Source organism: Panthera leo, chromosome E2 (assembly GCF_018350215.1).
Source record: "Panthera leo isolate Ple1 chromosome E2, P.leo_Ple1_pat1.1, whole genome shotgun sequence".
Classification (NCBI taxonomy): domain Eukaryota; kingdom Metazoa; phylum Chordata; class Mammalia; order Carnivora; family Felidae; genus Panthera; species Panthera leo.
Window position 1 is genome coordinate 693,234 of NC_056693.1, and position 135,236 is coordinate 828,469.

General features: G+C 44.6%; 4 protein-coding genes and 2 long non-coding RNA genes across 11 annotated transcripts; 4 read left to right on the plus strand and 2 right to left on the minus strand.

Moving 5' to 3' along the window:
• Positions 1-8,350: 8,350 nt before the first annotated feature.
• LOC122208452 (zinc finger protein 345-like) lies at positions 8,351-21,541 on the plus strand. Of its 4 annotated transcripts, XM_042919552.1 has the most exons (5): positions 8,351-8,618; positions 9,254-9,337; positions 9,634-10,944; positions 11,051-11,177; positions 15,166-21,541. In XM_042919552.1, the coding sequence occupies exons 3-5, from the start codon at positions 10,915-10,917 to the stop codon at positions 17,580-17,582; spliced, it is 2,574 nt and encodes an 857-aa protein (XP_042775486.1). In that variant the 5' UTR covers positions 8,351-8,618; positions 9,254-9,337; positions 9,634-10,914; the 3' UTR covers positions 17,583-21,541. The 4 variants fall into 4 exon arrangements, with proteins under 4 accessions (XP_042775486.1, XP_042775483.1, XP_042775485.1 ...); XM_042919551.1 differs by lacking the exon at positions 8,351-8,618 and having other exon boundaries at positions 9,036-9,337; XM_042919549.1 differs by lacking the exons at positions 9,254-9,337; positions 9,634-10,944 and having other exon boundaries at positions 8,352-8,618.
• Positions 21,542-22,270: 729 nt separating this feature from the next.
• Positions 22,271-40,363, minus strand: LOC122207790. The gene is made up of 2 exons (XR_006197008.1): positions 40,275-40,363; positions 22,271-22,481 (listed from the first exon to the last, which is right to left on the minus strand). It is a non-coding gene; the product is annotated as an uncharacterized LOC122207790 (long non-coding RNA).
• Positions 40,364-40,961: 598 nt separating this feature from the next.
• LOC122207786 (zinc finger protein 814-like) lies at positions 40,962-51,529 on the plus strand. 3 transcript variants are annotated; one of them, XM_042917974.1, is made up of 5 exons: positions 41,117-41,810; positions 42,107-42,230; positions 43,306-43,417; positions 43,524-43,650; positions 47,638-51,529. In XM_042917974.1, the coding sequence occupies exons 2-5, from the start codon at positions 42,217-42,219 to the stop codon at positions 50,211-50,213; spliced, it is 2,829 nt and encodes a 942-aa protein (XP_042773908.1). In that variant the 5' UTR covers positions 41,117-41,810; positions 42,107-42,216; the 3' UTR covers positions 50,214-51,529. The 3 variants fall into 3 exon arrangements, with proteins under 3 accessions (XP_042773909.1, XP_042773910.1, XP_042773908.1); XM_042917976.1 differs by lacking the exons at positions 41,117-41,810; positions 42,107-42,230 and adding an exon at positions 41,027-41,084; XM_042917975.1 differs by lacking the exons at positions 41,117-41,810; positions 42,107-42,230; positions 43,306-43,417 and adding an exon at positions 40,962-41,084.
• A 3,310-nt stretch (positions 51,530-54,839) lies between these two features.
• On the minus strand, positions 54,840-73,381 carry LOC122207789. The gene is made up of 2 exons (XR_006197007.1): positions 73,293-73,381; positions 54,840-55,050 (listed from the first exon to the last, which is right to left on the minus strand). It is a non-coding gene; the product is annotated as an uncharacterized LOC122207789 (long non-coding RNA).
• A 117-nt stretch (positions 73,382-73,498) lies between these two features.
• On the plus strand, positions 73,499-83,055 carry LOC122207788 (zinc finger protein 256-like). The gene is made up of 4 exons (XM_042917977.1): positions 73,499-74,065; positions 76,281-76,392; positions 76,499-76,625; positions 79,643-83,055. Exons 1-4 carry the CDS (start codon positions 73,740-73,742, stop codon positions 81,877-81,879), a joined length of 2,802 nt encoding a protein of 933 aa, XP_042773911.1. The 5' UTR covers positions 73,499-73,739; the 3' UTR covers positions 81,880-83,055.
• Positions 83,056-101,511: 18,456 nt separating this feature from the next.
• LOC122207584 (zinc finger protein 585A-like) lies at positions 101,512-113,192 on the plus strand. Its single transcript, XM_042917614.1, has 5 exons — positions 101,512-102,069; positions 102,366-102,489; positions 103,565-103,676; positions 103,783-103,909; positions 107,456-113,192. Exons 2-5 carry the CDS (start codon positions 102,476-102,478, stop codon positions 110,614-110,616), a joined length of 3,414 nt encoding a protein of 1,137 aa, XP_042773548.1. The 5' UTR covers positions 101,512-102,069; positions 102,366-102,475; the 3' UTR covers positions 110,617-113,192.
• The last annotated feature ends 22,044 nt before the right edge of the window (positions 113,193-135,236 follow it).

Here is a 135,236-nt window from a genome sequence, read left to right on the forward strand (position 1 = left end):
CTGAAATCAACTTTCTATCCCTTTTTCCTTCCCTAATTCTTCTGGGACTCCTATGATATGAATGTTATTACGTTTGATGGAGTCACTGAGTTCCCTAAGTCTTCTCTTGTGCTCCATCATTCTTCTTTCTCTCTTGTGTTCAACTTCGTTATTTGCCCTAACTCTATCTTCTATATCGCTTGTTTGTTCCTCTGCTTCTTCCATCCTTGTGGTCATTGTATCCCATCTGTTTCAAATTTCAGTTATTACATTTTGCATTTCTGCCTGATTGTTTTTTAACTCTTATTTCTGCAGTAGGGACCTCCCTTAAGTCTTCCATTTTTTTCTTAAGCCCAGTGAGTGTCATCAGGCATATGAATTATGTCTGTTTCAATTAGATCTCTATCTGTGACCTTATCTTGTTCTTTCTTTTGGGAAGAATTGCTCCATGTTGGCATTTTGTTTACATCTCTGTCTTCTTCTGTGTGTTAGAAAAGCCTATTATGTGTCTTGATCCTGAGAGTAATGACTTTATGAAAAGAGGTCATATAGTGTCCAGGGTCTGGCACTTCAGGGAGTGTCTCTGGTGTGTGCTGCATGCATTCTGCTGCTGTGTTTTGGCTGCTCTATCCTCCAGGCCAGTTGTCTGCAGAGGCTCTACATGCCTGCAGTGGTCAGTGTTTGGACCTTGGCCAAAGTGTGGTGAGTTTCAAGTAGGTGTGCTCTGGTCTGCTTGTTAAGTGGGACCTGATGCTACTTCCACTAGATTTGAGGCCTTGTAAAGCTCTCTGGTCAGGAGACATGGTGTAGATGGAGCTTTGTGCTGGTCTTCCACCGAAGAGGCCCACTGCACTGAGACTTAAGTGCATTTGCCCCAAAAGGGCACTACTGGCACAGGGCTGGTGGATGGGACATTGTGTATGCAAGTTAGGCGGCCAGTGTCCACTGCTGTGATGTTTACTGAAACATTTTATGCTGATGGGAAGGGAAGAGAAATGGTGCTGTCAGCTCCTTTGTTGCCAGAGAGGGTGTCCTTGCTTGCTGCTCTCAGGGAAGCACTCCCAGAAGAGTGAATTATCCCTCGTGCATCACAGGCATTTTTCAAATCATTGTGTATGCTCTGTCTGTCTCCAGGTTGTTTGTCTGCCAGGAGCAGTATAGTGCAATTTGGGCTCTATCCCAGCCAAGCCTGCTGACTTTTAAAACTCAAAAATTTAAGTTTAAATTAAATCAAATAAAATTAAAATTTAAGTGCTGTGGGAGGGGTCTGAGCTGGTCTTCTGGGGGAGGGTCTCATTGTGCTGGGACTGATACAGGTTTGACTTAGAAAGGCAGTTGCACCAGAACAGGGGCTCGAGACTTGGAGCAAGCAGGCTTGCAGCCAGTGTCAGAATAAGCCACCCTTGGCACAAGGTTCAGCATCTGTGCTACGAGCAGGGGAGGAAAATGGCACCCGCTGGCATTTTTGTTCTCAGAAAGCCATTTCTGCCACTTCTCACAAAGGGACTCCAAGAAGAGTGAATATTGTCTCCCTTGTGAGCCTTAGACATTCTTCAGATTATGCCTTCTACCCCCAGGTGGCTTGCCTGCCTTCTTTCCAGGAATAGGGCAGTACTCTCAGGCCTCTATCTGACTCAACTTTAAAACTGCCAAACTTTGGGGTGCCTGGGTGGCTCAGTCGGTTAAGTGGCCGACTTCGGCTCAGGTCATGATCTCATGGTCCGTGGGTTCGAGCCCCGCGTCGGGCTCTGTGCTGACAGCTCAGAGCCTGGAGCCTGTTTCGGATTCTGTGTCTCCTTCTCTCTGTGACCCTCCCCCGTTCATGCTCTGTCTCTCTCTGTCTCAAAAATAAATAAACGTTAAAATAAAAAAAAAAAAATTAAAATAAATAAATAAATAAATAAATAAAACTGCCAAACTTTAAAAACGCCAAACTTTAAAACTACATTCTTTGAGCCCTGCTGGTTGCAAAAGCTCAGGAAATCAATCTACTTGTTTTCCCAGCCAATGGCTTTGGGGAAATTTCCTCCTCTTGTGATCTCCTGTACTCTCTCTCTTTCTCAGTGACCTGGCTCTTTTCCCTCAGCAGCACCCAACATATGTTTCTCCCCAAACCACATCTCTACACTTCTTACATTCCTCAGTGTGGCCTCTTTTCTCTCTCTAGTTGTGAGATTTATTCTGTCAGACCTCATGTTGATTTTATGCGTACTCAGAGTGATATGATAGTTATCCTGTTGTGTCTGAGGGAGGAGATGACCTAGGATCCTTCTACTATGCCACCATGTTAGCACTGCCCCCCATCCCCACCCCAGAGTGAAGGTTTTAATGGACACCTCCTGAGCATCTCTGCAATGAATCAAGCAGCCCATAGGCTTAGAGGGCTAGAGTCCCAGGGGCTCCTTACTGCCAAGGAATCCACACACTAAAGTCATCTAGCCACCTGCTTCTTTTGCTTGGAACTGTAAATCACGAAGGCCATTATAGGGGCACCTGGGTGGCTCAGTCAGTTTAGTGCCCGACTTCAGTTCAGGTCATGATCTTGCAGTTTGTGAGTTCGAGCCCTGCGTCGGGCTCTGTGCTGACAGCTCAGAGCCTGAAGCCTGTTTCAGATTCTGTGTCTCCCTCTCTCTGACCCTCCCCCGTTCATGCTCTGTCTCTCTCTGTCTCAAAAATAAATAAACGTTAAAAACAAATAAATAAATAAATAAATAAAGGTTAAAAATTAATTAATTAATTAATTAAAAAAAGGTGGCCATTATACTCAGGAGGCTCCAATGCTCTAGCTGCCTACATAAGCAAACAAAAACCTATTTTCAAGCAAATTCTTGTGAATGCCTCAAGGGTAAGAAAACAATCCTAAGAACACCCAATCTCAAGCAGCCAACTAACTAGGCTTTCCTAAGTAAGGCAATTCCTTAAGCTATAGCCAATCTTATAACTTATTTGCTTCGTTTTCCCTTTTTGTCTACAAAAGCCTTTCCCCTAGTTTGTTTTGGTGCTGCCTGATTGGATTTGCTGTATGCTGAAATATACTGTGAAATTTCAATATACCTCAGTTTATCTTTTAACAGAACTAATTTTAAAAAGCCCATAAGGCTCATCCTTGCTCAGTTCTGCTTTTATTTATTAATTTTAAAGATTTTATTTAAAAATTTTTAAGTTTATTTATTTATTTTGAGGGTGGGGGAAGGGGCAGAGAGGGAGAATTCCAAGCAGGCTCCACACTGTCAGCGCAGAGCCTGATGCAGGGTTTGAACTCATGAACCATGAGATCATGACCTGAGTCAAAATCAAGAGTTAGATGCTCAACCAAAAGAGCCACCCAGGCACCTCTTAAAGATTTTATTTTTAGGGGCACCTGGGTGGCTCAGTTAAGTGACCGACTTTGGCTCATGTCATGATCTCATGGTTCATGGGTTCGAGCCCTGCGTCAGACTCTGTACTGACAGCTCAGACCCTGAAGGCTGCTTAGGATTCTGTGTCTCCCTCTCTCTCTGCCCCTCCCCCAGTCGTGCTCTGTCTCTGTCTCTCAGAAATGAATAAATGTTTAAAAAAAAAGATTTTATTTTTAAGTAATCTCTACAGCTAACATGGGACATGAACTTACCACCTCAAGATCAAGTTGCATGCTCTACCAACTGAGACAGCCAGGCACCCCTCAGTGGTGCTCTAATTAAGGAGGGCTTCCTTATTGCCCAGTGTAATATTACATCCAATCTGCTGTCCTCACAAAATTACCTATCTTTGTTTCCATAGCAGTTGCCACCTTCTAACATACAATATAACTTACTATTTCTGCTTCCCTGTTTCCTGTGTCTTCCTTGAACATAATAAAAGTAACATGAAGATGGGACTGCTTGTCTTGTTCCTGCATTTCTCTCATGCATCTCCCAAAAGTTCCTGAAAACCCAGTGTGTGCTCAGTGCACATTTCTTAGAACAGTGAATAAAATGACATTTCAATTTCCCTCTCATTTTAACTATTCTTGGTGTCCTAAATGTCCCCTTCATGTCTTTCTCCAAAGTAGTGTGAAAATTAGTAAAGGATGCCTCATTTAAAATGGACTCAGGAGGGGGACCTAGGTAGCTCAGTTGAATAAGAATCCAATTCTTGTTTTCAACTCATTTCAGGATCTTACAGATGGTGAGATTGAGCCCCATGTTGGGCTCTGCACTGACAGCATGGAGACTGCTTGGGATTCTCTCTCTTTCCCTCTATCTCTGCACCTTGCTGTGCTCTCTCTCTGTCTCTCAAGTAAATGAACATTAAAAAAAAATAGAATGGAGTCAGGAGGCCCTGAAGGCTGACCTCTCACATAGGTTGGACATGAAAAATCAGCAGGAAAAAGGAAAGGGAGGATGACAGGGAGGATGCTGCCCAGGTAGGACTTTAATCTTTAGCTTTAAATAAAAGAAGGATGATCTCTCCTTGTCCCAGCAAGGACACACTAACCATGGCATGCAGCCAATGAAAAACTACTGTAAACTCAAACTCTTGTTCTTTAATGTCATTTATTGAAATATTCCTCCCCAATTTCCTTCTAAAACCTAGTAAAAGACAACTTTTATTGTGTTTCCTCAGATTTGCTAGTGGTATGCAATAGTGTGCTTATATGCAGTTGAAATTCCTCTGCTTTTCCTGAATAAACTCAGTTTGCTAATAAAATAACTGGCTGTTTATTTTTAAGCTTGAAAGTAGTATTACTCAGTGTTTTCAAAAATGAAAAAGTCAGGGTGCCAGAGTGTCTCAGTCAGTTAAGCATCTGACTTCGGCCAGGTCATGATCTCATGGTTCTTGAGTTCGAGTCCCACATTGGGTGAGCTTGAGCCCCCCCACCCCTTAGGGTGAACACAAGCACCACTTTAGATGAGCCACACTTCTTTCTCTCTCCCTCTCTCTCTGCCCCTCATGGGATTCTTTCTCTCTCTGCCCCTTACTGGCTTATGCCCTCTCTCTCAAAAAAAAAAAAAAAAAAAAAAAAAAATCACAATTTGGAGATAAAACCTTCACAATGACCAAGCACATTGGTGTAGCACAGTCACATGCTCCATTTGATTCTATCTTCTCAGACTACTTAGAGTCGGCTTCTAAAAGTCCTGTGAGTTTGTAACTTTTTTAGTCTTTACTGATGTGTAGATAGAATGTTGGTTTACCCATAGGTACTTCGGCCACTGCCTTTACACCACTAGATAAATGTTGTAAACTGCTTTCTGAAATGGCTTTTCACATCTGATTTTGTAGCATACTTTCAATTCCTACTGCCAGTGCCTGAAGAACTAAGAATCACTTCCCAGCAAGGTGATGAGATCATCGGGTTCAAATGACCCTTTAACTCAGGGTTCAGATTCTCCCTTTGCACACTTGCTCCAACTGAAAATGGCAACATGTGTTTGGGACCCAAAACAGCATCAGTTAAGTTGCTCTCTGTTTGAGATTAATGTCAGACTCCTAAAAAAAATGGAGTATGATGAAGTTTGGGGGTGAGGGAGGGGTGGTCCAGAGCCAACGACCAAGAAAGAATTCTTTAAGATATCTTTGGTGCAAAAAAGTGATTTTATTAAAGTATGAGGGCAGGACCTGTGGGCAGGAAGAGCTGCCCCAGACCCTGTGGAGAGACTGGATATATATTTAGGAGTTGGGGGAGGTAGAGTCAAGGGGAAGTTTCCAGTGAGATTTTCATATGCTAAACAAGAGTCACAGGATAATGGAGACCCAACTATTGTCAAGCTAAGGTTGTTTTTTCCCTCTAGCAAATCATTAGCATTAAGAAAGTAGGGAGTTCCTGGAGAAACATTTTACTCTGCCTGCCTCAAGTATCTGCCAATGGGCTGCAGGTTATAAGGAAATTTTACCTGCCATTTCCTTCTTTCTGCCTTTGTTCCCTCATATCCCTATTGATGGGTGATGTTGGAGCTCGAAGAAACTGAGCCTATAGTTTTCTGGAGATTAGGCTATTGATTAAGATTGCCTTTTTCTTGTAATTTACTAAGATATTTGCAAACTGATGGAGACTCCTGTCCTGTATAACTGTGATCTCTACCAGCCATTTGTCTTCTGTCCTTTCCTTTGTCCTTGGGCAGCCAGGAGTGCCTGAGAAATGTCACACAAATCGCAAATGGGGTGGGGAGCATTTGTGGCCTGTCAGCTTGACTTAAGCTCTTTCATCAAGTATATATGAAAATATGAAGTAAAAATATATGGATAAAAGTGTTTCTCAACAGATGGGACACAATCATGATACAGGCAAGTGTAGAAGTGATGAAGTTTTGGGGTGATGGGGGGGTTCATGGGGTCAAGAGCCGACGGCCAAGAAAGAATTCTTGAAGATATCTTTCCTGCAAAACGGTGATTTTATTAAAGCATGGGACAGGACTTGTGGGCAGGAAGAGCTGCACTGGGGTTGTGACAGGTAACTCATTATATACCCTCAGGTTGGTAGGGGGTCAGGGATAGAGTATCTCTCTAAGTAATTTTGGAAGCAAGGTTTCCAGGACCTTGAGAGGCTAGCTGTTGCTAGGGAAACATCATTTATCACCGTTTAATAAAGTCTCAGTGATGAGACCCTTTAGATTCATATCAGGGAACCATAAGCTTGGAGTATGATTGCCAGCATGTATCTTGGGACAGTTGAGAAGTTGACTTACAGGATCCTCGAGGTTGGGATAATGTGAAGCCAAGGTTCTCTTTTGCTCCCTGTAAAGTGTCATCCTTGAGGCAGCCGAAATCCTAAAAAGGTGGTCCTGAAATCCTAAAAGGGTGGTCACTCTGCCAGTCTCAAGGACTTGTCAATGGGCTATAGGCAGTAAGGAAATTTAATTTTTCATTTGCCTTAGTTTCCCACATTACCATGGCAAGCACTTAACCTCTTTCCTTTGTTGTTCAGTAGCCAGGAGTATCTAAGGAATATCACACATATTCCACTTGGTTGGGGAGGGGGGTGCAGCCTGTATTTTGCCTCTCAGCCTGCCTCATACTCCCTCATCAGAACCAGTGGCTAACCTCGTCATTGTTCACCTAACTCAGGGTGGCCTACCATCCCTCTTCCTTCTTCCCTGTCACTGACCTGTATAGGGTGTGACAAAGAAAACCACAGGCCTCAGATGGAGTCACTTCTGCTAGGCCATGTCACCAAACCTGGGCATAATACCTAAACTCATTGTACTCTCAACCAACCCCAGAAATTTAGTTTCCACTGGTCAGTCAGGAATATTGGGGTCAATACTAAAAAGGTTATTAGCCATATGGATGGACCCTTTCCATCACCAAAGATGAGGTATTCCCCTGATAAGACCTTTTTGTCCCATAACAAAGTGACCCCACCTGACATGATCCTTTTTTTTCCTGTTTATGAAGTTTTTACCTTAAGCTTTCTGTAGCCCTTTGTTGCTTCCCTCTACTTGGTAGATGTGATGCCGCCCAATTCACAAATGAATGACTAATCCTAAAGACCTTTAAAATGCACTGGGCTGAATTTTTATGGTAACAGGGACTTTTCTATTGTTCTAAACAATTACAAACTGACTCTCACACTTCAGGCTGCAAGCATTTGAAGAGCAACAACAACTTTCCAGCTGTGCACAGACACATTTTGATGTCAGAACAAAGGCAGGAGGAAATGGCAGATAGAATTAAATTTCCTTATAACCCACAGCCCATTGACAACTACTTGAGGCTGCAGAGTAAAATGTTTCTCCAGGAAATCCTACTGTCTTAATGCTAATGCTTTGCTAGAGGGAAAAACAACCTTAGCTTGACAATAGCTAGGCCTCCAATATCCTGTGACTCTTCCTTAGCACAAGAAAATCTCATTGGAAACTTCACAGTGACTTACCTCCCCCAATTCCCAAATATATAACTAGTCTCTCCATATGGGTCCTGTCCCCGTGCTTTAAGAAAATCACCTTTTTGCACCAAAGATGTCTTCAAGAATTCTTTATTGGCCGTCAGCTACAGACCACCCCACCATCACCCCAAATCTTCATTAATTTGACTTCTGAAGTACTGTACACAACGGAATGAGGTGTAATTTCCGTTACGAAGAGGTCGTGGGAGCATCTAAAATAAGTTCTCCTTTGGAAGCTGATTGAACTTCATGGGGTGTGAAATTAGGGCTCTTCTCGGTTTTTAACAAGGTCCAAAGCAGTTCCCCGTGGGTAGGACCAGCACTTTCCAGTAACCTGCCAGGTGAGGCGTGTCCAGGCTCCGGGTGCAGAAGCTACTTCTGCTCCAAAGCTCCAGGGCACAGAACCCACTCTCAGCTACTGCGCTGGGAGCTAAGGTACCGGGAAGACAGTGGGCAAAGACCACACAGCGAGGAGCCAACAGGGGAACAGGAAAGGGATTTCTAGGCGTGCGCAGCCGCTGGGGGCGGGACTTCCTGCCTCACCCCTCCGACGACTTCTGGCCTTTCCTCAGGTCGGCTCAACCTCTAAGGTTCCGGAGCGGACTTTCGGGGACGAGGTGACAAACTAACAAAGCGCGAGGGGAGGCAACGTCCCCGCCGCATAGACTGGGGGTCACGACTCGCTGACGCCACTCGGGCTGCTCCCCGCCGGGGCCGGAACTGGGACCGCGGGCTCGAGTGTCAGTTCTCCCACAGTCCGATGGCGGCGGCCGCGCCTAGGAACCCGGCTGAGGTAAACGCGCGGCCCCCGGGCCCACCCGCCCCGCCCCTGACCCTCCAGGCCCGAGCGCGGGGCGCCTGCTCGCGTCCCTGCGGCCCAGGGCCCGGTGTCCGGGCCGGGGAGGCGCTCGCGGGCGGGGTCCCCGCGTCTGAGCGCCGGCGTGACGGGGTGCGGGAGCGGGCTGCAGGGGACGGACCGGCTGGTGCAGGGCTGCAGGGGGCCTGCGCCACCAGCGGGGCACGGCAGGTCTCGGTTCTTTCAGCGAACGCAAGGTGCAGCGGCGCCCGTGACGCCTGTCACCTGGCTGCCTGACCAGTCCATCCGTGCTGGCGGTGTGCCAGGCGGTGTAACCCGGGTGTATAGATAGGCCCAATCTGGCTGCGGAGAGGACAGATTGCAGGGGTGGGGGGCAGAGGGCGTAGGGAGCGCAGGAGGGGGTGCCTGCGCGAGTGTATGTCATCGTTGACGGGCCAGAAGGGTCACCGTGGATGTCAGAGAAGCGGTTGAATTTTGGCCCCGGGTTTGAGAAGGGCCAAGGCAAATTTGGGGTGTTGGCAGGTGACAGGAGAAAGGGAGGGGTCCCGGAATGCCTGGGGGCTTTGGTCCTTTGAAGTATAATCTGCCAGTTATTTGACGGGCAAAACTAGTTTCTTTGAGAACGAAAGAGCACCGCAGTCTGGAACAAGCAAGCTGAGGCTCAACAGTAGGCCAGTCCGGAGGACACGAGAGAGGTAGGCTTTTTGAAAGGGGAAGGGGCTAAGTTGGGAAGGCTGTTAACATCTACGAGTCCCTGAGAGTAAACTGGGAATTGAGAGTATAGTGGCTTCGCATTGGCTGAGCTGTGGGTGGGTGGTCCCGAAAGCCTGTCTTTTCCCCTCTGGGCTAGTAGAGGAGGTAGTTTCCCAGTCCAAGTTCGAGTGTGTGGTCCTGTCGGGTCTGCACTGATCATGGCGGTAGTGCGTGAGAGCTCCCCCAGCTGCGTCCTCCCGACTCCCTTTGAGTGAGGTTTCCCGTTATTAATTTTCAGCGGTCCTAGCAGCGGAAGGGCTGGACGCTCCCATCAGCTGGACGGAAGGCGGCAGTAGGTTGATTGTCCTTGGAGATCTCCCAAGTTGCTTGGACGTCGTTAAGTCTTAGATGTTCAGAGAGGCGTGAGTGACGTCATCCAGTGGGCGGCGGGACAGGAAACCCCGGGAAACCGGGGCAGGTTTCAGGATGGAAACTTTGAAAAGTGAGGGCAGTTGTGTGGCCCCGGCGGAGGTTTGGATCACATTGAGGAGGGGGTGCAGACTAGGGGGGCAGTGCTATTAGTAGGTCAGAGGGCCTTAGTGAGGTGTGCTGAAGAGTGGTTCCCTGGCTCAGCGCCTGGTTGGGGCTGCTGGGCAGCGCGGGCGCAGGCGAAGGAGAGAGAAAGATGTGGCAGATGGATGGGTGGGCAAGGCTCCCATGGCATGATGGGACAAGAGATGGCTGAGGACACCTAGGAGTAATTGCGGCAAGGTGACAGGGAGTCTGGGGCTGCCCTTTATTCAGTGGTGTAGGGCTTCACCAGAGCTTTGTGGTGCGCTTTTCTGGTGTCCGGGCCGTTTCACAGTCTTGCTGATGGATAAGGTGTGGGGCCAGTGTGGTCACTGGTGAGTCTCTGTGCCTGGCAGGGAGCCCTTTAGGGCTGGGCTTTTCACAAAGGTTCAGTGCAGAGTGGAGGGTTGTGACTGTTGGAGGGACAGCACGGGCAGCACAGAAGTATTAGAGGGACTGGGAGTGTCTGAAACGGCTACGTGGCTGTGGGTGTGTGTCCCTGAAGCCAGGATCCCCGGCAGGCGAGGGGGACTTCTCAGCCGCATTTGAGGCTTTCCCTCTGGTGGGATCCACGAGAGTGCTGGGGTCGTAGTGGACCCTGTTTGAATTTGTCACACATCGTTTGGGTGTCATGTGACAGGCACCAGTGTGAGTCAAGGGGACACCCTTTGGTGTGGGGCAGGAAGCTGTGGGGGCGCAACCGTGGGGTCTGAAGGTGTGAGGGAGATGCAGACTACAGGGTCATGTTCACTTGGAGAGGGAGTGTGAGTGTGAGCTTAGGGTCTCAGGGCCCTGGGATTGGAGACTGACTGGTCGAGGCGGGTCCATAATTGTCTGTGTTTGAGGGCACATTCGGGGAGACTCCACGGGAATTTCCAGGCAGAAAGGATGGCGCTTGGGGGGCCAAACCCAGATTGGCCCCCGCAGATTGCATCTATGCACCCCCTGCCTGTTATCGCTGAGGACCGAACACAGTGATTGGTGGGATGGTGAGGAGACGGTGACGTTAATGACACCAGGACCTGGTCTTTATCCTGAGGTAGGAGCTGGGGTGGCTGGGGAGAATGGGGTGTATGTGTCAGGGTTTAGATTGTGGGTTCTCCGAGAGAGAATGTTCATGGTGCCATCTGTCCGTTTCATGACAGGGTGGTGTGACCTTTGAGGACATTGCCATCTACTTCTCCTGGAAGGAATGGAGACTTCTTGATGAGGCTCAGAGACGGCTGTACTATGACGTGATGCTGGAGAACTTTACACTTATATCCTCCCTGGGTAAGGCCCTCACCCTCCCCAGTGACCTGGACTGGGCTCTGTATTCCCGCTTTAGCCTCCAGCTGCCCATTCCCTAGGGGATGCTTTGTCCCTCTTGGGTGTGGACTGTGGGCCCTGCTTGCTCCCCCAGCTTCCGTGGTGGTTGCATTTGTTGCTAAGGCTGGGATGTTGGTGTGCCCTTTTCTCTCCCCTGCCGTTCCAGTGCTCTCTGTGCCGAACCCTCATAGGGTTAAAGAGTAGTCAGTCAGTGACGCTAATGGATTGTGCCTTACTTACCTTCTGACCCACCGGGTCACTGTGTTCAGATCCATGCCTTTTCTATGGCCCTTGTTTTGATACCTTCTCTTGGCTGACATTTCCTTGCCTGCCTCTGCCGGAAATTGCAAGGATTGACTGGGTCGTACTTATGAGGACTATGGGCTACTTCTCAAGACTGTCTTGTATGGTTCTTTTGGTGGTGTTTACATCTCTTCTTCTACCTGCCCCCATCCCTTCCGTTTTGTTGAGGTATGAACTGACCAGGAAGATTCCATTTTCAAAGTGTATTACGTGAGGATTTGATCTGCTTATACATTAGGAAACTAGTTCCAAATAGAAGGTAGTCAACACACCGATTAGTTGACATAATTACCTTTTGTGGTTAGTGAGAAGCTTAATATCTACTCCCTTAGCAAATTCCAAGCTTACAGTACAGTATTCACAAGTGTAGTCAACATGCTGTTAGGTCCTTAGAACTTAGTTAGCTTTAAAGAAATTTTTTTAGTGTTTTTTATTTATTTTGAGAGACAGAGAACGTGTGAGCAGGGGAGGGCCAGACTGAGGGAGGAAGACAAAATCTCAACTAGGCTTCATGCTTAGCATTGAGCCAAGGTGAGATCACGATCTGAGCCGAAATCAAGAGGTGGATGTTTACCAGACTGGACCACCCAGGCGCCCATAACTTACTCATCTTATAGAGGGAAATGTGTTCCCCTGACCAGGATCTCTCCATTTCCCCCATTCCTTAGCTTTTAGCTTTCTACCTTCTGGTGGTGTGTGATTTTTTTTTTTAATTTTTTATTTATTTATTTTGAGAGAGAGAGAACCAGCAGGGAATGGGCGAAGAAAGAGGGAGACAGGATCCCAAGTGGGCTCTGCTGACAGCAGGGAGCCTGATGCGGGGCTGTGCTCATGAACCCTGATATCTAGACTTGAGCCAAAGTCAGATGCTTAACCAACTGAGTCACCTAGGCGCCCCTGATTTTTCTTTTTTTAAAGAATATCTATAAGTGATATCATACAGGATTTGTTTTTTGCTGTATGGCTTATTTGATTAGCATAATGTATTCCAGGTTCATCCATGTTGTGGCAAGTGGCAGTGTTGCCTTCTTTTTTTTAATGACCTATTATTTACGTATGTGTGTGTACTAAATGTTCTTTGTCACTGTATTCGTTTATTTTTAAAATACAATTTATTTATGTATTTTAGTTTTTTAAAAGTATGCTCCGTGCCCAAAGTGGAGCTTGAACTCTGAACCCTGAGATTAAGAGTCCTGTACCCCACCACTGAGCCTGCCAGGTGCCACTTCTTTGTCACTTTAACACTCACCACACTTGGGGGCGCATGGGTGATTCCTTCAGTTAAGCCTCCAACTTCAGCTCACATCATGATCTCGCGGTCAGTGAGTTCGAGCCCCGCATCAGGTTCTGTGTTGACACCTTAGAGCCTGGAGCCTGCTTCAGATTCTGTGTCTCCCTCCGTCTCTCTGCCCCTCCCCAACTCACACTCTCTCTGTCTCATGAATAAATAAACCTTAAAGAAAACAGCACTCACCGCACGTCATGGTGTTTCCATATATTGGCTATTGTGAATAATACTGCGGGGGATGTGCAAGTGCAGGTCATTTGTGGAGTTTCTGATTTTGTTTCCTTGCGATACATACCTAGGAATGGCAACGGTGGCCCATATGGTAGTTCTATTTTTAATTTTCTTGTGGGTCTTCCCTAATATTTTCCATAACTTGCCTATTTATATTCCCAGCAACAATGTTCAAGGGTTTTTTTTTCCTCCACATCCTCACCAACATGCTACCTCTTGACTTTTTTTTTCTTTTACTGTTTATTTATTTCTGAGAGACACAGAGACAGAATGCAAGTGGGTTGGGGCAGAGAGAGAGGGAGGCACAGAATTTGAAGCAGGCTTGAGGCTCTGAGCTGTCAGCACAGAGCCTGACGTGGGGCTCGAACTCACGAGCTGTGAGATCATGACCTGAGCCGAAGTCAGACGCCCAACCTACTGAGCCACCCAGGTGCCCCTCTTGTGTATTTCTTTGGCTCTGCTGCAACTTGTGAATTTTGTACAGTGGTACTTGTTTTTGCTTTTTGTCTGTGCTTTTGATGTCACATTCAAAAACTCACTGACAGGAATTAGGTTAGGATTTTCCATACGTTTTTCCTAGGAGTTTTAGGTTTTGATGTCCCGTGTTTAAGTCTTTATTCAATTTAGAGTTCATTTCCACAAGTGCTGGAAGATGGGGGTCCGGTTTCATTGTTTTGTCATTTGGATATTCAGATTCCCGAGAGGAGAGTATTCTTTCCCCAGTGTATTCTTGGCATAGTTGTCAAGGATTAATGGATTGTAGATGTGTGGGTTTCCTTCCGGGCTCTTTATTCCGTTGCACTGGTCTGTTTTTATGCTTTAGTGCTGTTTTATGTTTTAGTAGCATATTGTTTTGATTACTACAGCTTCGTAATAGAGTTTGAAATCACAAATGTCTGCCTTCAGCTTGGAACTTCTTTCTCAAGAGTGCTTTGGCCTTGAGGATTTGGATAACTCGGTGCGAGTGTCCCCTGGAGCAGGCAGCTGACGTCTCCTGCGCAGGGACTGCAGTAGCATCTGCCCTGTGGCTGATAGAGATGCCCCAGCTCGTTTCCTACCCATCTCCTCGTGTCTCTGGTAATAGTCTCCAGCCATCCTTTCTTCGTGCTTCTGCTCTCTTTTATGCTGCACAGTATAGTAGTCCGTCTTAATTGGGCCCTTGAGCCCTGTGAGTCTAAAGTCATTCATAGACAGCTGTTGAATTGATTTTTGTTGGTGTGAAAGACGGCATCTCCTGTTCTACAGTCCTGCCAACATCAGTCACATAGGATACTTTTCTGAGTCTGTTGTGTGCAGGGCAGCTCTGGAATACCCCTGGCCATCTACTTTTTTTCCTACATTATTTCTACCCTCCCTGTGCCCTGTAGTTGCTCACTTAGCGCTTACAGGAAAAGAGTGTTCTGTGTAGCATAGGACGGACATGATGCAGACATGACCATGTGGCTTCACAGGGGGACCATTTCCGGTGAATGGCAGCCGGGGAAGGTGTGCTATCAGGACTGTGTTCAGCTCACACTAGGCAGCTTTGTTTGTTCAACCAGACTTTGGTGCCGTTGTCAAAGGCCACACCTCGTTCCTGTCTTTCCTTCTTCACTATTGAGAGTTTGTGTACTTGTGTGTTCTACTCCTTTGGTAGTCCTGTGACTTCCAGCACAGGGGTAATTGCTGTTTCTCGGGCCTCCGCATCCCACCCATTTCTCTCGCTGGACTTTCTGTTTACCGTAATATTCACCCCTGAACATTTTGCCATGAGGTGTTCAGTGTCCTTAAACTGACCGTGAATAGCAGCAAATGTCTTGTGAGTGGATTTTCTCACACTCTTCTGTTCAGCGAAACATCAGCAGCCAGAAAGGTCCTACACAAAGCTGTGGGAAGAGATGTAAGGTTTAGATTCCGGCTCTGTTCCTTGTGTCACATCCTAAATTTGTATCCTTCTAGTGAGCGGTCCACAATGCTTTGACTTTAGGGGCCCAGTAACGCAGAGCAGGCACTCCTTCACCTGAATTCCAACTCCACTGTCTGGAACAGCATCTACTCAACTCGTGCCTACACGAGACAGGTGCATATGAGTGACGGGCTTACCCCTCACTGTAGTCACCACGTATTTCATGAGAGTTTCTTTGCGTTCAGGTTGCTGCTGTGGAGCAGAAGATGCGGAGGCGCCCCTTGAACAGAGCGTTTCTGTAGGTGTGTCACAGGCCAGCACGCCCAAGGCAGCTCTGTCTTCCCGGAAGACCCACCCCTGTGAGATGTGTGGTCTGGTCTTGAGAGACGTTTTCCGCTTGGCTGAGCACCAGGGAAAACCAAGCAGCCAGAAACTGTTGAGGTGTGGGGCATGTGGAAAACGATTTTACTTCAGCGTAAACTTTCAGCAGCAGCCGGACCAGCATACGGGAGAGAAACCCTTCAGAAATAGTGTGGACACCCTCTCTTTTAGGAAGGGATATGGATTCCATGATTCAGGAAAGCCCTTTACCTGTACAGAGGTTCAGAAGGACTTCCTGCCTGGCGTGGTTCGTCTGCAGCAGTACGCCATTCATACTGGAGAGAAGCCAAAGAGAATCAGCCAGTGCAGGGAAACTTTGCAGAGTAGTAAAGGTCATTACACTTGGGGAAAATGCAAGGAAGCCTTTGGTCCCGAGCATACACCCGTTCAGGATCAGAGTGTGCAGCCTGGAAGACCGTGTTTTGTGTGCAGTGAATGTGGGAAAACATTCAGGTACAAATCTTTATTGACTATCCACCAGAGATTCCATACTGCAGAAGGACATCGTGAGTTTGGCAAAGGTGAAAAATCCAATAGGAAAAGGTCTGTCCTTAGTCAAAATGGAAAGGCTCACACTGGGTCCAGGCAGTACACTTGCAGCAAATGTGGTAAATCCGTAAGCCACAAATCTGTGCTCATTCATCCCCAGAGAGGGCACAGTGGAGAAAATGTTTATGTTTGCAGTGGATGTTCAAAATCTTTTAGCCATAGTTCAGTTTTAATTACTCAGAAGGTTCAATCTAGAGAAAGGCGTTATAAGTGTGGTGACTGTACAAAATGTTTTACCTCTATCTCTGCTCTCAGATATCATCAGAGATCTCACACAGGGGAAAGACCTTATCAGTGTAGGGAATGTGGGAAGACTTATATCTCCAGTACTGGCCTCCGTTATCATCGCAGGGTTCACACTGGAGAAAGGCCTTATGAGTGCAGTGAATGTGGGAAAACTTTTACTGCTAGTTCTGTCCTCCATTATCATAAGAGAATTCACACTGTAGAAAGGCCTTATAAGTGCCATGAATGTGGCAAATCTTTTTTCTCTGCGTCTGACCTCCATTATCATCACAGAGTTCACAGTGCAGAAAAGCCGTATCAGTGCAATGAATGTGGCAAGTCCTTTCTCCGAAGAAACAGCCTCAATGTACATGTAAAGGTTCACTCAAGTGAAAGGCCTTATAAGTGTAATGAATGTGGCAAATCTTTGAAGTGGAAGGCAACATTCATTAAACACCAGAGAATTCACACAGGAGAAAGACCTTACAGGTGCAGTGAATGTGGCAAGTCTTTTACCGCTAGTTCTGCTCTCCAGTATCATCGGAGAGTTCACACGGGAGAAAGGCCTTATGAGTGCAGTGAATGTGGGAAATCTTTTATCACTAGTTCTGTCCTCCATGAACACCGGAGAGTTCACACTGGTGAAAGGCCTTATGAGTGCAGGAAATGTGGGACATCTTTCTCCTCAACTTCTTCCCTCCGTCATCACCAGAGAGTTCACATTACAGAGAGGCCTTATGAGTGTGGTGAATGTGGCAAATCTTTCCTCTCTGGGTCTGACCTCCAGTATCACCAGAGAGTTCACACTGGAGAAAAGCCTTATAAATGCAGTGAATGTGACAAGTCCTTTCTCCGAAGAAATAGCTTCACTGAACACATAAAAGTCCATTCAGGTGAAAGGCCTTATAAATGTAATGAATGTGGGAAATCTTTGAACTATAAGTCGACATTCATTCAACACCAGAGAATTCACACAGGAGAAAAGCCTTATCTATGCAATGAATGTGGAATGTCTTTTAGTCATAGTCGTGCCCTGCGGTTTCATCGTCACTGTCACCTTGGAAGAAGTCCTTATGAGTGTAGTCAGTGTGGGAAATCTTTTACTTCTAATTCTTCCTTCATGTCACACCAGAGAATTCACACTGGAGAAAAGCCTTATGAGTGCAGTGAATGTGGGAAGGCTTTCACTGCTCGTTCTCTCCTCTATTCTCACCGGATTGTTCACACAGAAGAAAGGCCTTATGAATGCAGTGAATGTGGCAAGTCCTTTCCCCGAAGAACTACCCTCAATGTACACATAAAGGTTCACTCAGCTGAACGGCCTTATAAGTGTAATGAATGTGGGAAATCGTTGAAGTATAGATCGACATTCATAAAACACCAGAGAATTCACACAGGAGAAAGGCCTTATGAGTGCAGTGAATGTGGGAAGGCTTTTATCAGTCATCCAGCTCTTAGTTATCATCGCAAGAGTGCACACAAGAGAAAGGCCTTAGGGGTGCTGTGAATCTAGGAAGTCTTTCAGCTAACTCTAAAAACGTACTCAACATGAGAAACTATACAGTAGAAAATGTCTTTATTCTTAACATGATGACCTGAATGCCCATGTTCACTAAAATTTCTATGTTGAATACCCATTCTGAAGGAATAGTATTTTTTTTGTTAACTTGTATTTTTTATTTTTTTAAATTTACATCCAAATTAGCATATTGTGCAACAATGATTTCAGGAGTAGGCTGATGGAATAGTATTAACAGGTGATATCTTTGGGAGGTATTTCAGTTGAGAATGGTCAGGAGTGTGGAACACTCATGAGTGGGGTTAATATCATAATATCTCTAAAGCAAGTTTCCTTCCCCTATCAGTCATGTGCGGACCCTTGAGAAGATGATCTATAAATCAGGAAGCTGGTGCACCAGTCACAGAACCAGGCCATATGCGGAATGGTAGGTCAGATATACAGCCTCCACAACTGGGAAACTTCTTGTTTGTTTACAAGCCCCCTCCTTTGTGATATTTTGTTAGAGCAGCCTGAGCTGAGACAAATGTGAAGAATATGGGTAATCTTTTGACCAAAGATACAGTTTTGAAATCCAAATTCACCTTGGAGCAGGGCCTCATGGGTGAGGTACATGACCATTCCTTTAGTCCAGTGATCTGTCTTCATTCCACGCTCAGAGGTCACACTGCAGAAAGAATTTAAAGTAGCAGAGAAGGTGATGTTTCCTTGCTTCGTGTAATCACAGTGGAGGAGAACCGTTTGCGAGGCAGACACCTACCTGAGTTGAACTTTGTTCACCTGAATGTCCAGAGGGGAGTGACTTCCCATAATTTGAAGCTATTTCAGAAAAATACAGAAGCTGCGTTGTGCTTTTGCTGTGTTTGGAGTCATTGCTCAATTGAAATCACTGCCAGTTTCTGTAGCAAAAGTCACTTCACCCCTGCCACTTGCCAGGTTCCCATCATGTGTATCAGCCACCACGCACCGTGCTCAAGCATGCAGACCTCTGCGCTTTGTCATTGGCGACGGACATTGTGGGTAATTGGAACTCCTTGTTCCCTTCTAAGTCAGGACGTGGATGTGACCTGGTGTTGACCCTCCTACCTGAACTGAGTTTGGGGTGGTGTCTTGCAGAGGCTGAGTCTCTTAGGACATTGTTGGTTTCCTGATGTTTGTGATCAATGTGTGCAGCAACCAAGTCACCAGCACAGGAATGTGGTGCCACGTTTTGCTCTGGTTTATGCATTAATAAATGCCTTTTTTGTTTAGTTACCTTTAACCTTATGTGTTGTATTCACTCAAAGGGGTTGTTTGAGAGCAGAATTGGCGTCTGCCAGCATGAAGAAGTGAACAGATTTCATTGCATCCCAAACTTACTGTGTCTTGGGTAATTGTAAATAAAATAACTACGACAGCAGCCTGGATGTGAATTCGCATTGTGACCCAACACCTTTGTTGTGGGCTGAATCGTGTACCCCAAATTCCTATGTTTAAGTTGTGACCCCCAGTATGTCAGAATGTGACTGTAGTTAGACATAGCATGTTTCGTGAGAATGAAGTTGAAGTTTAATGAGAATGAGGTTATTAGGATGGAGTCTTAGTACTCTTAGTATGACTGGTGTCCTTAGAAAAAAAGGAGCTGAGAATAGTGGTACGGAAGGATGACCATTTGAAGACCGAGAAATCCCCAACTCCAAGCCAAGGAGAGAGGCCTCAGAAGAAACTGACCCTGCTGATACCTTATGTCCAACTTCTAGACTCCAGATTTGTGTGGAAGTAAATTTCTGTTGTCTAATCACCTCGTGTGTCAGACACCGTTATGGCAGTTCTGGATAATACAGCCCCCTGTGTTGTATATCTGGCTTCTGTGGTGGATGCCGACAATTTTCCTGTGCTCAGAGGTCACCCTGAAGAGGAAGCATCTCCAGTGGTTATGAAACCATCTCCAGTGGTTGTGGAGACAACATGAATATTTTGCTTGTCCACAGCTGATACCACATACTGCCAGGCACTGTTGAGTGGAATATCTACCCCAAATGCTTCAAAGGAGCCATGTGACCTGATGCACACTATTCGTGTGTTACACCACAGGGGCAAGGGAACTGTAATTGGTAATCTAGAAGATAGGGTAATGAGGGAATAGAGGAGACATCAGCCACTTAGTGGAGTGTATCACTTATAAATATGTATCCACGGGTGTTCTAGTGACCGGGCAGGATCAGTGTGTACAGAAATTCTTCACTATCAGACACATGTGTCCTGTGTCCAAGAGGTCACTGTCATAAAATAATCCAAAGGTGTCTGAACTCTCATATCCTCTCTGGTGTTTACGTCTCAAGGCCATCGTGCGAGAGAGGAAGACAAGGGTGGTTTCAGGTCCAGGGAGGTAGCCTTTTTGACACGCCTAGCCAGCATTGTTGTTGGTACCAGCTGTGCCTGTGGCAGATGCTTGTTCTGAAACATTCACCTCCCAAGTAGTCTTCCAGGTACTCCCCAGCCTCCTTGGCTATAAAACCCTGTCTTCCTGAATTGGTGGTGCAGGGACCGACTCCTCTTATGGGTGCCAAAGTCACGCTTCTGTCCCTGAGTCCGTAAATAAACCATTTCTCCTCAAGCTGGACTTCTCAACCTTTTCCCTTGCTTAAGGTTTGGAGGTCACTTTGCATATACGTCCCTTCCAGGCAATGCTACTATTTTCTTCTCTGGAAGTATACCACTATTTACCCATTCATCTGTTTGGACCATTTGGGTTACTTAGAGTGTTGGCGTTTGTAAACAAAGTGCTCTCTAAAAATTTTCATTACCGTTCTCTATGTGGATAGAGGTTTCCTTTCTCTTGTGGTGTGACTCAAAGCGCGATGCCCGTCACAGGTAGGTTAGTGCTAATATTTTTAAGAAACTGCCAAAATGTGATCTAAACTTCAGTTCTGCATTCCCACCAGCATGTATGAGAGTTCCAGTGCCTCCAGTCCCTGCCACTACTTGATAGTGCCAGTCTGTAATGTCAGCCCATTTCATAAGTGTGTAGTGCTGTTGCCATTGCATTTCCTAGGGGTGTTGATTTTGAGTATTTTTTCGTGTGTTTATTTACCACCTGTCTATCTCCTTTGGTACAATTTCTGTTCATATCGTTTGCCCGTTATCTTTCCGATGAGTTATGGCTATTTCCATTTTCATTTACAAATAAGAAACGCATACAACAATGGTATGTATTCGAATTTTCCTCATTCTTAAATGGTGTGACATTTTGCTGTATGGAGTCATAGTAACAGTGTTAGGGTATTTCTTCACTATTTTCACTCAACTGCTTTTGTGTCCTGCACACGTGACGGCCCCAAACACCATACATGTGTAAGTTTAGTGTGCATTCTTACCATTATGTCTTCACTTTCTTACATCCAGGCATTCAGAAATACAGAACTGCAGCCCTGCTTTGTAGGGCTTGCCAATTTCCAAAGTGTAAATTCTCCCATCATGAGAGCGGGATATGCTGGGAGAAGGCGCTGAAAAATTCCACTTGGGTGTTTGGTGGAAGACTAAACTTTGGCGTGTGCAGGAGACTTTACAATCCCAGGCGGACAGGAGCTGGGGTGGGGGTGGAGGTGGGGGTGCTGTGAGCCAGCTGCAGGTCTGCACAAGCCTCAGGAGAAGATGTTAATCCTGATTGGCCAGAGGGGAGGGACCTCCCTGAACACCCTGATGGGTGAGTGAAAATATGGCTGGCCTCACCTTAGTGGTGACCAGGTTGTGGGGCAAACCCGCTGGGTTCAGATTGCTTCCTCGGATCCCACCCAGTACCTTGGAAGGATTTCTCACCCTCTAGTGATCACCTCCATGTGATTTAACTCTTTCTTTCTGCAATAGTTGAGTGCATTCCCCAAAGATGAATGCCTTTGGTGCATCTCACCCTGAATCTAGGTTGCCTTACCAGCCCTCCCACTCAGGGGAAGACTGCCGGCGGGGGCACTGCGGCCATTTCTGGCTTCCCCCTCTCCAGGAAGGGCTGGGAGCCAGTGGGGCAGGTAGAGGGTGACTCCCAGGAGAGGTCAGCAGCCTTAGTGTAGGAACCTGCTGAGACCTTTTTTCCTTGGACCCAAGCGTGATGGTGGTGTCATCTCAGAGCATCAGCCAGGAAGGGGCCTGCAGGGAGAAAAAGGTGCTGGGTCCCAGGTCAGGAGTGGCACAGGGACAGGGGAGGAAAATGGCACCCCACGGAGGTGAGTTTGGAAGGACCTGCTGGGTTGAGTCCCCGTATGTCCTGTGGAGCTCAAGGTCCCACTGTGGATCCTTAATGCAATGCATTGCCCCGAGCGCTGGCCATTCTTGACCCGGGAGGCGCCTGAGGGACACAGCCCAGTCCACAGGTGAGTTCTTGATTCCCTTCCACGTGCACAGTTGTGACCACTCTGGCAGCTCCTCAGGGTGACGGGGTGTGACATCTGGGCTAAACTCATTGGATTAGGTTGTCCAAGATTATGTAAAGGAAAAAACTTCAGGCACAGGTTGGTCAACAAATTATGAGTGTTGTACTATAGGGTACAGGGATGTAAGAGCATCAAGCCTGGGGGTCCCAAGTGGACTAGGTTTGGCTGCTCAGCGGTGACAAAATCCCAAGGCAGAGGAACCAGTGGGGGTGAATCTCAGGCTAACATAGGGAACACAGTGGACTAAACTCTCAAAGACCGATTCCAAAGTGGTGAAAACACTTCTAGGTTTATATAAGAAAAATGTCAGCAAAGGTGGGTGGGTACATGCAGGGAGTCAGTGAGTCAAGTAGATCATTGTCATGGAGTCACTCACGGGTGGGGTCTTGCTGTTCAGGGCACTCTTTATTGCTTGAAGGGGTCGTTTTGGTTCTCATCTGGGAACGCTTGCCATCAGGGTCTTCCTTAGCCAAGAGACAAGCTGGAAGGAACCCAACGAGAAAGTTTGAAGTCAAAATAGAGGCAACTGAGGTCCTCTTTCAGTACTAACAAAAATAGTATGTAGGGGTGCAGCCACCTCAAACCCTATGGCCAATCCAGTCATCTTGAAGGTTTCCCAAGCATCCTTCGTCCCCATGATTTCTCTGCGGATGTTTCTCTGTAGATCAGGCATTCTCTCCTAGAAGAGCAGAGCAGTTCCGCATGCCACAACACAAAGCAGACCCTCTTGCACAACCCCTAGGCACTGGGGAACCAGAACCTGTTGTAAAACCTTTGAGCACTGTGATAACATCCATAGCTAGCACCAGAAGAGTCTGCATGTAGTCAAGAGATGCTCCAGACCGCTATGCTCCCTTTTCTGGTTAACTGCCCTAAACTGCTTTAAAAACCCTTGGGGGAGGCAGAGACCTGGGAGTTGGCCTGTGTACAAAAGTCCGCCTTCTCCCCAGGTGGCCAGCCGCCTGAATGAGCTCATGTTCCTTTCCATTGAACTCTTGTCTCTTGAGTATTGGGTTTTCGAGCAATGGGCACCAGAACTTGAGTTTTGGTAATGTAGGAATGTATTTGAACATAGATACACAGATGTGCATCCAAGTGCCAAAGTAGTTGGATACCAGTATGGTAATAGGATACCAGTACGGTATGCAAATACCGTTTTTCTGTATGAGGGAGAGTGATTGAAGGCTTTTCACTTTGTATGTTCATAAAGGAGTAGTAATCCATTAATAAACAATAGAAAATCAGCTATTGTAGACCTTACTTTTTAGTGAAGGAAACATTTGTGTGCTGATAAATTTTGCAGGCTTGGTTCTCAAATCCTGCAGCCTTAGAGAAGATTCATGTTAAACACAAGCATATTGGGTTTACTGTCTTCAGGAACAAGTAAGTGGAGGGAATACTTAACTCTGTGTCTATTTCACCCGGAGTCTTCTTAAAACACCGCTCTTTAGTGGCGCCTGCATGGCTCAGTTGGTTGAGCATCTGACTTAGGCTCAAGTCATGATCTCATGGTTTGTAAGTTTGAGGCCTGCATTGGGCTCTCTGCTCTCAGCGCAGAGCCCACTTTGGACCTTCTGCTCTCCCCCACTCACACTCTCTTTCTCAATAATAAATAAACCACAAAACAAAACAAAACAAAACAAAACAAAACAAAACAAAACAAAACAAAAGCACTGCTTCTTGGAATCACCCGGAAAGTGTCTGAGTCGGTCAGTCTAGGGTATAGGCTGAGAATGAGCATTTCTAGTGAGTTGGTAGGTGATGCTAATGGAGAAGGTCAGTGCAGAGATGAAACTGTGAGAACAAGCATTTAGGGAGGGCCAGGCTCCCTCCCTCCAGGCTGCAGTACCTGCGGACTGTAGCTCTGTAGACTCAGAGGACAGCAGAATACTTTTTCCTCCAAGTATTTATTTAAATTCCAGCTAGTTAAAATACAGTGCAGTATTAGTTTCAGGTGTAGAAATTAGTGATTCATTACTTACAACAACTGGTGCTCATCACGACAAGTGCACCCCTTGATAGCCATCACCTGTTAACACATCCCCCACCCACCCACCTATCCTCAAGTAACCCTGCGTTTGTTCTCTATAGTTAAGAATCTGTTTCTTGGGGAGCCTGGGTGGCTTAGTTGGTTAAGCATCCAGAACTTGATTTCAGCTCATGTTGTGATCTCACAGTTCGCGGGTCGATCCCCGGATCAGACTCTTCACTCATACACAGAGCCTGCCTGGGATTCTGCCGCCCTCTCTCTGTGCTCCTCCTCCCCCTTCAAAAAAAAAAAAAAAAAACAACATAAAAACAAAAAGCAAAAAGCACCTAACAAGAGTCTATTTCTTGCTTGCCTCTCTCCTCACCGTCCCCCCCCCCCCGCCCCATGTTCATTTGTGTTGTTTCTTAAGTTTCACATATGAGTGAAGTCCTATGGGATTTGTGTTTCTCTGACTGACTAATTGCACTTAGCATCATACTCTCTGGCTCCATCCATGTCGTTGCAAAGGCAAGATTGCATTCTTTATGGTGGCTGAGTAGTATTCCATTATATATATGTATGTGTATACACACATACATACATATATATATACATATATGTATATGCATAAACACATATATGTACATATACATATACACACACATATAAACATATATATGTATATACACACATACATACATATATACACTCATACACCTACCACATCTTTATCCATTCATCAGTCGATGGAAATCTGGGCTCTTTCCCTAATTTGGCTATTGTTGATAGTGCTGCTATGAACATCGGGGGTGCATGTATTCCTTTGCATCAATATTTTTGTATCCTTTGGGTCAGTACCTAGTAGTGCAATTACTGGATTGTAGGATAGTATCATTTTTCACTTTTTGAGGAACCTCCATACTGTTTTCCGGAGTGGCTGCAGCAGTTTCCATTCCCACCAACATAAGAGGGTTACCCTCTTTCTGCAACCTCACCAGTATCTGTTGTTTCCTGTGATGTTAACTGTAGCCATTGTGAGTTGTGTGACATGGTATCTCATTGTAGTTTTGATTTGCATTTCCCTGATGATGAGTGATGTTGAGTATCTTTTCATGTGTGTGTTAGCCATGTGTATATCTTCTTTGGATACATGTCTGTTTGTGTCTTCTGTCCATTTCTTAAGTAAATTATTTGGTTTTTTTTGGGGTGTTGAATGTTATAAGTTGTTTATAAATTGTGGATATTAACCCTTTCTCAGATATGTCATTTGAAAATATCTTCTCCCGTTCTGTAGGTTGCTTTTTAGTTTTGTTCGTTGTTTTCTTTGCCATGCAGAAATTTTTTTTTATCTTGATGAAATTCCAATAGTTTACTTTAGCTTTTATTTCCCTTGCCTCGGGAGACGTATCTAGTAAGAACTCGTTAAGGCCAATTTCAAAGAGGTTTCTGCCTGTGTTCTCTAGGCTTTCATGGTTTCTTCTCTCACATTTAGGACTTTCGTCCACTAAAAAAAAAATTTTTTTTAATTTACTTAGAGAAGGAGAGTATGCATGTGCATGCCTACACGAGAGGGGGAGGGGATAACAGGGAGGGAGGAGAGAATCCCAAGTGGGCTCCATGCTGGCATTACAGAGCCGGACGTGGGGCTTGAACTCACAAACCGTGAGATCGTGATCTGCGCCAAAATCAAGAGTTGGATGCTTAACCGACTGAGTCATCCAGGCACCCTTCTTTCATCCATTTTGAATTTACTTTTTGTGTATGGTGTGAAAAAGTGGTCCAGTTTGATTCTTTTGCATGTTGCTATCCAGTTTTCCCAGCACCGTTTGTTGAAGAGACTGTCTTTTTTCTATTAGATATTCTTTCCTGCTTTGATGGGCATTATTTGACCATATAGGTGTGGGTTCATTTCCGGGTTTTCTACTCTGTTCCATTGATCTATGTTTCTTGTTTTTGTGCAACTGTGTTGATCACTACAGCTTTGTAATATAACTTGAATTCTGGAATCGTGATGCCTCCAGCTTTGATTTTCTTTTTTAGGATTGCTTTGGACATTTGGGATCTTTTGTGTTTTCATACAAATTTTTGCATAGTTTGTTCTAGCTCTGTGAAAATCCTGGTCGTATTTTGATAGGGATTGCGTTAAATGTGTAGATTGCTTTGGGTAATATAGACATTCTAACAATATTTGTTCTTCCAACCCATGAACACATAATGTGTTTCCATTTGTTTGTGTCATCTTCAATTTCTACCATAAATGCTCTATGGTTTTCAGAGTACAGATTTTTTTACCTCTTTGTTTAGGTTTACTCCTAGGTATCTTATGGTTTTTGCTGGCAATTGTAAAAGAGATCGATTCCTTGATTTCTCTTTCAGCTGTTTTTTTATTGGCATATAGAAATGGAACAGAGTTCTGTACATTGCTTTTGTATCCTGGAACTTTACTGAATTCAGGTATCAGTTCTAGCAATTCTTTGGTGGACTCATTCAGGTTTTCCACATGGAGCATCGTGTCATCTGCAAATAGTATAAATCTGACTTCTTCCTTGCCAATTTGGGTGCCTTTTATTTCTTTTTGTTGTCTGATTGCTGAAGTAAGGACTTCCGGTACAATGTTAAATAACAATGGTGGGAGTGGCCATCCCTATCTTGTTCCTGACTGTAGAGGAAGAGCTCTTTTTTCCCCATTGAAGATTATATTAGCCTTGGCTCTTTTATATTTGGCCTTTTGATGTTGAGATATGTTCCCTCTATTCGTACTTAAGAGGGTTTTCCTCAAGCATGGATGCTGTACTTTGTCGAGTGTTTTTTGCATCTATTGAGAGGATCCTATTGTTCTTATCCTTTCTTGTTATTGTTGTTGCTGTTGTTGTTGTTGTTGTTGTTTTTGTTGTTGTTGTTGTTGTTGTTAATGTGGTGTATCACATCGATTGATTTGTGAATATTGAATCACCTTTGCAACCCTGGAATAAATCCTACTCTGTTCATGGTGAATGATTCTTTTAACATGCTGTTTGATTTGATTTGCTACAGTTTTGTTGAGAAATTTCTCATCCATGTTAATCGGGGATATTGCCTGTAATTATTTTTTCTAGTGTGGTCTTTGGTTCTCCGATCAAGGTAATTCTGGTGTCATAGAATTGGTTTGGAAGTTTTCCTTCCATTTCCATTTTTTGGAATAGTTTGAAAAGAATAGGTATTAACTCTTCTTTAAAATTTGGGAAGCCATGTGGCCCTAGAGATTTACTGTTGGGAGATTTTTGACTACTGGTGCAATTTCTTTGCTGGTTATCAGTCTGTTCAAATTTTCTATTTTTTCCTGTTTCAGTTTTGGTAGTTCATATGTTTCTAGGTTTTTTTTCATTTCTTCAAGATTACCTGGTGTGATGGTATATTATTTTTCATAATATTCTCTTATATTTGTATTTCTGGGCTGTTGCTTGTGATCTCTCCTCTCCCATTTGTGATTTAATTTATTTGAGTGCTTTCTCTATTCTTTTTCATAAGTCTCACTAGGTGTTCATCCCTTTTATTGTGTCTTTCAAAGAAGAAGTTCCTGGTTTCATTGATCTGTTCTTCTATTTTTGTTTTCATTTTTGTTTTTGTTTACTTGTTTGTCTCTATGTCACTTATTTCGAGTCTAATCTTTAGTATTTCCCTTCTGCTGGCTTTAGGCTTCATTTGTTCTTTTTCTATCTTCTTTAGGTATAAGGTTAGGTTTGCCTTTCTTCTTTTTGAGGTGGGCCTGTATTGCCATATACTTACCTCTTAGGACCACTTTTGCTGCATCCCAAAGTTTAAAAAACTTTTTTTCTTAATGTTTATTTATTTTTGAGAGGGGGGATGGGAAGGGCAGAGAGAGAAGGAGACACAGAATCCAAAGCAGCCTTCAAGCTCTGAGCTGTCAGCACAGATCCTGACGCAGGGCTCGAACTCACAAGCCATGACATGATGACTGAGCCCAAGTCAGACGCCTAACCGACTGAGCTACCCAGGCACCCCGCATCCCAAAGGTTTTGTACCATCGTATTTTCATTTTCGTTTTCATTTTCATTTGTTTCCATGAATTTTTTATCTTTCATTTCCTGGTTGACTCATTCCTACTTTAGTAGGATGTACTTTAGTCTCCACGTATTTGTGGTGCTTCCAAATTGTTTCTTGTGGCTGACCTGAAGTTTCATAGTGTCATGGTGGGAAATATGCATCACGTAATCTCAATCTTTTTGTACTTGTTGAAGCCTGGATTGTGACCCACTGTGTAATAATATTCTAGAGAATGTCCCATGCGCCCTTGATAAGAATGTGTATCTGCTTCTTTAGGGTGAAATGTTGTGACTATGTCGGTTACATGCATCTGGTCCAGTGTGTCATTCAAAGCCATCGTTTCCTTGTTGATTTTCTGCTTGGATGATCTGTGGATTGCTGTCAATGGGGTGTTAAAGCCATCTACTTTTATTGTATTATTATCAATGAGTTTCATTATGTTTGTTATTAATTGATTTATATCTTTGGGAATGCCAAGATGGGGGCATAAATATTTACAATTGTTAGTTCTTGGCGAATAGACCCCTTTATTATGGTATAGTGCCATTCTTAACTCTTGTTACAGTCGTTGGTTTAAATCTAGTCTGTCTGATATAAGCATGGCTACTCTGGCTTTCCCTTGACATCTATTAAGAAGATAAATGTTTCTCCATCCCCACACTTTCAGTCTGTAGGTGTTTTAGGTCTAAAGTGAGTCTCCTGAGGGGCCTGGGCGGCTCAGTTGGTTAGGCGACCAATTTCAGCTCAGGTCACGATCTTACAGTTTGTGGGTTCGAGCCCTGTGTTGGACTGTGTGCTGACACCTCAGAGTCTGGAGCCTGCTACGGATTTTGTCTCTCCCTCTCTGTCTGTCCCTTTCACAAGCTCTCCCTCTCTGTCTCTCTCTGAAAAATATTTAAAAATTTTTAAAAATAAAAAAATATAAAGTGAGTCTCTTGTAGACAGGATGTAGATGGATCTTGTTTTCTTCATCCATTCTGACACCCTAAGTCTTTTGATTGGAATATTTAGTTCATTTACATTAGAGTGATTATTGACAGTTATGAATTTAGTGCCATTGTATCACTTGTGGTTTTAAAAATTTTTTTAATGTTTATTTCTTTTAGGGAGAGAGAGAGAGAGAGAGAGAGAGAGAACAAGCAGGGGAGGGGGAGAGAGAGAGGGAGACAGAATCCGTTGCAGACTCCAGGCTCTGAGCTGTCAGCACAGAGTCCGATACGGGGTTCAAACCCATGTACCATGAGATCGTGACCTGAGCCGAAGTCGGACGCTTAACCAACTGAGCCAGCTAGGCGCCCCTGTATCACTTGTTAAGTCATTGTTTCTGAAGATTTTTTTCTGTTCCTGTGTAATCTTTGTCACTTTCTGTCTTTCTTTCCCACTCGAAGAGTTCTCTTTAATATTTTTTGCAGATCTCATCTGGTGGTCACAAACTCCATAAGTTTTGTTTGTCTGGGAAGCTCTTTAGGTTTCCTTCTCTTCAGAATGACAGTCTTGCTGGATAGAGTATTCTTGGCTGCAGATTTTTCCCATTCAGCAAAGTGATTCATGCCACTCCCTTCAGATCTGCCAGGTCTTTGTGGAAAGATCTAACCTTATTTGTCTTGCCTTGTAGGTTATGGATTTCTTTTCCCTTTTCCCTTTTAGGATTTTTTCCTTATCTCTATATTTTGCAAATTTTACTATGATATGTCCTGGTGTTGGCCTGCTTTTGTTGATTTTTTTTTCTTTTCTTTTTCTAAATTTACATCCAAGTTAGTTAGCATATAGTGCAACAGTGATTTCAGGGGTAGATTCCTTAACATCCCTACCCATGTAGACCACTCCGCATCCCACAACCCCTCCAGTAACCCTCTGTTTGTTCTCCATATCTAAGAGTCTCGTATGATTTGTCCCCCTCCCTGTTTTTATATTATTTTTGATTCCCTTCCCTTGTGTTCATCTGTTCTGTGTCTTAAAGTCCTCATAGGAGTGATGTCATATGATATTTGTCTTTCTCTGGCTAATTTCGCTTAGCATAATACCCTCCAGTTCCATCCATGTAGTTGCAAGATGGCAAGATTTCATTCTTTTTGATTGCCGAGTAATACTCCAGTGTGTGTGTGTTTGTTTGTGTGTGTGTGTGTGTGTGTACACATACACACCCCACATCTTCTTTATCCATTCATCCATCGATGGACATTTGGACTCTTTCCATACTTTGGCTATTGTTGATAGTGCTGCTATAAACATTGGGGTGCATGTGCCCCTTCGAAACAGCATACCTGCATCCCTTGGATAAATACCTAGTACTGCAATTGCTGGGTCGTAGGGTAGTTTTATTTTCAAATTTTTTAGGACCTTCTATACTGTTTTCCAGAGTGGCTGCACCAGTTTGCATTCCCACCAGCAGTGCAAAAGAGATCCTTTTTCTCAGCATCCTCGCCAACATCTGTTGTGCCTGAGTTTGTTAATGTTAGCCCTTCTGTCAGGTGTGAGGTGGTGTCTCATTGTGGTTTTGATTTGTATTTCCCCAATAATGAGTGATGTTGAGCATTTTTTTCATGTGTCTTCTTTGGAGAAATGTCTATTCATATCTTTTGTCCATTTCTTTACTGGACTATTTGTTTTTTGGGTGTTGAGTTTGATAAGTTCTTTTTAGATTTTGGATACTAACCCTTTATCTGATATGTCGTTTGCAAATATCTTCCGCCATTCCACTGGTTGCCTTTTAGTTTTGCTGATTGTTTCCTTCGCTGTGCAGAAGCTTTTTATTTTGATGAGGTCTCAGGAGTTCATTTTTGCTTTTGTTTCCCTTGCCTCTGGAGACTTGTTGAGTAAGAAGTTGCTGTGGCCAAGGTCAAAGAGGTTTTTGCCTGCTTTGTCCTCAAGGATTTTGATGGCTTCCTGTCTTACATTTATGTCTTTCATCCATTTTGAGTTGATTTTTGTGTATGGTGTAAGAAAGTGGTCCAGAATCGTTTTTTCTGCATGTCATTGTCCGGTTTTCCCAGCACCACTTGCTGAAGGGACTGTCTTTATTCCATTGGATATGCTTTCCTGCTTTGCCAAAGATTAGTTGGCCATACGTTTCTGTGTCCATTTCTGGGTTCTGTGTTCTGTCCCACTGATCTGAGTGTGTGTTCTTACGCCAGTGCCATACTGTCTTGTTGATTACACGTTTGTAATGCAGCTTGAAGTCCACTGCTTTTGTTGATTTTGATGGGAGTTCTCTCTGCTTCTTGGATTTGGACGTTTGTTTCCTTCCCTGAATTAGGGAAGTTTTCAGCTATAATTTCCTCAAATAAGCGTGCCCCCTTTTCCTCTCTCTTCTTTCTCTGGGACTCCTATGATATGAGTATTACTACATTTTGTGGAGTCGCTAAGTTCCCTAGTTCTACGTTCATGATCCAATATTTTTATTTCCCTCTTCTTTTCAGCTTTATTATTTTCCATAATTTTATCTTCTATATCACTTATTCATTCCACGGCTTCTTCCATCCTTGTTGTCATTACAATCCATCAGTTTCACTTCTCGGTTTTGGCATTCTTTATTTCAGGCCGACTAGTGTTTCGTTCTTTTATTTCTGTGGTAAGGAAGTCCCTGCTGTCTTCTGCGGTTTCTCAAGCCCAGGTAGCATCCTTATGATTGTTGCTTTAAGTTCTATATCAGGCATATTACCTATACCTCTTTTGATTAGATCCCTATCTGTGACCTTTTCTTGCTCTTTCTTTTGGGATGAATTCCTCCCTCTTGTATTTTGTCTAGGTCTCTGTCTTCTTCTCTGTGTTAGGAAAGCCTGCTATGTTCTCTGATTCTGAGAGTAATGGCTTTGTTAAAAACAGGTCATAATACTGACCAGAGCCTTGGTGCTTCAGGTGCCAGGTATATGCTGTGTGTATGCTGTGTGCAGTCTGCTGCTGTGTTTTTGCTGCTGTTTCCCTCAGGTCACTCTTCAGCAAAGTTTCTCCATTTCACCACTGGGGAGTGTTTGCACCTTGTCAAGAGTGTGGTAAGTTTTAACTAGCTGTGCTCTCATCTACTTGATGAAAGAGCCCTGATGCTATTTCCAGTTAACTGAAGCTTTGTAGCACTCTGTGGTCCGTAGTCTTGTATGCGCGGGGTGTTTGTGCTGGTCTTCAGTGGGAAGGGCATGCTGCTCTGGTTCTCAGGCACGCTTGCCCTAGTAAGGAGGCACTGGCAGAGTGCAGATTGGTGGGGCTTGTTGAAAGCAGTTCTGGACTCCACTGTTTGCGCTGTGCTGCTCACTGAAGTCAGTCCATACTGATGAGTGGGCGATGAAAATGGCACCAGCCCTCTTTCTCATTCCCGAGAGGGAAGTTCATGCCGGCTGGTGTCTGGGAAGCCCTCAGAGATGAGATGAGTGAATCATCTCCCTGCATGTGTCCCAGGTGTCCCACAGATCCCTGCCTTCACCGCATCTGTGTCTGGGCTGTCTGCCGATCTGGCAGTGCAGTGCACCTGTGTTGTATCCCAGGCAGGCTGGGTGAGTTTTAAAACTCCAAAGTTTAGGGGCCTGTCGTGGTGCAGACCCACACCGGTACTCTGGATTGGGGGAGGGGTGTTTTGCCATGCTGGTGCTGATGCAGGTCTGTCCTAGAAAGGCAGTTGCACCAGTGCACAGGAGCTTGGCGTTTGGGGTAAAGTGCAACAAAAACCGGTGTCTAGGTTGGCTGCCCTCAGCAGGTGTCTCTGCCCTTGTGCTAAGAGGTGGGTGTGCACAATGGCACCTGCCAAATGCTTGGACCAGTGAGAGACAATGTCTCCTCTGCCAGGTGCACTCCAAGAAGGGGGAAACATCTCTTCCAGTGCACCCCAGGGGATCCTCAGATCATGCTGTGTGCTCCAGGGCGCTGCCCTCTCTTTCCACATGAGCACTACACAGCCACCAGGATCCATACCAGCCAAAATGAGGATCTCTGAGCTCCATTCATTCTTAAAATTCACGATAATCAGCCCTTCTTGTTTTCCCTGTGAATGGCTTTAGAAAGTGTTTTCCTTGTGCAATCCCCTGGGTTCTGTGTGCTTTCATCCTCTCTCCTCTCTCTCTCTCCCTCTCCCTCTCCCTACTCCTCCCCCTCTCGCTTCTCTTCCCCTTCCCCTTCACTTTCCCCTTTCCCCTTTCCCCTTTCCCTTTCCGTTTCTCTTTGTGTGTCATCTCTCTGTGATCATGGCTCCCTCTGTTCTGCAGCACACGCAGCCCTTTCCTCCCCCAAGTCATATCTCCACCTCTCTTAACTTTCACGGTGTGGCCTCTTGTCTCTTTCTTTAGTGGTGCAGTTTGTCATGTCTGTCTTCAGATCGTTTTCCTGGGTGTTCAGAATGATTTGATATTTATCTAGCTGTGTTGAAGGGATGAGGACTGTATAGGGAAGGCCCTTCTGTTACTCCACCATCATAGCTCCCTTTATGTTTGTTATTTATTGTTTTATATATCTGGGTACTCTCATATTCAGGGCATAAGTATTTACAATTGTTAGATCTTATTGTTGGATTCTTCTTTTTCTTATGATATAGTGTCCTCTTCAACTCTTGTTATATAGTCTTTGGTTTAAAATCTTGTTTGAGGGGTGCCTGGGTGGCTCAGTCGGTTAAGCGTCCGACTTCGGCTCAGGTCATGATCTCACGTTCTGTGAGTTCGAGCCCCGCGTTGGGCTCTGTGCTGACAGCTCAGAGCCTGGAGCCTGTTTCGGATTCTGTGTGTCCCTCTCTCTCTGACCCTCCCCTGTTCATGCTCTGTCTCTCTCTGTCTCAAAAATAAATAAACGTTAAAAAAAAAATAAATAAAATAAAATCTTGTTTGATATGAGTCTTGCTATTCCAGCTTTCTTTGATGTTCATTTGCATGATAGATGATTCTCCATCCCCTCACTTTCAATCTGCAGGTGTCTTAGGTCTTAAACGAGTCTTTTTGAGGCAGCATACAGAAGGGTCTTGTTTTCTTGCTGGTTTATTGGGTGGGGGGGGTTAGTCTTGGTTTTTTTAGAGATTGTAACACCCTATGTATTTTGATGGAAAGTTTACTCCATTTACATTCAGAATAGTTTTTTTAAGTTTATCTATTTATTTTGAGAGATGGTGAGAGACAGAGAATGCAGGAGGAGCAGAAAGATAAGGGGAGAGAGAGAGACAGAGAGAGAGAAGAAGTGTGAGAGAGAGAGTGAGAGAGGGAGAGAGAGTTACAGTGAGAGAGAGAGAGAGAGAGACAGAGACAGAGACAGAGACAGAGACAGGGTCCACACTGTCAGTACAGAGCCTGATACAGGGCTTGAACTCATGAACCGTAAGATCATGACCTGAGCCTAAACCAAGAGTTGGTCACTCATCTACCTGAGCCACTCAGGCACTCCCAGAGTAATTTTTTTTTAAGTAAGCTACACACCCAGCACAGAGCCCAAGCAAGAGCTCAAACTCAAATGCAGAGATCAAGACCTGAACTGATAAGAGTAAGTATTGATGAAAATGAATTTAGTTCCATTTTATGACTTGTTTTATCATTGTTTATGGAGATTTTCTCTGTTCTTTCCAGTCTCTATCAGTTTTGGTCTTTCCTTCTCACTCTAGGAGTCCCCTTTAATAGTTCTTGGAGGGCTGGTTTAGTGGTCGTGAGCTCCTTTCATTTTTGTTTTTTGGGAAACTCTTTATCTCTCCGTCCATTCTGAACGACACTCTTGCTGCATAGAGTATTCTAGGCTGCATACTTTTCCCATTCTGCACGTTGAATATATCATGCCACTCCCTTCTGGCCTGCCAAGTTTCTATGGAGAGATCTGCAGCTATTCTGATGGGTCTTCCCTTGTTAGTTAGAGGCTTCTATTGTCTTGGTGCTTTTAGGATTTTTGATTTAGCAGTATATTTTGCAAATTTAATTATAATATGTATGGTGCTGGCGGTGCTTTTGTTGAGTTTGTTGGGAGTTCTTTTTCCGTCCTGGATTTGGATGTCTATTTACTTTCTCAGATAAGGGAAGTTTTCAGCTATAATGGCCTGAAATCAACTTTCTATCTCCTTTTCCCTCTCCAGTTCTTCTGGGACTCCTATGATACGAATGCTATTATGTTTGATGGAATCACCGAGTTCCCTAAGTCTATCCCCATGATCCTCTGTCTTCTTTCTCTCCTTTGTTCATCTTCATTATTTTCCCTATTTCTATCCTCTATATGACTTATTTGTTCCTCTCCTTCTTCCACCCTTGTCATTACATCCAATGTGTTTCAAGTCTCAGTCATTGCACTTTTCATTCCTGCCTGATTGTTTTTTAACTGTTTTGTTTCTCTGGTAAAGACCTCCCAGATGTCTTCCCTTCTTTTCTCAAGCCCAGCAAGTATCCTCAGATTATTGCTTTAAGTTCTCCATGAATATATTAATTAGATCTGTGTTAATAGATCTCTGGCTGTGATTTTACTGTTGTTGTTGTTGTTTTTTGAATTGTATTTATTTATTTTTAGAGAATGAGAGAGTGAGACAGGGGATGGCTGGAGAGAGAGGGAGAGTGAAAATCCCAAGCAGGCTTCTCGCCTAGTCACAGAACCCGATATGGGCCTCAATCTCATGATCCGTGAGATCATGAACTAAGCCAAAAATCAAGAATTGGATGCTCAACCGTCTAAGGTGCTCTGGCTGTAATTTTATCTTGTTCTTCCTTTAGGGAAGAATTCCTCCATGTGGGCATTTTGTTTAGGTCTCTGTCTTCTTCTGTATATTAGAGAAGCCCATCAAATTTTCTTTTCCTGAGAGTAATGGCTTTATTAAGGAGAAGTCATATAGTGTCCATGGCCTGGTGCTTCAGGGAGTGTCTGTTGTGTGTACTGTGTGTACTCTACTGCTGTGATTTGCTGCTCTATCCTTCAGGCCAGTTGCTTGCAGAGGTTCTCCTTGCCCACAGTGGGCACTGTTTGGTCCTTGGCCTGAATGTGGCAAATTTTAACTAGGTGTCTCAGGCCTGCTTGTTAAATGAGACCTGATGCTACTTCCACTAGAACTGAATCCTTGCAGAACTCTCTGGTCAGGAGATGTGGTGTGTGTGTGGGTTTCTGCTGGTCATCTTTCGAATGGGCCCACAGCCGTGGGACTTAAGCCCACGTGGCCCAGAAGGGCAGTGCTGGCAGAGTGCAGGTGGGTGGGACTTGGTGTATGCAGGTTAGGAAACCAGTGTTCGCCCTGTGCTGTTTACTGGAGCTGGATTTTGCTGAGGGGCAGTGGAGGAAAATGGCACCAGCCAACCCCTTTGATCCTGGAGAGGGGTCTCCATGCTTACTGCTCTCAGGGAAGCACTCCCAGAAGAGTGAATAATCCCCCATGCATCCAAGGCAGGTTACAGAGAGCCGTTTTCACTCTGTCTGTCTCTGGGATGTTTGCTTGCCAGGAGCAGTGCTTTGGGCTCTATCCCAGCCCAGTATGCTGACTTTTACAACTCAAAAATTTAGGGACATGCTGTGGCAGGGGCCTGTGCTGATTACCTGGGATAGGGTCTCTCCATCCTGAGGCTGATGCATGTTTGACCGAGAGGGGCGGTTGCCCCAGAGCACGGGCCTTGGGACTTGGAGCAAGCAGGCTAGGCAGCCAGTGTCAGCCTGAGCCACCCTCAGCAGCTCTTCTGCATCTATGCCAAGGGGCATGGGAGGGAAATGGTGCAGCTGGTTCTTTTGTTCCCAGGGAGGCATCTCTGCTAACCCACTTCTCACAGATACACTCCAAGAAGAGTGAACAGTGTCTCCCCTGTGGTCCCTAGGTGTTCTTCAGATCGTGCCTTCTGACTCCAGGTTGCTTGCCTGCCTTCTCTAGAGGAGTAGGGCAGACGCTCAGGGCTGCATCCCAGTGAAACCCACCAACATTTAAAATCTAGTCTCTGAGCTCTGTTGGTTGCAAAAGCTGCCAAATGTCAGGCCCTCTCATTTTTCCAGTGAATGGCTTTGGGGAAGTGTTCTCCTAGTGCAATCCCCTGTGCTCTCCTCCCTCCCTCCCTCCTTCCCTCCCTCTCTCTGTCTCTCTCTCTCTCTCTGTCTCTCTCTGTCTCTCTCTGTCTCTCATCTCTCAGGGATCCCAGCCCTCTGCAGCCCCCCAATCTGTTTCTTGCCCAAACCCCATATCTGCACTTCCTGCTTCCCTTGATGTGACATCTTCTCTGCCTCTAGTTGTGCAGTTTGTTCTGTTGAACCCAGGTTGATTTTATGGGTATTCAGAATGATTGGATAGTTATTTAGTCGTGTTTAAGGGAAGAAATGAGCCTAGGATCCTCCTACTCTGCCAGTATCTTAGCTCCTCCCCTCCCCCAGTCCAAAGATGTCTAATGGACACCTCCTGAGTTTCTCTGCAGTGAGCCAAGCAATCTAAAGGCTTAAATGAATGGAGTTCCAGGGGCTCTGATGCCAAGGAGTCCACACACTGAAGCCATCTACCAACGTGTTTCTTTTGCTGAAAACTGTACATCAACAAGAAGGCCATTAGACTCAGGTGGCTCCAATGCCTTAGCCACCTACACCTCACTTCAAGCAAATTCTTGTAAATGCCTCAAGGGTCAGAATTCAAAACCCAAGGGCACCCTGTCTCTAACAGGCAACTAGGCTTTCCCATATAAGATAGTTTCTGAAGGTATAGCCAGTCATGTAACGTGTTTCCTTTTCTTCTCATTTTGGTCTACAAAAGCCTTTCCCCTAGTTGGGTTTGGGGCTGCCTGATTGGATTTGGTGTTTGCTCAAACAGGCACTTCTAAATTTTAATGTACCTCGCTTTATTTAAACAAAACTAATAAAAGTAATAACCCACAGGACTCACATTTACTCATGGTGCACGTAATAATGAGGGCTGCCACACAGCCCTGTGTAATATTACATAAAATGTCCTCCTCTATTTTTTTTTAATTTTAAAAATTATTTATTTATTTCAAGAGAGACAGAGTGTGAGAATGAGAGGGGCAGAGAGAGGGAGACACAGAATCTGAAGCAAGCTCCAGTCTCTGAGTTGTCAGCACAGAGCCCGATACAGGGATCGAACTCATGAACTGTGAGATTATGACCTGTGCCGAAGTAGGACACTTAACCCATTGAGGCACCCAGGCGCCACTCCAACGTCCTTTTCTCACAAAATCACCTCTTGTTGTTTCCATCACACCTGCCACATTCTAACGTACAATAGAACTTAGTATTCCTGCTTCATGTTTCCTGTGTTTTTCTTGAACACAATAAAAGGCACATGAAGACGGGACTGCTTCTCTTGTAACTGAATTTTCACATGCATCTACCAAAAGTTCTTGAAAACACATTATGTGCTCAATGCACATATTTTAGAACAGTGAGTAAAAATGACATTAGAATTTACCTCTCATCTACCTCTCATAAGTCTCCAAATTAGTGTGAAGATTAGTAAATGAAATCTTACTAGAATGGATTCAGGAGGCCCTGGAAGGAGACCTGTCACACAGACATGACATGCATAAAGAGCGGGAGGAGGGGAGATAACTTTTGTCTTGACAAGGGAGGACACACTCCCAGTAGGAAATTAATCTCCTGCCTTTCACAAAAAGAAGGATGATCTCTCCTTGCCCCATTAAGGAAACACTAACCATGGCATGCAGCCAGTGAAAACCCACCACAACCTCAAACTTTTGTTCTTCAGTGAACTTTTGTTGAAAGCAACTGTCCCCAATCTCCACCTTAAACCTAATAAACCCAGACTTTTGTGATGCCTAAGTGGCTCACTTGGTTGAGTTTCCAACTTCAGCTCAGGCCATTTTTTTATGGTTCATGAGTTCAAGCCCCACATTGGGCTATCTGGTGTCAGCCCGGATCCTGCTCTGGATCCAATGTGCCCACCCCTGCCCCCCGCCCCTCTCACTTGCTCTCCCTCTCTAAAAAATAAATAAACATTTGTGAAAGTAGCTCTGGACCTTTATTTTTTTTTTAATGCTGACTTTCCCTCTGTCTCTTGAACCTTGCCTGTGGATTGCCATGGTGTGGTTATCCTCAGTTGAAATTCCTTTGTCATTTGTGAATAAATTCAGTTTGCTAGTAAAGTAACTGGCTATTTATTTTTAAGCTGGACAGTAGTATTGTTCAATGCTTGTAGGAATGAAAACGTCACATTCTTGAGATAAAACCTTCACAAAAAACCAAGTATTGGTTTAGCACAGTCACATGCTCCATTTGGTTCTATCTATTTCTCAGACTTACAGCCTGCTTCTAAAAGTTCTGTTAGTTTGTAACTGTTTTTTACTCTTTACTGATGTGTAGGGAGGTGGAATGTTGGTTTGCTCATAGGTATTTCTGGCACTGTCTTAAACCACTAGATAAACGTTGTGAACTGCTTTCTGAAATGGGCATTTCACATCTGATTTTCTAGGATACTTTCAATTCCTACTGCCAGTGCCTGAAGAAATGAGAATCACTTCCCAGCAAGAGGATGAGGTCATTGGGGTCAGATAATCCTTTACTTCAGGGTTCAGATTCTCCCTTTGCACACTGGCTCCAACTAAATGGCAACGTGTTTGGTACCAAATATAGCATCAGTTAAGTTGCTCTCTGTTTGGGATCGATGTCAATCTCCTGACAGGAACTGAGTATATCTGGGAATGTGGAGTAAGTAACATATGGATAAAAATGTTCCTCAAAAGATGGGAAGACACGGGGCGCCTGTGTGGCTCAGTCGGTTGGGGGTCCAACTTTGGCTCAGGTCATGATCTCGCGGTTCGTGGGTTCGAGCCCCACGTCAGGCTCTGTGCTGACAGCTCAGAGCCTGGAGCCTGCTTTGGATTCTGTGTCTCCATCTCTCTGCCCCTTCTCCACTCATACTCTGGCTCTCTCTCAAACGTAAATAAACATTAAATTAAATTAAATTTAAAAAAAGATGGGACAACAATCACGATATGGGCATATGAAGTTTTGTGTGGAACCAGAGGCTGACGTTGTCAATTTACCTAATTCAGGGTGGCCTACCATCCCTGTCACGGACTTGTATAGGCTGTGACAAAGGGAACCACAGGCCCCAAATGGAGTCACTTCTGCTGGGTCATGTCACCAAAGCGGGGCACAATACCTAAACTCATACAACTTCAGCACTACCCAGAAATATAGTTTCCACTGGTCAGTGAGGAATGTTGTGGTCAGCACCAAAAGGTTAATCGGCCCCACGAATGGGTCCTCTGCGTCGCCCAAAGATGAGGTATTCCGCTGATAAGACCTTTTTGTCCCATAACAAAGTGACCTCGCCTGACATAATCCTTTTTTCTGCTTATGAACTTCTTGTTCCAGCTTTAAAAACCTTACCCTTTCTGTAGCTCTTTGTTGCTTCCCTTAACTTGCTAGATGTGATGCTGCCCAATTCACAAATGAGTGACTGATCCTGAAGACCTTCAAAATGCACTGGGCTGAATTTTTATGATAACGGGGACTTTTGTATTGTTCCCGACCAATTCCAAAACTGACTCTAACGCTTCAGGCTGCAAGCATTTGAAGAGCAACATCTTTCCAGCAGTGCACGGCCTCCTTTGGTTTCTTAAGTGCTGGACACATTTGAATGATGTGTCATTTACCTCAGGAAGAGGAAGTGGGAGCAACTAAACTACTAGTTTTAGGCTTTGGACTTTAAAAACCAACAAAGCCGCTCCCTCTGGTAGAAGCAGCACTTTGCAGGAACTCTCCGGGACAGCTGGCCGAACTCTGGAAGTCCCTGGGGCAGAACCCCCTTCGGTGGCCGCTGTAACTCTGAGATCTATGGTACCCGGAAAAGCGTGGGGATACAGGACGCAGGCAGCAGCCAATGACGGAGCAGGACGAGGCATTTGTGGGCATGCGTGGCGCGTGGGGGTGGGATTTCCGGCCTCTTCACGGTGGACGACTTTTGGCGTCAGGCTTGTTTACCCTCGGAGGTTAGAGAGTGCAGAATCCGGGTCGAGGTGACAAACGGACAAAGCAGGAGAGGAGGCGACGTCCCTGTCGCGGACACTGCGGTCCATGGCTCCACGACGACGCGCCCGGTCTGCCCCGCGCCGGGGCCGGGACAGGGACTGCAGGCCTCATATCCCGATCCGCCCACAGAGTCCGTTGGCGACGGCCGCGCCCAGGGACCCGGCTGAGGTAAACGCGCGGCCTCCGGACCCTCCCCGCCCCCCCCCGCCCCAGACCCTCCAGGCCCGAGCGCGGGGCGCCTGCTCGCGTCCCTGCGGCCCAGGGCCCGGTGTCCGGGCCGGGGAGGCGCTCGCGGGCGGGGTCCCCGCGTCTGAGCGCCGGCGTGACGGGGTGCGGGAGCGGGCTGCAGGGGACGGACCGGCTGGTGCAGGGCTGCAGGGGGCCTGCGCCACCAGCGGGGCACGGCAGGTCTCGGTTCTTTCAGCGAACGCAAGGTGCAGCGGCGCCCGTGACGCCTGTCACCTGGCTGCCTGACCAGTCCATCCGTGCTGGCGGTGTGCCAGGCGGTGTAACCCAGGTGTAAATAGATAGGCCCAGTCTGGCTGCGGAGAGGACAGATTGCAGGGGTGGGGGGCAGAGGGCGTAGGGAGCGCAGGAGGGGGTGCCTGCGCGAGTGTATGTCATCGTTGACGGGCCAGAAGGGTCACCGTGGATGTCAGAGAAGCGGTTGAATTTTGGCCCCGGGTTTGAGAAGGGCCAAGGCAAATTTGGGGTGTTGCAGGTGACAGGAGAAAGGGAGGGGTCCCGGAATGCCTGGGGGCTTTGGTCCTTTGAAGTACAATCTGCCAGTTATTTGACGGGCAAAACTAGTTTCTTTGAGAACGAAAGAGCACCGCAGTCTGGAACAAGCAAGCTGAGGCTCAACAGTAGGCCAGTCCGGAGGACACGAGAGAGGTAGGCTTTTTGAAAGGGGAAGGGGCTAAGTTGGGAAGGCTGTTAACATCTACGAGTCCCTGAGAGTAAACTGGGAATTGAGAGTATAGTGGCTTCGCATTGGCTGAGCTGTGGGTGGGTGGTCCCGAAAGCCTGTCTTTTCCCCTCTGGGCTAGTAGAGGAGGTAGTTTCCCAGTCCAAGTTCGAGTGTGTGGTCCTGTCGGGTCTGCACTGATCATGGCGGTAGTGCGTGAGAGCTCCCCCAGCTGCGTCCTCCCGACTCCCTTTGAGTGAGGTTTCCCGTTATTAATTTTCAGCGGTCCTAGCAGCGGAAGGGCTGGACGCTCCCATCAGCTGGACGGAAGGCGGCAGTAGGTTGATTGTCCTTGGAGATCTCCCAAGTTGCTTGGACGTCGTTAAGTCTTAGATGTTCAGAGAGGCGTGAGTGACGTCATCCAGTGGGCAGCGGGACAGGAAACCCCGGGAAACCGGGGCAGGTTTCAGGATGGAAACTTTGAAAAGTGAGGGCAGTTGTGTGGCCCCGGCGGAGGTTTGGATCACATTGAGGAGGGGGTGCAGACTAGGGGGGCAGTGCTATTAGTAGGTCAGAGGGCCTTAGTGAGGTGTGCTGAAGAGTGGTTCCCTGGCTCAGCGCCTGGTTGGGGCTGCTGGGCAGCGCGGGCGCAGGCGAAGGAGAGAGAAAGATGTGGCAGATGGATGGGTGGGCAAGGCTCCCATGGCATGATGGGACAAGAGATGGCTGAGGACACCTAGGAGTAATTGCGGCAAGGTGACAGGGAGTCTGGGGCTGCCCTTTATTCAGTGGTGTAGGGCTTCACCAGAGCTTTGTGGTGCGCTTTTCTGGTGTCCGGGCCGTTTCACAGTCTTGCTGATGGATAAGGTGTGGGGCCAGTGTGGTCACTGGTGAGTCTCTGTGCCTGGCAGGGAGCCCTTTAGGGCTGGGCTTTTCACAAAGGTTCAGTGCAGAGTGGAGGGTTGTGACTGTTGGAGGGACAGCACGGGCAGCACAGAAGTATTAGAGGGACTGGGAGTGTCTGAAACGGCTACGTGGCTGTGGGTGTGTGTCCCTGAAGCCAGGATCCCCGGCAGGCGAGGGGGACTTCTCAGCCGCATTTGAGGCTTTCCCTCTGGTGGGATCCACGAGAGTGCTGGGGTCGTAGTGGACCCTGTTTGAATTTGTCACACATCGTTTGGGTGTCATGTGACAGGCACCAGTGTGAGTCAAGGGGGCACCCTTTGGTGTGGGGCAGGAAGCTGTGGGGGCGCAACCGTGGGGTCTGAAGGTGTGAGGGAGATGCAGACTACAGGGTCATGTTCACTTGGAGAGGGAGTGTGAGTGTGAGCTTAGGGTCTCAGGGCCCTGGGATTGGAGACTGACTGGTCGAGGCGGGTCCATAATTGTCTGTGTTTGAGGGCACATTCGGGGAGACTCCACGGGAATTTCCAGGCAGAAAGGATGGCGCTTGGGGGGCCAAACCCAGATTGGCCCCCGCAGATTGCATCTATGCACCCCCTGCCTGTTATTGCTGAGGACCGAACACAGTGATTGGTGGGATGGTGAGGAGACGGTGGCGTTAATGACACCAGGACCTGGTCTTTATCCTGAGGTAGGAGCTGGGGTGGCTGGGGAGAATGGGGTGTATGTGTCAGGGTTTAGATTGTGGGTTCTCCGAGAGAGAATGTTCATGGTGCCATCTGTCCGTTTCATGACAGGGTGGTGTGACCTTTGAGGACATTGCCATCTACTTCTCCTGGAAGGAATGGAGACTTCTTGATGAGGCTCAGAGACGGCTGTACTATGACGTGATGCTGGAGAACTTTACACTTATATCCTCCCTGGGTAAGGCCCTCACCCTCCCCAGTGACCTGGACTGGGCTCTGTATTCCCGCTTTAGCCTCCAGCTGCCCATTCCCTAGGGGATGCTTTGTCCCTCTTGGGTGTGGACTGTGGGCCCTGCTTGCTCCCCCAGCTTCCGTGGTGGTTGCATTTGTTGCTAAGGCTGGGATGTTGGTATGCCCTTTTCTCTCCCCTGCCGTTCCAGTGCTCTCTGTGCCGAACCCTGATAGGGTTAAAGAGTAGTCAGTCAGTGACGCTAATGGATTGTGCCTTACTTACCTTCTGACCCACCGGGTTACTGTGTTCAGATCCATGCCTTTTCTATGGCCCTTGTTTTGATACCTTCTCTTGGCTGACATTTCCTTGCCTGCCTCTGCCGGAAATTGCAAGGATTGACTGGGTCGTACTTATGAGGACTATGGGCTACTTCTCAAGACTGTCTTGTATGGTTCTTTTGGTGGTGTTTACATCTCTTCTTCTACCTGCCCCCATCCCTTCCGTTTCGTTGAGGTATGAACTGACCAGGAAGATTCCATTTTCAAAGTGTATTACGTGAGGATTTGATCTGCTTATACATTAGGAAACTAGTTCCAAATAGAAGGTAGTCAACACACCGATTAGTTGACATAATTACCTTTTGTGGTTAGTGAGAAGCTTAATATCTACTCCCTTAGCAAATTCCAAGCTTACAGTACAGTATTCACAAGTGTAGTCAACATGCTGTTAGGTCCTTAGAACTTAGTTAGCTTTAAAGAAATTTTTTTAGTGTTTTTTATTTATTTTGAGAGACAGAGAACGTGTGAGCAGGGGAGGGCCAGACTGAGGGAGGAAGACAAAATCTCAACTAGGCTTCATGCTTAGCATTGAGCCAAGGTGAGATCACGATCTGAGCCGAAATCAAGAGGTGGATGTTTACCAGACTGGACCACCCAGGCGCCCATAACTTACTCATCTTATAGAGGGAAATGTGTTCCCCTGACCAGGATCTCTCCATTTCCCCCATTCCTTAGCTTTTAGCTTTCTACCTTCTGGTGGTGTGTGATTTTTTTTTTTAATTTTTTATTTATTTATTTTGAGAGAGAGAGAACCAGCAGGGAATGGGCGAAGAAAGAGGGAGACAGGATCCCAAGTGGGCTCTGCTGACAGCAGGGAGCCTGATGCGGGGCTGTGCTCACGAACCCTGATATCTAGACTTGAGCCAAAGTCAGATGCTTAACCAACTGAGTCACCTAGGCGCCCCTGATTTTTCTTTTTTTAAAAATATCTATAAGTGATATCATACAGGATTTGTTTTTTGCTGTATGGCTTATTTGATTAGCATAATGTATTCCAGGTTCATCCATGTTGTGGCAAGTGGCAGTGTTGCCTTCTTTTTTTTAATGACCTATTATTTACGTATGTGTGTGTACTAAATGTTCTTTGTCACTGTATTCGTTTATTTTTAAAATACAATTTATTTATGTATTTTAGTTTTTTAAAAGTATGCTCCGTGCCCAAAGTGGAGCTTGAACTCTGAACCCTGAGATTAAGAGTCCTGTACCCCACCACTGAGCCTGCCAGGTGCCACTTCTTTGTCACTTTAACACTCACCACACTTGGGGGCGCATGGGTGATTCCTTCAGTTAAGCCTCCAACTTCAGCTCACATCATGATCTCGCGGTCAGTGAGTTCGAGCCCCGCATCAGGTTCTGTGTTGACACCTTAGAGCCTGGAGCCTGCTTCAGATTCTGTGTCTCCCTCCGTCTCTCTGCCCCTCCCCAACTCACACTCTCTCTGTCTCATGAATAAATAAACCTTAAAGAAAACAGCACTCACCGCACGTCATGGTGTTTCCATATATTGGCTATTGTGAATAATACTGCGGGGGATGTGCAAGTGCAGGTCATTTGTGGAGTTTCTGATTTTGTTTCCTTGCGATACATACCTAGGAATGGCAACGGTGGCCCATATGGTAGTTCTATTTTTAATTTTCTTGTGGGTCTTCCCTAATATTTTCCATAACTTGCCTATTTATATTCCCAGCAACAATGTTCAAGGGTTTTTTTTTCCTCCACATCCTCACCAACATGCTACCTCTTGACTTTTTTTTTCTTTTACTGTTTATTTATTTCTGAGAGACACAGAGACAGAATGCAAGTGGGTTGGGGCAGAGAGAGAGGGAGGCACAGAATTTGAAGCAGGCTTGAGGCTCTGAGCTGTCAGCACAGAGCCTGACGTGGGGCTCGAACTCACGAGCTGTGAGATCATGACCTGAGCCGAAGTCAGACGCCCAACCTACTGAGCCACCCAGGTGCCCCTCTTGTGTATTTCTTTGGCTCTGCTGCAACTTGTGAATTTTGTACAGTGGTACTTGTTTTTGCTTTTTGTCTGTGCTTTTGATGTCACATTCAAAAACTCACTGACAGGAATTAGGTTAGGATTTTCCATACGTTTTTCCTAGGAGTTTTAGGTTTTGATGTCCCGTGTTTAAGTCTTTATTCAATTTAGAGTTCATTTCCACAAGTGCTGGAAGATGGGGGTCCGGTTTCATTGTTTTGTCATTTGGATATTCAGATTCCCGAGAGGAGAGTATTCTTTCCCCAGTGTATTCTTGGCATAGTTGTCAAGGATTAATGGATTGTAGATGTGTGGGTTTCCTTCCGGGCTCTTTATTCCGTTGCACTGGTCTGTTTTTATGCTTTAGTGCTGTTTTATGTTTTAGTAGCATATTGTTTTGATTACTACAGCTTCGTAATAGAGTTTGAAATCACAAATGTCTGCCTTCAGCTTGGAACTTCTTTCTCAAGAGTGCTTTGGCCTTGAGGATTTGGATAACTCGGTGCGAGTGTCCCCTGGAGCAGGCAGCTGACGTCTCCTGCGCAGGGACTGCAGTAGCATCTGCCCTGTGGCTGATAGAGATGCCCCAGCTCGTTTCCTACCCATCTCCTCGTGTCTCTGGTAATAGTCTCCAGCCATCCTTTCTTCGTGCTTCTGCTCTCTTTTATGCTGCACAGTATAGTAGTCCGTCTTAATTGGGCCCTTGAGCCCTGTGAGTCTAAAGTCATTCATAGACAGCTGTTGAATTGATTTTTGTTGGTGTGAAAGACGGCATCTCCTGTTCTACAGTCCTGCCAACATCAGTCACATAGGATACTTTTCTGAGTCTGTTGTGTGCAGGGCAGCTCTGGAATACCCCTGGCCATCTACTTTTTTTCCTACATTATTTCTACCCTCCCTGTGCCCTGTAGTTGCTCACTTAGCGCTTACAGGAAAAGAGTGTTCTGTGTAGCATAGGACGGACATGATGCAGACATGACCATGTGGCTTCACAGGGGGACCATTTCCGGTGAATGGCAGCCGGGGAAGGTGTGCTATCAGGACTGTGTTCAGCTCACACTAGGCAGCTTTGTTTGTTCAACCAGACTTTGGTGCCGTTGTCAAAGGCCACACCTCGTTCCTGTCTTTCCTTCTTCACTATTGAGAGTTTGTGTACTTGTGTGTTCTACTCCTTTGGTAGTCCTGTGACTTCCAGCACAGGGGTAATTGCTGTTTCTCGGGCCTCCGCATCCCACCCATTTCTCTCGCTGGACTTTCTGTTTACCGTAATATTCACCCCTGAACATTTTGCCATGAGGTGTTCAGTGTCCTTAAACTGACCGTGAATAGCAGCAAATGTCTTGTGAATGGATTTTCTCACACTCTTCTGTTCAGCGAAACATCAGCAGCCAGAAAGGTCCTACACAAAGCTGTGGGAAGAGATGTAAGGTTTAGATTCCGGCTCTGTTCTTTGTGTCACATCCTAAATTTGTATCCTTCTAGTGAGCGGTCCACAATGCTTTGACTTTAGGGGCCCAGTAACGCAGAGCAGGCACTCCTTCACCTGAATTCCAACTCCACTCTCTGGAACAGCATCTACTCAACTCGTGCCTACACGAGACAGGTGCATATGAGTGACGGGCTTACCCCTCACTGTAGTCACCACGTATTTCATGAGAGTTTCTTTGCGTTCAGGTTGCTGCTGTGGAGCAGAAGATGCGGAGGCACCCCTTGAACAGAGCGTTTCTGTAGGTGTGTCACAGGCCAGCACGCCCAAGGCAGCTCTGTCTTCCCGGAAGACCCACCCTTGTGACATGTGCGGTCCGGTCTTGAGAGATGTTTTCCGCCTGGGTGAGCACCAGGGAAAACCAAGCAGCAAGAAACTGTTGAGGTGTGGGGCATGTGGAAAACGATTTTACTTCAGCGTAAACTTTCAGCAGCAGCCGGACCAGCATACGGGAGAGAAACCATTCAGAAGTAGTGTGGACACGGCCTCTTTTGTGAAGGAATATGGATTCCGTGATTTAGAAAAGCGCTTTACATGTATAGAGGTTCAGAAGGATTTCATGCCTGGCTCAGGGCATCTGCAGCAAGAGGCCACTCATACTGGAGAAAAGCCAAACACAATCAGCCAGTGCAGGGAAACTTTACAGAGTCATTACACTTGGGGAGAATGCAAGGAAGCCTTTGGTCCCGAGCATACACCTGTTCAAGATCAGGGTATGCAGCCCGGACGACCGTGTTTTGTGTGCAGTGAATGTGGGAAAACATTCAGGTACAAATCTTTATTGACTATCCACCAGAGACTTCATACTGCAGAAGGACATCAGGAGTTTGGCAAAGGTAGAAAATCCATTAGGCAAAGGTCTGTCCTTAGTCAAAATGGAAGGGCTCACACTGGGTCCAGGCAGTACACGTGCAGCAAATGTGGTAAATCCGTAAGCCACAAATCTGTGCTCATTCATCCCCAGAGAGGGCACAGTGGAGAAGATGTTTATGTTTGCAGTGGATGTTCAAAATCTTTTAGCCATAGTTCAGTTTTAATTAGTCACAGGGTTCAACCTAGAAAAAGGCCTTATAAGTGTGGTGACTGTGGAAAATGTTTTACCTCTATGTCTATTCTCAGTTATCATCAGAGAACTCACAGAGGGGAAAAACCTTATCAGTGCGTGGAATGTGGGAAGTCTTATATCTCCAGTACTGGCCTCCGTTATCATCGCAGGGTTCACACTAGAGAAAGGCCTTATAAGTGCCATGAATGTGGCAAATCTTTTTTCTCTACTTCTGACCTCCATTATCATCACAGAGGTCACAGTACAGAAAAGCCTTATCAGTGCAATGTATGTGGCAAGTCCTTTCTCCGAAGAAACGTCCTCAATGCACACATAAAGATTCACTCAAGTGAAAGGCCTTATAAGTGTAATGAATGTGGGAAATCTTTTAAGTGTAAGGCGACATTCATTAAACACCAGAGAGTTCACACAGGAGAAAGACCTTATGAATGCAGTGATTGTGGAAAATCATTTAGTACAAGTTCTGTCCTTCGTTCTCACCAGAGAATTCACACTGGGGAAAGGCCTTATGAATGTAGGGAATGTGGGAAATCTTTTACCACTAGTTTTGTCCTCCATAATCACCAGAGAGTTCACACTGGAGAGAGGCCTTATGAATGCAGTGAATGCGGCAAATCTTTTACTGCTAGTTCTGCCCTCCACTATCACCAGAGAGTTCACACTGGAGAGAAGCCTTACGAGTGTAGTGAATGTGGCAAATCTTTTACCACTAGTTCTGCCCTTCAGTGTCATCAGAGAGTTCACACTGGAGAAAGGCCTTATGAGTGCAGTGAATGTGGGAAATCTTTTACCACTAGTTCTGTCCTCCATGAACACCGGAGAGTTCACACTGGAGAAAGGCCTTATGAGTGCAGTAAATGTGGGAAATCATTTACTGCTACTTCTGCCCTCCGTTATCACCAGAGAGTTCACACTACAGAGAGGCCTTACGAGTGCAGTGAATGTGGCAAATCTTTTTTCTCTGGGTCTGATCTCCAGTGTCACCAGAGACTTCACACTGGAGAAAGGCCTTATAAATGCAGCGAATGTGGCAAATCCTTTCTCCGAAGAAATAGCCTCAATGTACACATAAAACTTCACTCAGGTGAAAGGCCTTATAAATGTAATGAATGTGGGAAATCTCTGAACTATAAGTCGACATTCATTCAACACCAGAGAATTCACACAGGAGAAAAGCCTTACCTATGCAATGAATGTGGAATGTCTTTTAGTCATAGTCGTGCCCTACGGATTCATCGTCACTGTCACCTTGAAAGAAGTCCTTATGAGTGTAGTCAGTGTGGGAAATCTTTTACTTCTAATTCTTCCTTCATGTCACACCAGAGAATTCACACTGGAGAAAAGCCTTATGAGTGCAGTGAATGTGGGAAGGCTTTCACTGCTCGTTCTCTCCTCCGTTCTCACCAGATTGTTCATACTGAAGAAAAGCCTTATGAATGCAGTGAATGTGGCAAGTCCTTTCCCCGAAAAACTACGCTCAATGCACACATAAAGGTTCACTCAGCTGAACGGCCTTATAAGTGTAATGAATGTGGGAAATCATTGAAGTATAGATCGACATTCATAAAACACCAGAGAATTCACACAGGAGAAAGGCCTTATGAGTGCAGTGAATGTGGGAAGGCTTTTATCAGTCATCCAGCTCTTATTTATCACCGCAAGAGTGCACACAGGAGAAAGGCCTTAGGAGTGCTCTGAATCTGGAAAATCTTTCAGCTAAATCTCCAGACTTACTCAACATGAGAAACTACACAGTAGAAAATGTCTTTATTGGTGACATGATGACCTGAATGCTCATGTTCACTAAAATTTCTATGTTGAATACCCATTCTGATGGAATAGTATTAACAGGTGATATCTTTGGGAGGTATTTCAGTTGAGAATGGTCAGGAGTGTGGAACACTCATGAGTGGGGTTAATATCATAATATCTCTAAAGCAAGTTTCCTTCCCCTATCAGTCATGTGCGGACCCTTGAGAAGATGATCTATAAATCAGGAAGCTGGTGCACCAGTCACAGAACCAGGCCATATGCGGAATGGTAGGTCAGATATACAGCCTCCACAACTGGGAAACTTCTTGTTTGTTTACAAGCCCCCTCCTTTGTGATATTTTGTTAGAGCAGCCTGAGCTGAGACAAATGTGAAGAATATGGGTAATCTTTTGACCAAAGATACAGTTTTGAAATCCAAATTCACCTTGGAGCAGGGCCTCATGGGTGAGGTACATGACCATTCCTTTAGTCCAGTGATCTGTCTTCATTCCACGCTCAGAGGTCACACTGCAGAAAGAATTTAAAGTAGCAGAGAAGGTGATGTTTCCTTGCTTCGTGTAATCACAGTGGAGGAGAACCGTTTGCGAGGCAGACACCTACCTGAGTTGAACTTTGTTCACCTGAATGTCCAGAGGGGAGTGACTTCCCATAATTTGAAGCTATTTCAGAAAAATACAGAAGCTGCGTTGTGCTTTTGCTGTGTTTGGAGTCATTGCTCAATTGAAATCACTGCCAGTTTCTGTAGCAAAAGTCACTTCACCCCTGCCACTTGCCAGGTTCCCATCATGTGTATCAGCCACCACGCACCGTGCTCAAGCATGCAGACCTCTGCGCTTTGTCATTGGCGACGGACATTGTGGGTAATTGGAACTCCTTGTTCCCTTCTAAGTCAGGACGTGGATGTGACCCGGTGTTGACCCTCCTACCTGAACTGAGTTTGGGGTGTTGTCTTGCAGAGAGGCTGAGTCTCTTAGGACGTTGTTGGTCTCCTGATGTTTGTGATCAATGTGTGCAGCACCCAAGTCACCACAGGAATGTGGTGCCACGTTTTGCTCTGGTTTATGCATTAATAAATGCCTTTTTTTGTTTAGTTACCTTTAACCTTATGTGTTGTATTCACTCAAAGGGGTTGTTTGAGAGCAGAATTGGCGTCTGCCAGCATGAAGAAGTGAACAGATTTCATTGCATCCCAAACTTACTGTGTCTTGGATAATTGTAAATAAAAAAATAACTACGACCCATACTGTGCAGCTTGGATGTGAATTCGCATTGTGACCCAACACCTTTGTTGTGGGCTGAATTGTGTACCCCAAATTCCTGTGTTTAAGTTGTGACCCCCAGTATGTCAGAATGTGACTGTAGTTAGACATAGCATGTTTCGTGAGAATGAAGTTGAAGTTTAATGAGAATGAGGTTATTAGGATGGAGTCTTAGTACTCTTAGTATGACTGGTGTCCTTAGAAAAAAAGGAGCTGAGAATAGTGGTACGGAAGGATGACCATTTGAAGACCGAGAAATCCCCAACTCCAAGCCAAGGAGAGAGGCCTCAGAAGAAACTGACCCTGCTGATACCTTATGTCCAACTTCTAGACTCCAGATTTGTGTGGAAGTAAATTTCTGTTGTCTAATCACCTCATGTGTCAGACACCGTTATGGCAGTTCTGGATAATACAGCCCCCTGTGTTGTATATCTGGCTTCTGTGGTGGATGCCGACAATTTTCCTGTGCTCAGAGGTCACCCTGAAGAGGAAGCATCTCCAGTGGTTATGAAACCATCTCCAGTGGTTGTGGAGACAACATGAATATTTTGCTTGTCCACAGCTGATACCACATACTGCCAGGCACTGTTGAGTGGAATATCTACCCCAAATGCTTCAAAGGAGCCATGTGGCCTGATGCACACTATTCGTGTGTTACACCACAGGGGCAAGGGAACTGTAATTGGTAATCTAGAAGATAGGGTAATGAGGGAATAGAGGAGACATCAGCCACTTAGTGGAGTGTATCACTTATAAATATGTATCCACGGGTGTTCTAGTGACCGGGCAGGATCAGTGTGTACAGAAATTCTTCACTATCGACACATGTGTCCTGTGTCCAAGAGGTCACTGTCATAAAATAATCCAAAGGTGTCTGAACTCTCATATCCTCTCTGGTGTTTATGTCTCAAGACCATCGTGCGAGAGAGGAAGAGGATACAAGACAAGGGTGGTTTCATAGTCCAGAGAGGTAGCTTTTTTGACACGCCTAGCCAGCATTGTTGGTACCAGCTGTGCCTGTGGCAGATGCTTGTTCTGAAACATTCACCTCCCAAGTAGTTTTCCAGGTACTCCCCAGCCTCCTTGGCTATAAAAACTGGTCGTCCTGGAGTTGGTGGTGCAGGGACCGACTCCTCTTATGGGTGCCAAAGTCACGCTTCTGTCCCTGAGTCCATAAATAAACCATTTCTCCTCAAGCTGGACTTCTCAACCTTTTCCCTTGCTTAAGGTTTGGAGGTCACTTTGCATATACGTCCCTTCCAGGCAATGCTACTATTTTCTTCTCTGGAAGTATACCACTATTTACCCATTCATCTGTTTGGACCATTTGGGTTACTTAGAGTGTTGGCGTTTGTAAACAAAGTGCTCTCTAAAAATTTTCATTACCGTTCTCTATGTGGATAGAGGTTTCCTTTCTCTTGTGGTGTGACTCAAAGCGCGATGCCCGTCACAGGTAGGTTAGTGCTAATATTTTTAAGAAACTGCCAAAATGTGATCTAAACTTCAGTTCTGCATTCCCACCAGCATGTATGAGAGTTCCAGTGCCTCCAGTCCCTGCCACTACTTGATAGTGCCAGTCTGTAATGTCAGCCCATTTCATAAGTGTGTAGTGCTGTTGCCATTGCATTTCCTAGGGGTGTTGATTTTGAGTATTTTTTCGTGTGTTTATTTACCACCTGTCTATCTCCTTTGGTACAATTTCTGTTCATATCGTTTGCCCGTTATCTTTCCGATGAGTTATGGCTATTTCCATTTTCATTTACAAATAAGAAACGCATACAACAATGGTATGTATTCGAATTTTCCTCATTCTTAAATGGTGTGACATTTTGCTGTATGGAGTCATAGTAACAGTGTTAGGGTATTTCTTCACTATTTTCACTCAACTGCTTTTGTGTCCTGCACACGTGACGGCCCCAAACACCATACATGTGTAAGTTTAGTGTGCATTCTTACCATTATGTCTTCACTTTCTTACATCCAGGCATTCAGAAATACAGAACTGCAGCCCTGCTTTGTAGGGCTTGCCAATTTCCAAAGTGTAAATTCTCCCATCATGAGAGCGGGATATGCTGGGAGAAGGCGCTGAAAAATTCCACTTGGGTGTTTGGTGGAAGACTAAACTTTGGCGTGTGCAGGAGACTTTACAATCCCAGGCGGACAGGAGCTGGGGTGGGGGTGGAGGTGGGGGTGCTGTGAGCCAGCTGCAGGTCTGCACAAGCCTCAGGAGAAGATGTTAATCCTGATTGGCCAGAGGGGAGGGACCTCCCTGAACACCCTGATGGGTGAGTGAAAATATGGCTGGCCTCACCTTAGTGGTGACCAGGTTGTGGGGCAAACCCGCTGGGTTCAGATTGCTTCCTCGGATCCCACCCAGTACCTTGGAAGGATTTCTCACCCTCTAGTGATCACCTCCATGTGATTTAACTCTTTCTTTCTGTAATAGTTGAGTGCATTCCCCAAAGATGAATGCCTTTGGTGCATCTCACCCTGAATCTAGGTTGCCTTACCAGCCCTCCCACTCAGGGGAAGACTGCCGGCGGGGGCACTGCGGCCATTTCTGGCTTCCCCCTCTCCAGGAAGGACTGGGAGCCAGTGGGGCAGGCAGAGGAAGACGACTCCCAGAAGGAGAGATCAGCGGCCTTAGTGTAGGAACCCGCTGAGACCTTTTTTCCTCGGACCCACACGTGATGGTGGTGTCATCTCAGAGCATCAGCCAGGAAGGGGCCTGCAGGGAGAAAAAGGTGCTGGGTCCCAGGTCAGGAGTGGCACAGGGACAGGGGAGGAAAATGGCACCCCCCGGAGGTGACTTTGGAAGGACCTGCTGGGTTGAGTCCCCGTATGTCCTGTGGAGCTCAAGGTCCCACTGTGGATCCTTAATGCAATGCATTGCCCAGAGCGCTGGCCATTCTTGACCCAGGAGGCGCCTGAGGGACACAGCCCAGTCCACAGGTGAGTTCTTGATTCCTTTCCACATGCACAGTTGTGACCACTCTGGCAGCTCCTCAGGGTGACGGGGTGTGACATCTGGGCTAAACTCATTGGATTAGGTTGTCCAAGATTATGTAAAGGAAAAAACTTCAGGCATAGATTGGTCAACAAATTATGAGTTTGTTGTACTATAAGGTACAGGGATGTAAGAGCATCAAGCCTGGGGGTCCCAAGTGGACTAGGTTTGGCTGCTCAGCGGTGACAAAATCCCAAGGCAGAGGAACCAGTGGGGGTGAATCTCTTTCAGGGAGGCTAACATAGGGAACACAGTGGACTAAATTCTTAAAGACTGATTCCAAAGTGGTGAAAACACTTCTAGGTTTATATAAGAAAAATGTCAGCAAAGGTGGGTGGGTACATGCAGGGAGTCAGTGAGTCAAGTAGATCATTGTCATGGAGTCACTCACGGGTGGGGTCTTGCTGTTCAGGGCACTCTTTATTGCTTGAAGGGGTCGTTTTGGTTCTCATCTGGGAACGCTTGCCATCAGGGTCTTCCTTAGCCAAGAGACAAGCTGGAAGGAACCCAACGAGAAAGTTTGAAGTCAAAATAGAGGCAACTGAGGTCCTCTTTCAGTACTAACAAAAATAGTATGTAGGGGTGCAGCCACCTCAAACCCTATGGCCAATCCAGTCATCTTGAAGGTTTCCCAAGCATCCTTCGTCCCCATGATTTCTCTGCGGATGTTTCTCTGTAGATCAGGCATTCTCTCCTAGAAGAGCAGAGCAGTTCCGCATGCCACAACACAAAGCAGACCCTCTTGCACAACCCCTAGGCACTGGGGAACCAGAACCTGTTGTAAAACCTTTGAGCACTGTGATAACATCCATAGCTAGCACCAGAAGAGTCTGCATGTAGTCAAGAGATGCTCCAGACCGCTATGCTCCCTTTTCTGGTTAACTGCCCTAAACTGCTTTAAAAACCCTTGGGGGGGGGGGCAGAGACCTGGGAGTTGGCCTGTGTACAAAAGTCCGCCTTCTCCCCAGGTGGCCAGCCGCCTGAATGAGCTCATGTTCCTTTCCATTGAACACTTGTCTCTTGAGTATTGGGTTTTCGAGCAATGGGCACCAGAACTTGAGTTTTGGTAATGTAGGAATGTATTTGAACATAGATACACAGATGTGCATCCAAGTGCCAAAGTAGTTGGATACCAGTATGGTAATAGGATACCAGTACGGTATGCAAATACCGTTTTTCTGTATGAGGGAGAGTGATTGAAGGCTTTTCACTTTGTATGTTCATAAAGGAGTAGTAATCCATTAATAAACAATAGAAAATCAGCTATTGTAGACCTTACTTTTTAGTGAAGGAAACATTTGTGTGCTGATAAATTTTGCAGGCTTGGTTCTCAAATCCTGCAGCCTTAGAGAAGATTCATGTTAAACACAAGCATATTGGGTTTACTGTCTTCAGGAACAAGTAAGTGGAGGGAATACTTAACTCTGTGTCTATTTCACCCAGAGTCTTCTTAAAACACCGCTCTTTAGTGGCGCCTGCATGGCTCAGTTGGTTGAGCATCTGACTTAGGCTCAAGTCATGATCTCATGGTTTGTGAATTTGAGGCCTGCATTGGGCTCTCCGCTCTCAGCGCAGAGCTCACTTTGGACCGTCTGCTTCTCCCCCACTCACACTCTCTTTCTCAATAATAAATAAACCACAAAACAAAACAAAACAAAACAAAACAAAACAAAACAAAAGCACTGCTTCTTGGAATCACCCGGAAAGTGTCTGAGTCGGTCAGTCTAGGGTATGGGCTGAGAATGAGCATTTCTAGTGAGTTGGTAGGTGATGCTAATGGAGAAGGTCAGTGCAGAGATGAAACTGTGAGAACAAGCATTTAGGGAGGGCCAGGCTCCCTCCCTCCAGGCTGCAGTACCTGCGGACTGTAGCTCTGTAGACTCAGAGGACAGCAGAATACTTTTTCCTCCAAGTATTTATTTAAATTCCAGCTAGTTAAAATACAGTGCAGTATTAGTTTCAGGTGTAGAAATTAGTGATTCATTACTTACAACAACTGGTGCTCATCACGACAAGTGCACCCCTTGATAGCCATCACCTGTTAACACATCCCCCACCCACCCACCTATCCTCAAGTAACCCTGCGTTTGTTCCCTATAGTTAAGAATCTGTTTCTTGGGGAGCCTGGGTGGCTTAGTTGGTTAAGCATCCAGAACTTGATTTCAGCTCATGTTGTGATCTCACAGTTCGTGGGTCGATCCCCGGATCAGACTCTTCACTCATACACAGAGCCTGCCTGGGATTCTGTCGCCCTCTCTCTGTGCTCCTCCTCCCCCCTCAAAAAAAAAAAAAAAACAAAAAAAAACAAAAAGCAAAAAGCACCTAACAAGAGTCTATTTCTTGCTTGCCTGTCTCCTCACCGCCTCCCCCCCCCGCCCCATGTTCATTTGTGTTGTTTCTTAAGTTTCACATATGAGTGAAGTCCTATGGGATTTGTGTTTCTCTGACTGACTAATTGCACTTAGCATCATACTCTCTGGCTCCATCCATGTCGTTGCAAAGGCAAGATTGCATTCTTTTTGGTGGCTGAGTAGTATTCCATTTTATATATGTATGTGTATACACACATACATACATATATACATATATGTATATGCATAAACACATATATGTACATATACATATATACACACACACATACACATATATATGTATATACACACATACATACACACACATACATACATATATACACTCATACACCTACCACATCTTTATCCATTCATCAGTCGATGGAAATCTGGGCTCTTTCCCTAATTTGGCTATTGTTGATAGTGCTGCTATGAACATTGGGGGTGCGTGTATTCCTTTGTATCAATATTTTTGTATCCTTTGGGTCAGTACCTAGTAGTGCAATTACTGGATTGTAGGATAGTATCATTTTTCACTTTTTGAGGAACCTCCATACTGTTTTCCGGAGTGGCTGCAGCAGTTTCCATTCCCACCAACATAAGAGGGTTACCCTCTTTCTGCAACCTCACCAGTATCTGTTGTTTCCTGTGATGTTAACTGTAGCCATTGTGAGTTGTGTGACATGGTATCTCATTGTAGTTTTGATTTGCATTTCCCTGATGATGAGTGATGTTGAGTATCTTTTCATGTGTGTGTTAGCCATGTGTATATCTTCTTTGGAAACATGTCTGTTTGTGTCTTCTGCCCATTTCTTAAGTAAATTATTTGGTTTTTTTTGGGTGTTGAATGTTATAAGTTGTTTATAAATTGTGGATATTAACCCTTTCTCAGATATGTCATTTGAAAATATCTTCTCCCGTTCTGTAGGTTGCTTTTTAGTTTTGTTCGTTGTTTTCTTTGCCATGCAGAAGTTTTTTTTTTTATCTTGATGAAATTCCAATAGTTTACTTTAGCTTTTATTTCCCTTGCCTCGGGAGACGTATCTAGTAAGAACTCGTTAAGGCCAATTTCAAAGAGGTTTCTGCCTGTGTTCTCTAGGCTTTCATGGTTTCTTCTCTCACATTTAGGGCTTTCGTCCACTAAAAAATTTTTTTTATTTTTATTTACTTAGAGAAGGAGAGTATGCATGTGCATGCCTGCACGAGAGGGGGAGGGGATCACAGGGAGGGAGAGAGAGAATCCCAAGTGGGCTCCATGCTGCCATTACAGAGCCGGACGTGGGGCTTGAACTCACAAACCGTGAGATCGTGATCTGCGCCAAAATCAAGAGTTGGATGCTTAACCGACTGAGTCATCCAGGCACTCTTCTTTCATCCATTTTGAATTTACTTTTTGTGTATGGTGTGAGAAAGTGGTCCAGTTTGATTCTTTTGCATGTTGCCATCCAGTTTTCCCAGCACCGTTTGTTGAAGAGACTGTCTTTTTTCTATTAGTTATTCTTTCCTGCTTTGTCGGGCATTAATTGACCATATAGGTGTGGGTTCATTTCCGGGTTTTCTACTCTGTTCCATTGATCTATGTTTCCTGTTTTTGTGCAAGTACCATACTGTGTTGATCACTACAGTTTTGTAATATAACTTGAATTCTGGAATTGTGATGCCTCCAGCTTTGATTTTCTTTTTTAGGATTGCTTTGGACATTTGGGATCTTTTATGTTTTCATACAAATTTTTGCATTGTTTGTTCTAGCTCTGTGAAAACTGCTGGTCGTATTTTGATAGGGATCGCATTAAATGTGTAGATTGCTTTGGGTAATATAGACATTCTAACAATATTTGTTCTTCCAACCCATGAACACATAATGTGCTTCCATTTGTTTGTGTCATCTTCAATTTCTTTCATAAGTGCTCTATGGTTTTCAGAGTACAGATTTTTTTACCTCTTTGTTTAGGTTTACTCCTAGGTATCTTATGGTTTTTGTCGGCAATTGTAAAAGAGATCGATTCCTTGATTTCTCTTTCAGCTGTTTTTTTATTGGCATATAGAAATGGAACAGAGTTCTGTACATTGCTTTGTATCCTGGAACTTTACTGAATTCAGGTATCAGTTCTAGCAATTCTTTGGTGGACTCATTCAGGTTTTCCACATGGAGCATCGTGTCATCTGCAAATAGTATAAATTTGACTTCTTCCTTGCCAATTTGGGTGCCTTTTATTTCTTTTTGTTGTCTGATTGCTGAAGCAAGGACTTCTGGTACAATGTTAAATAACAATGGTGGGAGTGGCCATCCCTGTCTTGTTCCTGACTGTAGAGGAAGAGCTCATTTTTCCCCATTGAAGATTATATTAGCCTTGGCTCTTTTATATTTGGCCTTTTGATGTTGAGATATGTTCCCTCTATTCGTACTTTAGAGGGGTTTTCTAAAGCATGGATGCTGTACTTTGTCGAGTGTTTTCTTCTGCATCTATTCAGAGGATCCTATTGTTCTTATCCTTTCTTGTTATTGTTGTTGCTGTTGTTGTTGTTGTTGTTGTTGTTGTTGTTGTTGTTAATGTGGTGTATCACATTGATTGATTTGTGAATATTGAATCACCTTTGCAACCCTGGAATAAATCCTACTCTGTTCATGGTGAATGATTCTTTTAACATGCTGTTTGATTTGATTTGCTACAGTTTTGTTGAGAAATTTTTCATCCATGTTAATCGGGGATATTGCCTGTAATTATTTTTTCTAGTGTGGTCTTTGTCTGGTTCTCAGATCAAGGTAATTCTGGTGTCATAGAATTGGTTTGGAAGTTTTCCTTCCATTTCCATTTTTTGGAATAGTTTGAAAAGAATAGGTATTAACTCTTCTTTAAAATTTGGGAAGCCATGTGGCCCTAGAGATTTACTGTTGGGAGATTTTTGACTACTGGTGCAATTTCTTTGCTGGTTATCAGTCTGTTCAAATTTTCTATTTTTTCCTGTTTCAGTTTTGGTAGTTCATATGTTTCTAGGTTTTTTTTCATTTCTTCAAGATTACCTGGTGTGATGGTATATTATTTTTCATAATATTCTCTTATATTTGTATTTCTGGGCTGTTGCTTATGATCTCTCCTCTCCCATTTGTGATTTAATTTATTTGAGTGCTTTCTCTTTTCTTTTTCATAAGTCTCACTAGGTGTTTATCCCTTTTATTGTGTCTTTCAAAGAAGAAGTTCCTGGTTTCATTGATCTGTTCTTCTATTTTTGTTTTCATTTTTGTTTTTGTTTGCTTGTTTGTCTCTATGTCACTTATTTCGAGTCTAATCTTTATTATTTCCCTTCTGCTGGCTTTAGGCTTCATTTGTTCTTCTTTTTCTAGCTTCTTTAGGTATAAGGTTAGGTTTGCCTTTCTTCTTTTTGAGGTGGGCCGGTATTGCCATATACTTATCTCTTAGGACCACTTTTGCTGCATCCCAAAGTTTAAAAAACTTCTTTTCTTAATGTTTATTTATTTTTGAGAGGGGGGATGGGAAGGGCAGAGAGAGAAGGAGACACAGAATTCAAAGCAGGCTTCAAGCTCTGAGCTGTCAGCACAGATCCTGACGCAGGGCTCGAACTCACAAGCCATGACATGATGACTGAGCCCAAGTCAGACGCCTAACCGACTGAGCTACCCAGGCACCCCGCATCCCAAAGGTATTGTACCATCGTATTTTCATTTTCGTTTTCATTTTCATTTGTTTCCATGAATTTTTTATCTTTCATTTCCTGGTTGACTCATTCCTACTTTAGTAGGATGTACTTTAGTCTCCACGTATTTGTGGTGCTTCCCAATTGTTTCTTGTGGCTGACCTGAAGTTTCATAGTGTCATGGTGGGAAATATGCATCACGTAATCTCAATCTTTTTGTACTTGTTGAAGCCTGAATTGTGACCCACTGTGTAATAATATTCTAGAGAATGTCCCATGCGCCCTTGATAAGAATGTGTATCTGCTTCTTTAGGGTGAAATGTTGTGACTATGTCGGTTACATGCATCTGGTCCAGTGTGTCATTCAAAGCCATCGTTTCCTTGTTGACTTTCTACTGGATGATCTGTGGATTGCTGTCAATGGGGTGTTAAAGCCATCTACTTTTATTGTATTATTATCAATGAGTTTCATTATTTTTTTTATTAATTGATTTATATCTTTGGGAACGCCAAGATGGGGGCATAAATATTTACCATTGTTAGTTCTTGGCGAATGGACCCCTTTATTATGATATAGTGCCATTCTTAACTCTTGTTACAGTCGTTGGTTTAAATCTAGTCTGTCTGATATAAGCATGGCTACTCTGGCTTTCCCTTGACATCTATTAAGAAGATAAATGTTTCTCCATCCCCACACTTTCAGTCTGTAGGTGTTTTAGGTCTAAAGTGAGTCTCCTGAGGGGCCTGGGCGGCTCAGTTGGTTAGGCGACCAATTTCAGCTCAGGTTACGATCTTGCAGTTTGTGGGTTCGAGCCCTGTGTTGGACTGTGTGCTGACACCTCAGAGTCTGGAGCCTGCTTCAGATTTTGTGTCTCCCTCTCTGTCTGTCCCTTCCACAAGCTCTCCCTCTCTGTCTCTCTCTGAAAAATAAATATTTAAAATTTTTTTAAAATAAAAAAATATAAAGTGAGTCTCTTGTAGACAGGATGTAGATGGATCTTATTTTCTTCATCCATTCTGACACCCTAAGTCTTTTGATTGGAATATTTAGTCCATTTACATTAGAGTGATTATTGACAGTTATGAATTTAGTGCCATTGTATCACTTGTTGTTTTAAATTTTTTTTAAATGTTTATTTGTTTTAGAGAGAGAGAGAGAGAGAACAAGCAGGGGAGGGGGAGAGAGAGAGGGAGACAGAATCCATAGCAGGCTCCAGGCTCTGAGCTGTCAGCACAGAGTACGACACGGGGTTCAAACCTATGAACCATGAGATCATGACCTGAGCCAAAGTCGGACGCTTAACCAACTGAGCCAGCTAGGCGCCCCTGTATCACTTGTTAAGTCATTGTTTCTGAAGATTTTTTTCTGTTCCTATTTAACCTTTGTCACTTTCAGTCTTTCTTTCCCACTCAAAGAGTTCTCTTTAATATTTTTTGCAGATCTCATCTGGTGGTCACAAACTCCATAATTTTTGTTTTTCTGGGAAGCTCTTTATGTTTCCTTCTCTTCTGAATGACAGTCTTGCTGGATAGAGTATTCTTGGCTGCAGATTTTTCCCATTCAGCACAGTGATTCATGCCACTGCCTTCAGGTCTGCCAGATCTTTGTGGAAAGATCTAACCTTATTTGTCTTGCCTTGTAGGTTATGGATTTCTTTTCCCTTTTCCCTTTTCCCTTTTAGGATTTTTTCCTTATCTCTATATTTTGCAAATTTTACTATGATATGTCCCGGTGTTGGCCTGCTTTTGTTGATTTTTTTTTCTTTTCTTTTTCTAAATTTACATCCAAATTAGTTACCATTTAGTGCAACAGTGATTTCAGGGGTAGGTTCCTTAACGTCCCTACCCATGTAGACCACTCCCCATCCCACAACCCCTCCAGTAACCCTCTGTTTGTTCTCCATATCTAAGAGTCTCGTATGATTTGCCCCCTTCCATGTTTTTATATTATTTTTGATTCCCTTCCCTTGTGTTCATCTGTTCTGTGTCTTAAAGTCCTCATAGGAGTGACGTCATATGATATTTGTCTTTCTCTGGCTAATTTCGCTTAGCATAATACCCTCCAGTTCCATCCATGTAGTTGCAAGATGGCAAGATTTCATTCTTTTTGATTGCCAAGTAATACTCCAGTGTGTGTGTGTGTGTGTGTGTGTGTGTGTGTACACATACACATCCCACATTTTCTTTATCCATTCATCCATCGATGGACATTTGGACTCTTTCCATACTTTGGCTATTGTTGATAGTGCTGCTATAAACATTGGGGTGCATGTGCCCCTTCGAAACAGCATACCTGCATCCCTTGGATAAATACCTAGTACTGCAATTGCTGGGTCGTAGGGTAGTTTTATTTTCAAATTTTTTAGGAACTTCCATACTGTTTTCCAGAGTGGCTGCACCAGTTTGCATTCCCACCAGCAGTGCAAAAGAGATCCTCTTTCTCAGCATCCTCGCCAGCATCTGTTGTGCCTGAGTTTGTTAATGTTAGCCCTTCTGTCAGGTGTGAGGTGGTGTCTCATTGTGGTTTTGATTTGTATTTCCCCAATAATGAGTGATGTTGAGCATTTTTTCATGTGTCTTCTTTGTAGAAATGTCTATTCATATCTTTTGTCCATTTCTTTACTGGACTATTTGTTTTTTGGGTGTTGAGTTTGATAAGTTCTTTTTAGATTTTGGATACTAACCCTTTATCTGATATGTCGTTTGCAAATATCTTCCGCCATTCCACTGGTTGCCTTTTAGTTTTGCTGATTGTTTCCTTCGCTGTGCAGAAGCTTTTTATTTTGATGAGGTCTCAGGAGTTCATTTTTGCTTTTGTTTCCCTTGCCTCTGGAGACTTGTTGAGTAAGAAGTTGCTGTGGCCAAGGTCAAAGAGGTTTTTGCCTGCTTTGTCCTCAAGGATTTTGATGGCTTCCTGTCTTACATTTATGTCTTTCATCCATTTTGAGTTGATTTTTGTGTATGGTGTAAGAAAGTGGTCCAGAATCGTTTTTTCTGCATGTCATTGTCCGGTTTTCCCAGCACCACTTGCTGAAGGGACTGTCTTTATTCCATTGGATATGCTTTCCTGCTTTGCCAAAGATTAGTTGGCCATACGTTTCTGTGTCCATTTCTGGGTTCTGTGTTCTGTCCCACTGATCTGAGTGTGTGTTCTTACGCCAGTGCCATACTGTCTTGTTGATTACACGTTTGTAATGCAGCTTGAAGTCCACTGCTTTTGTTGATTTTGATGGGAGTTCTCTCTGCTTCTTGGATTTGGACGTTTGTTTCCTTCCCTGAATTAGGGAAGTTTTCAGCTATAATTTCCTCAAATAAGCGTGCCCCCTTTTCCTCTCTCTTCTTTCTCTGGGACTCCTATGATATGAGTATTACTACATTTTGTGGAGTCGCTAAGTTCCCTAGTTCTACGTTCATGATCCAATATTTTTATTTCCCTCTTCTTTTCAGCTTTATTATTTTCCATAATTTTATCTTCTATATCACTTATTCATTCCACGGCTTCTTCCATCCTTGTTGTCATTACAATCCATCAGTTTCACTTCTCGGTTTTGGCATTCTTTATTTCAGGCCGACTAGTGTTTCGTTCTTTTATTTCTGTGGTAAGGAAGTCCCTGCTGTCTTCTGCGGTTTCTCAAGCCCAGGTAGCATCCTTATGATTGTTGCTTTAAGTTCTATATCAGGCATATTACCTATACCTCTTTTGATTAGATCCCTATCTGTGACCTTTTCTTGCTCTTTCTTTTGGGATGAATTCCTCCCTCTTGTATTTTGTCTAGGTCTCTGTCTTCTTCTCTGTGTTAGGAAAGCCTGCTATGTTCTCTGATTCTGAGAGTAATGGCTTTGTTAAAAACAGGTCATAATACTGACCAGAGCCTTGGTGCTTCAGGTGCCAGGTATATGCTGTGTGTATGCTGTGTGCAGTCTGCTGCTGTGTTTTTGCTGCTGTTTCCCTCAGGTCACTCTTCAGCAAAGTTTCTCCATTTCACCACTGGGGAGTGTTTGCACCTTGTCTAGAGTGTGGTAAGTTTTAACTAGCTGTGCTCTCATCTACTTGATGAAAGAGCCCTGATGCTATTTCCAGTTAACTGAAGCTTTGTAGCACTCTGTGGTCCGTAGTCTTGTATGCGCGGGGTGTTTGTGCTGGTCTTCAGTGGGAAGGGCATGCTGCTCTGGTTCTCAGGCACGCTTGCCCTAGTAAAGAGGCACTGGCAGAGTGCAGATTGGTGGGGCTTGTTGAAAGCAGTTCTGGACTCCACTGTTTGCGCTGTGCTGCTCACTGAAGTCAGTCCATACTGATGAGTGGGCGATGAAAATGGCACCAGCCCTCTTTCTCATTCCCGAGAGGGAAGTTCATGCCGGCTGGTGTCTGGGAAGCCCTCAGAGATGAGATGAGTGAATCATCTCCCTGCATGTGTCCCAGGTGTCCCACAGATCCCTGCCTTCACCGCATCTGTGTCTGGGCTGTCTGCCGATCTGGCAGTGCAGTGCACCTGTGTTGTATCCCAGGCAGGCTGGGTGAGTTTTAAAACTCCAAAGTTTAGGGGCCTGTCGTGGTGCAGACCCACACCGGTACTCTGGATTGGGGGAGGGGTGTTTTGCCATGCTGGTGCTGATGCAGGTCTGTCCTAGAAAGGCAGTTGCACCAGTGCACAGGAGCTTGGAGTTTGGGGTAAAGTGCAGCAAAAACCGGTGTCTAGGTTGGCTGCCCTCAGCAGGTGTCTCTGCCCTTGTGCTAAGAGGTGGGTGTGCACAATGGCACCTGCCAAATGCTTGGACCAGTGAGAGACAATGTCTCCTCTGCCAGGTGCACTCCAAGAAGGGGGAAACATCTCTTCCAGTGCACCCCAGGGGATCCTCAGATCATGCTGTGTGCTCCAGGGCCCTGCCCTCTGTTTCCATATGAGCACTACACAGCCACCAGGATCCATACCAGCCAAAATGAGGATCTCTGAGCTCCACTCATTCTAAAAATTCACGATAATCAGCTCTTGTTTTCCCTGTGAATGGCTTTAGAAAGTGTTTTCCTTGTGCAATCCCCTGGGTTCTGTGTGCTTTCATCCTCTCTCCTCTCTCAATCTCCCTCTCCCTCTCCCTACTCCTCCCCCTCTCGTTTCTCTTCCCCTTCCCCTTCACTTTCCCCTTTCCGTTTCTCTTTGTGTGTCATCTCTCTGTGATCATGGCTCCCTCTGTTCTGCAGCACACGCGGCCCTTTCCTCCCCCAAGTCATATCTCCACCTCTCTTAACTTTCACAGTGTGGCCTCTTGTCTCTTTCTTTAGTGGTGCAGTTTGTCATGTGTGTCTTCAGATCGTTTTCCTGGGTGTTCAGAATGATTTGATATTTAGCTGTGTTCAAGAGATGACTGTATAGGGAAGGCCCTTCTGTTACTCCACCATCATAGCTCCCTTTATGTTTGTTATTTATTGTTTTATATATCTGGGTACTCTCATATTCAGGGCATAAGTATTTACAATTGTTAGATCTTATTGTTGAATTGTTCTTTTTATTATGATATAGTGTCCTCTTCAACTCTTGTTATATAGTCTTTGGTTTAAAATCTTGTTTGAGGGGCGCCTGGGTGGCTCAGTCGGTTAAGCGTCCGACTTCGGCTCAGGTCATGATCTCAGGGTCCGTGAGTTCCAGCCCTGCGTCGGGCTCTGTGCTGACAGCTCAGAGCCTGGAGCCTGTTTCGGATTCTGTGTGTCCCTGTCTCTCTGACCCTCCCCTGTTCATGCTCTGTCTCTCTCTGTCTCAAAAATAAATAAACGTTAAAAAAAAAATAAATAAAATAAAATCTTGTTTGATATGAGTCTTGCTATTCCAGCTTTCTTTGATGTTCATTTGCATGATAGATGATTCTCCATCCCCTCACTTTCAATCTGCAGGTGTCTTAGGTCTTAAACGAGTCTTTTTGAGGCAGCATACAGAAGGGTCTTGTTTTCTTGCTGGTTTATTGGGTGGGGGGGTTAGTCTTGGTTTTTTTAGAGATTGTAACACCCTATGTATTTTGATGGAAAGTTTAGTCCATTTACATTCAGAATAGTTTTTTTAAGTTTATCTATTTATTTTGAGAGATGGTGAGAGACAGAGAATGCAGGAGGAGCAGAAAGATAAGGGGAGAGAGAGAGACAGAGAGAGAGAAGAAGTGTGAGAGAGTGAGAGAGGGAAAGAGAGTTACAGAGAGAGAGAGACAGAGACAGAGACAGAGACAGAGACAGGGTCCACACTGTCAGTACAGAGCCTGATACAGGGCTTGAACTCATGAACCATAAGATCATGACCTGAGCCTAAACCAAGAGTTGGTCACTCATCTACCTGAGCCACTCAGGCACTCCCAGAGTAATTTTTTTTTTAAGTAAGCTACACACCCAGCACAGAGCCCAATGCAGAGCTCAAACTCAAATGCAGAGATCAAGACCTGAACTGATAAGAGTAAGTATTGATGAAAATGAATTTAGTTCCATTTTATGACTTGTTTTATCATTGTTTATGGAGATTTTCTCTGTTCCTTTCCAGTCTCTATCACTTTTGGTCTTTCCTTCTCACTCTAGGAGTCCCCTTTAATATTTCTTGGAGGGCTGGTTTAGTGGTCGTGAGCTCCTTTCATTTTTGTTTTTTGGGAAACTCTTTATCTCTCCGTCCATTCTGAACGACACTCTTGCTGCATAGAGTATTCTAGGCTGCATACTTTTCCCATTCTGCACGTTGAATATATCATGCCACTCCCTTCTGGCCTGCCAAGTTTCTATGGAGAGATCTGCAGCTATTCTAATGGGTCTTCCCTTGTTAGTTAGAGGCTTCTATTGTCTTGGTGCTTTTAGGAAATTTGATTTAGCAGTATATTTTGCAAATTTAATTATAATATGTATGGTGCTGGCCTTGCTTTTGTTGATTTTGTTGCGAATTCTTTTCCGTCCTGGATTTGGATGTCTATATACTTTCTCAGATAAGGGAAGTTTTCAGCTATAATGGCCTGAAATCAACTTTCTATCCCCTTTTCCCTCTCCAATTCTTCTGGGACTCCTATGATACGAATGTTATTATGTTTGATGGAATCACCAAGTTCCCTAAGTCTATCCCCATGATCCTCTGTCTTCTTTCTCTCTTTTGTTCATCTTCATTATTTTCCCTAATTCTATCCTCTCTATGACTTATTTGTTCCTCCGCTTCTTCCACCCTTGTCATTACATCCAATGTGTTTCAAATCTCAGTCATTGCACTTTTCATTCCTGCCTGATTGTTTTTTAACTGTTTTGTTTCTCTGGTAAAGACCTCCCAGATGTCTTCCCTTCTTTTCTCAAGCCCAGCAAGTATCCTCAGATTATTGCTTTAAGTTCTCCATGAGTATATTAATTAGATCTGTGTTAATTAGATCTCTGGCTGTGATTTTACTGTTGTTGTTGTTGTTTTTTGAATTGTATTTATTTATTTTTAGAGAATGAGAGAGTGAGACAGGGGATGGCTGGAGAGAGAGGGAGAGTGAAAATCCCAAGCAGGCTTCTTGCCTAGTCACAGAACCCGATATGGGCCTCAATCTCATGATCCGTGAGATCATGAACTAAGCCAAAAATCAAGAATTGGATGCTCGGGGCGCCTGGGTGGCGCAGTCGGTTAAGCGTCCGACTTCAGCCAGGTCGCGATCTCGCGGTCCGTGAGTTCGAGCCCCGCGTCAGGCTCTGGGCTGACAGCTCGGAACCTGGAGCCTCTTTCCGATTCTGTGTCTCCTTCTCTCTCTGCCCCTCCCCCGTTCATGCTCTGTCTCTCTCTGTCCCAAAAATAAATAAAAAAAAAAAACGTTGAAAAAAAAAAAAAAAAAAGAATTGGATGCTCAACCGTCTAAGGCGCTCTGGCTGTAATTTTATCTTGTTCTTCCTTTAGGGAAGAATTCCTCCATGTGGGCATTTTGTTTAGGTCTCTGTCTTCTTCTGTATATTAGAGAAGCCCATCAAATTTTCTTTTCCTGAGAGTAATGGCTTTATTAAGGAGAAGTCATATAGTGTCCATGGCCTGGTGCTTCAGGGAGTGTCTGTTGTGTGTACTGTGTGTACTCTACTGCTGTGATTTGCTGCTCTATCCTTCAGGCCAGTTGCTTGCAGAGGTTCTCCTTGCCCACAGTGGGCACTGTTTGGTCCTTGGCCTGAATGTGGCAAATTTTAACTAGGTGTCTCAAGCCTGCTTGTTAAATGAGACCTGATGCTACTTCCACTAGAACTGAATCCTTGCAGAACACTCTGGTCAGGAGATGTGGTGTGTGTGTGGGTTTCTGCTGGTCATCTTTCGAATGGGCCCACAGCCGTGGGACTTAAGCCCACGTGGCCCAGAAGGGCAGTGCTGGCAGAGTGCAGGTGGGTGGGACTTGGTGTATGCAGGTTAGGAAGCCAATGTTCGCCCTGTGCTGTTTACTGGATTTTGCTGAGGGGCAGTGGAGGAAAATGGCACCAGCCAACCCCTTTGATCCTGGAGAGGGGTCTCCATGCTTACTGCTCTCAGGGAAGCACTCCCAGAAGGGTAAATAATCCCCCATGCATCCAAGGCAGTTTACAGAGAGCCGTTTTCACTCTGTCTGTCTCTGGGATGTTTGCTTGCCAGGAGCAGTGCTTTGGGCTCTATCCCAGCCCAGTATGCTGACTTTTACAACTCAAAAATTTAGGGACATGCTGTGGCAGGGGCCTGTGCTGATTACCTGGGATAGGGTCCCTCCATCCTGAGGCTGATGCATGTTTGACCAAGAGGGGCGGTTGCCCCAGAGCACGGGCCTTGGGACTTGGAGCAAGCAGGCTAGGCAGCCAGTGTCAGCCTGAGCCACCCTCAGCAGCTCTTCTGCAACTTTGCCAAGGGGCATGGGAGGGAAATGGTGCAGCTGGTTCTTTTGTTCCCAGGGAGGCATCTCTGCTAACCCACTTCCCACAGATGCACTCCAAGAAGAGTGAACAGTGTCTGCCCTGTGGTCCCTAGGTGTTCTTCAGATCGTGCCTTCTGACTCCAGGTTGCTTGCCTGCCTACTCTAGAGGAGTAGGGCAGACGCTCAGGGCTACATCCCAGTGAAACCCACCAACATTTAAAATCTAGTCTCTGAGCCCTGTTGGTTGCAAAAGCTGCCAAATGTCAGGTCCTCTCATTTTTCCAGTGAATGGCTTTGGGGAAGTGTTTCCCTAGTGCAATCCCCTGTGCTCTCCTCCCTCCCTCCCTCCCTCCTTCCCTCCCTCTCTCTGTCTCTCTCTCTCTCTCTGTCTCTCTCTGTCTCTCATCTCCCAGGGATCCAAGCCCTCTGCAGCCCCCCAATCTGTTTCTTGCCCAAGCCCCATATCTGCACTTCCTGCTTCCCTTGATGTGACATCTTCTCTGCCTCTAGTTGTGCAGTTTGTTCTGTTGAACCCAGGTTGATTTTATGGGTATTCAGAGTGATTGGATAGTTATTTAGTCGTGTTTAAGGGAAGAAATGAGACTAGGATCCTCCTACTCTGCCAGTATCTTAGCTCCTCCCCTCCCCCAGTCCAAAGATGTCTAATGGATACCTCCTGAGTTTCTCTGCAGTGAGCCAAGCAATCTAAAGGCTTAAATGAGGGGCACCTGGGTGGCTCAGTCAGTTGAGCGACCAACTTCGGCTCAGGTCATGATCTCCTGCTCTGTGAGTTCCAGCCCCGCGTCGGGCTCTGTGCTGACAGCTCAGAGCTTGGAGCCTGCTTCAGATCCTGTGTCTCCCTCTCTCTGGCCCTCCCCCGTTCATGCTCTGTCTCTCTGTCTCAAAAATAAATAAACGTTAAAAATTTTTTTTTTTTAAAAAGAGAGAAAGAAAAAAAATAAAGGCTTAAATGAATGGAGTTCCAGGGGCTCCGATGCCAAGGAGTCCACACACTGAAGCCACCTACCAACGTGTTTCTTTTGCTGGAAACTGTACATCAACAAGAAGGCCATTAGACTCAGGTGGCTCCAATGCCTTAGCCACCTACACCTCACTTCAAGCAAATTCTTGTAAATGCCTCAAGGGTCAGAATTCAAAACCCAAGGGTACCCTGTCTCTAACAGGCAACTAGGCTTTCCCATATAAGATAGTTTCTGAAGGTATAGCCAGTCATGTAACGTGTTTCCTTTTCTTCTCATTTTGGTCTATACAAGCCTTTCCCTTTGCTGGGTTTCGGGCTACCTGATTGGATTTGGTGTTTGCTCAAATAGGCACTTCTAAGTTTTAATGTACCTTGCTTTATTTAAACAAAACTAATAAAAGTAATAACCCACAGGACTCACATTTACTCATGGTGCACGTAATAAGGAGGGCTGCCACACAGCCCTGTGTAATATTACATAAAATGTCCTCTTCTTTTTTTTTTAATTTTAAAATTTATTTATTTCAAGAGAGACAGAGTGTGAGAATGAGAGGGGCAGAGAGAGGGAGACACAGAATCTGAAGCAAGCTCCAGTCTCTGAGTTGTCAGCACAGAGCCCGATACAGGGCTCGAACTCATGAACTGTGAGATTATGACCTGTGCCGAAGTAGGACACTTAACCCATTGAGGCACCCAGGCGCCCCTCCAACGTCCTTTTCTCACAAATCACCTCTTGTTGTTTCCATCACACCTCCCACATTCTAACGTACAATAGAACTTAGTATTCCTGCTTCATGTTTCCTGTGTTTTTCTTGAACACAATAAAAGGCACATGAAGACGGGACTGCTTCTCTTGTAACTGAATTTTCGCATGCATCTACCAAAAGTTCTTGAAAACACATTATGTGCTAAATGCACATATTTTAGAACAGTGAGTAAACATGACATTTGAATTTACCTCTCATCTACCTCTCATAAGTCTCCAAATTAGTGTGAAGATTAGTAAATGGAATCTTACTAGAATGGATTCAGGAAGCCCTGGAAGGAGACCTCTCACGCAGACATGACATGCATAAAGAGCAGGAGGAGGGGAGATAACTTTTGTCTTGACAAGGGAGGACACATTCCCAGTAGGAAATTAATCTCCTGCCTTTCACAAAAAGAAGGATGATCTCTACTTGCCCCATTAAGGAAACACTAACCATGGCATGCAGCCAGTGAAAACCCGCCACAACCTCAAACTTTTGTTCTTCAGTGAACTTTTGTTGAAAGCAACTGTCCCCAATCTCCACCTTAAACCTAATAAACCCAGACTTTTGTGATGCCTAAGTGGCTCACTTGGTTGAGTTTCCAACTTCAGCTCAGGCCATTTTTTTATGGTTCATGAGTTCAAGCCCCACATTGGGCTATCTGGTGTCAGCCCCGGAGCCTGCTCTGGATCCAGTGTGCCTGCCCACCCCCGCCCCCCGCCCCTCTCCCACTTGCTCTCCCTCTCTAAAAAATAAATAAACATTTGTGAAAGTAGCTCTGGACCTTTATTTTTTTTCTAATGCTGACTTTCCCTCTGTCTCTTGAACCTTGCCTGTGGATTGCCATGGTGTGGTTATCCTCAGTTGAAATTCCTTTGTCATTCCTGAATAAATTCAGTTTGCTAGTAAAGTAACTGGCTATTTATTTTTAAGCTGGACAGTAGTATTGTTCAATGCTTGTAGGAATGAAAACGTCACATTCTTGAGATAAAACCTTCACAAAAAACCAAGTATTGGTTTAGCACAGTCACATGCTCCATTTGGTTCTATCTATTTCTCAGACTTACAGCCTGCTTCTAAAAGTTCTGTTAGTTTGTAACTGTTTTTTACTCTTTACTGATGTGTAGGGAGGTGGAATATTGGTTTGCCCATAGGTATTTCTGGCACTGTCTTAAACCACTAGATAAACGTTGTGAACTGCTTTCTGAAATGGGCATTTCACATCTGATTTTCTAGGATACTTTCAATTCCTACTGCCAGTGCCTGAAGAAATGAGAATCACTTCCCAGCAAGAGGATGAGGTCATTGGGGTCAGATAATCCTTTACTTCAGGGTTCAGATTCTCCCTTTGCACACTGGCTCCAACTAAATGGCAACGTGTTTGGTACCAAATATAGCATCAGTTAAGTTGCTCTCTGTTTGGGATCGATGTCAATCTCCTGACAGGAACTGAGTATATCTGGGAATGTGGAGTAAGTAACATATGGATAAAAATGTTCCTCAAAAGATGGGAAGACACGGGGCGCCTGTGTGGCTCAGTCGGTTGGGGGTCCAACTTTGGCTCAGGTCATGATCTCGCGGTTCGTGGGTTCGAGCCCCACGTCAGGCTCTGTGCTGACAGCTCAGAGCCTGGAGCCTGCTTTGGATTCTGTGTCTCCATCTCTCTGCCCCTTCTCCACTCATACTCTGGCTCTCTCTCAAACATAAATAAACATTAAGTTAAATTAAAAAAAAAAAAAAAGATGGGACAACAATCACGATATGGGCATATGAAGTTTTGTGTGGAACTAGAGGCTGACATTGTCAGTTTACCTAATTCAGGGTGGCCTACCATCCCTGTCATGGACTTGTATAGGGTGTGACAAAGGGAACCACAGGCCCCAAATGGAGTCACTTCTGCTGGGTCATGTCACCAAAGCAGGGCACAATACCTAAACTCATACAACTTCAGCACTACCCAGAAATATAGTTTCCACTGGTCAGTGAGGAATGTTGTGGTCAGCACCAAAAGGGTAATCGGCCCCACGAATGGGTCCTCTGCGTCGCCCAAAGATGAGGTATTCCGCTGATAAGACCTTTTTGTCCCATAACAAAGTGACCTCGCCTGACATAATCCTTTTTTCTGTTTATGAACTTCTTGTTCCAGCTTTAAAAACCTTACCCTTTCTGTAGCTCTTTGTTGCTTCCCTTAACTTGCTAGATGTGATGCTGCCCAATTCACAAATGAGAGACTGATCCTGAAGACCTTCAAAATGCACTGGGCTGAATTTTTATGATAACGGGGACTTTTGTATTGTTCCCGACCAATTCCAAAACTGACTCTAACGCTTCAGGCTGCAAGCATTTGAAGAGCAACATCTTTCCAGCAGTGCACGGCCTCCTTTGATTTCTTAAGTGCTGGACACATTTGAATGATGTGTCATTTACCTCAGGAAGAGGAAGTGGGAGCAACTAAACTACTAGTTTTAGGCTTTGGACTTTAAAAACCAACAAAGCCGCTCCCTCTGGTAGAAGCAGCACTTTGCAGGAACTCTCCGGGACAGCTGGCCGAACTCTGGAAGTCCCTGGGGCAGAACCCCCTTCGGTGGCCGCTGTAACTCTGAGATCTATGGTACCCGGAAAAGCGTGGGGATACAGGACGCAGGCAGCAGCCAATGACGGAGCAGGACGAGGCATTTGTGGGCATGCGTGGCGCGTGGGGGGTGGGATTTCCGGCCTCTTCATGGTGGACGATTTTGGCCTCAGGTTTGTTTACCCTCAGAGGTTGGAGAGCCCACCTTTGGATCTTGGTGACAAAGTGACACCGAGCGAAGGAAGGCGCTGTCCTTTCGCACAGACTGGGACCCTCGAGTGCCCGACGCCGTCCGGGCAGCTCCGCGCTCGCTGGACCTACAGAGTCCCATGGCGGCGGCCGCGCCTAGGAACCCGGCTGAGGTAAACGCGCGGCCCCCGGGCCCACCCGCCCCGCCCCTGACCCTCCAGGCCCGAGCGCGGGGCGCCTGCTCTCGTCCCTGCGGCCCAGGTCCCGGTGTCCGGGCCGGGGAGGCGCTCGCGGGCGGGGTCCCCGCGTCTGAGCGCCGGCGTGACGGGGTGCGGGAGCGGGCTGCAGGGGAGGGGCCGGCTGGTGCAGGGCTGCAGGGGGCCTGCGCCACCAGCGGGGCACGGCAGGTCTCGGTTCTTTCAGCGAACGCAAGGTGCAGCGGCGCCCGTGAGGCCTGTCACCTGGCTGCCTGACCAGTCCATCCGTGCTGGCGGTGTGCCAGGCGGTGTAACCCGGGTGTAAATAGATAGGCCCAATCTGGCTGCGGAGAGGACAGATTGCAGGGGTGGGGGGCAGAGGGCGTAGGGAGCGCAGGAGGGGGTGCCTGCGCGAGTGTATGTCATCGTTGACGGGCCAGAAGGGTCACCGTGGATGTCAGAGAAGCGGTTGAATTTTGGCCCCGGGTTTGAGAAGGGCCAAGGCAAATTTGGGGTGTTGCAGGTGACAGGAGAAAGGGAGGGGTCCCGGAATGCCTGGGGGCTTTGGTCCTTTGAAGTACAATCTGCCAGTTATTTGACGGGCAAAACTAGTTTCTTTGAGAACGAAAGAGCACCGCAGTCTGGAACAAGCAAGCTGAGGCTCAACAGTAGGCCAGTCCGGAGGACACGAGAGAGGTAGGCTTTTTGAAAGGGGAAGGGGCTAAGTTGGGAAGGCTGTTAACATCTACGAGTCCCTGAGAGTAAACTGGGAATTGAGAGTATAGTGGCTTCGCATTGGCTGAGCTGTGGGTGGGTGGTCCCGAAAGCCTGTCTTTTCCCCTCTGGGCTAGTAGAGGAGGTAGTTTCCCAGTCCAAGTTCGAGTGTGTGGTCCTGTCGGGTCTGCACTGATCATGGCGGTAGTGCGTGAGAGCTCCCCCAGCTGCGGCCTCCCGACTCCCTTTGAGTGAGGTTTCCCGTTATTAATTTTCAGCGGTCCTAGCAGCGGAAGGGCTGGACGCTCCCATCAGCTGGACGGAAGGCGGCAGTAGGTTGATTGTCCTTGGAGATCTCCCAAGTTGCTTGGACGTCGTTAAGTCTTAGATGTTCAGAGAGGCGTGAGTGACGTCATCCAGTGGGCGGCGGGACAGGAAACCCCGGGAAACCGGGGCAGGTTTCAGGATGGAAACTTTGAAAAGTGAGGGCAGTTGTGTGGCCCCGGCGGAGGTTTGGATCACATTGAGGAGGGGGTGCAGACTAGGGGGGCAGTGCTATTAGTAGGTCAGAGGGCCTTAGTGAGGTGTGCTGAAGAGTGGTTCCCTGGCTCAGCGCCTGGTTGGGGCTGCTGGGCAGCGCGGGCGCAGGCGAAGGAGAGAGAAAGATGTGGCAGATGGATGGGTGGGCAAGGCTCCCATGGCATGATGGGACAAGAGATGGCTGAGGACACCTAGGAGTAATTGCGGCAAGGTGACAGGGAGTCTGGGGCTGCCCTTTATTCGGTGGTGTAGGGCTTCACCAGAGCTTTGTGGTGCGCTTTTCTGGTGTCCGGGCCGTTTCACAGTCTTGCTGATGGATAAGGTGTGGGGCCAGTGTGGTCACTTGTGAGTCTCTGTGCCTGGCAGGGAGCCCTTTAGGGCTGGGCTTTTCACAAAGGTTCAGTGCAGAGTGGAGGGTTGTGACTGTTGGAGGGACAGCACGGGCAGCACAGAAGTATTAGAGGGACTGGGAGTGTCTGAAACGGCTACGTGGCTGTGGGTGTGTGTCCCTGAAGCCAGGATCCCCGGCAGGCGAGGGGGACTTCTCAGCCGCATTTGAGGCTTTCCCTCTGGTGGGATCCACGAGAGTGCTGGGGTCGTGGTGGACCCTGTTTGAATTTGTCACACATCGTTTGGGTGTCATGTGACAGGCACCAGTGTGAGTCAAGGGGGCACCCTTTGGTGTGGGGCAGGAAGCTGTGGGGGCGCAACCGTGGGGTCTGAAGGTGTGAGGGAGATGCAGACTACAGGGTCATGTTCACTTGGAGAGGGAGTGTGAGTGTGAGCTTAGGGTCTCAGGGCCCTGGGATTGGAGACTGACTGGTCGAGGCGGGTCCATAATTGTCTGTGTTTGAGGGCACATTCGGGGAGACTCCACGTGAATTTCCAGGCAGAAAGGATGGCGCTTGGGGGGCCAAACCCAGATTGGCCCCCGCAGATTGCATCTATGCACCCCCTGCCTGTTATTGCTGAGGACCGAACACAGTGATTGGTGGGATGGTGAGGAGACGGTGGCGTTAATGACACCAGGACCTGGTCTTTATCCTGAGGTAGGAGCTGGGGTGGCTGGGGAGAATGGGGTGTATGTGTCAGGGTTTAGATTGTGGGTTCTCCGAGAGAGAATGTTCATGGTGCCATCTGTCCGTTTCATGACAGGGTGGTGTGACCTTTGAGGACATTGCCATCTACTTCTCCTGGAAGGAATGGAGACTTCTTGATGAGGCTCAGAGACGGCTGTACTATGACGTGATGCTGGAGAACTTTACACTTATATCCTCCCTGGGTAAGGCCCTCACCCTCCCCAGTGACCTGGACTGGGCTCTGTATTCCCGCTTTAGCCCCCAGCTGCCCATTCCCTAGGGGATGCTTTGTCCCTCTTGGGTGTGGACTGTGGGCCCTGCTTGCTCCCCCAGCTTCCGTGGTGGTTGCATTTGTTGCTAAGGCTGGGATGTTGGTGTGCCCTTTTCTCTCCCCTGCCGTTCCAGTGCTGTCTTTTCGGAACCTTCATAGAGTAAGATTCAAGGTCAGTAGTCATGCCTTGAGGATAATGGATTGCACCCTGCTTGCTCTGTCCCTGGCTGGGTCTGTTTGTTTAGATCACTGCCATTTCTGTGGCCCGGGTTTTGATCTCTTCCTCTTGACGCCAGTACTTGTGCCTGCCTTTGCCAGAAATTGCACACATTGGCTTGGTCATACTTAAGTGGACTCTGGCCACTTCTCAAGACTATCCAGTGTGGTGCTTTTATAGTGTTTACATCTTTATTCCTACCTCCCCCTACTCCCTTCACCTTTGTTAAGGTATAACTGACAAATAAAATTATGTTACTGAAAGTGTATTATTACATTACAGTTTGATACACTTACACTTTATGAAGTTTTTACCAAGATGAAGGTAATCAACATAACAATTACTTGACATAATTACCTTTTCTATGGTTAGTGATGAGAAAGCTTAATATCTACTCTCTCAGCAAATTTTAAGTGTACAGTACAGTATTCACACGTGTAGTCAACATGCTGTCTCTTAGATCCTCACATTCATCTTATAAATGAAATTGTGTATCCCTTCCCAGCATTTCCATTTTTCCCAGTCCTTAGCCGCCGGCATTCTAGTTTCTATCTTTATTAGTTTGAATAAGAAATACCATGCAGCACTTTTCTTTTGCTTTGTGGCTTATTTCACTTAGGGTAATGTCTTCCATTTCATCCATGTGGTGGCAAATGTCCATTTTCCTTTCTTTTTTATCACCAATTATTACTACATATGTGTGTACTAAATGTTTCTCACTTTATCTTCTCACACACACCTATTCATGTTTCCGTATATGGATTTTTCTGAATGATACTGTAGTGGATGTATATGCACAGACACTGTGTGGATACTGATTTTGTTTCCTTGGGATACACACATAGAAATGGCAATGGTGGGCTATATGGTAGTTGCGTTTAAAGTTTTGGGGAGGCCTCCGTAATATTTTCCATAATGACTTCCCTGATTTACAGTCCCAGCAACAGTGTTCAAGGGTTCTATATTCTGCACATCCTCACCAACGTGTTACTTCTTGTCTTTTTGGTCATAGCCATTTTAACAGTTAGGAGGTGATATTTGTGATTTTTTATTTGCATTTACTGATGATCAGTGCCTTGATTACCTGTTGCTTATGTGTATCTATCTTCACTTTCTTCTCTGTCTACGGTTCTGCTACAACTTTTCAATTAGATATAGTCCTGTGTGTATTTTTTTCCTTTTGGAGTACATACTTTTGACGTTTTAGGGTTTGAGGTCTTATGTTGAAGTTTTGAATCAATTTCAAGTTCATTTCCATGAGCGCTGTGAGATGTGGGTCAAGTTTCCTTGTTTTTTCTTTTGGATATTCAGATTTCAAAACAGCATTGAAGAGATTGTTCATTCCCTAGTGTATATTCTTGGGGAAATTTTCAAATACTAGTTGCTTGTATATATTTATTTCTGGTCTCTTTATTCCATTTATGTCAGTGTCCTATTGTTTTGATTATATAGCTTTGTAATGTTGTTTGAAATCAGAAATGTGCTGCCTTCAGTTTTGATTTTTGTTTCCAAGATTTCTTTGTTTCCTGTTTTAGGACACCCGGTGGCAGGGGTGCCAGTGTCCTCTGTGGAGCAGGCAGTAGGAGTCCCTGCTGAGCAGAGACCTCAGTAGCACCCACCTGGTGGCTGACAGAGATTCCCCAGCCCCTGTTTTCTACCCATCCCCCCATGTCTCTGCTAATATTGTCTCCAGCCATCCCTCTGTGTGCTTGTGCTCTCTTTTATGCTTCACTGTGTATTAGTCAGTCTTGATTGGACTCTGGAGCCCTCTGAGGCTACTCTGATTCATGAATAGCTGTTGAGTTGATTTTTTTTGGTGAAGGCTGGGATCCCGTATTCTACCATCCTGCCAACATCAGTCACATAGGATGCTTTTCTGAGTCAGTTGTGTGCTGAGTAGCTCTGGGACAGTCGTGGCCATCCAGCGTGACCAATTTTCTTCAGTATTTCTAGCCTCCCTGTGCCCTGTAGTTGCTCACCTGGAGCTTACAGGGAAGAGTCCATACGTGGACTGTATCATACAATGGACCTGATCCAGACATGACCAGGTGGGCTCACAGGGGCCTTTTTCTGGTGAATGGCAGCTGGGGAAGGTGTGATATCAGGACTTTGTTCAGATCACACTAGGTACCTTTGTTCAACTAGAGTTTGGTGCCATGCCAATGGCCACACCTCGTTCATGCCTTTCCTTCGTCACTGTTGACAGTTTGTGTACTTGTGGGTTCTACTCCTTTGGTAGTCCTGTGACTTCCAGCGCAGGGGTAATTGCTGTTTCTCAGGCCTCCACATCTTAACCATTTCTCTCACTGCTCTTCCTGGGTAGTCCAACATTTACCTTCGCCCATTTGCCAGAAATGTTCGTGTATCCTTCATGTGACCTTGAACAGCCACAGATTTCTTTTGATTGGATTTTTCAGCAGCCTCCTACTCAGCCAGATGTCAGTAGCAGAAAAGAACCTTGCCAATGCTGTGGGCAGAGAAACAAGTTGTAGACCCTGGCTCTCTTCCTTCCATCTAACCCTGGTTTTCTGTTCTTCCAATGAGCTGTCCACAGTGCATTGACCTTAGGGGCCCAGTAACGCAGAGCAGGCACTCCTTCACCTGAATTCCAACTCCCGTGTCTGGAATAGCATCTACTCAACTCGCGCCTACACGAGACAGGTGCATATGTGTGACGGGCTTACCCCTCCCTGTAGTCACCACGTATTTCATGAGAGTTTCTTTGCGTTCAGGTTGCTGCTGTGGAGCAGAAGATGCGGAGGCGCCCCTTGAACAGAGCGTTTCTGTAGGTGTGTCACAGGCCAGCACGCCCAAGGCAGCTCTGTCTTCCCGGAAGACCCACCCCTGTGAGATGTGTGGTCTGGTCTTGAGAGACGTTTTCCGCTTGGCTGAACACCAGGGAAAACCAAGCAGCCAGAAACTGTTGAGGTGTGGGGCATGCGCACAGCGATTTTACTTCAGCGTAAACTTTCAGCAGCAGCCGGAGCAGCACACGGGAGAGAAACCATTCGGAAGTAGTGTGGACACGGCCTCTTTTATGAAGGGATATGGATTCCATGATTCAGGAAAGCCCTTTATCTGTACAGAGGTTCAGAAGGACTTCCTGCCTGGCTTGGTGCGTCTGCAGCAGGACGCCATTCATACTGGAGAGAAGCCAAACACAATCAGCCAGTGCAGGGCAACTTTGCAGAGCAGTAAAAGTCATTACAGTCGGGGAGAATGCAAGGAAGCTTTTGGTCCCAAATATACACATGTTCAGGATCAGGGTGTCCAACCTGGAAGTCCATGTTTTGTGTGCAGTGAATGTGGGAAAACATTCAGGCAAAAATCTTTATACACTATCCACCAGACATTCCATACTGCACAAGGACATCATGAGTTTGGCGAAGGTGAAAACTCCCTTAGACGAAGGTCAGCTCACAGTCTGTACGGAAAGACTCACACTGGGTCTAGGCAATACACGTGCAACAAATGTGGGAAATCCTTAAGCCACAAATCAGTACTTATTCATCCCCAGAGATGGCATAGTGGAGAAAGTAATCATGTTTGCAGTGGATGTGCAAAATCTTTTAGCCATCGCCAGATGTTAATTACACGTTCTGTTCAAACCTTAGAAAGGCCTTATAATTGTGGTGACTGTGCAAAACGTTTTACCTCTATCTCTGCTCTCAGTTATCATCAGAGATCTCACACAGGGGAAAGACCTTATGAGTGCAGTGAATGTGGGAAGTCTTTTATCTCCAGTACTGGCTTCCGTTCTCACCAGAGTGTTCACACTGGAGAAAAGCCTTATGAGTGCAGTGAATGCGGGAAATCATTTTTCTCTAGGTCTGACCTCCATTATCATCACAGAGTTCACACTGGGGAGAGGCCTTATGAGTGCAGTGAATGTGGCAAGTCCTTTCACCGAAGAAATAACCTCAATGTACACATAAAGGTTCACTCAAGTGAGAGGCCATACGAATGTAATGAATGTGGAAAATCTTTGAAGTGTAAGTCTTCATTCATTCAACACCAAAGAATTCACACAGGAGAAAGGCCTTATGAGTGCAGTGAATGTGGGAAATCTTTTACCACTAGTTTTGTCCTTCGTTCTCACCAGAGAGTTCACACCGGAGAAAGGCCTTATGAGTGTAGTGAATGTGGGAAATCCTTTACTGCTAGCTCTGTCCTCCATAATCACCAGAGGGTTCACACAGGAGAAAGGCCTTATGAATGCAGTGAATGTGGGAAAACTTTTACCACTAGTTCTGTCCTCCGTTACCACCAGAGAGTTCATACTGGAGAAAAGCCTTATGAATGCAGGGAATGTGGCAAGTCCTTTCCCCGAAGAACTAACCTGAATGTACACATAAAGGTTCACTCAGGTGAAAGGCCTTATGAGTGTAATGAATGTGGGAAATCTTTTAAGTGTAAGTCCAAACTCATTGAACACCAGAGAATTCACACAGGAGAAAAGCCTTATTTGTGTAGTAAATGTGGGAAATCTTTTAGTCGTAGCCACGCCCTCCAGTATCATCGACAAAGTCACCTTGGAATAAGGCCTTATGAGTGTAATGAGTGTGGGAAATCTTTTGCTTGTAGTTCTTCCCTCCGATCTCACCAAAGAGTTCACACTGGAGCAAGACCTTATGAGTGCAATGAATGTGGGAAATCTTTTACAGCTAGTTCTGTCCTTCGTGCTCACCAGAGAGTTCATACTGGAGAAAGACCGTATGAGTGCAGTGAATGTGGAAAGTCCTTTCTCCGAAGAAATAGCCTCAATGTACACATAAAGGTTCACTCGGGTGAAAGGCCTTATAAGTGTAATGAATGTGGGAAATCTTTTAAGTGGAAGGCAACATTCATTCAACACCAGAGAATTCACACAGGAGAAAGGCCTTATGAGTGCACTGTATGTGGGAAATCTTTTATCAGTCATCCTGCTCTTAGTTATCATCAAAGAGTTCACACTGGAGAAAGGCCTTAGGAGTGCTGTGAATGTGGGCAGTCTTTTAGCCAAAGCTCCAGTCTCACTCAACAACAGAAAGTATAGTAGATGAAGCCCTTCTGAGTGATCAATTATGAATTGTTTATGTTCACTAGAAGTTGTATTTCTCTTCCTATCCTCTATTCAGGATTAGCAGATGATGTCTTTGGGAGGTAATTTGAATCAGAATGGGTCATGAGTGTGGATGGAGCCCTCATGAATGGGTTTATTGTCTTCATACCAGTTCTAAGAGAGCTTGCTTCCTCTGTGTACCATGTGAGGACCCTTTTGAGAAGGTCATCTACAAATCAGGAAGTTGCTCCTCACCAGACATGGAACCGGACCCTATAGGGAATGTTAGGTTGGCTATCCAGCCTCCAGAAAGAAGTTTCTGTTGTTTGCAAGTCACCTAGTTTATGGTACTTTGTTAGAGCAACCTGAGCTAAGACATGTGAAGAATGTGGGCAATCTTTTGGCAAAGGATACAGTTTCATAAAAATCAGAAAGTACCCTGGGTAAGGCCTCATGAGTGAGGGGAATGACACAATTCCTTTTGCCAGTCCTCTGTCTTCATTGCACACTTAGAGTTCACACTGCCAAAGGGCACTAAGGTAGCAGAGCAGGTGATATTTCCTTGAGTAGTGTAATCACAGTGGAGGAGTGCCTTTGTGAAGCAGCCACTTAGCTGGAACAAACCTTGTTCACTTGAATGCCCCCAGTGGAGTGACTTACCCTAAGTTCCAGCTATTTGGGAAAACTTGAGGAGCTGTGTTGTGCTTCTGATGTGTCCGGAGTCATTGCTAGATTGAAGTCACTGCCAGTTTCTATAACAAATGACTCCACTTTCATACCTGATGGGTCCCCTAATGTGTATCAATCACCGCCTACATGCTTTTAAGCATGTTACCCCTGCGCATTGTCATTGGTGATGGACATTATAGGTAATTGGAACTTCACATTCCCTTCTAAGTTAGGACATGGATGTGATGCAGTGTTTATCCACAGTACCTGATCTGAGATTTGGATAGTGTCTTGCAGATAAAGAGTAAATGTCTTAGGATATTGTTGGTCTTGTGATGCTTGTGATAAATCTGTGCAGCATCCAAGTCCCAACACAGGTATTTGCTGCCACATGTTGCTCTGGTTTATGGATTAATAAATGCCTTTTTTGTTTAATTACTTTAGTCTTAGGTGTTGTATTCTAATGGGTTATTTGAAAGCAGAATTAGGCTCTTGCAACAGTAAGGAGTGAACAGATTTCATTGCATCCCAAGCTTAGTGTGTCCTGGAGAGGATAATTGCAAATAAATAATTTGTACGTGTGCACTCTCCAGCTTGGGTGTGAATTTGCATTATGACCCACTACCTTTCTTATGGGCTGAATTGTGAATCCAAAATACCTACGTTGAAGTTGTGGCCCCCAGTATGTAAGAATGGGACTATAGTGAAACACAGGATGTTTAAAGATATAATGAAGTTGAAATGAGGTTATTAGGATGGACTTTCAGTATGACTGGTGTCCTTATAAGAAGAGGAGCTGAGGATAGAGGACCAGAAGAATGACTTTGAAAACAGGGAAATCCCCATCTCCAAGCCATCCCCGTCTCTCTCCAAAGACAGAGGCCTGAGAAGAAACTAACCCTGCTGATTTATGTCCAGTTTCTAGATTCCAGATTTGTGGGCAAGTAAATTTCCAATGTCAAATCACCCATGTGGTACATTATTATGGCAGTTCTAGCTAATACAGTCCCCTGTGTTCTATATCTGGATTCTGTGGTCTGGATGCCAGGATTTTTCCTGTGCTCAGAGGTCACCCTGAAGAGGGAGCATCTCCAGTGGTTATGAAACCATCTCCAGTGGTTGTGGAGACAACATGAATATTTTGCTTGTCCACAGCTGATACCACATACTGCCAGGCACTGTTGAGTGGAATATCTACCCCAAATGCTTCAAAGGAGCCATGTGGCCTGATGCACACTATTCGTGTGTTACACCACAGGGGCAAGGGAACTGTAATTGGTAATCTAGAAGATAGGGTAATGAGGGAGTAGAGGAGACATCAGCCACTTAGTGGAGTGTATCTCTTACAAACATGTATCCACAGATGTTCTAGTGACTGGCTGGGCAGGATCGGTGTGCACAGAAATTCTTCACTATCAGACATATGTGTCCTGTGCAACAGAGCTCATTGTATCTGAAGTCTCATATCCTCTCTGGTGTTTACATCTCAAGGCCATTGTGTGCAAGAGGAAAAGGATAGAGGACAAGGGTGGTTTCAAGTCCAGGGTGGTAGCTTTTTTGACACACTTAGCCAGCATTGTTGTTGGTACCAGCTGTGCCTGTGGCAGATGCTTGTTCTGAAACATTCACCTCCCAAGTAGTCTCCCAGGTATTCCCCAGCCTCCTTGGCTATAAAACCCTGTCTTCCTGAATTGGTGGTGCAGGGACCGACTCCTCTTATGGGTGCCAAAGTCACGCTTCTGTCCCTGAGTCCGTAAATAAACCATTTCTCCTCAAGCTGGACTTCTCAACCTTTTCCCTTGCTTAAGGTTTGGAGGTCACTTTGCGTATACGTCCCTTCCAGGCAATGCTACTATTTTCTTCTCTGGAAGTATACCACTATTTACCCATTCATCTGTTTGGACCATTTGGGTTACTTAGAGTGTTGGCGTTTGTAAACAAAGTGCTCTCTAAAAATTTTCATTACCGTTCTCTATGTGGATAGAGGTTTCCTTTCTCTTGTGGTGTGACTCAAAGCACAATGCCCGTCACAGGTAGGTTAGTGCTAATATTTTTAAGAAACTGCCAAAATGTGATCTAAACTTCAGTTCTGCATTCCCACCAGCATGTATGAGAGTTCCAGTGCCTCCAGTCCCTGCCACTACTTGATAGTGCCAGTCTGTAATGTCAGCCCATTTCATAAGTGTGTAGTGCTGTTGCCATTGCATTTCCTAGGGGTGTTGATTTTGAGTATTTTTTCGTGTGTTTATTTACCACCTGTCTATCTCCTTTGGTACAATTTCTGTTCATATCGTTTGCCCATTATCTTTCCGATGAGTTATGGCTATTTCCATTTTCATTTACAAATAAGAAACGCATACAACAATGGTATGTATTCGAATTTTCCTCATTCTTAAATGGTGTGACATTTTGCTGTATGGAGTCATAGTAACAGTGTTAGGGTATTTCTTCACTATTTTCACTCAGCTGCTTTTGTGTCCTGCACACGTGACGGCCCCAAACACCATACATGTGTAAGTTTAGTGTGCATTCTTACCATTATGTCTTCACTTTCTTACATCCAGGCATTCAGAAATACAGAACTGCAGCCCTGCTTTGTAGTGCTTGCCAATTTCCAAAGTGTAAATTCTCCCATCATGAGAGCGGGATATGCTGGGAGAAGGCGCCGAAAAATCTCACTTGGGTGTTTGGTGGAAGACTAAACTTTGGCGTGTGCAGGAGACTTTACGTCCCAGGCGGACAGGAGCTGGGGTGGAGGTGGGGGTGCTGTGAGCCAGCTGCAGGTCTTCACAAGCCTCAGGAGAAGATGTTAATCCTGATTGGCCAGAGGGGAGGGACCTCCCTAAACACCCTGATGGGTGAGTGAAAATATGGCTGGCCTCACCTTAGTGGTGACCAGGTTGTGGGGCAAACCCGCTGGGTTCAGATTGCTTCCTCGGATCCCACCCAGTACCTTGGAAGGATTTCTCACCCTCTAGTGATCACCTCCATGTGATTTAACTCTTTCTTTCTGCAATAGTTGAGTGCATTCCCCAAAGATGAATGCCTTTGGTGCATCTCACCCTGAATCTAGGTTGCCTTACCAGCCCTCCCACTCAGGGGAAGACTGCCGGCGGGGGCACTGCGGCCATTTCTGGCTTCCCCCTCTCCAGGGAGGGCTGGGAGCCAGTGGGGCAGGTAGAGGTGACTCCCAGGAGAGGTCAGCGGCCTTAGTGTAGGAACCTGCTGAGACCTTTTTTCCTTGGACCCACGCATGATGGTGGTGTCATCTCAGAGCATCAGCCAGGAAGGGGCCTGCAGAGAGAAAAAGGTGCTGGGTTGCAGGTCAGGAGTGGCACAGGGACAGAGGAGACAAGGGACAGGGGAGGAAAATGGCACCCCCCGGAGGTGACTTTGGAAGGACCTGCTGGGTTGAGTCCCCGTTTGTCCTGTGGAGTTCAAGGTCCCACTGTGGATCCTTAATGCAATGCATTGCCCTGAACCCTGGCCATTCTTGACCGGGGAGGTGCCTGAGGGACACAGCCCAGTCCACAGGTGAGTTCTTGATTCCTTTCCACGTGCACAATTGTGACCACTCTGGCAGCTCCTCAGGGTGACGGGGTGTGACATCTGGGCTAAACTCATTGGATTAGGTTGTCCAAGATTATGTTAAGGGAAAACACATCAGGCGCAGGTTGGTCAACAAATTATGAGTTTGTTGTACTGTGGGGTACAGGGATGTAAGAGCATCAAGCCTGGGGGTCCCAAGTGGACTAGGTTTGGCTGCTCAGCGGTGACAAAATCCCAAGGCAGAGAAACGAGTGTGGGTGAAACTGGAAAGGAATCTCTTTCAGGGAGGCTAACATAGGTAACACAGTGGACTAAACTCTCAAAGACTGATTCCAAAGTGGTGAAAACACTTTTAGGTTTATATAAGAAAAATGTCAGCAAAGGTGGGTGGGTACATGCAGGGAGGCAGTGAGTCAAGTAGATCATTGTCATGGAGTCACTCATGAGTGGGGTCTTGCTGTTCAGGGTACTCTTTATTGCTTGAAGGGGTCGTTTTGGTTCTCATCTGGGAATGCTTGCCATCAAGGTCTTCCTTAGCCAAGAGACAAGCTCAAAGAACCCAATGAGAAAGTTTGGGGTCAAAACGGGGGCAGCTGAGTTCCTCTTTCAGTAGTAAAAAAACAGGATGTATGGGAAATCTACCTTGGGCCCTCCAGCCAACCTAGTAATTGTGAAAATTTAACAAACACCTTTAGCCCACATGATTGATTAAGCTTTTTCTGTGTATCCAAAGATCCGGCATTGTCTCATGGAAAGAACTTAGCACTTCTGCATGTCACAAAACAAACCTGACCCCTAGCATTAAGTCATCAGACCCCCTTCACAACCTTCCAGCACTGTGAAAACATCTATAGCTGCGACTATTGAGTCTGCATGCAGTCAAGAAACTTATGGACCACTGTACTCCCTTTACCGGTTAACGTCTCTAAACTCCATTAAAAACCCCTGGGCTACACACAGACCTTGGATTTGGCCTTTGTACAACAGCCCCACCTTCCTCAGGTGATCACCCTCTTGAATAAAGCTCATATTCCTTTCCATGGAACACTTGTCTCTTGCATATTGGCTTTTGGAGCAATGGGCAGCTGAACTTTGTCTTTGGTAATGTACGAACAGGAATTAACAGACACATAGACACATTATGGGGTTTTGGAGTGATGGGGGTCCAGAGGTGATGGCCAAGAAATAATTCTTGAGATGACTTTGATGCAAAAATTGATTTTATTATAGCATGGGGACAGGACCCAGGGGCAGAAAGAGCCGTACTGGGATTGTGAAGAGAGTTAACTGGTTATATACAGGGACCTGGGGGAGATAAAGTCCTGAGGATGTTTCTGATAGGATCTTCATCTGCTAAAGAAAACTCAGATTGCTGGACGCCCAGCCATTGTCAAGCTAAGGTGGTTTTTCCCTTCAGCACATTAACATTAAGAGGATAGGGAGTTCCTGGAGAAATGTTATGATCTGTGTTTGACTCAAGTATTTGACAATGGACTGTTGGTTAAAGGAAATTTAATTTTATCTGCCATTTCCTTCTTGCCATTGTTCCCCACATCACTATGGAGGGAAGGGTGAATTTGGAGCTAGAGATTTCTGGAGATTAGGCTATTGAGAAGGTTGCCTTTTTCTTGTAATTTACTAAGATATTTGTAAACTGATGGAGACTCATATCTTGCATGACTGCGATATCTATCACTTAACCATTTGTTTTTCCCTTTCCTTTGTTCTTGGACAGCCAGGAGTGCTTGAGGAATGTCACACATAACCCACTGGGGGGAGGGGGAGGTTTGCTGTTAGCCTGTACTTTGCCCTCAGCTTGCCCCACCCTCCCTCATCATATCCCCTGAACAGTTTTGATCCTGAAGTCATTGAGGTTGTTAAAAGTGGAAGGTCTCATCTTCTGTAGCTTCTTCCTGCTGAGTAGGGGTGTAGAGATGTCCCTACCTATGGGTCAATATTGATCAGGTGGGAAATGTATGGGGGAGTTGCAAATGGTGGAGGCAACTGGATCCAACGTGGACAACGGTATGAACCTCCTTGAGGAGAAAAGATCATCTGTTGTTTTGAAGTTATTGCAGGGGTGGACTCTGGGCACCAGGCAGAGATTGGAGAAAACCTAATTAGAATGACAAGAGATTAGCCCAAATAAAAGTCCTTTGGTAGTTGACAAAAATCCTCTAGTCCAGGAGGTTAACCAATCACTAAAGGAAAGAGAGGGATTGTTTAAAGCACCAGTTTGAGTATTCATGTCAGTTAGAAATCCAGAAATATTTTTGTGGTAATCTGGAATGCACATACAGCATTGTTTGTGTGAGAGCACGAGTTCCACTTTAAGTCGCAGCTAAAACATTTAATCCCATTTTATTTTGTAGAACTGTTTTATGCATTTGGGCTATTTTAGCATTGAATAATATAATGTTATTTTAAGAGTCATTTAAGAACTTAACTGTGTGGGGCGCCTGGGTGGCTCAGTCGGTTAGGTGTCCGACTTCAGCTCAGGTCATGATCTTATACTCTGAGTTCAAGCCCCACGTCGGGCTCTGTGCTGACAGCTCGGAGCCTGCTTCAGATTCTGTGACTTCTTCTCTCTCTACCCCTCTGCCTCTCACTCTGTCTCTCTTTCAAAAATAAATAAACATCAAAAAAAATTTTATTTTATTTATTTTTTTTTAGATTTTTTTTAACGTTTATTTATTTTTGAGACAGGGAGAGACACAGCATGAACGGGGGAGGGGCAGAGAGAGAAGGAGACACAGAATCGGAAGCAAGCTCCAGGCTCTGAGCCATCAGCCCAGAGCCCGACGCGGGGCTCGAACTCGCGGACCGCAAGATCATGACCTGAGCTGAAGTCGGACGCTTAACCGACTGAGCCACCCAGGCGCCCCTCAAAAAAAAAATTTAAATACCTTAACTGTGTAACAGGTGGTGTTTAGCCAACAGGTGCTTTCCTGTTTAGTAAGCAATCAGGTAATTTTAAAAAAGACATTTTTATAACAAAAATAAAGGTTAATGGATAGAGAAAATTACAAACCCAGTGCTGCCAGTGAGATTTTTAGATGTCAGGCTTGACGCATCCTCAGATGGAGTGGAAACAGGCAGCAGGAATCAGATTGGTCTTTCTGGTTTGTAACTCAAATGTCTGTGGTGATACTTTTGAATGGCCCATTGTAAGAAGGAATTGTTAGTATAAATTGGGGAAAGGATAGTGAAAAAGAAAGGTACAACCACCATAAGAGAAGTTTGAGGCTCACAGGAATGAGAAGGCACATTAGTTTGCTCATTGATTAAAGGGGGTACAGGTTTTATTTGAGATATAGGAGCCTATGAAGAGTGTCCCTCTAATTTACTGCAGTGGGAGTACTCAATATGACCCATAGGGGGCCTTCCATTCTGGAGTTAGATCTGCTGCTGTATTAGACTTTCAATCTTTTTAATAAACCAGGTCTTTGGGTTTAAATGGTATGGGTTTCTATTAGCTGTCAGATCAGGTTTAGGGAGGATATGGTTTGCATATTCACTGAGAGATTTATGAATTAACCCGGCCTCAAGTGAATAATTTAATGAAGTACTATAGTCCTTATCTATTGATAGGCTTACAGTGATAAAAGTCTTTGCATACAATTGTTGGGAGAATCCATCCCACTTTCCAGTTGTTTAAATAATCATATGCCCATGGGGTCTTATTATTACCCCCACAGAACAAGAAGCAAAAAATTGTCCACACCTATGCCATTGTGACAATTTTTCTGAAGTTTACCTCAAGTTGTCTAGTTTAGGCAAATAACATTTAAAGACAATGAAAACTAAAGTTTAACATCCATAAAGTTGCATTATTGAAACATAGTTTTTCTAAGAACCCTCATTTCCAGGCATAGCCAAATCAAGATTAATTCATTTGTAGACCAAGTCAAGTTTTAACAAACTTGGCCTAATTATTTACATAAGCTCAGCAAGAATAGCAATTTATCATGTAGATCTTTTAAAGTTTGCTTTGCTGGAAACTTTTGTAAGGAATCTCCAGATTGAACTTTTAGTAGGCTCTCAAGACCAGAAGCCAAGACAAGTACTTGCCATCAGACAGTCCTGCAATACCTGTAGAATTATGCAAATTCCTCCTCACAGGGTCCCCAAGATATCCTGAGGTTCCTGCACCTGCCAGGAAGTGACATTCTTTACTCACCTGGTAAGGCTGCTGGGAACTCTGTAAGCTAGGTATCAGGCTAACATTTCCAAGGGGATTTATGCCTCCATATTTCTTAAAGTGAACCTGTTATGCCCAGAATTTGTGATCCCCAAAGACAACCAGGGAGCCAAGTCCAATGCAAAAGCAAAGAGCCTTTATTCGAGCTAGCTCGAGTTCAATCCCCTACCTGCACTGACGCAGTGGTGAGATGCCAGAGAGAGAGTGCGAGTTTCAAAAGCATAAAGGTTTTATAGGGATCTAGGGGTGGTTGGTGGGGTAATGGTCGCGGCCTTAGCCGATTGGCTGGGGAAGGATCAGAGTCCTGTTGCGCAGGTCACCAGACGTGGTTTGAACGGGAAGCTTGAATGGGTGAAAGGGAAGTTACTCAAGGGGAGGAGGCGTGGTCTCAGGTTTGAGCAGGAATTTCTTTCTGTGGTTTTCCGGGAAAGAGGGCCATGTCGGGGACATAGTCACTCAAGATGGAGGACACAGAACAAGATGGAGGACACAGAACAAAATGGAGGATACAGAACAAGATGGAGGACACAGAACAAGATGGAGGACACAGAACAAAATGGAGTCAGCGGGCCTAGGTCTGCTCTTTCAAACCTTAGTTCCTTAGAGCTGTGTGGTCATATCTGAGTCTATGCATGTCTCTCAAATATGACATTCCAGTCAAAGCCTTGGTAAAATAACCAGTATTTCCAATGGCATCCTGTTACAAGGTGAACATATTCTTATTGAACTTATGCAAGTAAGTATGATTGCCATGGAGAAAGAACACTCACTGAGTTTGTGAATTTCAGAGGGTTTAGGTAGAGAGAAAAGTTCAATACTATAGTTTGTTGACAAGTGAATACTTTATCACATTCCTGTATATCATAGATATCTTAAGAGAAAGTTTCCTTAATCTGGGTGAGCAAATATCAGAGATCCAACAATATTTCCAACAAGAATCACAAAACTATAATCTTCCTCTCAGTTCATTTAGTCCCATGTTCCTAATTCTTGTTCAGTTTGAATGCAGCTTTTTCAATCTGGAAATTCTTACCCATTTTAGTTTTAGGATTTTTAAAGATGTCAAATACCTGTGTTTGTCCTAAAAGTCCTTTTTATGAATCTTCTTGAAGATGAAATATGTTTTGAGAATGAGAACAATTATAAATGACACAATCTCAGAAATGGACATTGCTAAAGATCTTATGAGAGTTCCTTATATGCAATTGACGGGGAAATTCAGTGATTTCTGTGACACATAACATTTTATGATCAGAATATCAGGTGATTACCTTATTACCGAAACATATTAAAATTTTAGGAATTGCATATGTATTTGAGCATTTATAGCATTTACTTATGCAATACAACCTAAGGTTTACCATTATTTGGGAGAGCTTTTCCAAGTAACTTAACATACCAAATAAGTCTGAATGGTCAAAAGGACTTCATTTACAATTTAAATCCTGGGAAGTTTGTTAAAACCTTACAAAGTTATAAAACATATCCTAAATAGGATTACAGATCATTACGAATCTTATTTGTTTAACCAAGGTGGCAATAAGAGATTCCAAAGGCAAATATGTAGGGTTATATAGTTGTTAGCAAAACTTTGCTTGTTTAACATTGAGAAGTTTTAACTTTAAGTAATCAAAGACCTGATAAAGACAAAACATACAGCTTTGGTTTTCCTGGCAGACAAAAGAGAAAAAGCTATTGTTTACATTATTCTTAACAGCAGATCAACAGTCCAAGAAAACTTTGTCTTTTGAACCGAGAAAAGGCAGAATTTTAATCTAATACCAGTGTACTTTTAAAATCCATCCATTGCAACCTTAGTCCATTCTGACCCCATAAAATTCCTTTCCAAAGATTTCCCTTCACAGACCTACAACTTTCCTTCGCCTTCAGATTTTGTCCCAAGCCGTTTCTCTGCAAACAACCAATCTCATTTAGGACAAAATTACTTTCTTTTACCTTCAACAAAATTGTATTTCCATTTTACATACAGAGTTGCTTTTCTTATATCTGTTAGTCTTAACTACATTCTGCAGAATTTTAACTCAGAAACCTTAGTCTCCAGTGAAAACAGTAACCAACTGTAACCTGTTACACCAGAATTCTTTAGATGACAAATTTATAAACCAGTTAAGCACAAAGCATGTTTACCAACAGATCCAATAGCCTTAGTTTTTCTGCACTAAGTCGAAGCACAAACCTAAGTTTAGTAATCAATGCTTTAGTATTTTATCTCATTAGATATCCAATGATTTCAATCACATTTAATGTGTGTGAGAGAAACTTTAAAGTTTCAGATTACCAAAGGCTTTGAAAGCTATCTTAACAATTACCCATGAAAACTTTGGGGCAGACAAAATTAACCAATATTTTAAGTCATATTTTGCTAACAAATTCCAACAGAGATAATATGAGTTTACTTGACCTTCAGCAAGCCTAGATAGATAAGTTCCATATTCAATGCTGATAACTATAAATACAGGTCTATCTTAATTAAACCAAAAAATTTAAATTAGTTTACCAAATATGTTTCACTTGGGTCCAGTTAAGACAAATTTTTCCACATTGTCCATTTTTTAATGTGGAACACTGGTGGGAAAATCTGAAGTGGGCATTCCATGGGTGGGGGATGCTCTTCTCTGACTTTGAGGGTGGGAGGAGGAGTTGATGGTGCCTGAGGCACTGAGGATGGTATAGGAACCAGTTCTGCAGGCCTCACCCAAGATGGTGCAGAAAGAGGAAGAGGGGGAGGGGAAGGAAGAAGCGAGTTGCCAGCAGAAGGTAGACAAAGGGAATTCCCAGTCCTGAACCTTGTCACCTTGGACAGAGCAACAGATGCCATTTCTGTCTGTCTCTCTCTCTCCCTCTCTCTCCTCTGCCCTCCACCAACTATTGGAATTAGGCAGTCCATATCAGGCCAGAGAAGACAGAGAATTTCCCTGAAACAAATGGAGTTTCAGCAGCTGCTTGGGAATATTCCTTAAAGTCCCTGTCCCAAGGTAGACTAACCACAGTTAGTTTCAGTTATAGCCATTAACCTGGGAAATGATTGAGGGAGAGGCCTTCACATTTATTTCAAGGAGGAACAGAGAAAGTCAGTGACCCTTTCATTAGGGATGGCCTGTGTTTCCTCCAGCAACTGAGTTCTAGCAGGAGGAGGCCTGTTTAGACATCCAATTTGTCAAGGGGGAGTTTAGTAGCCAAACACATTTGGTAAAACACATTCTGCAAGAGGCCTTTTGGTCTGGGTCCTGATTTAGAGCCATGAAGACCTGGACCTAGGGTACCTCTGTCGATTTTCCCTATTGCCTGCAGAAGAGATCTGTTAGATTCTACTAAGGCCTTGCAGTGTTACAGGACATCAGTCCTTTCCTAAATCTTGCAATCCAAATTGTTTTCAATGAATTAAAAAGGCATCCCAAGGGAGAGTCCTTGGGGATGGAAGAGAAGCTCCCAGGCTCCTAGAGAGAGAAAAGTAGAGAAGGTCCATTACCAGGAAGATCCCCCCTGACGCCCAGGTGGTGTTTCATGCACCGGATATGTCAGAGGTTCCTGGTGTCAAAACGAACTGAGACATCCCTCAAATGAAGTCACTATGATGACCAACCAGCCAAACAAGACCCCTGAAAAAGGGATGGTAGCATCCCCCCCGCTTCCCCATTGCACCCTGGCTACAAATGGGTGCCGGTATATGGACCAGGTTTGCCTTGCTGAGAAGGCCAAGAAACCACTGTTTGTTTGTTTTTTAATTTTTTAATGGTTATATTTTTGAGACAGAGAGAGACCGAGCATGAGCAGGGGAGGGGCAGAGAGAGAGAGAGAGAGGGAGACACAGAATCAGAAGCAGGCTCCAGGCTCTGACCTGTCAGCACAGATCCAACGCGGGGCTCAAACTATCAACCGCGAGATCATGACCTGAGCCGAAGTTGGACGCTCAACCAACTGAGCCACCCAGGCACCTCCAAGAAACCACTGTTTTTAACCCATGGAAAATATTGGGAAAATGTTACATGGAGGAATTACTCAATTTTGTAATTTAAGTAGTAGTTAGTAGAGGCCATTGACCAAAAACAGTAAAGACAGAAATCCATCATGATCTAAGCGACATTCCAACACATATAGTTTTTACAGCCCACTTCCTAGGAAATGGTCCATGGTTGGGTTTTAATTCAATTGGGTACTGGCTTTGGCCGGGTCCCGGTGCAGGTCCCCCTGCCAGAAGTGGCTAGACCAGGGATGTGGAGGGGATCATGTTAGACCAATGAGGAGGAAACCTTATACTGGAGTCTTAAGATTGGCAGCCATCTTGGTGACTTGGGTGGCTGTCCTGTGCCCAAGACATACAACTTTTTATAAAGACAGGAATAAAGAGAGGGCGTCAAGTTTCTGGGTCTTATTACTATTCTGGCCAAGGTACTAACTTCTAGCCAAAAGTCAGGCTTTCTCCTCCATGTAGAGTAGCCACGGGCTAGAGGAGTGCAGCCTGAACAATTGACCAGAAAATGTTCCAATAAGACCATACTCCTTGAAAGCCCTCGAAATGAGAGTAAAGGAAGAAAAGAGAAAGTACTCACCAAGTTTGCACCGAAGCTCAGAGTCCAGTTGAAAAGACTCATAGCCCCACACATTGAACGCCATATGATGAGGTTTTGGGGTGATGGTGGGGTTCGTGGGGTCCAGAGCTGACGGCCAAGAAAGAATTCTTGAAGACGTCTTTGGTGCAAAAATGTGATTTTATAAAGCATGGGGACAGGACCCATGGTCAGGAAGAACTGCGCTGGGGTTGTGTAAATGACTGGTTATGTACTTTGCAGTTTTTTTGGGGGGGAGGTAAAATCAAAAGGGAAGTTTCCAAAGAGACTTTCATATGCTAAAGACTCACAGATTACTGGAGGCCTAGTTATTGTCAAGCTAAGATTGTTTTTCCCTCTAGCAAAGCATTAAGACAATAAGGAGTTCCTGGAGAAACATTTTATTCTGCAAGCCTCAAGTATTTGTCAATAGGCTGTAGGTTATAAGGAAATTTGCTTTTATACACCATTTCCTTTTTGCCTTTGTTCCCCACAATACTAAGATATTTGTAAACTGATGGAGACTCGATCAGTTTAACCATTTGCCTTCTTTCCTTTCCTTTGTCCCTGGGTAGGCAGGAGTGCCTGAGGAATGTCATACATATCCTACCTGGTGGGGGGGGCAAGGGGGGCTGCTAGGATAAGAAATTGAAACCTAAGAACACCCAATCGAAACACCCAAGCACAAACAGCTAACTAGGCTTTCCCAAATAAGGCCATTCCTTAAGCTATAGCGAATCATGTAACTTCTTTGCTTTGCTTTCCACTTTTTTTTTTTTAACGTTTATTTATTTTTGAGACAGAGAGAGACAGAGCTTGAACGGGGGAGGGTCAGAGAGAGAGACACAGAATCCTAAACAGGCTCCAGTCTATGCAGTCAGCACAGAGCCCGACGCGGGGCTCGAACTCATGGACAGCGAGATCATGACCTGAGCCAAAGTCGGCTGCCCAACCAACTGAGCCACCCAGGTGCCCCTTTGCTTTCCACTTTTGTCTAAAAAAGCCTTTCCCCTGAGTTTGGTTTGATGCTGCCCAAATGTATTTGGTGTTTGCTCAAATATGGTCTTCAAAATTTTGATGGTCATTGTTATGCCCAGAATTCGTGATCCCCAAATACCGCCAGGGAGCCGAGTCCGATGTAAAAGCAAAAGAGGCTTTATTCGAGCTAGCTCGAGCTCAATCCCCTACCTGCACCGACGCAGCGGTGAGATACCAGGGAGAGAGAGCGAGTTTCAAAAGGACAAAGGTTTTATTGGGGCCTAGGGGCAGTTGGTGAGGTAATGGCTATGGCCTCAGCCGATTGGCTGGGGAAGGGTCCGAGTCCTGTTAGGCAGGTGAGGGGGGGTTACTCAAGGGGAGGAGGTGTGGTCAAGGTGAAGGACACAGAACAAGATGGAGTCGGCCGGCATAGGCCCGCCCTTTCAGTCATCAATTTGGTGAGGGAGCCAAAGGCAAGTAGAGGGCAAACCACAAGCCAGCAACCTGCCAACCAGCCAACCTCATTAGGATATATGTGACATTCCTCAGGCATTCCTGACTGTCATAAGCTAAGAGAAGGAGAGAACAAATGGCTAACTGACAGAGATGATAGTTATGCAGGATGCAAGTCTTCATCAGTTTACAAATGTCTTGGTCAATTACAAGAAAAAGGCAATCTTATCAATAGTCCAGCCTCCAGAAACCCATATACTCAGTTTCCTGGAGCCCCAACATCACCCTCCCTTTCATAGTGATGTGGGGAACAAAAACAAGGAAGGAAGGAAATGGCAAATAAAATTAAATTTCTTTATAACCTGCACCCATTGACAAAGACTTGAGACAGGCAGAGTAAAACATTCCTACAGGAACTCCCTACTGTCTTAATGTTAATGCCTTAGTGAGGAAAAAACAACCTTAGCTTGACAATAGCTAGGCCTCTCATAACTTATGTGTCTTCTTTAGAATATGAAAGTCCTTCTGGAAACCTCCCTTTTGCCTTTACCTCCCCCAGCTCCATAGTACATAACCAGTCACTCCTCACAACCCCGGTGCAGCTCTTTCTGCCCAAAGGCCCTGTCCCTATGCTTTCATAAAATCACCTTTTTGCAACAAAGAGGTCTCAAGAATTCTTTCTTGGCCATTCATTCTGGACCCTCACCACCACTCCAAAACCACCTCAACTTTATCTTTTAAAAGAACTAAAAAAAAAAAAATAAAACCCACATGACTCATCCTTGCTCAGTAGTGCTCTTATTAAAAAGAGCTTCCTTGCATAGGGTGCCCAGGTGGCTCAGTCCAGTGGGCATCTAGCTGTTGATTTCGGCTCAGGTCATGATCTCACGGTTCGTGGGTTTGAGACCCAAGTCTGTCAGTGCAGAGCCTGCTTGGGATTCTCTCTCCCTCTCTCTCTCTGCCCCTCCTCAACTCTTTCTCTCTCTCAAAATAAATAAACTTAAAAAAAGGGCTTCCTCACTACACAATGTAATATTACATCCAATCCCCTTTTCTCACAAAATCACCTCTCCTTTTTTTCATTGCGCCTGCCACATTCTAACGTACAATATAACAGTATTTCTGCTTTCATGTTTCCTGTGTTTTCCTTGAACATAAGAAAAGCCACATGAATATGGGACTGCTTGTCTTCTCTCTCCATTTCTCTCGTGAATCTACCAAAAGTTCCTGAAAAGGCAGTATGTGCACAATGCAAATTTGTTAAGACAGTGAATAAACATGACAATTTTTAAAGTTGATTTATTTTGAGAGACACAGAGCAAGCAGGGCAGAGATAGAGGGAGAAAGAGAATCCCAAGCAGCCTTTGCACTGTCAGTGCAGAATCCAACGTGGGGCTCAATCTCATGAACCCTCAGATCATGACCTGAGCTGAAATCAGAAGTCTGAAGCTTAACTGACTGACCCACCCAGGTGACCCTAAACATGACATTTCAAGTTCTTTCCCATGTAAACTATTCCAGGTACCCTAAATGTCCTCAAGTCTCTCTTCAAAGTAGTGTGAAAATTAGTAAAGGAAATCTCCTTTAAAAATGGAGTCAGGGGGTGCCTGGGTGGCTCAGTCGGTTAAGCGGCCGACTTCGGCTCAGGTCATGATCTCACGGTCCGTGAGTTCGAGCCCCGCATCGGGCTCTGTGCTGACCGCTCAGAGCCTGGAGCCTGTTTCTGATTCTGTGTCTCCCTCTCTCTCTGCCCCTCCCCTGTTCATGCTCTGTCTCTCTCTGTCTCAAAAATAAATAAGCGTTAAAAAAAAATTAAAAAAAAAATGGAGTCAGGAGGCTGAAATGAGGGAGCTCTTAGGCTGGTAGGACATAATCTGCAGGAGGAAGGAATATAATTTATTTTATTTTATTTTTTAAATTTACATCCAAATTAGTTAACATATAGTTCAACAATGATTTCAGGAGTAGATTCCTTAGTGCCCCTTACCCATTTAGCCCACTCCCCCTCCAGTAACCCTCTGTTTGTTCTCCATATTTATGAGTGTCTTATGTTTTGTCCCCCTCCCTGTTTTTATATTATTTTTGATTCCCTTCCCTTATGTTCATCTGTTTTGTCTCTTAAAGTCCTCATATGAGTGAAGTCATATACTATTTGTCTTTCTCTGACTAATTTCACTTAGCATAAAACCCTCCAGTTCCCACGTAGTTGCAAATGGCAAGATTCCATTCCTTTCTGATTGCTGAGTAATACTCCATTGTATTTATATACCACATTTTCTTTATCCATTCATCCATCAATGGACATTTGGGCTCTTTCCATACTTTGGCTATTGTTGATAGTGCTGCTATAAACATTGAGGTGCATGTGTTCCTTTGAAACAGCATACCCGTGTCCCTTGGATAAATACCTAATAGTGCAATTCCTGATTTGTAGGGTAGTTCTATTTTTAGTTTTTTGAGGAACCTCCATACTGTTTTCCAGAGTGGCTGTACCAGCTTGCATTCCCAAGGAATATAATTTTTATATTGACAAAGGAGGATGCATTCTGGGTAGGAATTTAGTCTCCTGCCTTTAATAAAAAGAAGGATGGTCTTTCCTTGCCCCACCAAGGACACACTAATGAAGGCATGCAGCCACTGAATATCTGCCACAGCCTCACACTGTTGTTCCTCAGTGAACTTTCATTGAAATCAGCACTCCCCAATCTCCTCCTAAAACCTCATAAAAACTGACTTTACCTGTGTCTCTTGACACTTGCCTGTGGACACTTGCCAGTTAAAATTCCTCTGTTATTCCTAAATAAACTCAGTTTGCTAGTAAAATAACTGGCTGTTTATTTTTAAGCTGGAAAGTATTGCTCAATGTTTGCAGAAATGAAAATTTCACATTTTGCAGATAAAAGTCTCACAAAGACCAAGCACATTGGTCTGGCACAGCCACATGCTCTGTTTCATTGTATCCTTTCTCAGACTACTTAGAGCCTTCTTCTAATATTTATGTGAGTTCCAAGGCTCACTTGTTAGAGTGTCCAACTTCAGCTCAGGTCATGGTTTTGCGATCCCTGAGTTCCACCACCACATTGCACTCACTGCTGTCAGGACAGAGCCTGCTTTAGATCCCCTGACCACGGCCTCCCCCCCGTCCCCCCGCCCCCCCCCCCCCCCCCCCCGCCCCCTGGTTCTCTATCCCTCACCTGGCTGTATTCTCAAAAATAAATAAACATTTAAAAAAGAAAAGAAAAGTTCTGTGAATTCTACTGTTTTTTGGTCTTTACTGATGTGTAGGAATATGGGATGTGGGTTTGCCCTTAGGTATTTCTGTTACTGTCTTTAAACCACTAGATAAACGTTATGAACTGCTTTTTGAAATGGGCATTTCACATCTGATTTTCTACGATAATTTCAGTTCCTACTGCCAGTACCTGCAGAAATGAGAATCATTTCCCAGCAAGGAGATGAGATCATTGGGTTGAGATTCTCCCTTTGCACACATGCTCCAAATGGAAATGGCAACACGAATTCGGTACCAAATATAGCATCAGTTAAGTTGCTCTCTGAGATTGATGTCAAACTCCTATAAGGAATTGGGTATATCTGAGAATATGGAGTAAGAAATATATGGATAAAGGTGTTCCTCAATAGATGTGACACAATCACTATACAGGCAAGTGAAGGTTTGTGTGGAACCAGAGGCTGACCTCCTCATTGTCCACCTAACTCAGGGTGGCTTGCCATTCATCTTCCTTTTTCCCTGTCACAGACATGTATGGAGTGTGACAAAGTAAACCACAGGCCCCAGATGGAGTCCCTTCTGCTAGGTCATGTCACCAAACCTGGGCATAATACCTAAACTCATTGTACTTTCAACCACCCCCAGAAATTTAGTTTCCACTGGCCACTGAGGAATTTTGTGGTCAGCACTAAAAAGGTAATCAGCTACATGGATGGGTCCTCTCCATCACCCAAAGGAAGATGAGGTATTTCTCTAATAAGACCCATTTGTCCTCCAATTAAGATGACCTCAACTGACATAATCCTTTTTTTCTGTTTATGATGTTTTTGTCCTACCTTTAAAAAGCTTTTCCTAAAAACAAAAAACAAAACAACACAAACCAACACCAAAAAAACTTTCCCTTTCTGTAGCCCTTTGGAGCTTCCACTACTTGCTAGATGTGATGCTGCCCAATTCACGAATCAACGAATAAAGGCAAAAGACCTTGAAAATGTACTGGGCTGAATTTTTGTTGTTTAAAGAAACTTTTCTATTGTTCCTAACCAATTACAAAACTTACTCTAACGCTTCAGGGTGCAAGTGTTTGAAGAGCAACATCTTTCCAGCTGTGTACACTCCTTTGATTTCTGAAGCGCTGGACACATTTGAATGATGTGTCCTTTACCTCAGGAAGAGGTCGTGGGAGCATATAAAATAATAATTTTCTCCTTTGGAAGCTGATTGAGCTTCATGGAGTGTGAAGTTAGGGCTCTTCTCTGTCTTTAACAATGTGCAAAGCAGTTCTCCGTGGGTAGGAGCAGCACTTTCCACTAACCCTCGGGGTGCGGCGTGTCCAAAGCTCCAGGGTGCAAAACCTACTTCTGGTGGCAACTACTGCGCTGGGAGCTAAGGTACCCGGAAGGCACTGGACACAGAGGACAGAGCGAGGAGCCAACAAGGGAACAGGAAAGGGATTTCTAGGCGTGCGCAGCCGCTGGGGGCGGGACTTCCTGCCTCACCCCTCCGACGACTTCTGGCCTTTCCTCAGGTCGGCTCAACCTCTAAGGTTCCGGAGCGGACTTTCGGGGACCAGGTGACAAACTGACAAAGCGCGAGGGGAGGCGACGTCCCCACCGCATAGACTGGCGATAACGACTCGCTGACGCCACTCGGGCTGCTCCCCGCCGGGGCCGGAACTGGGACCGCGGGCTCGAGTGTCAGTTCTCCCACAGTCCGATGGCGGCGGCCGCGCCTAGGAACCCGGCTGAGGTAAACGCCGGCCCCCGGGCCCACTCGCCCCGCCCCTGACCCTCCAGGCCCGAGCGCGGGGCGCCTGCTCGCGTCCCTGCGGCCCAGGTCCCGGTGTCCGGGCCGGGGAGGCGCTCGCGGGCTGGGTCCCCGCGTCTGAGCGCCGGCGTGACGGGGTGCGGGAGCGGGCTGCAGGGGAGGGGCCGGCTGGTGCAGGGCTGCAGGGGGCCTGCGCCACCAGCGGGGCACGGCAGGTCTCGGTTCTTTCAGCGAACGCAAGGTGCAGCGGCGCCCGTGACGCCTGTCACCTGGCTGCCTGACCAGTCCATCCGTGCTGGCGGTGTGCCAGGCGGTGTAACCCGGGTGTAAATAGATAGGCCCAATCTGGCTGCGGAGAGGACAGATTGCAGGGGTGGGGGGCAGAGGGGGCAGGGAGCGCAGGAGGGGGTGCCTGCGCGAGTGTATGTCATCGTTGACGGGCCAGAAGGGTCACCGTGGATGTCAGAGAAGCGGTTGAATTTTGGCCCCGGGTTTGAGAAGGGCCAAGGCAAATTTGGGGTGTTGCAGGTGACAGGAGAAAGGGAGGGGTCCCGGAATGCCTGGGGGCTTTGGTCCTTTGAAGTATAATCTGCCAGTTATTTGACGGGCAAAACTAGTTTCTTTGAGAACGAAAGAGCACCGCAGTCTGGAACAAGCAAGCTGAGGCTCAACAGTAGGCCAGTCCGGAGGACACGAGAGAGGTAGGCTTTTTGAAAGGGGAAGGGGCTAAGTTGGGAAGGCTGTTAACATCTACGAGTCCCTGAGAGTAAACTGGGAATTGAGAGTATAGTGGCTTCGCATTGGCTGAGCTGTGGGTGGGTGGTCCCGAAAGCCTGTCTTTTCCCCTCTGGGCTAGTAGAGGAGGTAGTTTCCCAGTCCAAGTTCGAGTGTGTGGTCCTGTCGGGTCTGCACTGATCATGGCGGTAGTGCGTGAGAGCTCCCCCAGCTGCGTCCTCCCGACTCCCTTTGAGTGAGGTTTCCCGTTATTAATTTTCAGCGGTCCTAGCAGCGGAAGGGCTGGACGCTCCCATCAGCTGGACGGAAGGCGGCAGTAGGTTGATTGTCCTTGGAGATCTCCCAAGTTGCTTGGACGTCGTTAAGTCTTAGATGTTCAGAGAGGCGTGAGTGACGTCATCCAGTGGGCAGCGGGACAGGAAACCCCGGGAAACCGGGGCAGGTTTCAGGATGGAAACTTTGAAAAGTGAGGGCAGTTGTGTGGCCCCGGCGGAGGTTTGGATCACATTGAGGAGGGGGTGCAGACTAGGGGGGCAGTGCTATTAGTAGGTCAGAGGGCCTTAGTGAGGTGTGCTGAAGAGTGGTTCCCTGGCTCAGCGCCTGGTTGGGGCTGCTGGGCAGCGCGGGCGCAGGCGAAGGAGAGAGAAAGATGTGGCAGATGGATGGGTGGGCAAGGCTCCCATGGCATGATGGGACAAGAGATGGCTGAGGACACCTAGGAGTAATTGCGGCAAGGTGACAGGGAGTCTGGGGCTGCCCTTTATTCAGTGGTGTAGGGCTTCACCAGAGCTTTGTGGTGCGCTTTTCTGGTGTCCGGGCCGTTTCACAGTCTTGCTGATGGATAAGGTGTGGGGCCAGTGTGGTCACTGGTGAGTCTCTGTGCCTGGCAGGGAGCCCTTTAGGGCTGGGCTTTTCACAAAGGTTCAGTACAGAGTGGAGGGTTGTGACTGTTGGAGGGACAGCACGGGCAGCACAGAAGTATTAGAGGGACTGGGAGTGTCTGAAACGGCTACGTGGCTGTGGGTGTGTGTCCCTGAAGCCAGGATCCCCGGCAGGCGAGGGGGACTTCTCAGCCGCATTTGAGGCTTTCCCTCTGGTGGGATCCACGAGAGTGCTGGGGTCGTGGTGGACCCTGTTTGAATTTGTCACACATCGTTTGGGTGTCATGTGACAGGCACCAGTGTGAGTCAAGGGGGCACCCTTTGGTGTGGGGCAGGAAGCTGTGGGGGCGCAACCGTGGGGTCTGAAGGTGTGAGGGAGATGCAGACTACAGGGTCATGTTCACTTGGAGAGGGAGTGTGAGTGTGAGCTTAGGGTCTCAGGGCCCTGGGATTGGAGACTGACTGGTCGAGGCGGGTCCATAATTGTCTGTGTTTGAGGGCACATTCGGGGAGACTCCACGTGAATTTCCAGGCAGAAAGGATGGCGCTTGGGGGGCCAAACCCAGATTGGCCCCCGCAGATTGCATCTATGCACCCCCTGCCTGTTATTGCTGAGGACCGAACACAGTGATTGGTGGGATGGTGAGGAGACGGTGGCGTTAATGACACCAGGACCTGGTCTTTATCCTGAGGTAGGAGCTGGGGTGGCTGGGGAGAATGGGGTGTATGTGTCAGGGTTTAGATTGTGGGTTCTCCGAGAGAGAATGTTCATGGTGCCATCTGTCCGTTTCATGACAGGGTGGTGTGACCTTTGAGGACATTGCCATCTACTTCTCCTGGAAGGAATGGAGACTTCTTGATGAGGCTCAGAGACGGCTGTACTATGACGTGATGCTGGAGAACTTTACACTTATATCCTCCCTGGGTAAGGCCCTCACCCTCCCCAGTGACCTGGACTGGGCTCTGTATTCTCATTTACCTCCCCTCCGCCTACCCCCCCTTCCTCCTTCCATTCCCCCGGCGATGCTTTTTCCTTCTCAGGTGTGGATGTGGGACTTGTCTGCTTTCCCCACCTTTTTGGTGGTTGCATTTGTTGCTGGGTCTGGGTTGTTCATATGCCCTTTTCTCTCTCCTTGCAGCCCAGTGCCCTCTGTGCTGAACCCTCATACGGTAAGATTTGGGCGGTAGTCATTAATAAAGCTGACAGATTGCACCTTGCTGGCCCTCTCCTTGGCTGGGTCAGTGTATCCAGATCTATGCCATTTCTGTGGCCCAGGTTTTGATCTCTTCCCTTCGGTGATGTGTACTTGTGCCTGCCTGTGCCAAAAATTGCAGGCATTGGCTTGGTCACACTCAAGTGGATTATGGGCTGCTTCTCAAGACTATCTTATGTGGTTCTTCTTGTAGTGTTTACATTTTTCGTATACCTGCCCTTCTCCATTCAGCTCTGTTAAGGTTTGATTGACCAAATTGTAATATTGAAAGTATATTACAAGATGAATTGATATACTTAAACATTATGAAATTATTACCAAAATGAAGGTGATCGGCACACTGATTACTTGACATAATTTCCTTTTTCAGGCTCGTGGTGAGAAAGCTTAATATCTACTCTCAGCAAATTTTAAGTTACAGTACAGTCAGTATTAACACGGGTAGTTAACATGCTGTCCTTTAGATCCTCAAACTTACTCATCTTATAAATGAAAGTGTGTACTCCTAACCATCATCTCCCCATTTCCCCCAGTCCAGAGCTTCTGGCATTCTACTTTCTGTCTCTATGAGTTCGAATATTTTGTAAGAATACCCAAATAAAGTACCATGCAGTATTTGTCTTGTCCTGTGTGGTTTATTTCACTTAGAGTAAGTTTTTCCGTGTTCATCCGTATTGTGGTAAGTGCCCGTTTTACGTTCTTTTTTATGGCTGAATATACCTACACTTGTGTGTGTACTAAGTGTTGTCACTTATCAGCTCATGCACACTTAATCATGTTTCCCTATGTTGACTGTTGTGAATAATACTACAGTGGATGTGGATGTGCAGACACTTTGTGTAGATTCTGATTTTGTTTCCTTGGGATACATACCTAGAAATGGCAATGGTGGGCCATGTGGCGGTTTGATTTAAAAATTTTTTTGTGACTCCTCCCTATTATTTCCTATAATGACTTCCCTGATTTACATTCCCAGCAACAGTGTTCAGCCATTCTTTTTTCTCCACATCCTCACCAACATGTTACCTCTTGTTTTTTGGTCATAGCCATTTTAACAGGTATAAGGTGATATCTTGTGGGGTTTTTTTTGTTTTTTGTTTTTGTTTTGTTTTTTTGAATGAGAGACTGATAGAGATAGCACATGCAAGCAAGGGAGAGAGAGAATCTTAAGCAGGTTCCCAATCAAGTGTTGTGCAGAAATCAAGAGATGCCTAAAACGACTGAGCCCCCCAACACCCCACATAGCTTATGATTTTGATTTGCGTTTCCTGATGATTAGTGCTCCAAGCCCTTGTTGTTCAATTGTGTCTCCTTTTCACTGTCTTCTGTGTGTCTGGTTCTGCTGCTACTTTGCAATTTGCTATAATCCTACTTGTTTCTTTTTGATTTTGTTGTGTGTGTTTTTAATGTCAAATTAAAAAAAAAATTGACAATAGTAAGGTTAAGGAGACTTTTCCCTAGTTTTTTTCTAAGAGTTTTAGGGTTTGATGTCGTGTGCTGAAATTTTTAATTAATTTCAAGTTTATTTCCATGAGAGCTGTAAAATGGAGATCCTGTACATTATTTTTTTCATTTGGAATATCAGATTCGACAACAGTCTTAAAGAGATTATTTTTTCAGGGCGCCTGGGTGGCTCAGTGGGCTGAGCATCTGACTTCAGCTCAGGTCATGATCTCGCGGTCCGCGAGTTTGAGCCCCGCATCGGGCTCTGTGCTGGCCACTCAGAGCCTGGGGCCTGTTTCGGATTCTGTGTCTCCCTCTCTCTCTGACCCTCCCCCCGTTCATGCTCTGTCTCTGTCTCAAAAATAAATAAATGTTAAAAAAAATTTTTTTTAAGAGATTATTTTTTCAACAGAGTATTCTTGGCATAATTGCCAAAAATCAGTTAATTATGTATGTGTAGTTACAATTTGGGCTCTTTATTCAATTGCACTGGTCTATTTTTTATGCCAGTGCCTTATTGTTTTGATTATATAGCTTTGTAATGTTGTTTGAAATCAGAAATGTGCTGCCTTCAGTTTTGATTTTTGTTTCCAAGATTTCTTTGCTTCCTGTTTTAGGAGATTCGGTGGCAGGGGTGCCAGTGTCCTCTGTGGAGCAGGCAGTAGGAGTCCCTGCTGAGCAGAGACCTCAGTAGCACCCACCTGGTGGCTGACAGAGATTCCCCAGCCCCTGTTTTCTACCCATCCCCCCATGTCTCTGCTAATATTGTCTCCAGCCATCCCTCTGTGTGCTTGTGCTCTCTTTTATGCTTCACTGTGTATTAGTCAGTCTTGATTGGACTCTGGAGCCCTCTGAGGCTACTCTGATTCATGAATAGCTGTTGAGTTGATTTTTTTTGGTGAAGGCTGGGATCCCGTATTCTACCATCCTGCCAACATCAGTCACATAGGATGCTTTTCTGAGTCAGTTGTGTGCTGAGTAGCTCTGGGACAGTCGTGGCCATCCAGCGTGACCAATTTTCTTCAGTATTTCTAGCCTCCCTGTGCCCTGTAGTTGCTCACCTGGAGCTTACAGGGAAGAGTCCATACGTGGACTGTATCATACAATGGACCTGATCCAGACATGACCAGGTGGGCTCACAGGGGCCTTTTTCTGGTGAATGGCAGCTGGGGAAGGTGTGATATCAGGACTTTGTTCAGATCACACTAGGTACCTTTGTTCAACTAGAGTTTGGTGCCATGCCAATGGCCACACCTCGTTCATGCCTTTCCTTCGTCACTGTTGACAGTTTGTGTACTTGTGGGTTCTACTCCTTTGGTAGTCCTGTGACTTCCAGCGCAGGGGTAATTGCTGTTTCTCAGGCCTCCACATCTTAACCATTTCTCTCACTGCTCTTCCTGGGTAGTCCAACATTCACCTTCGCCCATTTGCCAGAAATGTTCGTGTATCCTTCATGTGACCTTGAACAGCCACAGATTTCTTTTGATTGGATTTTTCAGCAGCCTCCTACTCAGCCAGATGTCAGTAGCAGAAAAGAACCTTGCCAATGCTGTGGGCAGAGAAACAAGTTGTAGACCCTGGCTCTCTTCCTTCCATCTAACCCTGGTTTTCTGTTCTTCCAATGAGCTGTCCACAGTGCATTGACCTTAGGGGCCCAGTAACGCAGAGCAGGCACTCCTTCACCTGAATTCCAACTCCCGTGTCTGGAATAGCATCTACTCAACTCGCGCCTACACGAGACAGGTGCATATGTGTGACGGGCTTACCCCTCCCTGTAGTCACCACGTATTTCATGAGAGTTTCTTTGTGTTCAGGTTGCTGCTGTGGAGCAGAAGATGCGGAGGCGCCCCTTGAACAGAGCGTTTCTGTAGGTGTGTCACAGGCCAGCACGCCCAAGGCAGCTCTGTCTTCCCGGAAGACCCACCCCTGTGAGATGTGTGGTCTGGTCTTGAGAGACGTTTTCCGCTTGGCTGAACACCAGGGAAAACCAAGCAGCCAGAAACTGTTGAGGTGTGGGGCATGCGCACAGCGATTTTACTTCAGCGTAAACTTTCAGCAGCAGCCGGAGCAGCACACGGGAGAGAAACCATTCGGAAGTAGTGTGGACACGGCCTCTTTTATGAAGGGATATGGATTCCATGATTCAGGAAAGCCCTTTACCTGTACAGAGGTTCAGAAGGATTTTGTGCCTGGCTCGGGGCATCTGCAGCAAGAGGCCACTGAAACTGGAGAGAAGCCAAACACAATCAGCCAGTGCAGGGCAACTCTGCAGAGCAGTAAAGGTCATTACTCTCGGGGAGAACGCAAGGAAGCCTTCTGTTCCGAACATACACATGTTCAGGATCAGAGTGTCCAACCTGGAAGTCCATGTTTTGTGTGCAGTGAATGTGGGAAAGCATTCAGGCACAAATCTTTATTTGCCATACACCAGAGATTCCATACTGCGGAAAGACATCATGAGCTTAACAAATGTGGAAAATTGCTAAGGCAGATGTCAACTCACACTGCACATGGAAAGACTCTCACTGCATCTAGGCAATACACGTGCAACAAATGTGGGAAATCCTTAAGCCACAAATCTGTGCTCATTCATCCCCAGAGAGGACATAGTGGAGAAAATGATTATGTTTGCAGTGGATGTTCAACATCTTTTAGCCATAGTTCAGTTTCGATTATACATTCTGTTCAAACCTCAGAAAGGCCCTATAAGTGTAGTGTCTGTGCAAAATGTTTTACCTCTATCTCTGCCCTCACTTATCATCAGAGATCTCACACAGGGGAAAGACCTTATGGGTGCAGTGAGTGTGGGAAATCTTTTACCTCCAGGACTGGCCTCCATTACCATTACATAGTTCACTCTGGAGAGAGGCCTTATGAGTGCAGTAAGTGTGGGAAGGCTTTTATCTCCAGAACTGGCCTCCGTTACCATTACAGAGTTCACACTGGAGAAAGGCCTTATGAATGCAGAGAATGTGGGAAATCTTTTACTGATACTTCTGCCCTCCGATATCATCAGAGAGTTCACACTGGAGAAAAGCCTTATGAGTGCAGTGAATGTGGGAAATCTTTTACTACGCCGTCTGCCCTCCGTTGTCATCAGAGAGTTCACACTGGAGAAAGGCCTTATGAGTGCAGTGAATGTGGGAAATCTTTTACTACTCCTTCTGCCCTCCGTTCTCACCAGAGAGTTCACACTGGAGAAAGGCCTTATGAGTGCAGTGAATGTGGGAAATCTTTTACTCATACTTCTGCCCTTCGTTATCACCAGAGAGTTCACACTGGGGAAAAGCCTTATGGCTGTAGGGAATGTGGGAAATCTTTTACTACTCCTTTTGCTCTCCGTTCTCACCAGAGAGTTCACACAGGAGAAAGGCCTTATGAGTGCAGTGAATGTGGGAAATCTTTTTTCTCTAAGTCTGACCTCCATTGTCATCATAGAGTTCACACTGGAGAAAGGCCTTTTGAGTGCAGTGAATGTGGCAAGTCCTTTCTCCGAAGAAATAATCTCAATGTACATGCAAAGGTCCACTCAGATGAAAGGCCTTACAAGTGTAATGAATGTGGGAAATCTTTTAAGTGTAAGTCAGCATGCATTCAACACCAGAGAGTTCACACTGGAGAAAGGCCTTATGAGTGCAGTGAATGTGGGAAATCTTTTACCACTAGTTCAGGCCTTCGTTATCACCAGAGATTTCACACTGGAGAAAGACCTTATGAGTGCACTGAATGTGGGAAATCTTTTGCTGACACTTCTGCCCTCCATTATCACCAGAGAGTTCACACAGGAGAAAGGCCTTATGAGTGCAGTGAATGTGGGAAATCTTTTTTCTCTAGGTCTGACCTCCATTATCATCACAGAGTCCACACTGGGGAGAGGCCTTATGAGTGCAGTGAGTGTGGCAAGTCTTTTTCCCGAAGAAATAACCTCAATGTACACCTAAAGGTGCACTCAGATGAAAAGCCTTACAAGTGTAATGATTGTGGGAAATCTTTCAAGTGTAAGTCATCATTCATTGAACACCAGAGAGTTCACACCGGAGAAAGACCTTATGAGTGCAGTGAGTGTGGGAAACCTTTTTCCACTAGTTCTGTCCTTCGTTCTCACCAGAGAGTTCACACTGGAGAAAGGCCTTATGAGTGCAGTGAATGTGGGAAAACTTTTACTGCTAGCTCTATCCTCCGTAATCACAAGAGAGTTCACACTGGAGAAAGACCTTATGAGTGCAGTGAATGTGGGAAAACTTTTACCACTAGGTCTGTCCTCCTTTATCATCAGAGAGTTCATAGTGGAGAAAGGCCTTATGAATGCAGTGAATGTGGCAAGTCCTTTATCCAAAGAAATAGTCTCAAAGTACACAGAAAGGTTCATTCTGGTGAAATGCCTTATAAGTGCAATGAATGTGCGAAATCTTTCACCTGCAAGTCAAAACTCCTTGAACACCAGAGAATTCACACAGGAGAAAAACCTTATCTGTGCAATAAATGTGGGAAATCTTTTAGTCGTAGCCATGCCCTTCAGTATCATCATCAAAGTCACCTTGGAATAAGGCCTTATAAGTGTAGTGAATGTGGGAAATCTTTTGCTTGTAGTTATTCCCTCCGATCTCACCAGAGAGTTCACACTGGAGAAAGGCCTTATGAGTGCAATGAATGTGGGAAATCTTTTACAGCTAGTTCTGTCCTACATGCTCACCAGAGAGTTCACACTGGAGAAAGACCATATGAGTGCAGTGAATGTGGCAAGTCCTTTCTCCGAAGAAATAGCCTCAATGTACACATAAAGGTTCACTCGGGTGAAAGGCCTTACAATTGTAATAAATGTGGGAAATCTTTTAAGTGGAAGGCAACATTCATTCAACACCAGAGACTTCACACAGGAGAAAGGCCTTATGAGTGCACTGTATGTGGGAAATCTTTTATCAGTCATCCTGCTCTTAGTTATCATCAAAGAGTTCACACTGGAGAAAGGCCTTAGGAGTGCTGTGAATGTGGGCAGTCTTTTAGCCAAAGCTCCAGTCTCACTCAACAACAGAAAGTATAGTAGATGAAGCCCTTCTGAGTGATCAATTATGAATTGTTTATGTTCACTAGAAGTTGTATTTCTCTTCCTATCCTCTATTCAGGATTAGCAGATGATGTCTTTGGGAGGTAATTTGAATCAGAATGGGTCATGAGTGTGGATGGAGCCCTCATGAATGGGTTTATTGTCTTCATACCAGTTCTAAGAGAGCTTGCTTCCTCTGTGTACCATGTGAGGACCCTTTTGAGAAGGTCATCTACAAATCAGGAAGTTGCTCCTCACCAGACATGGAACCGGACCCTATAGGGAATGTTAGGTTGGCTATCCAGCCTCCAGAAAGAAGTTTCTGTTGTTTGCAAGTCACCTAGTTTATGGTACTTTGTTAGAGCAGCCTGAGCTAAGACCTGTGAAGAATGTGGGCAATCTTTTGACAAAGGATACAGTTTCATAAAAATCAGAAAGTACCCTGGGTAAGGCCTCATGAGTGAGGGGAATGACACAATTCCTTTTGCCAGTACTCTGTCTTCATTGCACACTCAGTTCACACTGCCAAAGGGTGTTAAGGTAGCAGAGCAGGTGGTATTTCCTTGAGTAGTGTAATCACAGTGGAGGAGTGCCTTTGTGAAGCAGCCACTTAGCTGGAACAAACCTTGTTCACTTGAATGTCCCCAGTGGAGTGACTTACCCTAAGTTCCAGCTATTTGGGAAAACTTGAGGAGCTGTGTTGTGCTTCTGATGTGTCCGGAGTCATTGCTAGATTGAAGTCACTGCCAGTTTCTGTAGCAGAAGTCATTTCACCAATGCCACCTGGCAGGTTCCCACAGTATATATCAGTCACCACCCCAATATGCTATGGCAAGCTGGTCTCTGTTGTTTGTCATTGCCGATAGGAATTATGAATTGTTGGAACTTCTCATTCTCTTCTCAGAATGTGGATGTGACACATTGTTTATCCACAGCACCTGATCTGAGTTCTTGGTGGTATCTTGCAGAGAAAGACTCATCTTAGGGATGTTACCATCTTGTGATGCCCAACTGGTCATGTGGGGCAAGGCCTCGTCCAGAAGGAAGAGGCAAGAGGTAGCGTTCTGTGCAGCAACATGGTGAAGTCTTTTCCTTTGCAGACCCTGGTGTGAGTGTGGTAACATCTCAGAGACGATTTTGAGGAAGTGGTTGAGCCTTGTGGACATCAGTGTGGGACATGCCAGGGGACCACTGTGCCAGGTTGGAGGGCTGGGTTGACGTGCAAGGAGTGGGTGAGACACCTGAAGGGGGTGGCACACCCAGCAATGCTATTTAGGTAGGACTCTATGGGCTGAGTCTCCCTTTTTCACCCTGGACATGGATTTCCCACTGTGGGTCCCTAAAACAGTAACCTGCCTATTGCTCTAGCCACTCTTTTCCCAGTAGTTCCCTGAGGGACACTGCACAGTCTATGTGGCCCAGAGGTCCTTGACCCAACTCATACGTACATGCTGTGCAATGGCATGTGCAAGTCTGTGGTGCCAGTGAGGGACTCAATCTTCATAGTGATTATATTTTTTGAAATAAATTGTTAAGGACAAATTAATATCAGGCAATGAACCACATATCCAGAAAGCTTAGAGTACACTAAACAGGATAAATGCAAGAAGAAGAAAAAAAGACCCACATGTAGGTGTTTTATTTTCAACTTACTTGAAATCAGAGATAAAGTTTTTAAAGAAGACTGAGGGAAGAAAATACCTTAGCTCCAGAAGAACAAAGACTTACATCCATTTTCTCAGAAATCATGCAAGCAAGACAGGAGAGGAATGAAATATTTAGTGTTGAGAGAAAAACTCATCAGGCTAGAGTTGTCTACCTGGCAAAATTATCCTTCGACAGTGCAGGGCAAACAGCATTTCTGAAAGAAAAACTAGGGAACGTTTTGCCAGCAAACCTGCCATCTTATTCCATTTTGGGTGATATGACAAAATACTACAGACTGGGTAATTTATAGAAAAATAAACATTCATTTCTCACAGTTCCGGAGGCTGGCAAGTCCAAGGTCAAGGCGCCAGCATGGGTGAGTTCTCTGGTCAAGATCCTCCTCCTGGTTCCTAGTTGGCTTTTCTTGCTACATTCTTCCATGATTAAAGAAATTAGGGATTTTTTTTTCAGTAGGCTGCAGGTCCAGGATGGAGCCAAATATGGGGCTTTAACTCATGATCCTGAGATCAAGAGTTGGATGCTTAACTAATTGAGCCATCCAGGCACCCCAGAAATAAGGGATCTTCGTGGAGCTCCTTTTATAAAGGCAATTCATTTGCCTTTATAAGCCCATTCATGAGGGCTCTAACCTTATAACCTAAGCACCTCCCAAAAGTGTCATATTTAGGGGTTAGGATTTTTTCACATGAATTTGGGGAAGGGGGGTGACCATAGGATCTTGCTTGCAAGGATTGTGAGAAGAACTTTAGAGACAAGGAATGTGATACGGGTCAGAAACTTAGATCTACATAAAGAAAGAGTATTGCAGGAAGAATAACAATGTAAAAAAAGTATTTTTCTGGGGCACCTGTGTGGATCAGTCAGTTAAGCATCTGACTTGGGCTCAGGTCATGATCTCACAGTTTGTGAGTTTGAGCCCCACGTTGGGCTGTGTGCTGACAGCTCAGAACCTGGAGTCTGCTTTGGATTCTGTGTCTCCCTCTCTCTCTGTCCCTCCCCTGCTCGGTCTCTGTCTCTCTGTCAAAATAAATATTAAAAAAAAATTTTTAATATATTTTTCTTTTTTAATATTATTATTTAACAATTTTTAAGTATACTCCACACCCGACACGGGGCTTAAACTCATGGCCCTAAAATTAAGAGTTGCATGCTCTGCCAACTGAGCCAAACAGTTGTTACATCAACAATATATTCTGTTATTTATGATTATCTTAATGTGTGTGTGCAGATATTAGGCTTTGATATTCGTAGAATGAATGATGTCAATGATAAAAGGGACTGGAAGGAGGAATTGAGATTATTTTGTTATGATAAGGTATAGTATCCTTGAAGTGGTGTAGTATTTGAAAGTAGATTTGGAAGGGCTCCTGGGTGGTTCAGTCAGTTAAGCGTCTGACTTAGGCTTAGATCACAATCTCACGTTTCATGAGATTGAGTCCCATAGTTAGTGCAGAGCCTGCTTTACATCCTCTGTCTCTCTCTGGCCCTACTCTCCTTGAGCATGTGTGCACACTGTCTCTCTCAATCTCTCTTTCAAAAATAAAATGAGCATTAAAAAGAAGTAGATTTGGATTAGTTGTCAATGTTTATTGCAAATTCGAGGGCAACAAAAAGTATAACTGATATGCTAAGGAACAAAAGAAGATGGAGTACCATAAAATACTCAGTTAAAACCATAAAAAGCAGGAAAAGAGTGGAAGACAAATTGAGACAAAGAACAAGGGTGATGAATAGAAATCAGTAACAAATATGGTATATGTTAATCTAACTATATCAATAATCACTTTGAATGGTAGAAAACTAATTAAAAGATTTTCACAATGGGCCCCAAAGCAAGATCCTACTATATATTGTCTACAGAAACTGAGCGATAATACATATGCAGTGTTTTAACCTCTGAGTTTGTAGTAATCTATTACAGGAACAGTAGAAAATGGATAGAGGAACAGACATCCGGAGAAATGAATGATTGAGAAAGACATAGAGCAAGTTAGTGAGGGCTCACTTTATGAAGCTTCTCCCTCTGTGTGACATGGTAGGATCAGTGTTGGTAAGTAAACTGCTTTATTTACTGTGGCTTCATTGCTTAACAGTATCCATTAACTGTCATCAGGCAAAGGTATAACTTTATATTGATGTTTTATCATAAAATTATGCAGGTATGACTGGGTCAGAAATGACCTTAGGATTATAGAGTGCAAAAGTCAGTTGGTGACCTGTTTAGCTAGTTAGAAAGCATTTAAGTCATTGTGCTTTAAGGAAACACCCTTTATCTGATTGTGAAGTTCTGAGAATGGGGAGGTATTGGAAGGATACAGCCTCATCACAGAATATTGTATGAAATTAACCTGATAAACACACAATGTGTAGAATTTTATAAATATGAAATCATACTCCAGGAATATAAGAGTTTGAAATTAAGCAAGCCTTCATAACTCATTATTGACATAGAAACACACAAATATCAATGGAACAGAATAGGGAGCCCAGAAATAAACCCATGCATGTATGGGTTTGTCTGTTTATAAATACAAAGCCAAGAATATATAATTCAGAAAGGATAGTCGCCAATAAATTATGTTGGCAAAACTGGGCAATCACATGCAAAAGAATGAATCTGGACACCAGTCTTATACCACAAATGAAAATAAGTTCTAAATGGATGAAAGATTTGAATGTAAGACCTGAAACAATAAATCTAGAAAAAACATAGGGGTAATCTTGAAATTGATCTTGGTAATGTTTTGTTTTTGGTTTTTTTTTCGATTTGATACCAAATATATGGTGGTGACGAAACAGGTACAAACATTTGTCAAAACTCAATGAAGTGTTTATTTTAATTACTTTTTTCAGTTTATTATTTTGAGAGAAAGGGAGAGAGAGAGAATCCCAAGCAGGTGATGTGCTGTCAGTGTAGAACCTGAGACAGGGCTTGAACTCATGAACAGTGAGATCATGACCTGAGCTGAAATCAAGAGTCAGGCACTTAACCATCTGAGCCACCCAGGCACCCCAATTGTATATTTTAAATGGGTACACTTTTAACAGTTTAAATTGTGCTTCAATGAAGTGTGAAAACACTAGCTTCTTTAAATGGTCACTAGGATCAACAGCCTAGCCATCTTGTACAAAATGGGACACAGAGGTATACCTTTCTCTGGGAGAATGGGGAAAGGATCTTCCCCAACGTAATAAAAATTATGTCAGACCTGAGGCCAGAATGCAGGTCGCCTGAAACACAAGCAGGGTTTCTTTTACACCCCTGTCTTCCACATAAAGGCTCTGAGGCGCCTGGGTGGCTCAGTTGGTTAAGCATCTGACTTCAGCTCAGGTCATGAGCTCACAGTTTGAGTTTGAGCCCTGCTCTGGGCTCTGTGCTGACAGCTCGGAGCCTGGAACCTGCTTCAGATTCTGTGTCTCCTCTCTCCCCCCCCCCCCAAAAATAAATAAACATTAAAAAAAATTTTTTTAAGAAGGCTCCATCCGACTTCTTTGAATGAACATGGGCACATCGTCAAAAGACAGGTTCTGGGTCAGAGACCACAGGGCAGCTCTTCACATTCACCTCCAGGTCACCATGGTATCTGAACTGCTGGTTGACTTGTCCAGTTTTGTCTTGAGGATAAGCTCCACCTGCCAGGGTGGGGAGGAAAGGACAGTCATCCCCCACGATTCTTTTACCTGGCCCCAGGGCTGGTCTCCAATCACTCAGAGAGAGAGAGAGAGAGAGAGAGAGAGAGTCTTGAATATATTCAAAGATGTTGAGGTCTAAGGGGGCACTGAAAAGAGGAGAGTTCAAACATCTTCATTTATCCAAGTTAGAATTTTTCTTTCTTCTTGATTTATTAAGGAAAGAACCTCACCTTTTAGATAAGTTCTTCATTTTTTGTGAGTTCTTTGGACCATGACAGATCCCAAGAGGGAAGAATGAGTATGTGAAAGAACTTATAAATAGAGGGTGAGGCTTCTACTTGTCCTTGGAGGAAGCTAATAATTAGGAGGGTGAAAAGAATGAAATACTTTTGCAGGTGTCTTTTGTTGTGTAAAAACATGACCCCAAACTTAAGTGATTTAAAATAGCAAATAATGGGGACACCTGGGTGGCTCAGTTGGTTAGAAATCCAACCCTTGATTTTGGCTCAGGTCATGGTCTCAGGGTTCATGAGATCGAGCTCCATACAGGGTTTAGTCTGACTTCACAGAGCCTGCTTAGGATTCTCTCTCTGTCCCTCCTCTGCTCGCATACACATTCTCTCTCAAAATAAATAAACAAAAAAATAGTGCATTAATTCAGTTTTGGGGGTCAGAAAACTGAACAAGTTTCAGTTGGGTAATTCTCTTCACTGTATCAACAGAAATTATACTTAGAGACATTCAGGTAGTGGGTGGGTTGGTTTAGGGAGCCTGGGATGATTCACCCACGTTCCTGTGCTGCCTTAATAGATGGCTGGAAAGGTGGGCTCAGCAGGAACTTTGAACTAGAGCATTCACATACACATGGTCAAACTTCTTACATGGAAGTCCAGGTGTATCTAGAAGCTCACAGAGAAGCTGCAAACTCTTTGCGTCTTGTTCTCAGAGATGAAAAAAAAATGCATCCACCAGTTCTTTCAGTCAAAGAAGTCATCCAGTTTCGAGGTAAGTCGAAATAGAGTCACTTTTCAGTGGGAGGAATAGCAAGGAATTTGCTGTCTTCCTTAATATACCACGAACACTTGGGGCACCTGGGTGGTTCAATCGGTTAAGCGTCCAACTTTGGCTCAGGTCATGATCTCATGGTTCATGGGTTCGAGCCCTGCATTGGGCTCTATGCTGACAGCCTGGAGCCTGCTTCAGATTCTGTGTCTCCCTCTCTCTCTGCCCCTCCCCTGCTCATGCTGGGAGTTGTGTGGCAATGGGGACACTGATGTATTAGCCAAAGCCCTGCAGGTAGGAAAGCCAAAGTAATCCTTCTACGATGCCACACTAAATGATGAAGATTGGAATGTTATGAGAACATCGAGGACAAACGAGGGTTAGTGAAGGTGTTGGGTATTAGGAAAGGGTCCTTAGTGGTAGCCTTGAAGGATAGGTGAGATGCCTCAGTGAAGAATCGAGGGCAGGCATCAGTTTTGTGATACTTGCCTCTTCCTCTAGCAGCCAAGGTCCATTTGGGCAAAGGCTCTGTGTCTGTTCCACCCATGCCGCATCCATAGAGCTTCACACCTGCCATTTGTTCACTAAGTGTTCATGAGAAAAGAAAAGCAGTTAGGAAGATGCACAGAAGTACAAATGTATAGGATATTCCAGGAAGGCGAGTAGATTAATGAGGCTGAAAGTTTCTGTGCAGGGAGAGGGTTAATGAGGGCTGAAGCTGCAGACAGAAGCTTAACACAATGCCTTACCATTTACAAAATAATAGAATCACATATTGATAATACTTTGAATTATAAGATAAGATGTTCATAATACAATATTACATTTAAATGGGACACTATACAATTCCTGTGGTTTAAATCAGGAGTAAAACATGTATCCAAATTGGGTAGTATTTTTCACTATGTTGTGTGATTTTTCACAGAAATGTGACCTGCTCTGGCCAGCCTTCCTGACCTCAGATGATGCCAACTTCATCTTCCCAGTTGCAGAGCCCACAAATCCAGGGACCATCTTGGGTTCGTTTTATTTTCACTCCCCATATCCATTCCTACTGGATATCCTACTTGCTCTGTCTCAGAATTTGTCAACAATGTGAACACTTTCCATTGTTTTCTCTGCAACTAGCCTGGACAGAGCCAGCATCTTTTACCTGGGTTTCCTCATTGGGTGTGTAACTGTTCCTCCTCTTCCTAACTTTATTTTCAGTGTAGTCTCCACCCACCAGTCAACATGAACCTTTCGGTGTACAAAGCACATAGTGTCTGTGTTTTGGTCAAACCCTGTAATGGCTCCCATTTTATTTAGAGAAAATTCAAAATTCTTACAGAAACCTAGACAGCCTTGCAGTTCTTCCATGTTTTTCTCTGACCGCCTCCCTAAACTCTGCCCCACATCTAGTTCCGTGTGCACTGGCACTTGGCTTTGCCTGGGACAGGACACTGGTGGCTTCCTGTGTTTAGATAGTATATACAACATATCTGCATAGCTTAGTCGTTCATCTTTTTTCAAATACTGCCTGTAATGATCTTGTCAATGAGGTTCTCCATTACTACCCAGTTTATATTGCATCTTTCTTCGTTCCCTGGTCATCCCTCAAACCGTCTTTTTTTTTCATGCAAGGAACTGTCATCTAGATTCAATATTTTGTTATTGTCCATCTTTCTTAACTGTAATGCTGGCTCGATAGAGACAGATTCTTCACAAGTTTTTTTTTCCTGGTACCTCTTATACATCAAGAAAATTAATAATAATAACAATGTGATGCTTCACCTGTGCCTATTGAAGCAGTGAGTAAAAGTTTACCACTTTTTCCAGTTCATTTTTGACATTCAGGCAATTTGTTCCTAATCAATCCTTTTCTTCTCCCTTTCAGGCTTCTATGGTGCAAAGTTATCAGAATTGAAAAAATAATCACATTTGGAAAGCAAAATGCCTCAGGTTGGCAAGAAACAAAGCCCAGCCTTGTTCTCAGCTTCCTTCTCTCACTTTCTAGACCCCAGTGTCCTTCTCTCACCTGTCCCTTGTACCTGGTCTTTTCCAGGCTTCTGAGATGTGTTTTCTTTGGCCTCTCTCTCTCTCTCTCTTTCTCTGACCATATAATTGGCTAATCATTGCAAATTGCTCCTGCTAGCCTTTAGTAATTTTCACATTTCACAGTTGTCTTTCTGAGAAAACTGCCACTACCCAGACAGACACTGTCACTAAACTTACAAGTGAAATGATAATCACTTGCGAGCAAGAGAGGAGATCATATTGTCCCCAGCCTTTATTGTGGGGATAAGATGCTCCCTTTGCACTTGTGCTCAGACTGTGGTCATGGTAGCTACTGTCTCAGCAAGAAAAGGTATTTGGTAAGTGGAGCTTCTTTCTAGATAGATACTTAGAAAAGTAGAATATTTCTTTAGAAAGCTCATAAGAAATATGGACATATCATCTTTTCTTCTTCCCCTCCCCCCGTGGTTGAAACTGAACCAAGAAAAATATATGAAGTGGTGATATTTTCTGAGGGTTCCTGAGGCACAGAGCCACCCCAGCCTTCCTAGCTCAAAGTTGCCTGACATCTCTTGTCCATCTTCTTTGTCACAGCCCCATCTGCAGTCCTCTCCCTGAGTGAACACGTACACCCTCACAGCCCTCACTCCCCTACTTACATGGTTGGTATGAGTGTGTTTAGCTCTTGGCTTCTGCTTAGACACCTGGTTTCTGATGGCACCTGCGACATCCTTTTACACATCTGTGTATATTGTGCTCTGATTGGCTGTGACAGTATGTCTGTGAAAACTTTCTGTGACCAGTGCGATCCTCCATATCCTTTATTATGGGTTCTGGAGAGCAGGATGCACTTTACTGAACCAGTATTTCATTGCTACAGAAAATTTCTGGGATCAGTGTCAAGAAGGTAGACTATATCTCCCATTTAGTGAAATACAAATCAATCGCTCTCTTTCTCTCTCTCAGAGAGATTGCCAGGTTTAATCAGCAGGATTAATCAGACATTAAAATGTGTTAATGTCTTTTTAAAACAATTTTTAATTTTTTTCTTTTGAGAGAGAGGGAGAGTGGGCGGGGGAGGGGCAGAGAGAGAGGGAGACACAGAATCCGAAGCAGGCTCCAGGCTCTGAGCTGTCAGCACAAAGATGTGGGGCTTGAACCCATGAACTGTAAGACCATGACCTGAGCCACCCAGGCACCATGAAAATGTGTTAATGTCTTAATGCCACTCTGACATTTAAAGATTTAAAAATGCTTTGATAGTCCTCAGACCTCTGCATCTGCACCAGATCCGTTGAGATTTCGGAAGTTGTCACCCCACTCAGTCATCAAGTAGTGAAAACTTTACCTGTTCCAAGCCAGAACACCTGTGGAGCGGGTATTTTCCTGTCACTGTGCCAGGAAGTAAATGTGCCCAATTTAATCCCTAACTCTTCCTCCATAGAAAATACTTTGATAAAATAATGGAGAAAGGTTTTTGCTTTTCCATGAATGACTACCATTCTTGAACGCACCCAGATCCATAGCCACAGCTGGCCCAGGATTCAAATATTTTCTTGTTTGAAAATATTTACCAAAATTTTATTGTTCTCCCTCTTACTCACTTGCATGGTTTCTGAGAAGATGAATGTAATTCTTAATCTGTGTTCCTCCGTAGGTAAGGTATTTTTTTTCTTTCAGGATTGTTTTCTTACTTATCTTTCAAGTTTCTATAAATTGAAATATACCTACATGTAACTTTTTTTGACATTTATCTTGCTTAGTGTTCTCTGAGTTTTCTTCTATTCCTCCTGTTCTTCCTCCTTCCTTTTCTAGTGCAGGATATGTGATTGTGTTCCACTTAGTTACCACTTATGTTGTTTATACACACTTATATTTAGTTGATCAAATTATTTAAAATATTGAGGCATTTCATGCAAGGTAGTTATTTGTGCATTCCTTTAGATCTTATTTTAAGTTATTTTCTTGAAATATTTATTCTGTATTTAATTCTGTGGTTTTGTACCTTTACACACATTTTATCAAAGCACTTTTTTCCCATCATATTTTCAAATACAATCTATATCTACACAGAACCACCTACAAATTATTCATTTTGCCGTAGCACTTGTACATTTTCTAAACTCATAAATATTCATAATAATTCATTTTTTCCATTTACTAATTACCTATTTATTTAGCAAGTATTCAACTGTATCATCTCCACCAGTTAAAAGGTAAACTTGTGGGGCGCCTGGGTGGCTCAGTCGGTTAAGCGGCCGACTTCGGCTCAGGTCATGATCTCGCGGTCTGTGAGTTCGAGCCCCACGTTGGGCTCTGTGCTGACAGCTCAGAGCCTGGAGCCTGTTTCAGATTCTGTGTCTCCCTGTCTCTGACCCTCCCCTGTTCATGCTCTGTCTCTCTCTGTCTCAAAAAAATAAATAAACGTTAAAAAAAAAAAAAGGTAAACTTGTGATGCCAAGAAATTCAGTATCATTATACTTTTGCCTTATCTTTGCTAGAGATATGGATTTCAGCCTTATCATATTTCTGAAATTTTTTCATATGTTGCTGGTTACAACCGCTCTAATAATAATAAAGGATGCTCTTTAATATGGAAAAAATTAAAATCATACAAGAGGCAGTGCTCTATTAATAAACCACTGGTCCACACATTCCTGAGGTCTACAAGTAGGGGTCAGGAAGTCTCACCCAAAAAATGTACATATTTGTTTGAGTGCTTTGATTTTTAAAAAGATTTTATTATTTATTTTTTTAAGTTTATTTATTTTGAGAGAAAGAGAGAGAGAGAGTGCAAGTGGGGGAGGGGGAAAGAGAGAGAGGGTGAGAGAGAGAATCCCAAGCAGGATTCGCGCTGCCAGTGCAGAGCCTGCCGTGGGGCTTGAGCTCACAAAACCGTGAGATCATGACCTGAGCCAAAACCAAGAGTCGGGACACTTAACTGATTGGGCCACCCAGGCGACCCTAAGATTTTATTTTTAAGTCATTTGTACAAAAGACATGGGGCTTGAACTCAGAACCCCGAGATCAAGAGTAACATGCACGACTGACTGAGCCAAGTGTTTTGGCTTTTAATTGAAATTTTGTTTTCTGATAAAAATTAAGGATGCATTTTTAAAAACAGGTGATATTTGATGACACCAGAACACAACATCAAAAGAAAGTTAGAACTGGGACATGGCAACCTATTCCCTTGGGCATCATATTCTCCATTTTCCACTTCTGTCCACATAGCTGGCCTCTTTCCTTTGATGTGACTCTGAACAGTAAAGGCATTAGAGTTTTTAAATGAGACTTCAGAAAAATAATAGAAAAATAATAGAAATAGAGTAAGATAAAGAGACTTCAACATAATACTCTCTGAAAATTGCAGGCCAGTTGATACAAAGTGAAAAAATTACAGTGCCCAGGAGAAAAAATAAATGTCCCAAATAGAAAACAAATTCTAATATTTGTTATTCAAATAAGAATTTTAAAACATTAATATATGAATTTGCGACATCTACAAAAGATGAGGAGGCAGTATAATAAACCACGTGAATCTATTACACATCTATTCCGGGATCAATCCATGGCTAAACTCATTTCATGTATAACTGCACCCATATTCTCCAGGAACTACTTAAAAGCAAATCCTAGAAGCCATATAATTGCATCTATAAATACATCACTTTGAAAGACAAAGACACTTGGAGTACTTGGCTGGCTCAGTCAGCAGAGCATCTGACTCTTGATCTTGGGGTCATGACATGAGTTCAAGCCCCACATTGGGCGTGGAGCCTCCTTATGAAAAAAATTTTTAGGGGCTCCTGAGTGGCTCAGTCGGTTAAGTGTCCGACTTCAGCTCAGGTCACGATCTTGCGGTCTGTGAGTTCGAGCCCCGTGTTGGGCTCTGGGCTGATGGCTCAGAGCCTGGAGCCTGCTTCGGATTCTGTGTCTCCCTCTCTCTCTGCCCCTCCCCCGTTAATGCTCTGTCTCTCTCTGTCTCAAAAATAAATAAACGTTAAAAAAATTTTTAAATTTTTTTAAAAAGACAAAAACCCTTTTCCTCTTATTTACAATATCTTTCCATCTATAAATAAATTAATTCTTCAATACCGTGAAGTATCAAATCATTATTCAGAAAGAGGTCATTTATCATGTGGAATTCACCTTATTCTAAGTTGACTTCTGATGTGACTCTCTGCCCCGTAATTCCTTTTACAGATAATTATTCTATCTAATTTGACATTCAGTAGACTCATTCACAGGTGTTCATGTCTACTTCTGTCTACTTCTTTTTGCATAACATGAAAATATTCTATATTTCTGGGGCACCTGGGTGGCTCAGTTGGTTGAGCATCCAACTTTGGCTCAGGTCATGATCTCACAGTTTGTGAGTTCAAGCCCCACATCGGGCTCTCTGCTGTCAGTGCAGAACTGGCTTTGGATCCTGTCTCTCTCTCTCTCTCTCTCTGTCCCTCTCCCTGTTGTGCACACGCATGTGCACACACACTCTCTCAAAAATAAACATTAAAAAATGCATTAGAAAAAGAAAATATTCTGGGGCACCTGGGTGGCTCAATTGGTTAAGTGTCCAACTTCAGCTCAGGTCATGATCTCACAGTTTGTCAGTTCAAGCCCCACGTCAGGCTCTGTGTTGACAGCTCAGAGCCTAGAGTCTGCTTCAGATTCTGTATCTCCCTCTCTCTCTGCCCCTCCCCTGCTCGTGCTGTCTCTCTCTCTCTCTCTCTCTCTCTCTCTCTCTCTCTTTCTCTCTCATAAATAAACATTAAAAAAAGGAAGAAAGAAAATATTCTATATTCTTGTCTACTTTTGTGACATTGTTGTTATTTTGTTAGATCGATTGAATAAGGAAAATAAGAGTTTTGGGGCACCTGGGTGGCTCAGCCAGTTGAGCGACTAACTTCAGCTCAGGTCATGATCTCACGGTCCATGAGTTTGAGTCCTGCGTGGGACACTGTGCTCACAGCTCAGAGCCTGGAGCCTGCTTCGGATTCTGTGTCTCCCTCTCTCTGTCCCTCCCCCACTCATGCTCTGTCTCTCTCTGTCTCAGAAATAAATACACATTAAAAAAAATTTTTTTTTAAGAAAATAAGACTTTTAATTTTACTTTCACTTATTCCTTTGATGCTCTTCACTTCTTTGTTGATCTGAGTTTCTGAACTTGCTTTCCTTTTCTTTAAAGAATATCTTGTGACATTGCTTGGCAAGGTAGGTCTAATAGCAAGAAATTCCCTCAATTTTTGTTTGTCTGAGAAAGTCTTTATTTCTCTTTCACTTTTGAAGGATAATTTCACAGGGTACAAAATTATAGTTTGGTGAGGGTTTTCTCTCAACATTTTCAATGTTTCACTCCTCTCTTGATTACATGGTTTCTGAAGAAAAGTTGTAATTCTTATTTGTTGCTCTGCTATTGGTGAGGTGTTTTTCACTCCAGCATTATTCATGGTTTGTTTTTACTTATCTTTGGTTTTACATAATTTGAAAATTATATGCCTACTAGTAGTATTTCTTTTGTTGTGGGTGGTGGTAGTGGTGGTTTGTTTTGTTTTGTTTTTGTCCTGTTTGGTGTTCTCTGAGCTCCCTGGATCTGTGGTTTGCTGTCTGACATTAATTCGGGGGAAATTCTTAGTCATTATTGTTTCAAAAATTTCTTCTATTCCTCTCTCTCTTGTCCGTCTGGTCTTTCCATTGTGTATATGTTACACTTTTTGTGGCTGCCCCTCAGTCCTTGGATATTCTTTCCCTTTTTTTCAATCATTGTTCTCCTTGCATTTTAGTTTCTGAAGTTTCTGTTGATATCTTTCTGTAATGTTTTATTTATTTATTTATTTATTTATTTATTTATTTATATTTGAGAGAGAGCACAAACAGGGGAGGGGCAGAGAGAGGGGGACAGAGGATCTGAAGCAGGCTCTGCACTGACAGCAGTGAACCCGATGTGGGACTTAAACTCAGGAACCTTGAGATCATGACCTGAGCCAAAGTCAGACACTCAACCAACTGATCTACCCACGTGCCCCACTATCAATATATTTTTAAGCCCAAAGAATCTTTCCTCAGCTGTATCCAGTCTACTAATAAGTCCATTAAAGGCATTCTTCATTTACCTTACAATATTTTTGATCTCCCGCATTTATTTTTGGTTCTTCCCTAGGGCTTCCATCTCTCTGCTTACATTGCTCATGTGTCCTTGCATGCTGTCTACTTTATGCATGAGAGCCTTTAGCATATTAACCATAGTTGCTTTATATTCTGGGTCTGATAATTCCAGCATCCTTTCTATGTCTGGATCTGATGCCTGCTCTGTCTCTTCAAATTGTGGGTTTTTTGCCTTTTGTACCTTGTAATTTTTTTCTTGATAGCCAGGCATGATGTATGGGTAAAAGGAACTACTATATTTAGTCCTTTCATTGTGTGGTAGTGAGGTGTGGAGGAGGGGAATTCTAAGATTAGGTCTCAGTGTTCTAGTGAACCTGTGCTTCTGGACTATTTACTTCACAAGTGTTTCTATATTTTTCTCCTCCCTTAGATGGGACGGATGAATGGCTAGAATGGGCTGGAGTTGGGTATTTGCCTTCCCTGGGGTTAGTTAGGCTCTGATAAAACCCAGCCAGTCAGGTTCAGGTTAAGTAGTTTGTCCTGAGTGCAGGCCTTGTTGAGAAGAATGAACTGTTCTGGCTTATTTCAGAAGGGTTCCTTTTCCCCTCCTCCTGCAGGAATCTTGAGATTGATGGTTTTTTGTTTGTTGGGTGTTGTTGTTTTTTCAGTATTTACTGTGTGAATCTGGCCAAGTTCCTGGAGATAATTTCACAATTTTATGGGGTCCTGCTGTGACTGGGTCCCCCTGGAGTTTTCAGCTCGGAATTGTCCACACTGTGCATCCAGCAATTCATCAATTACGGTGTGGGTTTTTCTACCCAGACACTGGTTCTCGTGGTGGTTTCTGCTCATGAGTGTCTCTGCTGCAGCAAGGGGTGACTTTCTATATTCACCTGTCTGTCTCTCTGATCTAGGGCACCAGTTTACCCTGTGCCCCTCCCCTTATGGATCCAAAAAGAGTTATTAGTTTTCCAGCCTGTTCAGCTTTTTATTTGTGGTGAGGTTGTAGTGGTGACTTCCAATTTCCTTATGAGTTTAACCAGAAACTAGAAGTCATCCATCATGTTCATATTCTCTTGGAATAATGGTGGGGGTTTTTTGTTTTGTTTTTGTTTGTTTGTTTGTTTGTTTGTTTGTTTTTGAGGAAAGACACTTTCTTGATGTAATGAGAGTAGCCAAATTTTCTTTCAGTCTCTATATTCCTCTGATTCAAATGAAATTAAACTGTAACATCTCTTCTGAATGGATGGATTGATTTCTATTAACTTAAACTGGGGTCTTACCTTCCTAACTCAGATTGTTGCTGGGATCCTTGGAAATTCTTCACTTCTTTGTCTTTATAATGTTATGTTGCTCAGTGCACAGGTCTTGAGACCCATAGACTTGATTCTTAACCAACTGGTCTTAGCTAACATCTTGGTTCTTTTCTCTAAAGGGGTCCCTCAGACACTGACAGCTTTTGTATTAAAATCTTTCCTGGATGATGCTGGATGTAAATTGGACTTCTATTTATACAGAGTGGCCAGAGGGGCTTCCCTCAACACCACCTGCCTCCTCGGTTGTTTCCAGTGCATTAAGCTTTGCCCCAGTTTCTCTGGGTAGATGCATTCAGAATTAGATCCACAATGTGCATTGGCTTCTGTTCTTTCATTTACTGGATTCTGCACCTGTCGTTAAATATGCTGATTATTATGAATGTAACTGGCCCAAAGAATAACAAAAACATGGGTGTGGAAAACATTTATAGATACTGTTCCTCCACCCATTCCTGAGAGATTGGTATTCTCTGTAACTGCAGTTGTTCACAGCTTCACTGATATTGTGTGTTTCAGCCTCATAATGTGGACTAACTGCTCCATGGTCCTTGTTCTGTTCAGGCACAATCAGAGTCCAACACATTCACAGCAACAGCCTTTCCCCCCAGTCCTTCCCCCGGAAACCAGAGCGACATGCACCATCTTGATCCTGGTGAGCATGTTTGTCTCTATCTTCTATTTTATCATTCTGGATAACCCAGACTGTGAACCCAAGCCACTGGCTGAGGAACGCCTCTGCACTAAAGATTAGTGTCTTTAGGCTTCCCAACATTCAGCCCCTTTGTGTTCATTTTCAGTGATATCCAAATCTCAAAGTTTTGCTTTGTTGGCTGGACAAGGAAAACAAATGCTCTAAGGATGGTCTCTGGGCCATAAGTTTCTTCCAGAACATCCCACCATTAATTTGATTACTTTATGTAACATTTGTGGGCTTCTATGCAAAAACTCTGAGATTGTGTTGAATAAAAATTTTGATTTTACATTGTTTAATGGACTTCCAAGAAATGAACATGGAATAAATAATAACTCAAATGTATGGCAATTCCTTTAAAAAAATAGCATTACCTCCTTAAAAATGTAGCATTACCATATTGTTTAACAATTCCACTATACCCAAAAGAATTGAAAGCAAGGACTCCAACAGATATTTGTACATCAGTGTTTAGGAACATTATTCATGATGGTGAAAAGGTGGCAACAACTCAAATGTCCATGGATGGATGATGAATAGATACAATATGGTATATACATACAATACGATATCATTCAGCCTCAACAATGAATTAGATTCTGAAACATGCTACAACATGTATAAATCTTGAAAATATGCTTAGTGAAATAAACAAGACAACAAAAGACAAATACTGAATGATTCCATTTATATGAGGTATTTAGAATAGCCAAACTCAGACAGAAAGTAGAGTATTCGTTACCAGGGGCTGGGGGAAGTAGGGAATGGAGATTTTTGTTTCTTCAGTATGGAGTTTCCATTTGGGATGATGTAACGAACGTGGACAATGTGATGATGTGGACTTAATGCTGCTGGTGGTTGCACAACAATGTGAATGTACTTAATTCGACTGAATTGTACACTTAAAGTGGCTAAGATAGCTAAGGGCACCTGGCTGGCTCCGTCAGTAGAGCATGTGACTCTTGATCTCAGGTTCTTGAGTTTGAGTACCACTTTGGGTGTAGAGATTATTTTAAAAATATAACGGGGTGCCTGGGTGGCTCAGTCGGTTAAGCGTCCAACTTTGACTCAGGTCATGATGTCACGGTTTGTGGGTTCAAGCCCTGCATCAGGCTCTGTGCTGACAGCCTAGAGCCTGGAGCCTTTTTCAGATTCTGTGTCTCCCTCTCTCTCTGCCCCTCCCCCATTTGTGCTCCATCTCTCTCTGTCTCTCAAAAATAAATAAATGTTAAAAAAATTTAATATATAAAATGGTTAAGTGGCACATGGGTGGCTCAGTCAGTTGGGCATCTGAGTCTTGATTTTGGTTCAGGGCATGATCCCAGAGTTGTGGGATTGAGCCCCACGCTCAGCTGGGAGGCTGCTAAGATTCTCTCTCTGTCTCTCTCCCTTGCTCATGCACTCTCCCTCTTTTTCTTAAAAAAAAAAAGTAAAAAAATAAAATGGTTAAGATGGTCAATTTTATGTCTATTTTACTACAATAAAAATGTAAAAATACTCAAAGGTGACTTTCTCAAATGGTAGTATCACTCACTACTGAAATTTGAGGGTTTCATGATAATGCTGTGGATGGAATTTTCATTGTTTTGGAGTTCTGAGATGGAAACTGTTGGGGAAATATAATTATCAACAAAATCTGCTGCTGACCCAGAAAACTTCTCCCCACTAGCAGACAACAGTCTTATTCTTGAACAGGATGTAATGTGCATCAGGGACTACCCACTAAAAAGACAATAAAATCAATAAGAACTCTCTGCCTTTTATAGGTCAGAGAAATACAACCTAAGACATCCATGTTCTTAAGATAAACAATAACTAGACGTCAAGTAAGATGACTTCATAGCACCATTTGTTGCACAAAATCCATCTTAAACGCACTTCACAATTAGAATGGCTGTTGGTGTTTGCTGATTGCCTTATCCTAAGGAAAAATAAATTTCTTGTATCTTTATGGCAGGAAGGAATTTTGTAACTTGGACCCTGGCTCCTGCAGAAGTTAGGCTCCTATCTTCCCTTGGAATCTAGGAGATAGTATCTTAGTTTTCTCCATATCATTTCAAAGAGATGCCCTTCAGATCTTCAAGAAAAAAAAATCCTGGGTTTTAAAACTGGCATGGGGCTTATCTAACTTTTATAAATATTTACATACATTTCAAAGAGCAAAGGAAGAATTCACAATTATAAGTTTTCTAAAGCAAATACTCTAGGAAAAGTGATGGATAGATGGAGTCTCTTTCTCTTCTTACCGCAGGTTTTTTTTTTCTTTTTAGATTTATATTTACTCTTACAAAACTCACTGCTAATCTGAACTTTAATGACTAAAAGATTTATTTGCATTTTTTAAGCATATAGGGTGAAGGTCCTTTCAAATGGAGAGAAAAGTCATGGGAATATCCAGATTATGGAGGCTTATAATAAAGACTTCAGAAAAACTGAAGGGAATTTAAGAAGTATGTGAGTGCATATAAGACAAAGCAGAGGAAGTATTGATCATTTCTTCTGTTAGGTCTTGATGGATATGCCAAAGATGAGAGTCTTTACAGAGGGGACATGATGGGTCAATAAGCATTTATTCGCATAGGTGAAATGATCATATTTCTTTAAAAATTTAATTAAACAAATTTACTTTATTGACTGTTACATTTAACCACCAACGAACCAGGAAAAATACTAAAGGAATAGTTTGGAATTTTTTATGAAACGAAAACAACTTTTAGAAATATTTGGTGGTCACTGGCGCATAATGGCAACTTTCAAAGACCTGGATTTTCATTTCCTCATTATCTATATTTCATAACCATTTGTCTTTTATTTATTTAAAAAAATTTAGTATTTATGTATTTATTTACTTTTTTGAGTGAGTGAGAGAGAGAGAGAGACAGAGAGAGAGAGAGAGAGAGAGAGAGAAAGCACAAGCAGGGGAGGGGCAGAGAGAGAGGGAGAATCCGAAGCAGGTTCCAGGCTTCAAGCTGTCAACACAGAGCCAATTCAGGGATTGAACTCAGGGACCAATGAGATCATGACCTGAGCAAAGTCAGATGATTAGCTGACTAAACTACCCAGGCGCCCCCCTCTGCCATTTGTCTTTTATGATGACTAACATAAAAATAATTCTTGGTCATTGAAAAATAGTCTTATCTGTGGCTAACTGTAGTTCTGTGATATCTGCTTTAAAAAAAATCGATTTGAAAATTGTTTGAATTTTAGTATTTAATTATTGTTTAAGTAAATATGAAGCACATGTTTGCCTAAATAGCACTTTAATCCAATATATTTAAGTAACATGGGTGTTATAAATGATAAATCATGGTGATTTAAGTTATATTTAGTATTCTAATAAACTCAATAACAACATAAATTTCCATAGGAAGAGTTGTTTCTTTTCAACATTACTCTATATTCTAATAGAAAATAAGAAACTGCATGATTTCCTTGAAGCTTTTTTCTTTTGAAGTTTTTACTTTGATGTTTTAATAGTTTTCACAGTCTAAGAGTTTTTAGTAAATGCTCATTGGCTTACCTAGATGTCATCTGAATGAGATGCAATTATTTTGAAATGTTGAATCTTTCCATTGTTTTCACAAATACTGACTTTGAAATCTGGCCTAATGCAAGACACTCAAATTACATGTTCATGTATTGCATTTTTCAAAAGTGCATATATTATATGAGGGTTTTTGTGCCTATGGACCTTGTCTGTTATATTCCAAAACTTGGGGCATCTGGTTGGCTCAGTCGGTAGAACATGCAATTCTTGATCTCATGAGTTCAAGCTCCACGTTGGATGTAGAGATTACTTAAATAAATCTTAGGGAAAAAAAGAATCCAAAACTTAACTCCAATTTGTCTCAGTGTAAACAAAGCTCCACTTGAAAAATTGGTTTATGAAACTCTCAGAATCACTTTTCTTTTCTATAAATGTGTTGTAGGTTCTAGTAATGATGGAGTTACACGATCTGAATCACACCCTGCACAGTGGAGAGCAGATTATGTATGAGGTTAAGAGAGGAGGGAGGGAGGCCAGAAGGAGGCTACTGCAATAGTCCTGGTGAGTGTTGGTGAACCAGAGTAGTGGCTGTAGAGGTGGGAGAAGTGGTTGGTTTCTGGGTCCATTTTATGATTTATTGTTTATTTATTTATTTCACACAATTGGAAAGGAAGAAGGAGAGAGAATGGGTCTATTTTTAAAGAAAGGCCAAGTAGACATTTTGATGATGTAGGTGAGGGAGAAAAGGGAGGAGTCAGAAAAGACCTTAGGGTTTTTGGTCCTAGCAGCTGAAACAATGGAAGCTCCATCAACTAGGATGAAGTTGGTGGAAGATTAATTTTTATTGGGACTATCAGGGGTTTTGTTTGGCTCTGTTAAGAGTCTATGATATTTCATAGAATGGTAAGTGAGGTCACCAAGTGGGCAGTTGGACACACAGGACTAAAAATATGGGGAGCAGTTCAAGAGGGAGACATCCAAAAGTGGTGAACCTGAGTGGAGCTTTGGATCACATGTAGGAGGGGGAAATTCATGTTATGGTGGTGATGCTCTTTTTTTTATGGTGTTGATGCTCTTAATAGGTTAGGAAGATGGTACCCAGGATTGGGCACCATGGTTGAATGTGGAGGGCACAAAGGTGAGGAGAGGATGATCTGGCAGGTGACCAAGGCTTCCCTGGGATGAGTAGATATGAGATGGATGTGAGGACAGAATAGTAATTGAGTCAAGATGACACTGAAGGCAAGGCTCCTGCTTATTCTTACTACTGTACCGAATCAGCATAATTTTGTGATGAGCTTTGGTGAGGTCTGGGATTTTTCAGTCTTGCTAGTGGATAAGATCTGGAGCAAAGGTTGTCATCTGTGAGAGATACTATGCCTGGCATGGGGGACCAGTAGTGCTGGGATTTTAATGAAAGTTTTGTAGAGAATGGTGGGTAATGGCTGCTGAGGGGATACCAGTGCAGCACAGAAGTGCAAGAAAGCCATGCGTGTCTCAAACTCACTTGTAGTTCTGGGTGGTTAATATTGAAGAAAGATTCAGAGGCAGGCTGTGAGGCCTTCAAAGCAGCATTTGGGACTTTTCCTGACTGTGGGATCCATCAGAGGTCTGGGGTTGTGCTGGATCATGTTTGAACTGGTCAAGCACTCTTTGGATGCCATGTGCCCGGTACCTGGGTGAGTCCAGGGAGATACCTGTGAAGGGGGGCAGGGAGGTGGTGGTGACTATGGTGTCTGGAGATGTGAGAGTATGGTCCACAGAATGATGTGCATTTAGGGGGGAAGTGTGATCTGATGGCTCCAGGGCCTTGCTATGGGGACTGAAGGTAGAGTTGTGAAGACAGGTTTGGTTGTATCTGGGAGTCATGATCTTGGGGGGCCCAGGGTTATTGCCTGGCAGGAGGGTTTGCACCCTGCAGGCCAGGCTCACTGCCTAGATGGGGTCTATCTCCCCACCTGCCTGTTGTTAGTGAGGTCTGAACAGTATTAATGTGACCAAGAGGAGAGCATAGTCATCAGTGGGACCAAGGACTGGTATCTAATCTGAGATGTGGATCTCTGGAGGAAGATGAGTTTGTATTGTGGGACCTCAGAGAGGCTACTCCTGAATTCAGCTGTCCCTATAATGACAGGCACTATGACATTTGGGGACATGCTTTTGTATTTGTGGGAGGAGTGGGGGTTCCTGGATGAGTTCCAGAGATTCCTGTACCACAATGTGAATCTGAAGAACTTTGCATTTATATGCTCATATCCTCACTGGGCAAGGCATTCATGCCCTCCCCAGTGCTCTGGTCTAAGCTTTGTATCCCCACTCTCCAACCCTGCTTTCCCCAGATGGTGCTCTGTCCTTCTCACATCAGGACCATGGACACTGTTTCTGTCCCCAGTTCCTGAGCAGGTGCTGTGGTTGATAGGGCTGGACTGTTTGCACTGATGTCTTCCCTCCTCATGCCCCAACATCTGCCTCATAGGGAAAGATTCAGGGTCAGTACTCTTATAGTGAGCCCAAGGATCTCACTTGCTTGCCCTCTCCCTGGCCAGTGACTGTGTTTAGGTCCATGGAACCTCTGTACTTTAGGTTTTACTCCCTTACTTTAACTGACATTTCCTTGTGCAGGCTCGTGCCACGAATTCCTTGCATTCTCATGGCCTCTACTTACCTAGACCATGAGCTGTTTTTCAAGCCTCCTGCTCAGTTCTCTTTGTAGTGTGGAGATCTCTTTTGTGGTCTGTTGTGTGCTGAATTTCCCTGGCCCGGTAGTGACCACTCACCTGACAGTTTTTTCCTTCAGTGCTTGTATCCTCCATGTCCCATGTAGTTGCTCAAGTAGGGCTTCAGAAGAGTCCTTTCTGCATCACAGGATGGACATGACCTTAGCCGTGACAGGGTGGGCTCAGAGGGGGCCTGCCCCTGGTGGATGGCAGCTGGGGAGTGTGTGATATCTGGGCTATGTTCAGATCACACCAGCAACCTGTCCTTTCCAACCAGGGTTTTGGTGCCATTGCCAGTGGCCACACCCCATTTCTATCTTTCTGTTGTTGGTACTGTGCTGACTTGTTGAAGTCCAGGGGAATCTCGAATATCTCTGTATTCCACATCTTACCCATCCCTCTCAACAATCTTTCTTAAGTGCTCTGCCACACTGACCTGCCTATGTTGTACCCCAAGGTGTACAGTATCCTGACATTGGTCTTGAACTCCCACTCATTTGTTGCAATTGGATTTTCCTGGGCTCTCACATGCCTCTGCATGGCCTTCAATGTCACCAGCAGACAAGTTCCTGCTGAAAGCCTTTGGTGGAAGAAGAAGATGTACATCTGCTTTGCTTCCCTGTGCCACACCCTGTCCCATGTCCTCCTGGTGAAGCCTCTACTATTCTGTGACCTTATGGTTTCAGTAATGCTCAGCAGCCACATCTGCAACCAGAACCCCACTCCCATTTCTCAAAAGCATCCCCTGAATTATTCCTGGTTGCAATTCAATTGAGTAATTCAACTGGATGTGATTCAGTGAGTCAGTGTAGACACATTACTCCAATAATGTCAACACATATTTCACTGTTACTTCTTTGCTTTAAGGTTATTGGTGCAGATCAGGGAACAAAGAGGTACCTTATGAACAGAGTGTTTCTGTAGGAGTAGCACAGATCAGGATTTTCAAGGCAGGTCCCTTCATCCAGAAGATCCACCCCTGTGATATGCGTATCCCTATCTTGAAACACATTTTACAGTTGTCTAAGCACCAGGGAAAGCATCATGGACAGAAACTGTTTACAAGAGAACAGCATGTACCAAACAATTTTATTTTAGTGCAAACCCTTAGTGTCACCAGGAGCAGCATTTTGGTGAAAAATTTCAGAAGAAACATGGAAAGGGCCTCATGTGTGAAGAGATGCAAGTTCCACGTGTTAAGGAAGCCCTTTACCCGTGGGGAGGTTAGGAAGGACTTCCTGGCCACCTTGGACTATTTTTACAAGTAGGGCACTTATACTAGGGAGAGAACAAACAAAACCATCAAGTGTGGGTTGATTGAAAAAGTCATTAAAACTGGGAAGAACGCAAGACAGCCTTCAGCTACACCGACACACTTGCTCAGAATCAGGGTGTCTACACTAAAGAAAATCCTTACAGTATAGTGAATATAGGACATCTGGCGATAGCCTCACCTTCAATTATCAATGGAGAGTTCACACTAGAGAAAGACCATAGTTTGGAAGAAATGTGAAATTTCCTTGTTCAGTATAACAAAAATGGATCAAAGCCTCTGTGAGTATCCATCTGTCTGCTTTGAATCTCCTACATCTGAACCTCCATAAAGGGAAGATGCCCCATAAAGGGAAGATGCCCCATAAATTTCATTTATGTGGGAAGCATATGTGGCTATGTTGCACTTTCTAACCAGCCCAGGGCTCTTTCCAGATTCATGTCACTGCCAGTTTCTGTGGCCAAAGCCACTTCATCTCAACTACCTGGCAGGTTCCCCTCCGGGAAGCTAGCATCTGTTCTGCCATGTATTGGGGAAAAGTAGTAGTAGCCTGAGCCCTTAGAAGGTCCATATCCCCTTCTCTCTGATTAGTTGGCATGGACCTCACCTAGTGTTGTCCCAGAGGAAAGCAAATGAATTCTACTGGCAGCTTGCCAAGAGCTAC

Bases quoted from the DNA above. Each gene is read 5' to 3' on its own strand.
- LOC122207788 (XM_042917977.1), top strand. From the start codon at position 73,740: ATGGTACCCGGAAAAGCGTGGGGATACAGGACGCAGGCAGCAGCCAAT. The intron at 74,066-76,280 runs GTAAACGCGCGG...TGGCCCCCGCAG, and splicing joins CGCCTAGGAACCCGGCTGAG to ATTGCATCTATGCACCCCCT. The intron at 76,626-79,642 runs GTAAGGCCCTCA...CTTTGCGTTCAG, and splicing joins TACACTTATATCCTCCCTGG to GTTGCTGCTGTGGAGCAGAA.
- LOC122207584 (XM_042917614.1), top strand. The intron at 103,677-103,782 runs GTAGGAGCTGGG...GTTTCATGACAG, and splicing joins GACCTGGTCTTTATCCTGAG to GGTGGTGTGACCTTTGAGGA. The intron at 103,910-107,455 runs GTAAGGCCCTCA...CTTTGTGTTCAG, and splicing joins TACACTTATATCCTCCCTGG to GTTGCTGCTGTGGAGCAGAA.
- LOC122208452 (XM_042919549.1), top strand. From the start codon at position 8,586: ATGGCGGCGGCCGCGCCTAGGAACCCGGCTGAG. The intron at 8,619-11,050 runs GTAAACGCGCGG...GTTTCATGACAG, and splicing joins CGCCTAGGAACCCGGCTGAG to GGTGGTGTGACCTTTGAGGA. The intron at 11,178-15,165 runs GTAAGGCCCTCA...CTTTGCGTTCAG, and splicing joins TACACTTATATCCTCCCTGG to GTTGCTGCTGTGGAGCAGAA.
- LOC122207786 (XM_042917974.1), top strand. The intron at 43,418-43,523 runs GTAGGAGCTGGG...GTTTCATGACAG, and splicing joins GACCTGGTCTTTATCCTGAG to GGTGGTGTGACCTTTGAGGA. The intron at 43,651-47,637 runs GTAAGGCCCTCA...CTTTGCGTTCAG, and splicing joins TACACTTATATCCTCCCTGG to GTTGCTGCTGTGGAGCAGAA.